The following is a 144,179-nucleotide window of genomic DNA, read 5'->3' as shown; positions in this document are numbered from 1 at the left end:
GATGTTGTTGCTACCGCCGTGCACCTCCTTAACCGAATGCCATCACGGGTCTTACAGTTTAAAACACCATTACAAGCTCTTTCATCTCATGTCTCATTGCCCTCTGTTTTGATGATTCCACCTCAAGTTTTTGGTTGTGTGGTGTTCGTGCATCTACATCCAAATCAATGTACAAAACTGGATCCACGGGCAGCTCGATGCATATTCTTGGGGTATGCGCTACACCAGAAAGGGTACCGATGTTATGACCCAGTCACCCACCGTACCTATGTTACCATGGATGTCACCTTTCTGGAATCTGAAACCTTCTACTCTCCTTCCACAACCAATTCTTCTCTTCAGGGGGAGAGTCAGAGTGAAGAACAGAACTGGTTTTTACCCGACTGGCCGAATACGAGTGCTTCAACAGAAATGGTGGTCAATGAAGCAACCGGTAAGTCACCTACAGAGACTACACCAGAAATATCTACAGAGACCTCAACGTCGGCATCGCCACCTCTACCAGCAGAAGAAGTAGAGACCCCAACCTCGCTAGTACCGGAAAGCCCACCTCCTGAGGATATCCTAGAAGCACGTGAGAGCATCCACGAGGTAACCTCCCCTACCACACCTTCAAGCTCTAACGATACTTCGGCTGGCTACACCTTACCTTTCAGGCGTAATCGTGGCAAACCGCCAAACAGATATTCTCCAGATATTGAGGATAGGAGGACAAAGTATCCAATTGCCAACTATGTATCAACGAAGAGACTCACCAAACCTCTAAAATCATTTGTGCAAGAATTGTCCTCTAATCATATTCCCACCAGTGTCCAAGAAGCTTTGACAAACCCGAAATGGACTCGGGCCATACAAGAAGAGATGGAGGCATTACTGAAGAACAAGACATGGACTCTAGTCACCTTGCCTGAAAGGAAAAGACCGGTAGGGTGTAAATGGATATTTTCCGTCAAATACAAGGCGGACGGGATAGTCGAGAGATACAAAGCAAGGCTAGTCGCAAAATGATATACCCAGACACAGGGCGTAGATTATCAAGAGACTTTCTTTCCAGTAGCCAAGCTAAATACGGTCAGAGTCTTATTATCTCTTGCAGCAAATCTTGATTGGCCACTACACCAGTTCGATGTGAAGAATGCCTTCCTCCATGGTGATCTTGAAGAGGAGGTATACATGGACATCCCACCTGGTTATACAGCAAACTCCAAGAACCAAGTTGTGTGTAAACTACAACGAGCACTATATGGACTAAAACAATCTCCACGGGCATGGTTTGGGAGGTTCAGTCTTGCGATGAAAAAATATGGCTTCCAGCAAAGCAATTCAGATCATACACTATTTTTGAAGCACCAACGAGGAAAGGTGACAACCCTAATAATATACGTGGATGATATGATTATCACAGGGAATGATTTAGGAGAAATAGCAACACTGCAGAAGCAATTGGCAACCGAGTTTGAGATGAAGAACTTAGGTGGGCTCAAGTACTTTCTAGGGATTGAAGTTGCTAGATCAAAGGAAGGCATATTTTTGTCCCAACGGAAATACACCTTGGACTTACTCTCCGAAGTGGGACGGTTGGAGTGCAAACCGGCAAGCAGACACACCGATCGTTCAGAACCATAGACTTGGAGAATACCCAGACCAAGTACCTACCAATAAGGAGAGATACCAAAGGCTGGTGGGTAAACTCATTTACCTTTCCCATACTCGTCCAGATATCGCCTACGCCGTCAGCGTAGTAAGTCAGTTCATGCACTGCCCAAGCGAAGATCACATGAATGCTGTAATGTGGATTCTTCGATACTTGAAGTCCTCACCTGGAAAAGGACTCATGTTCTCAAAAAATGATCATCTAACGATAGAAGACTACACAGATGCAGATTGGACCGGAAATGTCTCAGATAGAAAATCCACCTCAAGGTACTTTACATTCGTCGGTGGAAATCTAGTCACATGGAGGAGTAAAAAACAGAAGGTCGTGGCCCTATCAAGTGCTGAAGCTGAGTTTCGAGGAATGGCTAAAGGGTTGTGCGAGCTACTCTGGCTGAGAAGACTGATGACTGAAATTGGTTTCCCCCCAACCTCTGCAATGGACCTATTATGCGACAACAAGGCTGCCATTGACATCTCTCAGAATCCCGTCCAACATGATCGAACAAAGCATGTGGAGGTGGATCGGCATTTCATCAAACAAAACATCGAAGACAGAACCATTCGGTTTCCCTTTGTCAAATCTGAAGACCAACTGGCAGATATACTTACAAAAGTTGTATCTAATAAAAACTTCTACAGCTCACTTGGCAAGTTGGGCATCCAAGATCTATACGCACCAATGTGAGGGGGAGTATTGGCGTGAGCTGTAAAACTAGGGGATATCCCTTGAATTCAGGGATAAATCTCATCCTAAGTTTGTATGTAACTAGGAGAGGTAGAACCAGAATTTACATATAACTAGAAGAGGTGTGTATTATGTATATATATATATATATATATCATTCCCTGCAAAGGAAGAACAATAAAAAAAAAGGAAGAAGAGTTTCTCATTCTACTCGAGTTATCAATTTGTAAGCAATGAAAGGGAATTAGGCAAACCACAACAAGAATATTCAAACTGGTCATTTTGAGTAGGATATCGATTGAGAATTCATCAGATAAGTTGTTGTTGACTTGTTGGAGAGATTAATGATTTCTAATGAAGAACAAGAACCGATATTATTAGGAGCCATACTGTACAAGTGGTCTGAGGAAAGATCGAGTTGGATAAGAGTTGAACAAGCATTAGCCAAATGAAGAGGTATATCTCCTTCACAGTCGTTAATGGAGAGCACAAGATACTGTAAACTTCCGTTGGGGAAAGATGGGATTTTCCCAGAAAACTGGTTGTCGGATAGATTTAAAAAGCTTAGATCCCTACCCACAAAAGAAAAGTGCAATCCGAGGATAAAAAAGCCAGCACCCGAACATTCTCAATTATATGGACTAACCTTCCCAAACTTCATGAGAACAATGATATTTAGGCAATTGCCAGCTATCACAACTTGAGCCGATGAAAATTCCGGAGTAGATTGAACAACCAAAAGCAAAGCAGATGTTTGGGCAACTTGATCAGCATCACCAAAACTTGCGGCTCAAATCTTGTAATCTGTATGTATTTGTACTGTAGATATTTATATTTAAGCCTTGAGAACTTTCTCTTGATTTTTTAAGCCATTTTATCTTAACTTTCTGCCTCTCTCTTATTTTCTATCAAACCAAAGATAGCCTAAGAGGATCACCATAGACTAAAAGCTATGAATAGTTGGATAAGGAGCCCAGTCTCCCATCACGTATCCCAACTTCCCAAAGAGTGTCAATCCTACCTCAACATTATTTTCAACGAGGCTCTTGTAATTCTCCACTCCACCCTCCTTGCTGGAGCAATTCTCACGCTTGTCAACTAGAGGTTTAAACACTGCACCAAGCAATAACCCCTTTGATGCACCTATTTGTTGATAATAGCCATTTGAAACATTGATGCTTACACTTCGGAACAAGTATTGGTCGTTTAAGCAGCAAAGCAGTTGGATTTGTCAATTTAGGTGTCATTGTAAATGCTGAGACTAGAAATATGGTTAGCTTAATTAACAATATGGAGAGTTTTTATAAGTGGTGGAGACATGACATAGATGACTCTAGGTGTTGAAGTTTGGGCGCTAGAATTCTAGAAAACATTCCACTCTGCATCGCATGTTTCTACAGCAATTTTACTATGGCGTCCTCTGCTTTTCATCACACCACCTTGTTTATAGGGCAGTTAGGAAGTCTGTTCAGTCAAGACCTATTTATGGGCTGGGCTTTGGATTCATGCTTCAGGCTGGGTCCGTTCAAAGCCCGATCTCAGTCCACGAATAGATCTACCTGGTTCTAACATGAAAGGTTTTTTTTTTTTTTTTTGAATGTTAAAATTAAGTGGATAAAAACTAGAGATAAATTCTGTTAGGAGTTGGAGCTAGTAGGGTATATATATATAGCAAACCAAATAAAAGAAAAGGAATTGGGTGTGTGTGTGTGTGTTTGAAGAATGGAGAAAATTAGTTGAAGGGACCACAGTTGTGCATTGATGATCTCAATAATCGGTTCTTTCAGTAGAGGATGGAAGTGCACCATGCTATTCATGGGCCATGACATAGCGCATACGAGATCCAGAAGCATTTCTAATGCACGGCAGAAAGTATTGTGAGGTTGGTGTGAGGAGAAAATCCAATCTTGCACATAGGGTTTCTTGTTGTAAGGGTAATGATACCCCCCACACACGCACCAACACCCACCAATCCAAATATGTCAAAATAAGTATATCCGTTTGTCTGAACTAGAATTAAAATGTGATCCAGTTAGGGTAATCCATAATCAGTTTGTTTGTATATATGAATCCACACTCTTATCACATATGATTTAATCTGATATGATTGTATTTAAATATATATGCTTATATCTATATAGAATTTATACTGTATCTATAAATTAAATATGTTTAAAAGTTGTATGTCATTTATTCATGATATATAATATCAAAGTCATTTTTACTTCATTTTATTGGTAATATATAATATTTAATACTTTTTAGTTTGATTTATTAATGTTAATCAATACTCTTATCTCATTTGGATCTGGTTTAAATATAAATTGGATGATGACTCAATTCGGATATGAATATTTACGAATAAATTTTGGATTTAGTTATATATGATCCAATCCGATCCATTTGCAACCTTATCAGATTAGTTAAGGGTTTTGTGTGCTTGCTATGGATAATCTATAGATTTTTTGACACGTTTTTTTTTCTTGAAATGGCTATTTTGTAGATTACTTTGGTTTTAAGATAAGACAAACCCATTAGACATTCTTCCAATAGTGTGACGTGTTTTCAAACCATGCACGGATTACACAAAATATCACAAATTTTCTTCCATACCAAATCTGGTGGATTGGTCTAGACCACCATAAATTGGATGATTACTATTTTTGTTGATCTTGTTATATTCTATCTTCTTCTGTTAGTTTGTTTGATTTGGTGTCTTGTGTCTTTCAATTGGTAATGGGATTCTTTACAAGTAAAAACTTTGTACACACTCTAAAAGTGTGGTAATCCTGTTGTATACTGGGAATATTGCCAATGTGTGACTAGATGCTTTGTGCGTAGCGTAGGGTTTTTGCTTGTAAGAGATCTAGGTTCTTTCAATTGTGGGGTTAATGTGTTTGATCTAATTTATTTTTATTTCTTTTTTGTGTTATGAACTTTCAAATTACCAAAAAAAAAAAGAAAATTAACACAAAAACATTAAAAGTATCTCATCAGATGGATGGTTAGATTGCCATGTCAGCCTCCGTGCTACTTCAAGTTTAATACCACTAGAGACCCTAGTAGCTATAATTATGACCATTGTTGGATAACTAGCACATCTATATTTTATTGGGAGGTTGCAAGATTTCACTGAGACCATGGTTACTAATGAAGGAAGATTTGGCCCGACCTCGTAACCACTCAACACGTGGTAAAGGCAACAGCTCGGCACAACAGCTCGCCAAGGCGTGAGCTCCGAAAGGAGGAATCAGCGGTCCGAACTCCCTGCAAGGAGCCCAAACTCCCAGTAAGGAGCCCGAGCTCTCCCTTAGGCCTCGAGCCTTACGAACACAAAGGGCAACAACCCGAACTGGCCTGCCCCATGGCAGTTCGGGCCACACCTCTGTCCAAACTCAAGACTTCACCTCGCACACCACTCCAGCACTTCGCCTCCAGGACACTGAACTGAACAAACCACACCATACCTGACACCGAAGGAGTCCGTATCCAGGGCGGCGCACCTGACTGACTTGGATCTGACGCTTGACAGCCGCACTCCAACGGCCACCTGCCACCGCCATCTCCAGTTACAGAGACGGCTCCAACAAAGAGCAGTGGCGGTTCTGTCCCAGCAGAGGTGATGACACCCGAACTGGCAGAAGCATAGAAGTAATCATACCCGACCTGACAGAATCCTAGGAGTGAGTGCGCGAAGTGGTTATAAAAGGCTCTCTACCCCCCGAGGACAAGGTATGTGAACTTTGCGCCATCTGGTTTTATCTTGCCTTTAAGAGAATAGTAACTTGAGCTTTGGAGTGATCTCACCGGGTTCCTCCCCGGAGATTCCCCACCTTCTTCTCCGTTTCAGGCCCCCCTGTTGCTCCAGTCAGAGGCAAGGTCGTTGACAGCTAGGACCAGCCGGATTGCGCACCATCAATTGGCGTCGTCTGTGGGAAACGCTTCTAAAAGCCTCCCTCTAAAACTCTCATAACCTCTTTTTTCCAAAGACCCCAACATTCATGGCTTCTTCCAGCAACGCCGGACGTGGCACGGAGGTGAACACCGCCGGGCAACAACTTCAAGTCCCCGTGGTATGCATCGGACAGTTCACCATCAACCTTCCAGTGGATGGGATCCCCAGCTTGAATGCGCCACAAACAGTGGCGCCCGCAAAACCTCCTGCCATGAACGTCCCCTTTCCTCCCCCTGTCGAAACAACCTTTACTGAACCAACTGTTGTCCCCCTGTCAACCAGCCAGAACCAGTTGGACGACCTGATGCAATGCATGCGGGCAATGCAAGCCCAAATGCAACAATTCCAGCAACATCAGCTGCAGCAGCACCAAGTACTACACCACATCTCTCAGTATCACTATCAGTAGCAGTTCCCCCAACTGCCTCTGAACCAACCACTGCTTCCACCTCGACACCCTGCTCCAAAGCCGGTTAAGCCCTCCCCTCAAGGTGGACGCCGTCACCGAGGAGAGGCCTCCCAACCTCAGAACCCCCACAAGAGCCAGGCCTCATCCCTGGGCCGAGGGGAAAGAAAAATCACCCCCGCCTCGCAGCTCGCCGGCGGGTCGGGCACCTCGCCCGCCAAGTCAGTATCTCGGCACTCCAAGTCTGAGCTCCCGCTGACAGAGAATCGATTCAGTCTCCTAGCGGCAAACTACCAACAGCCTGGGCCCATCGAGCTCGGCAACACAGAGGCCAGCAGCGCCAGCACCAGGCCCACTCAGCAACGAAGGCGCCGGCAAAGTTGCCGAACTGCCACCCGTGTCCTGCCCGAGCTCAGAGGTAAAGAAGAGACAAGATCAGACGAGGTAAAAGCCGCTCTGATTCTCTCAGTTCCTTCCCCCTCGCATCGGAACTCCTAGCAGTCCCCATGCCCAGAGACTTCAAGCTCCCACCTTTGGACAAGTATGACAGGTTCTTCGACCCTAACGACCACGTCGATGCTTTCTAGTCCCAAATGCACTTAGCTAGGGCCAGTGAATCATGCATGTGCGTGGCCTTCACCACCACCTTCAGGGGGGTGGCCCGCACTTGTTACAGGAACCTGGCCCCCGGGTCGATAAGAAGCTGGACCCAATTCGTGCAGGTCTTCACCGCGCACTTTGTCACTAGTAAGCGATGCCCCAGAACCGAGGAGAGCATCTTTGGAGTAGTCCAGAGGGAAGGAAAGTCCATCCGGGGCTACATCAAGCGATTCAATGACACGTGCTTGCAGATACCGCAACTGGACCCCGTGGTGCAACTCGTGGCGGCCAAGAGAGGAGTAACCCACAAGGAGTTCAAATGGCACATGGTAGCTAACCAGCCCGCGACCGTGGCCGAATTCCTCAAGCTCGCGGATAAGTTCATGAGAACAGAGGAAGAGATCAACCAAAGGACCGAAAGCGGGATCAAGAAAAGAAAGAGGGAAGGCGAGCCCTCCAACCCAATCGACAAAAGAAAAAACCTGGCCCGGGAACCGAAGCCGAGCCAGTCGTTCCGAGCTCCCTTAGCAGTTCGGACGGACTACACACCGTTAAACATGAGGCGGACCAAGATCTTGATGACGATCAAAGACGCCCCATAGGTAAAATGGCCACCTCGCCTAAAGGGGAACCCAAACGAGAGAAATAAAAACTTGTACTGTAGTTTCCATAGAGATCACGATCATAGTACCGAACAGTGTAGTAATCTCCGGGACGAGATAGAGGGACTCATCCGTCGTGGATACTTGAGAAATTTTGTACAGCATGATAATAATAATAACAATTAGGCAGGTCGGCAAGGGGAGCACAGAAGGGATGCCCCCGAATCCAACAGCAGGCCAGCCAAACCGTTGCAACGACAGCCTCTAGAAGAGAGGCCAGTTCGGGGAACCATCCATGTGATAGTGGGAGGTTGGGTGGTAGCAGGTTGTACTTCAGCAGCGGCCCGGACGTCAGTTCGCGAAGCAGCCCAAGAAGACCAGAACCCTCCAAAGAGGCCGAAGACGGAAGAACCGATCTTCTTCACGGAAGACGATGCGCGAGGGGTCCACTACCCCCACGATGACGCACTTGTCATAAAACTAAGGATCAGCGACTTCGAGGTCAGGCGCGTACTTGTGGATTTGGGCAGTTCGGCAGACATCCTCTTCAAGTCAGCATTTGACCAGCTACAATTACAGAGAAGCGAGCTGAAGCCCGCAAACACTCCTCTGGTGGGCTTCAGCGGAGAGGAAGTCAAGCCCCTCGGGAAAATAACAGTACCTGTGGAAGTCGGCACATGGTCTTGTGCGGTCAGACTCAACCACGATTTCCTGGTGGTCGCGACCCCCTCCCCATACAATGCCATAATAGGGCGGCCAATTACGCATATCCTGCGGGCAGTGGTCTCCACCCACTATTTGGCAATGAAGTTCCCTACAGACTTCGGTGTGGGGGTAGCGCGGGGCGACCAGCTCGAGTCCCGCAAGTGTTATGTTGCCGCCCTGAAGGGAAAAACCAAGGCGGCCGACGACCTTGAACTGGAGCGGCCTACGGAGCAAGGCGAGGAACGAGCTTCACCCACAAAGGAAACGGTCGCAATCCCGACTACATCTACGGACCCAGCTCGCATGCTACAGATCGGTGCTTCCATCAAGGAACCTCTATGAACCGAACTGGTGAGTTTTTTATTTCAAAATTTAGATATTTTTGCATGGTCTGCGGCCGATATGCCCGGTATTGACCCCAACCTTATAACTCACAAACTTAATATTGACCCTGTAGTCAGACCCATTAGACAGAAGAAACGCAACTTAGCCTCAGAGCGCTGGAGGGCGGTCGACGAGGAGGCCGAAAAGCTCATCGCAGCAGACTTCATAAGGGAAGTTCATTACCCGAGCTGGGTAGCCAACCCAGTGCTAGTGAAAAAGGCAAACAGCAAGTGGCGCATGTGCGTCGACTACACCGACCTGAACCGAGCTTGCCCAAAAGATTGCTTCCCCCTCCCCAGGATTGACCGCCTAGTGGACGCGACCTCAGGACATGAGTTGCTAAGCTTCTTGGATGCCTACTCGGGCTACAACCAAATCAGGATGGACCAGTCCGTGAGGAAAAAACTAGCTTCATAACCGAGTTCGGCCTGTACTGCTACAAGGTCATGCCCTTCGGATTGAAAAATGCTGGGGCGACCTTCCAAAGACTTGTAAATAGGCTGTTTCGGCTCTTAATTGGCACGAAAATAGAATGTTATGTAGACGACATGGTCGTAAAGACGCAGTTTTCACAGGAATTAATACAAGACTTAGATTCTGTCTTCCAAATTCTACGTCGATTTAGCATGAAACTGAACCCAAACAAGTGTGTCTTCGGTGTCACCTCAGGTAAGTTCCTAGGGTACATTGTCAACCGGCATGGTATTGAGTCCAACCCGGACAAGATAATGGCCATCCTAGATATGAGACCACCCAGAAAAGTAAAAGAGGTTCAGAGGCTAAACAGTCGCATAGCCGCTCTGAGCCGCTTCATGTCCAAATCGGTAGACCGCTGCCTGCCTTTCTTTAAAGCAATCAAAGGCAAAGGGTTTGAATGGACTCGAGACTGCCAGCTCGTGTTCGACGAGCTAAAAAACTACCTCGCTAGTGTGCCGATCTTAGCCCGGCCCGAGGAGGTCGAGGTCTTGGAATTGTACCTCTCGGCAAGCGATGAGGTGGTTAGTTCGGTACTAATAAAAGAAGTAGATCGGGTTCAACGACCCATCTATTATGTTAGTAAAATTTTGCAGGAAGCAGAGACAAGGTACCCGTAGATAGAAAAGCTAGCATACGCACTGGTAATAGCAGCTCGGAAACTCCGCCCATATTTCCAGGCTCACACTGTCATCGTCTTGGCTGACAAACCTCTGAGGCAAGTCTTACTCTAGCCCGAGGTTTCCAGTCGGCTGACGAAGTAGGCCATCGAACTCAACGAGTACGACCTCCAGTATAAGCCACGAACTGCTATTAAGGCCCAAGCCTTAGTAGATTTTATCGCCGAGTGCACATTCAGCCTCGAAGTCCCCAGGCCGGTTGAGCCCGAGATCCCTAGTTCGGGTGAGCACGGAGCTCACAAGCCAATAGAGTCTGAACCCCGTGAAGTAGTAGCCAGTGTGGCATCTCTCCTGGTTAGGACAAACGTGAACTGGGATGAGGAGCCCTGGATCCTTCACGTAGATGGCTCCTCAAACCAATAGGGCAATGGGGCTGGAATAGTACTACGCAACCCAGGTGGCACGAAATTGGAATACGCACTACGCTTTGAATTCGCGACATCCAACAATGAGGCGGAGTATGAGGCACTGATAGCCGGACTGAACCTAGCGCAAAAAGTAAGGTAAAAACACATAGTTATCTGCAGTGATTCCTAGCTTGTAGTCAACCAAGTTACGGGCGAATACGAAGCACACGAGCTGACTATGATCGCCTACTTGGCAAAAGTAAAGGAGGCTCTGCTCAACTTCCAGTCACACTTCATCCGAAAAATACCGAGGTCAGAGAACACTAAGGTCGATGCCCTATCCCGGTTAGCCAGCACGAGTTACAACACCATGAGAACCGTGTATGTAGAGGACTTACCTCGGCCTAGCATTCTCGGTGGGGCAGAGGAGGTCGCTCCCATCCTTGAAGCTGAGCTGAGCTGGATCGACCCACTCGCAAGCTTCTTGCTAGATGGAACCCTCCCTGCAGACCGCAATGCAGCCAAGAGGGTACAGCGCCAGGCAGCCAAATACGTCATAATAGACGAACGGCTGTACCAACGGTCCTACACGCTGCCTACCTGCGTTGCTTGCGACCTACCGAAGCTAAGCTTGTACTCCGCGACACTCATGAAGGTCTGTGCGGCGGACACTTGGGAGGCAGGGCCCTCGTCCAAAAGGCACTTCGACAAGGGTACTACTGGCCAATGATGAAGGCAGAGGCCGTCGAGCTCGTCAGAAAATGCGACAAGTGTCAGAAGCATGCTAATATCCACCATCAGCCTGTTGCCGACCTCAAGTACCTTACTAGTCCATGGCCCTTTGCGCAATGGGGCATCGACCTCCTGGGGCCATTCCCGCCAGCAACAGGTGGGAGGAAGTTCATAGTGGTGGCAGTAGATTACTTCACAAAGTGGATAGAAGTTGAACCTCTAGCAACAGTTATAGTCTGAAACATACAGAACTTCTTTTGGAAGAACATAGTATGTCGCTTCGGGCTACCTCGGGTACTGATCTCCGACAACGGCAAGCAGTTCGAGGATATCAAGTTCCAAGAATGGTGCCAAGATATGGGAATTCGTCAAAACTTCACACCGGGCACACACCCGTAGGCAAACGGTCAGATAGAAGTAATGAACAGAGCCATCCTCCGCAGACTGAAAGCATGACTAGACCGAGCTAAAGGGTTGTGGGCAGACGAGCTACCAAGTGTTCTATGGGCTCACCGAACTACGGAAAAAACCGCCACGGGAGAGACCCCCTTTAACCTCACCTACGGCATTGAATCAGTAATCCCGGCGGAGATTGAAATACCTACACTGCAACTAGACGCATATGACGATCAGACAAACAGAGACGAGTTATGTACCAACCTCGACCTACTGGACGAGGTAAGAGACCTCGCGCACATCTAGACAGCAGCCTACCAACAAAAGGTAGCCCGGTACTACAATGCCAGAGTAAAGAAGCGGAGCTTCCGCGTCAGCGACCTGGTTCTACATAAGATCATGGCACCCAAACCTGGCGCGGGCAAACTTGGACCAAATTGGGAAGGGCCCTACAGAGTAAAGAGAGCGCTCGGGGGGGCATACGAGCTCGAAACCTTAGAGGGCAAACAAGTACCCCGAGTGTGGAATATCGTCAACTTAAGGCGATACTACCTATAGACCACCAAGCGAAGTGGACAAAGTTGCTACCAGAGCCTAAGGGCTAGGATACCGAGCTAACGAAGAAACCTCGGCATAGGCAAGCAAAGGAAAAAAGTGCCAACCAAAGGCTCAGGCGAAGTGTTGACAACGAACTAATAGGGACATCAGCATCTCAGAGACTAAGTATTAACACCAAAACATGCCGCGCGAGTGCAGTAACCCGAGCAAAAAATAGATCGGGCATATGGTCAGTTCGGGAGAAAGAACAACCAACACTTAACCAAAAGAAAGTCATTCCATTTCAAAATAAGAGAGTGTACATTTTGAAAAAAAAAATACATATCGAGCTCACAGGCCCGGAGGTACTTCTTTTTCATCAAAAGGCACTTCAACGACATCCGAAGGTCCTGCCTCGCCCTCAGAATCCGGCTCACCATCAGCAACGTCAGCCATCTCCTGAGTAATACGCGAAGTGGATATCACACTAATATCGAGCTCGGGGTACGTATTCTGGATCATCCATCGGCTTAGTTTAAAGCCCTTTCTATACGAGTCCACCATCAGGTCATCAAAGCGCGGCGAGGCGATGTATTCATCGACGACCTTCTTCTTGGCATCCTCAATGCCTTGAGAAAAGATCTGTGTCCTCTCCCTGATATCCTCTTGAAGGTATTCAACCTGATGCTGCAAATCCAGCCTCAGGTCCGCCATACGCTTCACCACAACTCCCATGGCCTCGACCTCTCTCTGAGACCTCGCCTGCCTGGCCTGTGCAGCGCGAGCAGCCGCCTCAGCAGCTCAGGAAGCCGCCTCGGTAGCACGGAAAGCCTCTTCGGCAGCTCGCGCCTGCCTCGAGCTCCTTTCCACTTGAGCCGCCAAGGCATGGATAGAAGAATTCACCTACCAAAAGGAAAGAACAAATGATCAAAAGAACGACAACAAGAAAGATAGAAGCAAAAGAGCCTGACAAGAAATCTGACTTACCACCATGGCATGAGTGGCAGCACGACAAGCTATCTGGTTCAAAGGAAGATCGGTCCATGCCGCGACCTCCTCAGGATAGATGGCCTCCCTACTCTTCTGAAGAGCGTGGTTCGGCGACAACACGCTCCTAAACTCGCCTTGGGCACCCGAGCCTGAGGGCCCAGCTCGCGTGTAAGTGGACTCGGAGTAAGCAGGAGCCCCCGTGTAAGTGGCCTCGGCATAAGGAGCCCCTGCCGCTTCATGAACTGGAGGGGCCATCTCGGGCTCCCTGGGCGGATCCACTGACGGGTAGTCTAGTACCTCAGGCTCCGCATCTCGGGGCAGCTCGGCACGAGTTCGTTTGGCGACTCGCTTCCTCCTCTTCATGCCGTGAAACAAGTGCCCACCACGAGTCCTCTTTAAGTCCATCACACCTGCAAAATGATCTCGTCATTAGAAAAAAAAATGAAAGAACGGAGCAAAACAAAAGACAAACCTCTGAGTAAGGAACCTACCCGAACTCAGACCAGCCTCAATGAGCTTGGCCTCCGACAGATAATGATGGCATTTTAGCCCAAGCCGTGCCCATTGCCGGAGGCCCTTTGCTGTCTCCTTATCAAGCGTAACACCGGCGTCAGGGGCGGCCATCCCCCACCCGGTTTGAAACGGCCACCCCAATATACTTCGCACCCCAAAGTAGTCCCGCTTCCACGCCAAGACCTTGTTGGGAAGTTCGTGTAAAAGCTTAAAACCTGGGCGAGGAGACAGGTAATACGCTCGCCTACGCCTAGGAAGGGGACACGCTTGCTTCTTAAGCATTAAAATGGAAGAGAAGATCTCCAGGTCTAAAGGCAAGCCCTGTTCGCAAAATAGGGAGATTGTCCCCACCAAGTTACGAATGGAGTTCGGGTGAAGCTGGCCGACAGTAACGCTGAAGTGGTTCATGACCTCGACAAGGAGGGGATGGAAAGGCAGGCGCAACCCCGCAGCAAGTTGCTCCTGGAATATCACGATCTCATCAGGACCATGTTCCCAAGGTAAACTGCCCGAAGGTATGAAGTAGGTGTACTCCCCAGGCAAGTTGAACTGGGTAATAAGGGATTGAAGCCCCTCAGGTGTCATGGTCGAGGGTCCAAACTTGTCTAACGTCCGACCTCGACGAGAGGTGGACGCCAAACTACCCGAGGCGACTCGACCTACGGGTTCGAACTCTTCCTCGAGTTCTACCTCAGGTTCACTAGGACTGTTGGGGGATGCAACTAGGTTCGTAGAACCTGCGTCCGACCCCCTTGAAGAACTGTCTGAGCTATCCGAGCTCGACATTGAAAGGAGAAGAAGGATTCCAGGAAAGTACTCACCCGGAAAAAGCAAACGGACTACGGGAAGGTGAACGCGCGCTGAATTTGGACGCGAGCTCAAGAAGAAAAACGCAAGATAATGATAAAGACTGGGGTCCCCCACTATTTATACCCACAGTAACCAAGAATCAACGGCTCAGATCAAAGTCAATTCAACGGCCCGCAGTCGCGCTGACCGCACGTCTCCTGAGACCGAGACGTGACTGGCCACACGTCCCTCGAAACTGAAAGTGCACGTCTCCTCACATCAAAGGCGACAGCGGCGCGCTTTTTGAATTTTGAAATAAAGCACGCGTTGTCACGTCTCCTAGCAGCGCGCTTTTTGAATTTTGAAATAAAGCGCGCGTTGTCACGTCTGTTAGCATTTATAGGCAGATTGGCGCGTTTCCCATCTTTTTGGCACTCGAGAAACCCGAAAGAATCCTAACAACGCGCACCTCGCGCTATCAGTCAACCAATTCGAAGTACGGGACAAATCCACCCGCCACCTCACGAACTCCCCGCACTAGGGCAAGACCCTTAGCACGAGGAGTGGGGGGCAATTGATGAAGGAAGATTTGACTCGACCTCGTAACCACTCAACACATGGCAAAGGCAACAGCTCGGCACAACAGCTCGCCAAGGCGCGAGCTCCGAAAGGAGGAACCAGCGGTCCAAACTCCCTGCAAGGAGCCCAAACTCCCAGTAAGGAGCCCGAGCTCTCCCTTAGGCCCCGAGCCTTACGAACACAAAGGGCAACAACCCGAACTGGCCTGCCCCATGGCAGTTCGGGCCACACCTCTGTCCGAACTCAAGACTTCACCTCGTACACCACTCCAACACTTTGCCTCCAGGACACCGAACTGAACAAACCACATCATACCTGACACCGAAGGAGTCCGTATCCAGGGGCGGCACACCTGACTGACTTGGGATCTGACGCTTGACAGCCGCACTCCAACGGCCACCTGCCACTGCCATCTCCAATTACAGAGACAGCTCCGATAAAGAGCAGTGGTGGTTCTGTCCCAGCAGAGGTGATGACACCCGAACTAGCAGAAGCACAGAAGTAATCATACCCGACCTGACAGAAGCCTAGGAATGAGTGCGCGAAGTGGTTATAAAAGGCTCTCTACCCCCCGAGGACAAGGTATGTGAACTTTGAGGCATCTGGTTTTATCTTGCCTTTGAGAGAATAGTAACTTGAGCTTCAGAGTGATCTCACCGGGTTCCTCCCTGGAGATTCCCCACCTTCTTCTCCATTTCAGGCCCCCCTGTTGCTCCAGTCAGAGGCAAGGTCGTTGACAGCTAGGAACGGTCGGATTGCGCACCATCAATTACAGCAAGATGTAGATTCTAAAATCATAAGTCTTTCTTTTTTGGTATTTTTAGAACATTAACCAATTCAAATAGTTACGTGAGTAAACAAAAAACATATAAGACTTACTGATACACCAAACAAACACGTCAGTTGCTACTTTCTCCCTTTTTTTCCTCTCACAATCAAATCAGCCCCTCACAACAATGCCCCCTATAACGTCCCATAACACATGGCTACCATGTATTGAGAATATCTCTTGATGATAATACCAGAAATGATAATGTCATCATCGAGAGGTATTCTCAATACACAGTAAAAATATACTGTGGGACGTTGTGTGGGACTGATTTGAAATCCTACATTGCAACTAAACCAAATAATCACTTGTCACCAAATCTCCCATTATCAAATCCCTGTTCGGGTATCTTACGACCAAAGATTTAGGGGAGCTAACTCCAGTTGGCCCAAATTAGAATTTTAAACTATTTTTGGGTTTAGGCCTTCAGGTGGGTCCGTTCAAATTTTGACGAAAATCCCAACCCAAAATTTCCCAAGTTGTACCCCTAGGACGCTTGAGAATCGTACCATAAAAGGAAATTCCATCTTACAGTCATATGGCAGGGGGTTGAAGAATGAAGATATCCCAAACACCTGATTTTACATACATGTGATAATTATTTGTGGTTGGATTAGATTATCTATTCATCCTCTTTCCAGCGAATTCAGATTAATTGAAGAAACTGGATTCACTGAGTGCAAAGTCTGTTCGAACAACTATTATAATCTTGCATTGAGAATATCTCCCCATGAAATAAAGCATAAAAGTATGGAGATATTCATGATGCAAGACTGTAAAGACTGTTCGAATGGGCCTTGCACTGACTGAAGCCGAGTTCTTAGCTGAACGCTTTAAATATTGAACCGGCTGTGGAACCAATGATAGTTAAACAGTTCAGTTAATCCTATTTCCTTCCCAGCCCCGCACTGCATTAGGGTAGTTTTTCCACAATTCTTTATCTAAAACGACACATTTGATTCCCTTCCGGGAAGGGAGGGAGGTAATTACTATTTATTATTAAACATTAGGGAGGTTTTTATGAGCCAAATTATAGGATAATTTTGTAGACTGAGAAAAGTGCAGGCAATTTCGTGAGTGTCGTATGATAGGTATTTTAATACATGTCGTCGCATTATTATTAAATTAGCATTTTTTTCGTCATGTTAATTTGTACGTATAAATATTTATAAAAATATATCTTGATTTATATGTACATAGAGTGATAGAGAAATTTCATTTTAATGCTTTTTCCAATGATTGAATGTTCGTTCCTATTCCGTTGATATAACACCTAATTGTCGATAAACGATTTATCAAATACTTTTCCTAATTTTTTATACCATATAAACATTTATTTAATAAACTGAAGCTGTACCAAATACGTACAAGTATATTATTTTTACCTTCCAGCCTTCCAGCCTTCCAGCTGGCTAGACGTAACTGGACAAAAGGAGCGGAGCGTCGATCTTCTGAGTTCTTAGTTGTTACCATAAAATAAACGGTTGGGATCCGAATTAAATCCACGTTGACCTGGATCCGACAATAGGTGGGACTGGGGAGGATCCATACCTTCAGATTCTTTGCAGTTTGGCCATGGCCATAGGAAACACCAACAAGGATCCGCCGGAGCTCGGATTTTGGTAAAGCAGAGCAGAACCCCATAGGCGAACAAAGACAAAAACAGCAGCGAAAACGCGCACATCCGGACCGGATAGGAGTGGGAGCTAAGAGAGACGTCATATATCCCTCGTCTCCCGTAGGGTGGTTTCATGATTTGCGCACGGAACCAGTTAAATCTGCGAAGAAATGAGAAAAGCCCGACGAGCAGATCCTACTCGGACGAAATCTCGACCTGAGTAGTCGTTAAATATTCGTTTATACTATCAGATCGTGCTTCTTCCATCTTGATCCTCTTAAATTTTTCAACTTTTTCTTTTTTCGGGATAGCAACATCAGTGGCAAGATGATGAGGTAAGCTCTTTGTATGCTTCTTGCGTCTTTTGACTTTTCCTTGTTGTTAAATTGGCGAACTTGTAGTTTGATGAGAACCAAGAATGAACTTGTCCAGATTTCTTATATTTTCTCCTTGAGGATTGGGTCTACTGGTCTAACATGTTCTGTGTTCTGAATACTAATGGATTTATTCATTAGATGATAAGGTTGAAAATCCATTTCCTTTTTTTTTCTCAATAGAAAATCCATTTCTTTAGTCTCTAAAAATGTTTATTTAACCTAAAAGAGAACTAAACTAGGGAATGCATTTTCTTTTTTGTGAATTTCTATCTTTAATTGTGGTCAAAGGCCACTTTGCATTGAGTTTTAAGGGTTGAACAATGAGCATGAATTCCTAATATAATCATTTCTACAAATTTTTAATTAGTGATACGTTAATTTTGTACTGGCTGGAGACACTGCTGTGGAAAATGAGTTATGAGGGCAACTGTAGATTCTCACAAATCCAGAATTTCCTACTTCTCTCATCAGTGGTGTAAGTGTTTAGAAGAAGCCCGATCTCTGTGCGATTTTAGATGTTTGATATTTAATAGAGAGAACTTACCTTTTCGCATTGATGTTTTCTCCACAATAATCCTTGTATCTCTCAGCTATTTGTACAGACATTCCTAGAGATACTGTTGTCCTTATTGAGACGTTTAATTTAATGGAGCAGACGACATATTTTTGACTTCTCTTATGGTTCAGGACCTGGCATAAACTGTCTTCCTTTGCCAGGATTAATCCCTTTTTCAATGAATTTGTAGCCACATCTTATTGCTTTACCAGGGGTCATTACTTGAAGTAATTGGTAAAATCTCAGGTTGGCAAGCATGAGAATGCGGTTTAAGTCTAAGGGCGACCACTTTGTGTGGAAAAAAAAAATGATGAAGGTTAGGACTGAACCAAGCCTACCCCTCCCAAGACCTGAGATAGTTGGGATCAACATTGGGTAATGCCCCTTTTATCTTATTGCCCTGCACTTTTAAAGATGTGGTGTTAGGACATCTTTTAGAGTCATCTTATTCCAAATTGATTCAGTTATCAACTTCCAGATTAAGAATCAATCAGTTAAATAGCTTTTCTACCATCATCGTCATTCACTCACCTTTATATCCTTAGTTTCAAATGTGTTCCAGTTCAAAGATATACTTGCTCTTACCAAATCCCAGGCTTCAACCTTACTTGGACAGTACTTCCAATACTCATATTTAGTTGATATTTGGGGTTGTATATTCCTTATTGGTTGTTATTGTTTTTCCTTTGTTGACTTTCAATTGCTCAAATTGCAGTTTGATTTTAGTAAGTAAATGCCTTACTGTACGTCTGTACCTTGTCTGTAGAAATCTTTCAATACATCTTTTCAATTAAAATGTTTTATGGTAAGACTTATTTCCTTGTCATGGAAGTAGGCAACTTGACTTCAATATGGAAAAGCTCCACCTTTGCAATGTAAAGCAAGGTTGGGAGTCATCATAGGTTCTAATTTTGAATGCTCCATAGGCCTTGTAATTTTTTTTTCTTCCTCATGTTGGTAAATTTTTTATTTTTCAACAACCTTCATAGATATTAGTGGTAGTCTTGGTTTTCTGTACTCACTTGAGGATGTTGTGGCTGCAATCCCCACCCTCTGTGAATCAAAAGAAAGAAGTTGTTTGTTTCATTGTTGTAAAGTGAAATATCCGTTAACCATTAATTTCTTGCTTGAAGATTTGTCATTGTTTCTGATATTTCTTGGACTACTTTTCTCATTTCATTATGTTCAATCTGGTGTTTGGTACCATTTAGGATTTAGATTGTTCTGGATGCAATGTATTTGAAGGTTTGATGGAGTGCTAGAACAACAGCATTGCTTAAAAGTATCCAATAATGTTCCCTTCCACTTCCAGATATGACTGAGGATATGAGTGTACTATCATTTCAGCGCATTGTCTTATTTATATAACTTAGATTCCAATGAGAAGTGACTGCTGTGAAATCCAGGGTACTCTGTATGAAAGCCCTTAAAGACAATTTGCCAGCAATGCACATTCATAAGTGGCATACAATGTGATGACTTGGGGGTAGGTTTATCTCAAACCATATGTTGATCCAATTAAGGCAAATATAACCGTTAGTTCACATGATACTTTAATGGAATAAGTTTTTTCCCATTTTCTTTTCCTTTCTTTTTTTTTTTCTTTTTTTGTGTGTGTGGGTGGAGGGGGGGGGGGGGTTCCAGCAAACAGCATTGCAGCAGCCCTTACATTCCAATGAAGCCTGTTTCAGCCTTTCAGGAGAGAATGGAAGAAAAGGTGATTCAATGTTCAGTAATGGGACTAGAAATTTAGAATGAAAAAAAAGAAAAACATTAAGTATTATTACCAGGACATCTAGTTTCATTGACAAGCAATTGAAAGAAACCAAATTAAAATGATGGAAAAGCTGAAGAAATAAATTGGAGATTTTGAGGAGACCAGAAATTCAACATTGCTCTTTTTCTAGATAGTTGATACTGGTTCCAGATTTTTGCTTTTCCAGAGTGCCATAATTTTCTTGCCTATGACCATAGTTTTCAAGGCGCCAAGGCAAGGCTAGGCACAGGAGGGCGCCTAGTCGCCTAGTTGCCTAGGCGACCTAGGCAGTGGATTTTTTTCAAGTAAAAACATGTATCCTAGGGTAGTTCTCTAGGTTCCATTATCATATTTCCTTAATGAATATCCATAATTTTCATAAGAAAAGTATAAACTTCATGTTAAAGTATAGAAAATCAACATATTCATGAGAAGAAAAAGAAGAAAGAAAAGAAAATTCAAAAAATATAGGGGCTGAACCCCTATTTCTGTTATAGGAAAAGAAGAAAAGAAAAGGTGGAATAAGAATGTTATCAGCTTAACCAAAAGTATGCCTGATGAGTTATTTAGAATAGGAGACACCCTTTTTGCTTTCATGATTGTGACTCTAAAATATATATAACAGACAGTAGCTGGTGACTGTCTCTTTGATGACATATTAACACAATTACTTACTCTCTGCCACTGGAAAACCTGTAGGTGGTTAATTTGCAATCCCTTGTTTCAAAAATGTATGATTTGTTCTATTTACTGAGAGTATTTTGCTACATAGACTTATTTTTACACATTTTAGGTAATTGCTCCAAAAAGTCATTTAGATGAGTTAATTTATTGAACCTGATGATATGCATTTGAAAAAATCCTACAAGAACACTCAAAATTATTAATTAAATGTTGTATTAAGGGAGAATGAGGGCACAGGAGATTCCTCTTCTCAAATGATGTGCATGAAGATATATTGGAGAAGATTCACGCTTGTACGAATAGAGACCTATATAGATTTATGGGCCCTTGTCTTAAGGTAGGTCCTCTAGAATTCATTGAACTGAGTGAATTTACTGAACCTAGTGATTTGCACTTGAAGAAAATCCAGAACAAACACTTGAAATCATTTATAAAATGCTAAGCTACTGAAGAAAAGAGGGGAGGGGACTTGATATTCTTCTTCCTATTTAGCTGAAACTAGATATTTTATTCTGAATCTCTGATAGAAGTAAAGTTAGGATAAAATTCTACATAGTTTACTTAAAATGAGCATGAAGAGCAGGTCTTAGGTAGGCTGGAGAAGGTTCCCACTTCTAAAAATAAATATACTGATGGATAAGCAGATGCAAATTAGATTTAGAAAGAAAGTGGAGACTCTTGATGAAGAGGCACTTCTAATCTCTCTTTTCCTTCAAGGGTTTCACTTACTGACAAGAAACATCCTAGAAACTTCATGGATATCTGTCGGATCATCATCTGTTGTTTGATGTAAATCTTTGTGTTGGCATGGTGGGCTCTGAGACATATCAATTTATTTGGATTTTTATCTGTTTTGTAAACTTATTTCTTGTTTTACATTCTCTGTTTTGGTTCATAGATGACCAGAGGAGTCAGCAATGTCAATTTCACAAGTGGAAAGAATGGAATCTCTGAGCAATGACATTTTCTATGACATATTGAGGCGTCTTGATGGTGCAACATTGGCCAGTGCAGCATGTGCTTGTGCTGCTTTCCATTCCATCTCAAAGGAAGAGAGTATATGGGAAAATGTCTGCCATTCTTTATGGCCTTCAACCAATAGAGAAGATGTTAGGAGTTTGATTTCATCAATTGGTGGATTCCGAAAGTTTTATGCAGGGTGTTTCCCACTTATTGTGAACAAGGATGTTCCTGTGGCTCAGTTGGACTCTTGTCATGAATATCTTGAAGAATGGTCTGATGCTGATTATTATGGTGACATGGATGTATTTGAGAGTGTTTCACCCTCAGATTTTGTCTCTATTGTGGATATCAGATATAAGGATAAAGCTATTTATTCAAAGGTCCTCTGGGGTATTCCTGATTCAGATGGTACCAATGGTTGGTTTTACAACTGCCCCTTTCGGATTGACCTTCTTAGCTATTCAGATGGGAATGATGCCAATGAAGATGAAATTATCCTATCAGTATCTGATGGTCTGCCGCCAGTTACATCCATAGAGAGGGAGAGGAAAGATGGAAAGCTTTGGAGGGAGCTCCGAGATGGAATCAGGCTTAGTTGGATTATTGTAAACAAAAAGGCAAAACAAGCCGCTAATTTTGCTAGCTGGAGCCCTCTTGGGGGGCAAAGGCATTGGCCAACAGACAATGATTTCTTGCTACATTTTGGATCCATTCTTCCTGCCAAGGATATCCTTCCATGTCGAGTAGTAGAATGCATTCTTGTCATGAAATGTAAAGTGATACATAGTGGGGAAGGAGAGGATAATCATACACTTCTCAAGCTAACAGAGCTAAGCATGCAGCTGAAAGACATGGGGGGTAGTCATTTGAATGGAAGAAATAGTTTGCTTGTCCTTAAAGAAGCACTAAGCTGCCGTAGGAGCAAAAATTATACTGAAGTTCTAGAATCACGCCATTTGTACTCAAAAGCACAAAGTGAGTTGAAAGAGGAGAGGATGAGAAATGAAAGTTATATAGACAGATTATGTATCTTAAGCGGCATAGCTGCACTTCTCACATTCTGGTACTGCATTTTATGAAATAGACCATACTGTTGTTCTGATCATTATCTTGATTGATATACTTTTCATATTTCCTCAAGGACTGAAATTCGGCAAAAAAAATGGCCTGGAGAAGTGGCATAATTTTAGTCATATCAACTGCTCTGATGGATATCTGACCCAAGAGGCCACGAAGCAGCTAAAAATGTTATTGTTGTACTCATATTATAGACTTCTATTTTCACTTTGGCCAATCAAGTTAATTCATTGACTGTATCAATAACAAATCTGAGCAGTATGTTTAAACTCTGATGTGTACTGTTTTCAACCTTGTATTATAACTCAGTAATTAGTTGGAAAGAACTGAGTGAAGAATCTCTTGCAAAGCTTCCTTGAACAAAGAATCCTCTCAATCCAGCAATGACTGAATATGCTTGGTTTTGTAGCCGAACTTGTACCTCCAGACTACCTTCATCCCCTTTCTTTCTCTCTACTTGGAAAAGTTAATCCGAAGGAATCAGGTATTCAGGTTAGACTCAGGGTTGAGCCCTTGGGCAAGCAGATGCAAGTCCAAACCAATGTGTTATGCATGTAAGCTGCCAGGATGAAAATTCCAAAGAGAGGGGCATTGGGTTCACTTCTAGTTCCAGCCATCCCAAAGAACCGAAAAGGAACAGCAAAAGAAAAGTCTGAGGTTGGTGTTGTTCATCTTTATCCCAGTTTATTATTCAATGATCCTGTTTGATTTAGGGGGTGTTCGACATTGTGAATGGTTTTGTTTTTGTTTTAGAAAACCAATCCATTCACACTGTTGAATGCCCCTTGATCATTTGGAATTGCTATTGCATCTAAATGTCATCGCCATTATTTGAAGTTCATTTCAACAGATGATACTTTTCATGGATTAACAATTAAAGGCTTTTCCATCATAATTCAGACCAGAAGTTGGATTTTATTTCCGTTTCTGCATCTTCACCAACATGATGTCTTCTCAGTTTCGTGGGATTATTGAAACCTAAATACATGGATTTAGGATATCTGGCCAGTTCTAAAGGTTAATACCCTACTTAGAAATGTCCTTGCTCAATTCTTGAAGCTTAACTATTTTTTTGGTTAAAATATAGAAACCTCCCCTGGGTTTACTCAATCATATAAACCTCCCCTGTGTTTTTACGTTAACAAAAACCTCCCCTGTGTTTTTACGTTAACAAAAACCTCCCCTATAGATTTGAAAAAATGAACAGTTACCTCCCTTTAGTGATCTTTCCGGTAATTGAAACACTGAAGTTACAAAAATGACCTTACTGCTCTATGAGGAAAATCTACTCCAAATCTTCCCCATCTCGTTTCTCTGCATCTGTTCCTTTAGTTTCCCCATTTCTCAAGCTATTCTATTTGCAGTTTCGAATCTGCCTTTGTTTCCTTGTAAAATTGTCAATCATTGTGAGCATCTTCAGTCACGAGTCTAACGTCTTTGATCCCTTCCCCAGCAATTTTTTATTACACCAGTTCCACAGCTCACGTGTTCAAGACGAACATGCCTGAGATAAAGATGGAAGAGATTAAGGTGGAGGTTGAGGATGGAAGGATCGTCTAGATCAACAAATGTGAGGAGCTGTGAGAATGAGACGAAGAACAATGCTTGGGAATGCATCGGATGGAGTAGTGGCAAGTTCCTAAGGAGGTTCTAGACTTCTTGTTATCAGAGAAGGCGAAGGCTGATCAAGTGAGAGAGGCGATGGAAGATGGAATGTTGACTATAATCATGCCAAAGGATGAGGTGAAGAAACCCAATATGAAGTTGATTAAGATCTCTGGTTGAGTCCATCATCCACAAAATAGATAATCCGACTATTATTTCCCTACTTTTCCCTTTTCTTATGGTTTGTAAGGGTGGAAAATGGTAGGAAATGAGAAAATTGCAATCCCATGATCCCATCCATGACAATGCAGCTTATTGATTAGAAAAAATTGCAGGAAATGAGAGATTGGTTAAGTAGGTCTCAAAAGGATTATTATCCAGACTAGAATAAAAAAGCAGGGTTTGTTAGGGAGATGGAGTCCATAACATTCTACAACTTTCTCAGAGATGGCACAGCGCACAGGTTCCATTGATTTATTCATCGTATGCATTCTATGTGGGCATTGTTCTGTGGTCCGTGGGGTCCTAGTCTTCAGTTTGTAGGTGAATTTTTAATCTCCGTTTTGCAAACAGTTACAGAAATTAATTAAGGTCCATGGGGTCCTTGCTACACTTGGTGATTCCTGAATTTCTTTTCTCTATCATTGAGTCTAGACCTGTTCATGGGCCGGGTGGCCCGACGGGCCGGCCCGACCCCCGGACGGGCTTGGACATTTTTATAGGCCCGCGGGCTTAAATTCGGGCCAAAAAGCCCGGCCCGCAATAAATTCGAGCCGGGCTCGGGTTTTGTCAAAATAGCCCGGCCCGACCCAACCTAATATTAAACTTAAAATTATTTATGTGATTATGTCTATTTGAATAATTTTTTTTGATTTAAGAATGTAAAATTGTGTTTTAAAATATAAAAGAAAGGGAAAAATACCATCTTGTAGGCCCATTGTTCATTTAAATAGAAAAAAAATACTTATCTGAAATTTTAATTCTAATTTGAATAGGGAAAATTGTTTTTTTTTTTCAATTTGCTCGGGCTTCGGGCTTTTTACCAGGGCCGGGCTCGGGCCCAAGTTATAGGCCCGTTGGTCGGGCCGGGTCGGATCGGGCCTAGTATATTTTCATTAGTGACAAGTGAAAGCCCGGCCTGAGCCCGACCCGACCCGGCCCATGAACAGGTCTAATTGAGTCTAAGAAATGTCATTTTGGTGCCAGTTGAAGGAACAAAACTACATTGCTTCAAATCGGAACCGTCTTTCCTCCTCTGTGTTTCTGACTCCAATAAAACTATGTTCTTTGGAAGTTTCAGTGTGGATTTATTCAACATTGCATTCCTACGAATTCAAACCGTATTTCTTAGGTTGCATTTGGCATTCCTGTTTTTAACGATTTCTCCTTTTTCCAGTTAAAAACTCAGTATTGATAGGGGCATTTTAATTGCAAAAAGGAGAAAGTCCTTAAAATAAAGAATGCCAAATGCAGCCTTGTTCGGTGGCAAACTCCGGCTGCCTTCTCCTTCTCTATAGCCACGAACGTTGCCTACCGGGTTCAAGGGCTGGAAAAGTGAAACAAAGAGAAGAGGAGCAAGGTCCTTTAATAGGCCCAAACTAAATGTGGCTCAGGTCTCGGGGTATATTTTAGTAAATGTACACCTGAATGGATTATTCTAAGGGTAAAATTGGTATTTTAAAAAGATAATATATTATGTCAGCGTTTTTTGTTGGAAAAGATAGTGGAAGGGAGGTAACTATAGGGGAGGTTTTTCTGATTGTCAAAAAAACTTAGGAGATGTTTTTATATTTTGCCTTTTAATTATATTACTACATTGCCTGTTTGATACTTAAAACCATGGTTATGGGTTGGGGGATGGTTTCCCCACTCGCCCATTATATATAGCCTGGACCACCCGATTCTTTTTTTAATGGCCACTAGTAAAGGTGTGCGTGCATTTGCAATTTTGCATGTAGCAGTATCTCTAAAATAAAACTATTTATAATTTATGGGTAGTTTTTTGTTATAAATGGGCAGTTTTTAAACTATTATAAGTGGACAATTTTTAAAGTGAGATTAAAGAACATTTGTGCCCATTGTATGCTTAGACAAGAGGGGTAAAAAACGTCCATATAGATATAGATTATCCAATGTGTTGAGGTTTTTTTAACAAAATGGCCATTCTTAGAAATCACTACCAGTAGAAAGTAAAAATTAATAGATTTTGCATATAATTGAATGTCTAGAAGATATCGATTCCTGGAGGGTTGAAAGCAACAAGAACATTGATGCCAATGCATTGTCGATTGTAGGTGTAGGTGTAGGTGGATTCCTCCTTGGAGCTCCTTTTTGTTTGGGAGACGGGATCTGCTCCTCACAAATGGGTGCCTCACATGCACATCCACCATGCATTGGTAACACCTCCTGTGAATAATAACTAATATTCACGGGAGATGTTCCCAATGCATGGTAGGATGTGCGTGTGAGGCGCCAGGTGTGAGGAGTAGATCCGGTTTCTTTTTTTGGGTATCTCCTGAATGGCTACACAAAGGGAGTAGCCGATCGCCCAACCCATTTCCCCCCTAACGGCCCAACCCAGATGCAGGCAGGATTCGATCCCAAGCCTCTACTACGATCAGTAAGAGACCTTACTGGTCTCTGAAAGTAGTTGCCAATGTGCCATGTCATATGGATGTCATCTATCTATTTAATTTCAGTACAGGTCATAAAAGTTAATTCTAAGTACCATATATCATATATGGCTGGCTATATAATACTCGCACACATATGATTCTGGTCTGGGGCCTCTCGAAACAAGTTATCTCGCTAAAGGGACCAGTATTAAAGCTTTGCCCATATAGACCCACATTTTAGTGTTTTGGTACAAGTTGGAAACTGAACTGAATCATGTCTGCAACCAATTCTATCTAATCAAGTTTTCCATTCCACTTCTATATTTAGACCATTACAAGAACTTTTCTTCCATAAACGCATAGAAAGCAACCTAACCTATCTTTGGTTTCTTGTCCCAATGATTATCAATCTATAGAAGAAATCAGTCGAGGTTTTTTCTTCATAAGAGTTTCATGAAATTTTAATTTCATTTAAGGTGAGCAATGTCTAAGTAATCAAATGAAACTTTAGACTTTTTGTTGAAATTTGTTGTATTACAGCCAAAAGATTTGAAAAAAAAATATTATAAAATAATTAAGAAAGATAAAAACTAAAAATTTAAACATCTTCTAAAGTTTTTTGAAATACAGGAATGACAAACTTAGAAGCATATTTTATAATGTGGTATTTATAGAATCAATATAATTAACTAATATAAATTAGTCCAATATCAAATAAACTAAATACAACATAAATATTGCACTGAAATGAAATCCGGTCAGAGATCAAAATAAAAAAAAAGAAAAAAAAAATTGCAAATTTCATTTTCTACGCTAGAACAAAGTTCGAAAGCTTCAACTTTCACGCAATGAAGAACTTTGCCCCACATTCCCAAAGCAAATTTATCAATAAATAAGGCAAGAAAAACCCAATATGACGTCAAATAACACAAAGAATGTTGATTATGGAGCCTCAATTTGTTCCATTAGTTTACGTTACAAAATATTTCAATCAATTAATTTGAACTCAAAAAATTGCTCAGCTTCCTCCTCAACTCACAAACAATTCATTATGGTAACGAAACAAACAAATAAATTTATATTAATCAAACACCAAGAATTTATCGTGGAGTTCTTAAAAGAAAATTTAAAAAATATGAAAAAGATAAGCGAATTAAGAGCAGGGAGGAAGGATTGAAGCCAGCAAAAAATGGATGATCTCAGAATATCATCTCCCTGGGGTAAAAAGGTTAGTACTTAGTAGGCTAGCCGTGTGTCCTCCTTAGTTTGTTTTCCTTTTGCAACCAGGAGAAGTCAGCAGTCTGGGCTGTAAGGACATGATGAAGGGTGTTCGTTGGGATGTCTGCTTCCACTAGAAACCAGAAAGAAAGTTAAGGACAAAACGCAGAATGGTGGGGCCTTGATCAGACTTATTAGATTAGCCACCCAAGACAAAAATAGGTTATCCTCTCTGTTCAAAGTATTCATCTCCCGCTTGCCCTTCACTTTTCCCATTTCCACTCCACACAAGTAGTCGGTGGTCGGAATATCTCTATATTCTGGGACGATAAGATAAGCATTCAATCATGATTCATGAGGACTAACACCAACCATACAACCATCATGGGATGGCAGTATGGCACCAAAGCTAGTTCATGGCATGGCCGCGTGCCCACAGAAGCCCACCGCTAACATTCCGCACATTGGGCCGCTAGTCACCAAGTCCAAGCTTTGAGTAAAGGTGAGTAGTTGGAATCTTTGGTTACTTAACATCACTCCAACTACAACTACAAGTTTAGAATATAACTGGCGTGTGGAAAGCCTGTAAAGAAGTGCTCCCCAGTCCCAGCCTCCCTCACACTGACTTGGGCTCTTTCCATTTTTCTTTTACACCGGTTTTCTTGTTTATTAGAGAGAACTGAGGCCAATTCCATCAAACCCATTAAGCGACCTTTGCCAGTAGTGCATGTCATGTACTTGTTCTAGAGCTAGAACTGTAAAAGCTAAATTAATAAACCAGTCAGTCGCCTTGATCATAAAGCAATTCATGGCTTTTTGATAAAGCAAATGATGGAAGCCATGATTCCAACAGAGACAAGTTTTAAATGGTCCAAACTTCCAAAAGATCCCTGACTTCTAGATCTCATAATTCATTATTCATAACCTACATAGAAGACTCCATCGGGGCACTGATATAATGAGAGAGAAGGGAGATGTGTATATATGAGGTGGTTGATATGCATCAATCATGAAATGATGCTTGCAAAATAAAAAAGAAGTTGTGCACATTTGCAAACGAGGCTTTGATGCATAAAATTATTAGATTCTATCATCACAATAGACAATACTTCCCATGTAAGGCATGGTCGTGGTTTCATCCTATTTCCTATGGGGATCCTCCACTTCTACATAATCACCACTCCACCAAAGGCACAAGAGTAGTAGCCAGAGCTCTTTTAATAATCTAATATTAATATCAGGATGGATGTTGTTGTTGATATTCAATGGCCTGAAGCAATATACATGGTATTTGCAAGGTGCCAACCAGCTGGTTGGTAAGGTCTCCTGTTGGTCGTAGCTAAGACTTAGATTGAATCCTGCCTGTTGAGGGAGGGGGGGTTATAACCTATGGGTTGGGGGATGTGTTACCCTTCACAAGATATCAAGAAAAATATTTATTGACCAGCATGTACACCACCAAATCTATTTATTTTTATGTCTAATTGCTTCAAGCAAATCAACATGGAAGGATGGATGGATGGAACAATAAGATTCTTTCTTTTTTTTCCCTATCCTTCAACTTACTAACTTAGATCCCAATAAGAATTAGGATAGGATAAATGAAGGGGAGGGTGGTTAATTAAGTATAAAAAGATACAAGGAAACGACTGATATTGAAAAGCTTGAAACTGGATTGTTCTTAAGCCTATGTTATTACGCCCATGAGATGGGGAATAACTCTCTATATTATACAAGGCAATGATAGATGCAAATGAAATAATACTATAGGGCATGTAAATTATCAGGTTGATACAATAAGATCTGTTTAAAATTGGCCACCATACTTTCATGACAATAAACCCATTCATTTGTTAAATTGATAGATTTGATCGTATCATAATATATTATCACTATCATATATCATGAGAGAAAAATAGGTATTAAATTAGGGTTACCTAGGGGTGGTGAGAAAGAAAATCAAAAAACTAAATTGAACTGAAAATTTGGTTAATCGAACTGTTCAATTTAGTTTTAATTCGGTATTTTTGAAAAACCAAAGCTATCAGTTTAATTTCGATTAATCAATATAAAAATCGGCGATTAAACTGATATTATACATATATATATATATATATATATATATATATATATATATATATATATATTTACAATATATTTTATAAAGTCAAAAAAACTACAAAACAGACTATTAATAGAACCGATCGGCTTAGGCCCACGATTCGGTTAACCGAACCGTGAGCACCCCTTGCTACCCAACTTTGAAATATCCGAATGTGTATACATATTTGGTTCGGATCTGTCGGTCTCTGTCCAACCCAACTGCTTACAGAGGACTTAATCACAAAACGGAGAAGGAAAATGTCAGCCTTCCGCGTGAACAAAGTACAACACACACCGTGCCACTAATTAAGGCATTTTTGGGGTTAACACGTGGCAGTGAAGATGCAATATTGTTGAGAGTGTTTGTCAGATTGCCATTTGTTAATGTTCCAAATCAGAGTTTGTTGCCCAGGCTGAGATTGGATTCACAGGACAATCCGGATACCCCTCATAAAATCTAGGGTTTGGGACGAAAGCAAAAACAAAACATCACTTTAATTGGTGTTTGGTTTAAAACATTTTCACATTTCATTGGGGTCACGAATTTAGCTTATTTAATACTTCAATAGTGTGCTATTAAAGTAAGCATCAGCTTTTTTATTATTTACTTCTTCCTCAAATTGTCTATTGGATTTACACTCTATTATCTTGCCAGTTTTGACTTTGCTGTTTTGTGGCATTTTGAGCATTTTTTAATGAGCATTTAAAAAAAATAAATATGAACATTTCTATACTTCTTTTTTTCACGCTTTCTACTAATGTTTTTAACTGTTATTGACCCAAACGGTCAGATTGTTTAACCGGGAATCATCAGACAATCAGTTATGTTTCACTCTTAATCCAAAAATCATTGATGGGTGATCAAACCATCAACCTGTTCATTTTCAACAATGGTTTTTGGTCTTTTATTTTAATTTTTTATAATTGGAATGCACCATCCGTTCTGCCACTGACCTACCTGCATGGCCAAAGTGGTTCCGGTTTTCGGGTTGGTTTTTAGAAAATTGCTTTTCTAAAGTGGAATTGTGGAAAACGACGTTCTTGTACTAATCGACAAAGAAGGGAGCAACAATGCATCATCCATCTCATGGCAAGCTAAGCTAACCACCTACATCACTATCTCCTCATCTCCCATTATTAATGTGAATCAAACACGGGAAATTAGTTTCATTAGATACAGATTGACGTCGACATTAACACATGTTTGCACTAATTGTTTCGCTGAGTTGCAGATAATGGGAAACTTTTTTTCCCCTTTATTTGATCCTCTTCCATTAATGAGTTGGTTGGGGAACCCGATTTTTGTCATTTCGGGTGATGCTCCTCGGTAAATTCAGGTTGGATTAAAGTCTTTAAAATCCTTCCTTTGTGTCGGAGTTGAAAGAATGGATATAGACCGACTCAGGTTAACTTTTTAAAAAGACTAGATCTGGGCAGATTTGTGATGAAAATTGTGAACCACAACCACCCACACTATTATTACATTTCACAAGTAACTCATTGAATTACGCTCAAAAAAGGAAAACAAAGATTGGCCTCTTTAGGGAGTCCGAGTCCGAACCTTTGAGTTTTGTTGCTACAACTTACAAGTGCTTTCCGGTTCGGGTTTAAGTTTGTCATGCATGCATTTGCCCCTATATATTTATCATACAACTCTTGTTTAATGTTTGGCCCAAATCCAGGGCGCTTGTGGGGCCCATCATATCATCGGCCCTAATAATCAAAGGCTCGCATTCTCTGTTGAAAATTGTGAACATATGACATTCTCTATCCAATCCAAGCAGCTTCAGTCGGCTACTCGGATATACACAGTACAAATATTAAGGTTTCCCACTTCCAAGTTCCTACCCGTCCGATCAGCCTGAGTCTCACCACACATGTCTGGTCGCATGACATCTCAAACGTCCTTGCACGACTCAACTTCTCTTTTTAATCATGATGAACTGTATCAATTGCTCTCCATTATAAGACAATGCGGGGCCCATTAAAGGTCTTCATCCAAGCGAGCGAGATGTCTCCAGAGGATTAATAGTAATTAAAACAACAAACTCAGGGTAATTTAGGATTTAGGACGTTCCCGATTTTTCACGCATTCTCATTTCTCTGGAGGAATGCTACGGCTACCTGAACTCTGGCCCACATTATATACTAATTGCAGTATTTAGAGTAAACGGTATATAATACGGTAAGCAGATCATCGTAGCCTTGGCATTCTTTATTACTTGCAATGTAACGGTTATCACCGTACTTTGTCGACCCGACCACTCTCTTTCGCCACTAATCCCCACGAGACTCCACGACGACACGACCCGAAAGCGAAAGGCCGAAATCACCTCTCTCTCTCTCTCTCTCCCACACACACAGCTTTTTTGGCATTTTTATGGATTTGAATTGAATTGGTTTTGGTTCCTCGTGAGAACTCGATGTTTAATGTCACGGTGCTCCTGTCCATCCGAAGGGAGAAAACCATTATTTTACTCACCAACCAATACTCTGTTCTTCTGTTCTGCAAAAAAAGCAACGAAAGAAAAAGCGAAAAACTCTTCGGCCATGAATGCTCTCTTGCTTCAATCACACCCATTTCATTTCCCTCTGTATATCTGTCGAAATAATTAACTCATAGGAACTCGAGAAAGAAAGAAACAGATACTAGAAATCGATTTGTCATCATGAATGCGTCTTGCTTGCGCACCACCACTCTTCTCCTGTTTTATTTCATCCTCTCCTGCACGGTTTCTGCCGATAACCTGAACTGTAAACAATAACACAAGGGAAACACTCTTTCCCTCCAAAACCCGGCTCGAGTTTCTTCAAGAATAACCTCATTTATCTATCGTTCTCCAAATGATTAAGAACCCACTTGCTCAAGATCCAGAAACCATGCCTATCTGGGAGTTTCTGAACAAGCTCAAGCGTCTGAAACCGCATGAACCATCCTTGGGGATTCTTGGGTTTCTGTTTATTACAGTAGTTTGTTTTCTCTCCTGTTTCTTTTACTTGGACTATAGGATTGTTACTAAAGGATTCCGCGTTCACGGGCAGTCGCAAAGATTTATGTGGTTGGGTTTCGATGTGACTGGTCGAGATGAACGGGTAGGGTTTCTTGCAGAGGGTGGCGAAGGCTGTGATTTGTTTAAAGGAGACTGGGTCTGGGATGAACAGTACCCACTATACCAGTCTAAAGATTGCAGATTTTTGGACGAAGGATTCCGGTGTACTGAGAATGGAAGGCCTGATAACTTCTATACCAAGTGGAGATGGCAACCCAAAGATTGCAACTTGCCCAGGTTTAACTCCTCTCATTTTCTCGTTTTTCCAACTTTTAATGTATAATCCTGAATCCTCTGCAAAACATTTTTTCGTATATATAATGTTTTTTGTTTACGTGTTGCTACTTCAAAGTTTCGATTCATAGCGTTTGGCCGTTTCCACTTTCCATTAGTTAAGTCCTATTCTTTTATTATTGTCTTTTGATATTCTGTTTCTGGGTAAACGTCCAAGCTTTCTCAATTGTTAAGTCCTATATACCGTTTATTATTGTCTTTGCTTTTATTCTGTTGATATTATTTCCTATCAGCTTTCTCAATTGTTCTGCAACTTTTCAGTAATGAAGAAGGAAGGTTTTTGTTTTTATTCCAACCTTATTTTTTAATCTATCCTAATTTTGTACGTATAATTGTGCATTTTATTTAGTTCAAAAAATTATATATGTTTCTGAGAAGTAGTTGAAGGTCTTTTGTTCTTTTGCTCCTTAGTTGCAATTGTCCTTGGAGCTTTTCTAAGAAGATGTTGTAGTTAATCTTTTTCTCACTAGTTTTATATTTTACTTTCATTCAGTTACTCCATTTCTTGCTTGGGTATTTATTGGATTAGAGTTCAAAATTATGTTTGGTTTATGCTTTCGTTTGGGCCCTCTCTTATTTTATTTTGATTAATAAATCCAAGTATAATTTCTATTTGCAATTCCATTCCTATCAATGGAGAAGAAACGGATAATGGGGGGAAAAACTAATTTGTATTTCTATCTTTCTTCTTATTTGTATAAAGATTCGATGCAAAGAAAATGCTGGAGAAATTGCGGAATCGAAGGCTGGTATTTGTTGGAGACTCAATTGGAAGAAATCAATGGGAGTCCCTTCTCTGCATGCTTTCCTCAGCAATTCCAGGCAAGGATTCGATCTATGAAGTAAATGGAAGTCCGATTACTAAGCATAAAGGATTCTTGGTCTTCAGGTTCAGAGACTTCAACTGCACTGTGGAGTATTACAGAGCTCCATTTTTAGTGCTGCAGAGCCGGGCACCAGCTGGGGCTCCAGAAAAGGTGAAGATGACTCTGAAACTGGATAAAATGGATTGGAGCTCTGTACAGTGGAGAGATGCGGATGTCCTGGTTTTCAACACTGGTCATTGGTGGAACTATGAAAAAACCATACGAGGGTACTTCTATTCATCAGAAATTGCTTTTTTTTGTCTCATCATAAAATCTAAAAATCTGTCCTGCGTGTCTAGTGTTTACTACTTATAAATTTATTATTTTGTTGCATTTCTTGGATACAACATAAAACCAATGGAGTATAACTGACTTATGACGGGATATTTAGGAATGTGTCTAAGAATTTTAGGGAGGTATTTGAAGTCTTTCCGGAGACCGGAATTCAAAGTCCAAAATACAAATCATTTGAGGTGGGCGTGTTTTGGATATTTTGGAATGTTAAGGTTGTTATCAAGCATGACTGAAACAGTTTCATATTTATCATTATAACTATTATTGTGTCTAACTTACCCTTGTTAATCTCCTTGTTTATGAATTATAATTTTTCATGTTTGACAAATGCACATGGAAAGCAAAAGTTCTAAAACTGCCGTACAAGCTGCTTTTAAGCATGCATAGTCGTAGTACACCAGATGTTTCCTAGTTCATGCTCCAAATCTACACAATTATATGGTGCAGTAGACACACTAGATCATATCAGCCCTTGAGTCAGTGTTGAAGTCCAGTGGTCAACTTTTCATTTTCTCTTTTAAGGGGTTGTTTTAGTTATTTACAGGGCCCAAGATGAGATGGCCTACTTATCTAACTAAAGGCTTGGAGTTTAGTATATTCAAGATTTGTTTGGTCAATTAAACTAATTAAAATGGAAGTTCTAGGTAATCTGTCATTTGTAGCTTTAAAACTGTTTAAAATGTCTTTTCTGTTGTGGGACTGTTGTTTTCCATATTTTTTTCTCAGGAAATAAGTAGGGATTTAAGACTATGGTTTATTTGGAACTTTTGTGACCATTAAGTTTCTGCAATCTGGCCCTCCGTTTTTATTTAGTATTCAGTTTCTGTGCTTTACTTTATATCCAGATGACAATCTAATGTTGCAAAACAGATTGTGACACAGGTAACTTGACTAGTTCAATTAATGTGATGACCTAAAATTGAAAACAATATTCTTCTTTGAACTCCAGCAATGATGTTTGATATTGTTGTCACATTTATTTGAATAAGTTGTTGATCTAATGAAGCCTAAAAAGTGGTTCTTAGATTGTGATGATGCACGATTTGGCCGGTCTTAGCTGTCGATAATCTTGCCTCTGAACTGAGTAACAGGGACCTGAAACGGGAGGAGAAGAGAAGCTCCGAGGAGAACCTGGCGTAAGGGCTCCGAAGCTCAAGTTAGAATCCTTCAAAGGCAAGAATAACCAGATAGCGCGAAAGTTAGCATACCTCGTCCCTGGGGGGGTAGAAGCCTTTTATAACCACCTCGCGCACTCACTTCCAGGCCTCCGTCAGGTCGGGCATGATTACTTCTGAACTCCTGCCAGTTCGGGTGTCATTTCCTCTGGTCGGACAGAACCGCCACTGTTCCTTTTGTCGGAGCCGTCTCTGCGGCTAGTGACGACGGTTGCAGGTGGCGGTGGCAGGAAGCCGTTTGAAATGCGGTTGTCAGGCGTCAGATCCCAAATTAGTCAGGTACGTCGCCCTCGAATAAAGACGTCTTTGGTGTCGGGTACGTTTGGCTGGCCTGGTGCTTTGGAAGTGAAGTGTTGGAGTGGCGAGCGAGGTGCCTTGAGTTCGGTTTGGAGTGTTCCGAGCTGCCACGGGTCAGCTCAGGTCAGCTTTGTGAGGCTTGGGGCCCAGTATAGTTCGTGCTCCTTGCAGGGAGCTCGGGTTCTCAGTAGGGAGCTCGCTCTTAATAGCGAGCTCGGACTCCCAATAGGGAGTTTGTTCTTAATAGGGAGCTCGGTTTTTAGGGAGCTCGGGTTCTTACTTGAGGAGCTCGGACCCTTAACAGGGAGCTCGGGCTCCTAGTAGGGAGCTCGGTTTTAGGGAGCTTGGACCTTTGACAGGGAGCTCGCTCTTAATCAGGGAGCTCGGGCTCCTAGTACCGAGCTCGGACTTAGGGAGCTTGGGTTTTTTAGGGAGCTCGGACCTTTGACAGGGAGCTCGCTCTTAACAAGGAGCTCGGACTAAGTACAGCGGTCTGGAGTTCGGGCTCGGTAGTGAGTTTGGACTTGCTTCCGATGTTCGCTTTGGGTGCTCTACTGTCCCGAGCTGCTTGCCTTTGCCATGTGTCGGGCGATCGCGAGGTCGGGCCAAATTTCCCTTCATCAGATTGCATTTCCATGCTATCAATGTATATTGTATTTACTATTTGGGAGTTATCTATCAGAAGTTGCAAAATGCAAGTTTACTGCAATTAATTCAAATAATATTGTGAACTTGTCAAGGAAGCTAAAATTAGTATCTTAACTATTATTAAGCTTGCGTATCTGTAGAAAGTTTCTTGACATTTGGATCCTTGTTTTGTCATCAGGGGTTGTTATTTTCAGGAAGGGGAAGAGATCAAAATGGATGCGAGTGTAGAAAGTGCATATCAAAAGTCGATTGAGACATTAATCAACTGGCTTGGTGGGGAAGTTAACATGAGTAAGACCCAGGTCTTCTTTCGCACTTTTGCCCCTGTACACTTCAGGTGTGTAATCTCATGGTCCCACTTAACTGTTTTCCTTTACAATCTTTCTTCTATCATGATATTTAGACTTTTATCCAATTAGTAGTTCTTTGTTTGGATGTAATTCTGTTTGGTTTCTGGTTTCTTCTTTCTTCTACTCTAGAGAATTCTTAGGTTACTAGGGAAAGACAATACACAAAAAATTGCCACTTGTTCTTGAAGGGTATTCCATTACAAAATATATTCATTTTTCTTGCGAAAAGATGCATCCATATTTCTTGATTGCCATTGCTGATGATTATGTTTTAATGAATAGAACCCAAAATGATACCGTTATAATGTATAATTCAATGTCCAAATAAAGAACCACTGCACTGCTTCTTTGCATGTTGGCTTCTGATGGAGTATCACCTTGAATGTTAAAGCTTTAATAACTTGAAAGCATGATATTTTTAAAAGACTTCAGTTCTAGAAGTTTTGATCTTGAGCTCACCAAACCCCTTTTGAAAGAAAAGAAAAATGCATACTTCTAGAATGATTTCAATGATGAAAATTCTTAAGTTTATGAAGCATCTATAAGATTCTTGCAGAATCCTACTACTCAATGTTATGTTAGGAATACAAACATACATGCTTGATTTTACCAGAACTGATTATGTACTGCTTTTTTTTAATAGTTATTATCTTCCATTTGCTCTGCTAAAGCTCATTGCATGCAACAAATATCTTAATGCGCACTAAATCAGATTTCGGTGTTACAAAAATGCCAAAGTGGTCTTAGAATCTAGACTGCTGGATGCTTTTTATGATTCATGTGGTGTGTTTCACTTAATCCATCCAACAACATAATTCGAAGAACACTAACTCTTCTTGGGAATGCTAATTGAGTTGCTCAGATTGTACAGTACACATTTTCATGATTGATCATGCATATGGATTGCCAATCTTTAAGAATTTGTGCTATTCAGACTGGATGAATAAATATCTGGCCTCAGGATAATTTTGCTGTCTCCATGTTTTAGAACTTTAGAAATACATGCATTCAGTGAGTAAAAATAGAATTGGATTTTACAGGGGCGGGGATTGGAAGACGGGAGGTAGCTGTCACTTGGAGACATTGCCTGAATTGGGTGCATCATTGGTGCCGTCAGGATCATGGTCCCAGCTAAATATAGTGAACGGTGTATTGTTAGCACATTCAAACAAGTCACAGGTGATGCAGATGGATGTGTTGAATGTGACCCACATGACATCTCGGAGGAAAGATGGTCATTTATCCTTGTACTATCTAGGATCCAAGATTGGCCCTGCTTCTCTTCATAGGCAAGATTGCAGCCATTGGTGCTTACCTGGGGTCCCTGATGCGTGGAATGAGCTCCTCTATGCGTTTTTCCTAAAACGGGAAGCTACTCGCACACACAGTTTAAGGGAACCTTCTGAGGCACAGATCTGATTCATTGCAGAAAGCTTCCTGAATGCAGGTGGTAAGGTTCAATTTAAGGGAAAGAATGGCAAATCCTTAAAATTAACTGCAGTTTCCTGCAAGCCCTTTACAAGAGTTGGATGGGCATGGAGTTTCTTGGATGAACATCTGAGAAGTGAGAAAGTACACAAGAACCATGGTTTTCTAAATCCATGACAAAATATTGTCTTACATGAGGTTAAGACACTACCATTTTTTGAAGAGTTAGTGCCTAGTGGGGGTTTCTAGATCCTGGATTTTGACTAGATGCTAGTGAGTTATACATAGAAGCAGCTAAGCAAAAGCAAGCTTATTGGGGAATGGGAAACACTGTAGATAGAGATACACAATAGGTCTGTGTGACTGATTCTGTCACATCTTATAGTTCCTCCAGATAAAATTACATTACCAAGTTCTATTTGAGAAAAAAAAAAAAAAAAAAGATTTTTCGTTGTAAGTTGTATAGAGAAAGATTGTTCCATGAGAGAACTGGAATGGTTATTGATGGGTTCCAAGTATTGGGTCTATTGGCTATGGAGAAAATCGGGTTGTAATTATCTTCTTTCTAATACAAAGCGGGCGTTCTTTTCTGGGATCTTGAGAGGGAGAAAGTTGGTCAATGGGATTTTGGTTCCCATTGACCAAGAATCTCATATTTTTTTTTTTTTTAGATTTATGTGGGGGTTAAGGAAAGTTTATTTTCTTGGGTATCACTTCTCATTTCTTAGGTGGGTAAATAAGTTTCCCACCTAGGGGGAAAGTTGACAACACTTGAATGAGACAAAAACATGGTTTTTAAAACCAAACTGGTTAGGGGTCTGGTTACCGGTTCGAATGGTCCGACCATTTGACCCGAATGGTTGGCCCGTTTTGACAAAAAAAGTAAAAAAATTGAAAAATGGCCAAAACCGTTCGAATGGTTAACCGGTCTCTGTTTTTCTGGTCCGATCGTTCAGTTTTGAAAATCTTGGACAAAAATGCCCTTTTATGATATATTTTTATAGTTAAAATGGTTATTGCCTTATTTATATGATTGGGCAAATCCGTATTTTTTCGTAATATTTATTGCCGACGTTTTAATGACTTTTGAACCTTTTTCTTTGCGACTCGAGTAAATGCTCTGTTGAATAAGTTGATATTTTACAGGCATTTCTCTGCAACTCCGTGAAAAGTCTGGCTTCAATAAAATAAATCAGTGCTCAGAAACTGTTTAAGCTGTTAGTCATAATTCAGCCATTAATGTGCGATTCATGGAGACGAGAACCCATGCCATATCCATAATCAATCAAGCTTCAAGCGTGGCGACTGGCGAGTGGTGACATTTGAGTTTTTAACAGTTCACCATGTGATCTTCCAAATTCCAAGAAGGCCCAGGAACGAAAAGAGTCTGCCACAAGTTACAAGGGAGTAGCCAATTAGTTAAAACGAGGCACGCATCGTGAACAAGTTTTTAACTCATCTCTGCACACCAGCTATCGAAATTCGAAAGGAAGATCAATAATTAAAACCAGTTCTCTCAGATATCTGCAAATTCATTAGAAGTCGAACACAAGAATTCTGTTCTTCCGTGAAAAACATTTCTATTCGGGGTTCGCATTTGCCCCCCAAACCTAGGCATGACTCGTGCGGTCTCTATTTCACGCCGTTAAGGCTGCCATGAGCGTGGATAGGATGGTTTCGCAAGTAGTCCCTTGTAGTACACCACCACAGTTTCCAGAGAAGAGGAAAGACTTGGGAAACTTAAGCATCTTGCCAAGCCAATCCATGACTATGCACTTCAGCTCTGTGGCCGCCGGCAACGACATCCAGTTGAACCCAACAACATTAAATCTGGTGCTAAGCATTTCGCCGAGAAAACCAGCGATGCTACCGTTGGAAGGGAAGTAAGCGTAGTAGTTAAGGGGCGCCGAGAAAATCAGCAACGCTTACTTCCCTCCATTACAAATACTTACCTTCTTGCCGTTTGTATGGCCGTCGGTGTCGGCCGGCGAAACTCGAAAGAGTTTATTTCCGGTGGGTGGGTTACGAAAGGGGGCGCCAGGGTTGTAGAATACCCAGAATGGGAGAAGAAATAAATCCTTTTAGGCGAAAAGGAATTAACGAACGTGATACAAACAACGTGAAATAGAGACCGCACGAGTCATCCTAATGCGCGTATGTCATGACACATGTCGCGCCTAGTTTTCGTGGGACGTTTTTGGGGCAAGTCTGTGAGGGGGTAGATGCAGTATTCGGTACGACTGACTATTGTCATCAAATAATAGAGAAAAACAAAAGATGTCGCTTCTTAAATACCTCTTCTTCTCCTCGATTTGACTAACCGCACAAAAGAGTACAAATTCTTATCCCTAACCTTGAAATCCTCCATCTGGAAACCCTATTTTTTAAACGGTTCAGGAACCATTTAAATTAGATGATGCCGTCCGTCATGCTGAGTCTACAAGTTACAAAATTCTTTATTGTGACTTGGGATGGGAGATTAGTGATCCTGAATCAAACGAGAGGTGTGCATCACATATGATGGACGGACATGTAATTGGAGCCATCTTTCCTTTTATAGGCCCATAATTCAACAGTCCAACACGTCTCACCTCCATGGCCCAAAACCTCACCTGAGCCTTCAAATCGGGCAATCCGATTTGCAACCTTCCATGTTCCATCACAATTAATCTTTGTACAATACTTTACACACCTATCCTGATAAGGCATTGCAAATTTGCAATAAAACCCCTGTAAGTTTTAGCTCAGGATTTAAGTTCTCATCTTTCAAGGCTGTTAGACAATCATACATTATTGGACTTATGGCTTCAATAGCTATTTAATGGAAGGTACCAACTGAGCTACTTGGTAAGGTCTCTGACCATTGGACTCTGTCTTCAATAGCTAGTTAATGGAAGGTACCAATGTGAGGTCTTTGACTAATTATTCAGCCGAATCCGCTGAATCCACCCAACTCACCCATTTATGATCTGCCCATTATAATTAGTGGATTAAAAATGGATTGAATGATCAACTTAAATAGGTTGGTTTGTATTAACCAATTAGGTTGTGGGTACCCATTAGATTAACCTCATATAAATGATAAAGTTTAAGCTCTTTAGTCATTTTCCGGCAGCTAACCTTGAAAAAGATTCTCGTGTGACTTTAAAACTTTTTAATCCCCAAATTATCCTTTTCCTTTTTCCATCGGTTTTTAAATCAAGTATTGGGGTTCAATTTTGTTTTTTTTTTTTTTGCAAACTCTATTTTTTACTAGATTAATTGATATTAATTGCATGTTGTGTTTATTGCAAATTGAGCTTTTCATCAAAGTTTCTCAGTTTTTTATAATAGTTTCTATTTTATAGAAGTTTTTTTAGTAGGTATTTTTGATAAATTAACTTCTTTTATGACTCGACTTAACGGGGTCTTTATTGAAATCTAAAAGTACAAGAGAGTAATTATCATTATTCCTAAAGTATATGTACCAATCTGTAATTTATTCAAAGAAAAAACAATCTAATATTATCGAGTATGGGATGTATTTGATTCCATTGTTATTTTTACCTGAAACGTATTTGGGTTGATCAATGATCATAACAAATTGCAATGGATTGGTAAGGAAAAAAAACTAATAGGTTTTGGACCAATTGAAAAAGCCAGACAATTGGTACATGGACGATTACTCATTGTCAGTACATTTTCCTTTTTCACTCTTATCAAATACTAGTAAGTATGCATGTGCTTTCCAGGTGGTAATTCTAGACGATGATAATTATAGTAATAAATTAATAATGTATCCAAAATTTTAAATAAATTTTATGTATTTTTATTTTTGGTTTAGATAAAATATAAAAACCTCTCCTAAAATTTCTAACAATCATAAAAATCTCTCCTATGATTTTACTTTAACAAAAACCTTATCTCTATTTTTGAAACTGAAACTTTTAACAAAAAACTCCCTTCCCTCAATGACAAAACAGAAAATGATAAAGGGATGATTTTTTTTTCCAAATATCCATTTTACCCTTTCGTATTTTACCCTAATAAATAATGCCACAAGTTCGAGATCAACACGGGCCAGACCACTCCATTGGACTTCATGCTTGAAAATAGCAAAAGGTCGTGGCGCATAGCCTGGCATATATACATCAAGCATCCAAGCTCATTCACAACAAACCTTAAGTCCTCCAATGTAACTCCTGGGTCCCAACTTTGAGGCTTGTCCAACCGATTACTACCTCGCTGTGCTTGTTGATACCTCCTCCAAAGATGAAACCCCTGACTCAGCCAAATATAGGGCCCCTGAGACCTACAAGTCTAATCGTCAAGCCACCTCCAAATCCGATGTCTACTCCTTCAATGTCCTCTTACTGGGACTTCTGACTGGAAAACCTCCATCCTAGCATCCCATGCTCATATCCAGTGATCTGTTTAATTGGTTCAGATCTGTCATGGATGACAACAACGGTGCCGAAGAGAACCGGCTAGCCATGCTTTTTGAGATAGCCACCACGTGCATCCAGATATCTCCGAAACAGAGACCCACAATGTGGCAAGTTTTGAAGATGCTCTAGGAGTTTAAGGAGACGGTGATGAGTTCAATACCAGGTTTTAGTTCAAAAAGTGAATCAAAGACCAGTCACAACCAATTGACCTCTTTCTAGATCCCTAAAATTCTATAGAAATCCAAGACTAATCAATCGAGTGACTCATTTAATGAATCTCCAAACAGAGCAATACTATTAAAATTCTACAAAAATAATACTATTGAGAATTTGAATGAAAAGAGAGAAACCATCTGGCTGAATATGTATGAAAACAGAGCAATACTATTAAAATAATGACTAAATCCCGTGTGCATTAAAATACTGTTAAAACAGAGCAATAATGTTAAAAATAAGAAATTAGTTTGTGCTATGTTCACTCACTTGGTTGAATACGTCTGAAAGAGGAAGAACAAGTTGGCAAAGAAAAAAACGAAATCCTTGTGCATTCGTTCTTGCGTTCGTTCCTCCCGTGTTTCTCCTCTTCAAACTGGAAAATTAGAAATTGGGATAATAAAAGAGGGTAAAGAGGTATAATATCTCGATAGGGGTATTTTAGTAAAAATAAAAGCAAATTAATTTGTAAAAGGGTAAAATAGGTATTTAGAAAAAATTATTCATCAGTTTAACGTTTTTCATCTTTGTCAATGACAGAAAGAAGGTTTTATATATATATATATATATATATATATATATATATATATATATATATATATATATATATATATATATTTTGCATTTTATTATTAATCAAATGTAGATTGTAAAATCCAAATTTGACCACATAAACACCTCATCCAAATATGTGATAATCAAATTGAATTGTAAAGTTTCAAATATCATTGAGAGGCCTATTTGCTTGGCTAGACTTCTTTTTTTAGTGTTTTATCTTTTTGATGTACCTTTTTTCTTTTATTTATTTATCAAAAAAGTGTAAGATTTAAATAGAAGGAATTTGATGTGAAAAGTAGTAGTTTTTGTAATTTAAATTTTACATAATTAAATAGGGAATAAATTCAAAAATGAGTATTTTAGTTAAATGTTTTAAATATTGGACTAGACTGGACAGTTGGACCGTTTGGCTTAGGAATTGGTTAGGTCACCATTCCATTTTGGCCTTGAACTGTTATTTTACAAAAATAAAAATAAAATAAAATAAACGTTGAGATCATTAGAAAACCTTTGACCTAGGCAATTTAACTGTTAAAATGTTTGACCTTGTTAAAGGTTCTCGGGTTGCTTTCAAACTAATTCCAAATTTTTTTATTTATTTTAAAATAGAAATTAGAAAATAAAAAAAAAATGAATAAAGAAACCTTCATATCTCATAATCTTGTTTGATTATTTTGAATGGCCAAAATTAGTTAGGATTTTTAGTTTTTCCATTTTGATTTTGAGTTTTCTCATTTATGTGATTCTTTTCAAAGCCCTTCTTTTAAAGTTTTAACTACACACACACACACACACAAAAAAAAAAACTCCAATGAATAAATCGAAAAACCAATGTAAGAGCTAAAAGATTAAACATCGATCTTATATTAGAAATCTAAGATACAAATGAAGCAAACGATTTGAGATTTGAGAGAAATTTAGAGAGATGTAAGAAGAGGGCAAACGATGTTGTAGCGGCGATGATGATGAACATGGAGATAGTCGTTGGTTGTGGTTCCTTCTTCTTTTTCTTCTTCTTCTTCTCTTTCTTTTTTCTCACTTTATAAGTTATAACTAGTCGCCTCGTTCTCAAAGTTTCACACTCCCCTCTCATAATAATGTATATACAGTGGACTAATGTTTTTAAAACCGATCAGACAGGGAACTATGTTTTGGACCAATTCTCGGGTCAAACGATTCGATCGTCCAATTTGAATGGATGTCCCATTTTGACATAAAAAACAAAAATAAAATAAAAAAATAAAAAGGCCAAAACCATTTCTAGGTCGATAGTTCGACAGCCTAGGTTAGTAGGTCGCTGACCAAATCAAGGGTTTTGGTCAAAAAGTGGTTTTAGGGTGAAAGGGAACCGGTTTCCAATTTTTTTCGGTCTAGTCTGGTTTTCAAAACCATGCGGTAAACTTTAACATAATCCTAATCTAACTGTCAAAATAAAAAGTTACATTATACTTTATATTTTACCAGTTTGACCCACTCAAATTGGACAGTTGAATCGTTGACCTAGAAACCATAAGCTAAAGTGTTCCACAATCTTATTCACATTTTTAATAGTAGTGTAAATATAGAATTATAGATGCATTCAATTTTTTCTATATTTTTTTTTTGTATTTTCTATGTACAAATAATTTTGATATGTTACACTTACAATTTGTTTAGTATGATAAATATATGATAATGTACATGTGCCTGAATGCTTTTTTTTTTGCAAAATTTATGTATTTTTTTCATTTTGTATTTTTTAGATTTTATTAATTTTTATTATTTATTTATGGCATTAAAGGTTAACACATTTAACCCAAAAGTTGAATTATTTATTATTAATTTTTATATTTCATTTTTTGTCAGTTCTAAATTATGGTTTCATTTTCAATATCAATAAAAATAATTCTTGTTTAGTACACTTTTTTTTAATTTGATTAAAAAATATCATAAAATGTGTCTAATTTTTTCTACATTTTTATAATTTTTTTATATTTATTTCTATTTTGAAAATTTTATTACCTAACTATGACTTCATAGGTTGATCAATTTGATTCGGATGGTTGAATTTGTTAGCCACCACTTGGATAAAGAATTGTTTTGTTTTTGAGTGATTTTCAAAATATATGGGTTTATATTGTTGAAAAATATTGACATAGATCTAATTAGTAGCATTTATTAGTAAAAATAACATAAAAATATAGAACTTAATAAGAGAAAATGGGATTTAATACCTTAAGTGTGAGACTTAATGATAGGGGATTAAATGAGGTGGAAAGTAATAATTGAAGTTATATTTTCAACCCATATTTAGAGACAAATTAAATACACAAATATAACCATTTTAGTAGTCATTAAACTTGGCATTAAAGCTATAATAAAATGACTTTTATACCCTTTCTCAAATAGGGAAATAGAGGGTAATTTTAGTCCAAAAAATTTACACACTTCATTCACACTTTTATATATAACTAGTAAGTGTGCATGTACTTTGCACATGGCGATTCTAGATTATGATAATTATAGTAGTAATATATTAAAAGTTTTCTATAAATTTTATGTATTTTTATTTTTTATATTTTGTATTATTATTTAGATGCATATTTCAAAAATCAAATCTTATTACATAAACACCTCATCCAAATATATGATAATCATATCGAATTGTGAAGTTTCAAATATCATTGACATACCTACCCGCCTAGCTAAACTCTTCTTTTTGTAGTGTTTTATCATTTTGTTTTTTGTTTTTTCTTTTGTTCATTTGTCAAAAAAAATGTAAGATTTAAATAGAGGGAATGAGGCCAAAAATAGGATTTCAATTTACAATTTAAACCTTACAATTAAATAGGGACTAAATTCAAAAATGAGTATTTTACTCATTACTTTAAAAAAAATGGACCAGATTGAACGATCGAACCATTTTGGCTAGGGAACCAGTCAAGTCACCGATGTCGTTTTGGCCCTGAACCGCTATTTTACAAAAAGCTGTTGAAATGGTTAGAGAATTGTTGACCCGAACAGTTTAACCGTTAAAATGTTCTACCCGGTTAACGGTTCTCGTGTTGCTTTCAAACTAATTCCAATTTTTTATTTATTTTAAAATAGAATTTAGAAAATAAAGAAATGAAAAAAAAAAATTTCATATCTCACAATCTTGTTAAATTATTTATGATGACGAAAATTAGCAAAGGTTTTTAATTTTTCTATTTTGATTTTGAGTTTTCTCATTTCTATGATTATTTTAAAGTTGTAACAATAAAAAAAATGCAACTCCAATGAAGAAATCAAAAAATTGATGCAAGAGGTGGGAAATTAAACACCGATCTTATATTAAAATCCGAGATACACCAAATCACCAATGAAGCAAATGATCTGCGATTTGAGAGAGATTTAGAGAGATGTAAGAAGAGGGCAAACAGTGTTGTAGTAGCGATGATGATGAACATGGAGATAGCCACGACTTGACCCGCTCAAACTGGACGGTTGAATGCCTCAACCAGAAATCAAAAGCCAAAGTGGTTCCGTTTCTGGGTTAGTTTTTAAAACCTTGATTTTAGTCAAAAGAAATTTTGCACAATCTTATTCATATTTTTAATAGTAGTATAAATATAGAATTATAGATGTGTTCACATTTTTCTATAATCTTTTTTATATTTTTGTATGTAAAAATAATTCTAATATGTCACATTTACTTTTTGTTTAATACGATAAATACATGATATTATACATGTGCCTAAATGTTTTTTTTTGCAAAGTTTATGTATTTTTTCATTTTTGTATTTATTTTATTTTATTTTTATTATTTATTTATGACATTAAAGGTTAACACATTTGACCCAAAAGTTGAACTTTTTATTATTAATTTTTATATTTTATTTTTGATCAATTCTAAATTATGCATTTCATTTTTATTATGAATAAAAATAATTCTTGTTTATTACACTTATTTTAATTTTCTAATTTGATTAATAAAAATATCATACGTGTGTCTATTTTTTTACATTTTTTTGTAAATTTATATTTTAAAAATTTTATTATCTAACTATGACTTCATATGTTGATCAATTTGATTTGGATGGTTGAATTATTTAGTCACCACTTGGACAAAGAATGATTTTGTTTTTGAGTGAGTTTTAAAATATGGGTTTATATTGTTAAAAATATTGACATAAATCTAAGGGTAAATTACAAAGACCCTACTTTGTTTTGTGACAAAGACCCTCCTTGTACTATGTCCATGAGACAAAGACCCCCTTTCGTTAGACTTCTGTTAAAATCTGCCTTTGCAATATTTTTTAATCCCCATACCACCCTTGTAACACTGTTCATCTTCCCCGACCTCACGAATAGCAGCGACGGCAGACTTCGGAAGTCCTCCCTCTCTTTCGCGCATAGGAGAGAACGTTGATCTGAACGCCCTCAAATCCGTAGCTTCTATGTTGTCGAAACTAATTCTCCTTGATGATTTCTATAGGTTCTATGTTGTCGAAGTTCTCCTTGCATTGGAGTATCTACACATGCTTGGGGTTATATACCGAGATCTTAAACTAGAAAACATTCTGGTTCGAGAAGATGGTCATATCATGCTCTCAAATTTCGATTTGTCATTGAGATGTGCAGTGAATCCTACTCTTCTTACATCCTCGCCATCAATCATGGAGCCCATAAAAAACTTTTTAGGTCCATGTGCAGAATCCCCTTGTATAGATCCTTTCTGTCTCCAACCATCCTAGGTGCAGGTTTCATGCTTTTCATCGAGGCTGCTTGTGGCAGAGCCAACCACTGCCCAGTCCAACTCCTTTGTTTGGACCACTCACCTATGAGTACTTAGCTCCTGAGATCATCAAAGGAGCTAGAGGGTCATGGGAGTGTTGTGGATTGGTGGACATTTGGGATCTTTCTTTACGAGCTCTTATTTGGTAAAACACCCTTCAAGGGCTTGTGAAATTAGGAGACCTTAGCAAATGTGGTGATATAGAGCCTCAAGTTTCTTAAAAGCCCAATGGTCAGTTTTCAAGCAAAAGATCTGATCAGAGGACTGTTGGTAAAGGATCTAGAGAATCAGTTGGGGTTAGAGAGAGGGGTGGCAGAGATTAAGCAACATCCATTCTTTGAGGGCCTAAATTGGGCATTAATCCGGTTTGCCATCCCACCGGAGCTACCAAAGTTTTGTGATCTTGAAGTTCCATTTATGCTTTCCCAGGAGAGTAAACGTTTGGAGTTCAAGTCTACAGGAGGACATCTGGAGTTCGAACTGTTCTAGCATTGCATGCTGTGTACGATTCATTGCTTCTTGCATAAACACAATGAATAGATTTTGCCAGCCTCCACTCTCCAGCTTCTAAATGCACTGACATATACTTAGAGAACTGAGTTTTGGCTTGAACCGGTTAATACTCAATGGATATTTTTTTTGGGGCCTGCCGTCCTTACATCAATTTGTGTAATTCATGTTATCTCCTTTGTGCGAGTGCTCCGCCATGCCGTTCACGATTTCCGTGATTGCCCGGACTCACGCTTCATCATCGGGGGAGAGAGAGAGAGAGAGGGAGGTTCCGAAGTCTGCCGCTGCTGCAACAACTACCACCACTGCTGTTCCTGAGGTTGAGGAAGATGAACAATGTTACAAGGGTAGTATGGGGATTAAAAAATATTGTAGTGGCGGATTTTAACGGAAGGGGGTCTTTGTCTCATGGACATAGTACAAAGAGGGTCTTTGTCGCAAAATAAAGTACAGAGGGGTCTTTGTCACAAACCCCATAGTATAGGGGGGTCTTTGTAATTTACCCTAAATCTAATTAGTGCATTTATTAGTGAAAAATAATTTATAAATATAAGATTTTAATAAGAGAAAATGGGTTTTAATACCTTAAGTATAAGACTTAATAAATGAGGTAGAAAGTAATAATTGAAGTTACAATTTCAACCCCGTACATTTAGAGATGGATTAAATACACAAATATGACCATTATAATAGCCATTAAAGGTGGTATTAAAACTATATTAAATAACTTTTATACCCTTTCTTAAATAAAAAAAATTATAATTTTAATAAAAAAAATTCTACCCATCATTTACACTTTTATATATAGTATAAATAATAACAATAATATAGATTGTTTGCGCCTTTGGGTCTGCCGGTCGGAGACACGGGGGTCTGTTTTTGGTTCGTGGGGCTACACAGACCGTAGACCGTCCCGTAAACCTATAATCCGGTCCGGTCTCCAGACCCTGGTGAAGGCGATTCCAAGCATCTGCCACAACCAGCCAGAGACCTTACTAACGAGCCTGCCGGCACCTTCTCGGGGTCTACACACTACACCTATCTCCAAAGCGTGGAAGTGAAGCTAAGAACTCCTGATTGGCTTGCATCTCTCCACCGGTAAAGCCGGGTGTTCTTGTTTATTTGGCCCGTCAGCAAGAACAGCAGGGGTTGCGATGGCCGACCCTGTGTCGCAAGCGAGCAGCAGATGGAGGGACCTTGACAAACTCCTCTTGAGGCCCGGCAACCTTGTCGGTCCGAACTTCGACCCAGGCACCGAGGTGTGTAACCTATCGCTCAGTAGGTGTTCAACATTATCAGAACAATACGCATTTCCACAAACAGGTGGTGTTCATTTTTTGCATGAGAGAATGGACGGTTCTTTTGGGAATAAACTGGTATTTCTCTGTGTGTATGGTTTTGGGTTTTTTGGTTCACGTGGCAGTTAAGAGACGATCTTCAAGAATATGCGAAGGTCTTAGTTGTTGGCGCAGGCGGGCTGGGCTGCGAACTGCTTAAAGACTTGGCTTTGATGGGTTTTCGAAACCTTGAAGTCATAGACATGGACCGAATTGAGGTTTCCAACCTAAATCGTCAATTCCTATTCAGGTGTTTTTTCTTCACAGTTCAGTACCAAACTTGTTTAGAATTTTCTGTTGTTAGAATCAACTATTTTGTTCATTTTTTGGATAGTTATATACTTTTTTCCTTATTCAGATGTGAGCTCTGCAATACTAGTGCTGTAGTGTTGATAGAAAAAAACAGAACTACTGATAAAAAAAAAAAACAGAACTAATTTAGGTGTTCGCTGTTAAATGTTCTGAATAAAAACAAAACAGGGAATTGAGTCATTAATATATTGATCGGTAAGCCTTTATATTTCGCCATTGGTCAAGTGGGTAACGAGATCCCAAAGTAATGTGGAAATATTATAATAACTCAGTTAATTTTGCTCGCTGTCATGCCATATTAATGTATTAAGATATTGCTCATGCCTCTTGGCTGAAATGCTGCTCATAAGAATTATGACTGTATCCAGGATTGCATATGCAATGCTCTTCCCTCTGGCAAAACCCTTTGGTCAAACTTCAAGAGTTCAATGCCTCATCTGAATCTTCTATCATTGCATTAGATCTTTGAAAAATTAACTTCTCTGTATACTTCGTTTAGCTGTGCTTTCAGGTGTCAAGATTTTAGATGGTCTCCCCTCTGACCAAGTTTGTGATATTCTCTGTTTGTTTTGGTTGGTAATGTGTATACCAGAAATCTTGTGGAAGAAGAAATATAATTCTTCAAATCTATGAATAAGTTAGGAAAAAAGCTAACAATAGACTCTACTAACCCAAAAGAAGAAATCCAATAATCATGATCACCTGAATACAGTTGTGCACTCTCTCTCTCTCTCTCTCTCACACACACACACACACACACACAGGCATGCGCACTCTCTTTTTGATTGGCAGAAACACACACACACATTCTAATGACTTAATACAATTATTCTGTATCATCTCCAAAAAAGAAAAAGAAAAGAAATGATGATTAGTTCTCTATCCAAAAAGAATTAAAGTGAACAAAAAGAACTCGAATATGACAATGAGTTGTCTCTGCTTTTTATGAGGATCAAACTTCCGGTATTGGTTTCAAGTTTACCAAGTTGATGAGGCAAGAGGTTGAGCCACCCACTGGTAGCGGGGCTTAGAAAATAATATGTTTCTGCCATTGTTGGATTAATTTGTTTCTACAAACTAAAGCTTTTAAATAAATCACTTGATGGTGATGCAAATTTGGTACTTTTGAACCATCTAGTGCAACAAGATAAATCTCTTTAAATTTGTTTGTTTGATTCATTTTTTTATCTTGCAAATATTTTTTGCATTTACTTTATTCATTTTTGAGGCAATATAGTCAACATTAAAAGTGTGTTGGTGTGACCTAGCCATGATGTTATTGGTGAAATGTTAGCAAAATGTGCCTTAGTACTTTCCTGACTGAAAGTAGGATGTGGACATGGTGCTTATATCACTAAAATCTCAATCTATTTTTCTTTTCATTTCTTTATTTTTTATATGATGATAGATATGGAATTCACAGTTCAAGTGAAAATTGTTATTATATCATTTGGTGATATATTGGATTATCAGAGTTCAAGAACACATTTAAGTTGTATCTATTATCTTTGAATTGAGTAGTTGGCCGTATTGAATTACCAGATATGTAGCCACTACAATGTTTGTTAGTTTTAACAATGCTCTCATGTTTCTTACATTCCCAAGCCCCAACCATGTATTGGGGTTCTGTTTGTAATGTTATTGTGATGTTTGAATCGTTTTAGAAAGTGCTGATTGATTTGTTTTCTCCCCTTATTTTTGAATTGCTGAACTTGTTCAAATAAAAAAAAAAAACTCTTCCAGCGGAAGTAAGCAATATTAATAAGAATTTCCTGATCTAGTCTTCCCATATTCTATTTTTACTCCAAAATTGCAGCATCTGTAGGAGACATTGGAAAGAAAAAGTTGACTTTCTGTGGAATTGACTCAATTGAGCTGAGGATGATTGGTTGAGATTCCAAGGTTAGATTACTTAGGGTAATGACCTGGGCACTTCTTCTTAAATGGCTTTGGAATTTGGTAGGAGAATGGGAAATTATGAAGGATTGGTCATTCAAGAAAAATATGGGACTGGAACTGACATTATGATAACAGTGAGGTGAAGGAAGGTTTGGTACTTGGTGGAAGGGTAAAAGGCAAACCATTTAATGGGTTCCAAAATCCGACTTTGTTCCAAGCAATGAGTGCCCAATTTTTGAAGATATCTAGTGTGAGTCTTCTCCTTTATCTCTTGACTTCTAAAGCTTGTTTCATATTGTAAGTTTGGAACCAACTAAAAGGCGCTTATCCAAGGCTACTATAAGATTCTTTATGCCCAAGCAGTTATGGAATCAACCTGTCTGTGACCCTCTTGATGATTGGTGAGTAAATTCACTAGTATCTCTCTTGTCTCAACTAAGGTATCTTCATTCAAATTTGTTGAGACTGGAGAATGTGGCCAAGGATCCTCAAGTGGGGAGTACATGGATCAGTTGTTTCTCAAGGCCATTGTGATTTGTGGTTGAAGCCTAATTTCCTGTCTCCATCCATATGGTGTTCTCTTGTCCCTACTTCTACTATGGTTGTTCCTATTGGATTGGACACTTGGATAAAATTCTAATGTCTCCAATGTTGGGATAATGTTGATGTAGGCTTGGAAGGAAAGAAACGATGGAACAGGCAATCAGATTGAATGGTTAATTTTACAAGAAAGACGCTAATAAGGCTAGAAGCACTGTGTCCATAAAATGCGAAGGGTGAATTTACAAGATGGCTGCTACAATGCTAGAATATCTGTATGGAGTTGACTGTTATGCAAACAAGAAGCAATGTGCCGATAAAATGTTTGTGGAAATGAGGGGCAGGACTAGTAATGAAGGATTAAATATGGATGCATTTTTGGGAATGTAAGAGAAACATTGTTTGGCTATGTGCATAGAAAACTAATTATTGCACTGGTAAGGAGTGATAAGGTGTAAACTAGGGGTTATAGATGAAATAGGGTAAGGCCAAAAGGGACGTAGTTTGAACTTTGAAGTAGTCAGAAAAGATCAAGAACTCACAATTTAATAAATCTATGAACCTGGATAGAGTGGAATGCAAAACAGAGTTTTTGTTGCGTACCAATATGATTAGGATAAGGAACATAAGGTTTTGTTGAATTAGGTCTGTTTGCAATACATTATTGAAACAAAAAGGTTTGTTTCCTTTCTTCTCTTTTCCTTTTTATTATGCAATTAAAAATGCAGAATTTAGTAATCAGTCTTGAATCCTAATAGGTTTTAGGTTTGCAAAACAGAAGAAAAGTGGTGAGAGAAAGGAGAGAGAATAGAAGAGAAACAAGAGAACACAAGTTGTTGAAAGGAGGGACAGATTCTAACAGATCTGCCGCCGCCACTCTCTTAATATTTATAGGTTATGTTTAGTACATAATGGAAAGGACACATCTGCCCTTGGTACTTACATAATAAATAAAGTAAATAAAAGCTGAAATAAATAACAACTGAATTAACAAACTGACTCAAACTGACACTACTATAACTGAAACAAATAACTACACTGCTGTCTTACGAACACAGTGGGGACCACTGCAGTGGGGCCCACATCAGTGTTCTCTACAATATTAAATAATACAAGATGGAAAGGGGGGTTCTATTATAAACTAGTCTGACCATCCCATTGGAGCTCAAGAATTGGGAAAGTACTCTTGATAGCAATATGGACAAACAGCAGACTAGCATGTGCAGGATGGCCTTGAAGCTCATGATAACCTACAAGCACATGATAACCTACAAGCACAGTTCATGGGCATAATCCTAGCTGTTGACTTTAGTGCTATTTCAATGGGCTTATGCATGTTGGCCTGTAAACACAATATCTATCTTATTAGGGCCATCATCAAAAGGAGAGATTGGCGGTGAGTGGTGGCTAGCGTAGGTTGCATAGGTTCTTTAGAAGCTTCCCTTTCTTCTAAATTTTCCACTAGAGGTTGCTTAAAGAGCTAGATACTAATTTATTTATTTTTCTGCGAACTTTGTCTTTGTCCCCATCTATGAATGTAAGCATACTTGTCTTTGCAAAATGGCATTCTTTTTCTATAAAACTAGTGAAACAAAGAGATTATATCTTTGTCCTATCATCTTCCTTTTCCTTCTTTTTTTATATTTATTCTTTTATGCAAGTAATAATTAAAGATGCTACAATTCTGATCTCAAAATGGTACTTCTGATCCTTCTTGGATTGTACTGAACCATTAGCTGCCTATAGGAGCAGCATATATTTCTTGTGTTGATACAAATTCTTTTTCATCAATTAACAAAGTTGCTTAAATCCTGGAGAAATATCCATCTATCAATATTCTTGAGCAACAAATCTAATCTATGACATTAATATTATCTTAAGTACTGGTAATTTCATTAATATTCATGCTACTCCTTATTTGGCTAAGGTTGGCTTCTATGCTAATGCTTCCATAATATTTGTTTGTTTTGATGCTTTAGATGTCAAAATTTCCAGCTAAGTGCTATCATTTCCTTAACCATATTGGCTAGTTTTCTCCTAGATATTGTTAGTCAAAACCTCGTCCTTTGTTAAGCTATATTCTTCAATTTAGCATATCTGGGTTTCTGTTCCATGTTTATCTCATGTGTTTCATTTCAACTTGTGCCTTTAATGATAGAAATTATATGGCAGGCTTCAAGATGTTGGAAAGCCAAAGGCTGAAGTGGCAGCTCATCGTGTCATGGAAAGAGTTAGTGGAGTCGACATTGTGCCTCATTTTTGCCGCATCCAAGATAAAGATCTTGAGTTTTATAATAAATTTAATATTATTGCCCTTGGTCTTGATTCAATCGAGGCTCGTAGCTACATCAATGATGTGGCTTGTAGTTTTCTAGGTTGGTTTCTTTTTACTTCCCTTTTGGTTAGTAGTCTATTTCCTTTTCCAATTTATACATGAAAATTATCTCCGTTTTGTTAGTTTTGTTCAATCCAATATCTTTGGTGCTATTTCTTCTGATCTTGAGTTCTATTTTATCTTAAAATCAATTTCTTCTGTTCTATGCCCATTCATTTATTTGATGTTCTAGCGGATCCATATGAAGTCTTAGTGTGTGTATCTTCATGAATTAACAGTAAGGTTTTTATTAAAGAAAAGAATTGTGATAATAGCAGAAATAAATAACATGGGCACCGGTATTCCAAAAAATAGATGATATAATAATGAGCTCTGTGGAATGGCTTTTTGTTGTAATGCATTTTGATTTGTGAAATGGTTAAATTTTCATTTTCTCCCCTAGTCCCCTTCTTATAAATACCCCGTCAATGACAGGGTCTTCAGAAAAGAGAAGAAAGAACCAGAGGTGTTAATCCAGTGTATTGTGGCCAGATTTGCTTCCTGGCTTTCTATCATCCCCGAATTTTGTAATCAGAACTTGTTTATGATGCTTAACTCAGTTAGTCTGTGGGAGTTATGATCATATCCTTTGGGGGAGAACTGGCTTGCAGTTTCCCTTGTTCTTGTATGATTATCCTTTCATCACAATAAACTTTACCTTGCCTCTTTTCAAAAAAAAAAAAAAAAAAAGAAAACACCCCGCCAATGAGTAATTTTTTTGTTCTTCTTTCATTTCTAGAATTTAATGTCTTTTTGTGAGGGATTCTTGCTTTGAATTAATAAGAGAGAGAACGGATGCTCCAAGTAATCTTTGCTACTATTGTGTATTTTATTTTTTTATATAAGATATATTTTCAATATTCATTAGAGTGTGATTTGTTTATGCTGAATTATTTTTCACCTATTTACTTATATGTTTTTGATCAATTTTACTTTGTCTCCTATGTTTGTTGCATTCAGTATCAATTATTCTAGAGTTGTCATTGGCTTCTCTATCTTGTTATTGATTTTATGTAGTATGCTCTTTTGTTTTTTGGAAATTTAGAATATGATGCTGAAGACAACCCGTGTGAAGAAACTATCAAACCCATGGTAGATGGTGGGACCGAGGGTTTTAAGGGCCATGCTAGGGTTATAATGCCGGGTGTCACACCATGCTTTGAGTGTACCATCTGGCTTTTCCCCCCTCAAGTAAAGTTTCCTCTATGCACGCTGGCAGAAACACCTAGAACAGCTGCTCATTGTATTGAATATGCCCACTTAATTAAATGGGATGAGGTAATGCACAATACTTCTCTGTGTTTTTCTCTCTAGCAGTTTGAGTCTTCCTTCAGTTTTTTTAAGATATATCACTTGCAGGTGCATGGCGGAAAACCTTTTGATGCAGATGACCCAGAACATATGCAGTGGGTTTACTCAGAGGTTATTACATTTATTAGGTGATATTGTTGTGGAAGTTTTATTTTTTTCCTGGTGTTTTACTCACACTTTCTGATATTCTTCACAGGCTGTCAAAAGAGCTGAGCTTTTTGGAATTCCAGGTGTCACCTATTCTCTAACTCAGGTATCCACATGCCTTTTCTTAAAATCCTCAGGTACAAAAGCTTTCTGGAAGATCCATTTATCCAAAGCGAAACATTTCTAACTACATCTTGAAACTAGGGGTGCAACATGGGCAGGCTGGCCCTATGGTACCTGGATACCTGCACATGTAGCATACCAGTGTTGGACACAATATTTACCTGATAGGACACTAGATACTGTTCTAGAGTGTACTTGGTAGCAATAACACTTGTATCATATGTATTTGCAAGAATGTAGAATAGTGTGTTTTAACAGATCAGATTTTCATTGTATAAAAGATTGAGCATTGTGAAGATCTGTTGTAAGTTAGAAGTTCAATTAAATTGGCAAGATATAAGCATTGTGAAATGACACTTAGGGCCCATTTGATAACAGATGAAATTGCTCAACTTAATAACTTTGGACTGTATCCAGTCCACTCCTCCCAAGACCCCAGATAGCTAGGACCAACATTGGGTGATAACGTTTTTTTTTTTTCATTTTCTGTGAGCTTCTTTAACGGCCCAAACTGAAGCTGGGTTGATTACCATAGTCTCAAATGTTTGATTATTTAATTATTCTATCCACTAATAGACAAACAATAAGTCATTCAGTTCAACCACTTCAGCTGTTATCAAACTGCCCCTTATCTTAAAAAATTAGGTATAGAAGTCATCGTTGTCAGTGGCACTTAAATCCTTGTCCCAACTATATGGGGTCAGCTACATAAGTCCTGTTTCACCATTCTGTTCTGTTTGGTGTTATATCCATTGTTAAATTATGAGCACTTAATAATTTCTTACTACTTCAACAGTTCAACCCATATCCTTTTCGGTCTGCCCCTAGCTCTTCTCACCCCTTAAGTTTGTAACAGGTCACTTCTTTTTACTGGTCTCTAGATGGTCTTCTTTGTAAGTAACCAAACTATCTTATTCTACTTTCTCATTTAATCTTCTATTGGAGCCACTTCTTGTATTCTTGTCTGAGATCTTAAGGAAATGTAGAGTTGTATTCGGGCATGTTCGTTTGCTCTGAAGTCTGACATCTGAAAGTGCAATAATTACATTAAGAGGTATATTGGTATTGGTGAACTTTTCTTTCCTTTGAATTTTGAATGCAGAGAATGTTGTTCTGAATTCTGAAAATTATCAAATATCCATTTTGACCCCATATATGAGAGTTTTTGTTTGTTTTTTTGGGGGTATCATTGGAAAACAAAAGTTGTATGATTGCACTTTAAGAAATAAGAGATAAGAGGAAGCGAATAACCATTCGTCTCTTAAAGTTAAAAGATTCCTCTTAAGAGATAAGAGTTAAGAGGAAACGAATAGGCCCTTCATGTCAGTTACCATATTGGAGCATTATAAGGCTGGATCTAGTTTAAGGCCAACCCAAGCCTGGCCTGAGCCATTAATTTAACAAATTTAGCCCAGGCTTGGGCAGAGACCTTCGGGCCTAGAGCTCTTTCTCACCAGATTTGGTACAACTATTCCATCTCTACACCTTGTAGATAAGACTTTAATCTCCTACTAACTAGGTATGCAATGAGACAACTCAACCCAACTAAGCCTTGTTGCAACTACATGGGGTTGGCTACACGAGTTCTATTCTGCCATTCCATTCTGTTAGTGCCATATCCATTGTTAAATTATGGATCTTCAAATAAGGGAATGCCCTAGCATATCCTTGTTGATGAACCTTGTTGAAGTTTAGGGAAAATCAAGCAATATTTATATATTGGATATTTGTATAGTGCATAGGGCTATATTTTAACAAATTGCACATTTGATGAGATTATCCTTTGATATTGTATATTGTATAGGATATAAATATGCAATATACATGGAGGGAGGGAGCTAGGTTTGTATTGGGTAGAGCCTAGGCTGGGCTGGGTTGGCTTCAGTTTTAGTTTGGGTTACATGATATTTGGGCAAAGCCTGACCTGCCTGATGGCAAAACCTGAAGTTCCAGGCCTAATCCTAGCCTAAATCCCAAAATCTAACCCCAGCCTATGCAATTTTGGGTTGGGCATGCCGAAGTTGCATCCTTGTTTGTTTTAGCTTCCATAACATTTTGTTGTTTTCAGGTGTCATTGTGTCCAAGGTTCAAAGTATCGACACGTATCGGCCGATACGTATCGTTCCGGGACCCCTCCGATATGCCCCTACAGTGGGTGTATCAGGGGTCTGACCGGTTCAGGGGGTGGAGGAGCCCTAAACCGCCCCCCTGAACCGGTTGCGAAAAAAATAAAGAAAAAGCAATAAAACACAGTATTGATTCACCTGATACGCCCTTACCGGCGTATCAATATTTTGAACCTTGATTGTGTCAATATTTTTTACTGTCAAAGGGCTATTAGTTGACTCAAATTGACTACTAGTTTCAGTTGGAAATTTCCTTTTCATCAGGTCATCAGTTGCAAATTCTTCTCAAAACATATCTACAAAGGGTTGGGCAATCAAATGAGTGGTTGGAGTAGAGAGGTGCATCTAGTGTCTTATGTGGCCAATGTATGCCAATGAGACTAAAATAAAAGTTTTACATGACAACCATAAGATCAGCAGTGTTATATGGAAAAGAGTGTTGGTCAATCAAGAAGCAACACATCCAGAAAAGCTTGTGTAGCTGAGATGGGTGGATCAACTAGAAAGGATAAAATTAGAAGGAAGTATATTTGAGATGACTTAGGAGTAGCCCCAATTGCTGACATGATGGGAAAGTCAATTAAGATGGCCAGTGAGGAGTAACTTGGTGGAAGTAGAAGGCTTTAAAAGTGCAATAAGATGACCAAAGAAATGTGAGCTGAAGTGCTATGAAATGAAATGATTTAAGAACTTCGAAATTGACAAAAACGTGGCTCTTGATGGAGCACAATGGTGGAACAGAGTTTGTGTAGCCAATCCCAAATAGTTGAGATTAAGGTTGAGTTTAGTTTAGTTGAGTATCTTCTAAGATACTCTCCATTGTCAGTGATGATTTCACTTCCACAATTTCTTTGTGTTTGTAGTCACATGATTAGGGATCATTCTTTAGTGCAATGTAAATTCTTGGGCTGACGAGTGAGAACACGGGTTCTGAGAACGGCCACTTTGTGCAAGAAGTGCCAAAGATTTGGTCCATATCAATTCCACCCCTTCCATGGCCCCCCATATGGTTGGAACCAACAATGAGTGATGGCTTTTTGTAATAATGTAAATGTATCAATTGAACCCTATTCGTATTTATGGAATAGTTTACATTCTGTATTTGAAACATAATCAGATATCTCTCCAAATGCTTTGCAGGGTGTTGTCAAGAATATTATTCCTGCTATTGCTTCTACAAATGCAATTATATCAGCTGCATGTGCACTGGAAACCTTGAAGATTGCAACATCATGTAGCAAAACACTATCCAATTATCTATCGTGAGTCTTTTTTCCTTTTCTTTTTCTGCTCATCTTCTAGGAATGCAAGTAATAACACTCATTTCACTGAAGATCATTGAGCTGTTTATATCTTAGTACCTGTTTTCTGACATGAAACCCTAGATTAACAAATGACGAAAAAAGATGACTGCACTCATCAATGGTAAGGTCACCACTTTATTTTACAACACCAAATTTGGAAGGAAATGGATTTCACTACTTGTTGATTTATGTGTTTTGCAAGTCAAAATTTCATTGCCAATCACTTATAAACAGCTTATTACCTGCTTTGTGGACACAAAACCCTGGATTAAAAGGACCAGATTTGTGCACTCATCAACAATAAGAGCACCACTGATGTTACAACACTTAGTTTGGAAGGACCTGAGTTTGTCAGTTATTTGTTATGTGAGGATTTGAAATAGTTGTTTTCTTACATCTTACTGTTTGAACTCATATTTCTGTTTAATTATCTTCACTGTAAATGTGTTGCATTGATATTGTACATTCCCATTCGCAAGAAAAAGGAATCTTGACCAAAGGGCCTGAAAGAGCATTTTGCAATATTCTAGCTGACAAATAGTTATGTTGTGGAAATCACAGTTTTGTGATACAAGGTATTTGCTCTTTTGCATAGAAGAAGCAATGAAGAAGAAGGAAAAGAAACAAAAGAAGATGGGGGTGGGGGAAAAATGATACAAGGTGCTACTTGGAAACAAGTATTCACAGTGAAAAAACCATCCAAGTGAATGCTCATTTAACCTTGATTTTTTAATCATCAAATTTTTAAGAGAACATAATAATAGTATCACATCACCCCACAGTACATCCCTGCCGTATATTGGGAACATCTCCCGATGATGACATCATCGATTCTGGTACTATCATCGGGAGATGTTCCCAATACACGACGGGGATGTGCTGTGGGGCATTATGGGGCGGAGATGTGAACTCATGTACAGTAGCCCCTTTTGGTTGATGCTGCACATAGCACAACAGTGTTTTTATGTCATGCATTCTAACTATTTGGCATTATTGCAGGTATAATGGTCTTGAGGGCCTCCATACCAAGGTGACTGAGTTTGTCAGGGACAAAGATTGCCCTGTCTGTGGTCCAGGTGTTCTTCTTGAGCTTGACACTACAACTACCCTTCAGAAGGTTTGTGTATTCCTGTAGCATCTTTCCTTGAGCATATTATTGACTTGGTTCATAGATACAGCATGTCTATTTTGGTGTTTCTTTTTTTGTGGGGTTGGATTGAACAAGGTAGGAAATTAAAATTTTCGTTTTCATCCTGAGTTGCTCAAGATGAGTGTTATTTTAGTATCAACTTTGCATTGTCCACCAGATAGTATAGGCTGTATGCAATTCTGGCTTGGATTAGTGAATTTAATACTTTTGTTTACTATCATCAAGATTCTGAGGCTGTATCTAGCTGGAGGAAAATAAATACTTGCCTTGCATTTCATTTACAATATTCAAATTTGTGTCTTTTATAATCAGCCTATGCAAATTGGGCACAGGCATGCATGTCTGTTGGGCATCTCCTTGTCCTGGAACCATGAAAATTAATATTTATGATATATAAATGTTTGGCAGCAAAAAACTGTATGATAACTAGGTTTTGGCTAAATTGCCAAAAGAAAGTTTTTTTTTTTGCTGGATAAAAGTATAGCATTGACAATAAGTACAGTAACGTACCATATTAAAGAATACCGAGTCTTCTTCATGTTGATAAGTTCCTTGTTATGAAAGTGCTACTGTTTAAGTCTCTTTGGCATGTAATAAGTCTATGCTTCCATTTACTCTCTTTTCTGAACTGAGAAAATCATAGGCAAAAATGCAATTATTTGGTTCTTGTAACTGAAAAGTTATTCCTTATCTTGTTTTTACCCTACTTTACTTTGGGGTTCTTATGGCTAAAGAGGTTGTTCTTCACAAATTATTTCATTAAATACTATGTCGGGTCAGGTAACCTTAATTCAATGCTTACCTTGGGTTTTCCTTTATTTGATGCTTATCTTGATTTTGATTCTATGGAAACAGTTCATTGAACTCCTTGAAGAATACCCTAAGCTGCATATGTCCAAAGCAAGTGTTACATACCGTGGAGAGAATCTATACATGCAAGCACCTCCAGTTTTGGAAGAGATGACTCGATCAAACTTAACTGTACCTCTTTTTGACCTCATGGGTAAAATCCCGAAAGGCATTGTCCATATCAGTGGTACAGCCACCAAAAACGACAAGAAGACATCATGCACTAGGAAATTACGTGTTTTGTTCAAGGTAATTGATGGGGATACAGATATGGATACAGCCACTGGTTCTTGATTTTTCATCCAGAAGGCACTGTGCCTGATTTTACTTGAAATTGAGGCATCCTAAGTTTCCACCCAGCAAGGAACTAGAAGATGTGCTTTTCAAGGAAGTCATCTTAGTTAATACAGCAAGTGGGAGGTGAGTTTGGATTTCTCTTTTCTTTCTTATAACGGTTTTAAAATCTGCTTGTTGTCAAAAAGTCTTGCTTAAAAGTGAGTGCAAGATGTTAGAAGGACCACATTTTTATTGTCTGGGAATTGGGAGAGAAATTTTAGCATAAACTGCTTAAAAGCAACTTTTTTTGCTTACTGAAGGATTATTTTGCATAGAACTGCTTGAAGATAAACCTTTTTTGCTTAATAAAGGATATATTTAGTCAAGGGTAGCCTTTCCACGCATACCTTGATTTTATTGTTGAAGAGATTTTTTTTTGCCACAACTTATAGGTGCTTTCACTCGATTCTCTTTCTATTTTCCTCGAGGTTCTTTGCCATAGTTTACTGGTAAGTTCTCTCACTTCATCATAATGAGTGTGATTTCTTGTCCTTAAGCTAGATTGTTCTTCAATCGCCCCAAAATAACGAGTGTCTCGACGTTAAGTGGTTCTTTGCCACCATCCTTTTGTTATCTTAAAAGGGGGCAATTCTTTTTTGGGATAAGTATACTGTACTCCACCTTAGAATTCTGAATTCCACAGCAAATCTACAACAATTCAAAATTTTAAACACCTTCACCTAAACATCAATGCCCACCCTTGTATTGGCATCAATTTTGAGCTGGTACCTACCCAAACTGTATGGTGGAGCTAAGATTTGTGTGGTAGACTGAAAAGTAAAAACCCCCTTCTTTTTGAAGGCACTGTATTTGTCCTAAATCAACTAGGGCAAATGATTTCAAACATCAGTTCCATTATTCCTCTTATAAAAATATTTATAGTCCTATAGTTGTGGCAAAACACGCATGATACATTTATTTTCATACAAATTGGCCGTTCTTGGACTTGACCCACATTTTTCATTCTTACCAGCCCGAGATTTTATCGTTACGCCAGGTAATGGCCCCTGGTAGGGCAACAAGATCAAGTTGGGGCTACAAATTCACTGAAAAACAGATTAATTATGGCAGGTTCTGAACCCAAAAGAGAAGTCGAAATTATGTTCTCTGCTCCATTAAATGAAACGTTTCAATCAGTACAACAGTATCTGTACTCTAGGATGTAAAGATTATTCCGGAGAAAACACTAATGCGAAAGGGTAAGTTCTCTCTATTGAATATCGAACATCTAAAATCGCAGAGAGTGGATTTCTTCACGGTTATACCACTTACGAGACAAGTAGAAAATTCTGGATATTGTGATTCATTTTACCACTGCAGTGGACAACATTCGCACACCACTGACAGAAAATAGCAAACCGTAAAAAATAACGAATAAGAAAAAGAATAAAAACCAGCTAAAAAACGGTGGTAACACGGATAACAGATTCATTCACAGGCCACATATCTTTTCAACAATAATCGCAACAACCGCAAGGAAGGTAGAAAAAAAAAAAAGAAAGAAAGAGGGAAGGTATTGGAGAAGCCTTTGATTCCCTACTACTCGGTGAAGGGATATTGTTCATATCTGATTGTACAAACGTGGAGGACAGAGCGCGCACCAATACGGGTGTTACAGGAACTAAAGATAGCCTTCTCAGCGGCTTGGAGGCAGGTGGTGCAGTCTGCGGTGGAGAGTGTTGGTTTACAGGCAGCATGGCCATAAGCAAAAGCATTAGGATAGGGAGAGATGGTGTAGTAGTCATGGCCGCTTCTCGATGGCGTGACAGCCTCCAACTCCGCCAACACGTATGCTAGACTGGCAGCAAAGGGATCGCTCTTGGCATACACACCGGAATTGCAGAGCACTATCGTCGTCACGTTTGTGTTTGCTTCACTCCTGACCATGCTGATGCTCCTGCATATATTCAAAACACCTATTACAGCAACCATCATCTTGACAAGAGAACCCATGCCTCTCTTCCTTCTCTCCTGCTGTAATGTCTTCGGCAAAAAAAAGAACATCTAAGCCTCCTTGGACTCACAAGTTCTTGGTTTCTTTTGCTTCTTTCTGTCAGTCTTCAATAATTGTTCATTGCAATGTTTTGTCTTTGGTTCCTCTTTTTATTTCTTGTCTTGCTTCTTTATTCTATTGGGTATTTATTCAAGGACACATGTTTTTTTATAGTGAAAATTCCGGATCAGTACCTTAAATATACTTTGGCTGGAGTGATAATTTGGTCCCCAAACTTTAAAACGTGACAATGCAGTACTCAAATTTTCAAAATGTGACAATCCAATACCTGGACTTTCAAAATGTGACAATCCAGTACCTACTGTTAACCAGTCTGTTAATAAGCCATTTTATTGTCAATGTTTGGATGGTTGATAAAGAGAATTAGATGGCATTTTTGACTTTTCAAATGTCACTTAACAGCTGATTAATGGTAGGTGCTGGATTGTCACATATTGAAAGTTTGGATATTGAATTGTCGCATTTTAAAGTTTGGAGACCAAATTGTCACTCAAGCCAAAGTACAGGATAATGCTCAGGAATATTCCCTTCTTTATAATACCGGGGAATGACCAATTGACCATCCCGTACCAGGTAAGTAGGTAGGGGGCTAGTATTTTAATCAATTTTGTTTGACATGCATCATTTATATTGGAGATTTAGGTAGTTTTTTTTTGATATATAGATTTTTTACTAAGTTTTAATAGATTAAATCGAATTTTATTTGTAAACAATAGCTTATTCTATGGAACTACATCGTTTGAAATTAATTTTTTCATTTGTGTTCTTTTTCAATGGAGGTAACTATCAATCCATCACTAACATTTTTGAGAGTAGAGGTAACTACCATTTGAAGGTCATACATTTTTTTTAGAGTGGATAGACAAGAATGATTCTATTTGATAACCAAGATTTTGATATTCTTTTTTTGAAAAGATATGATGCCACTTGAATATATAGAATCCTATTTAATTTCTAATATCAATGAATCAAATTTGAGTCGACCTAGCATCCCTTTGCGGCCCTGCCCCATACAATGAAGTCTTCTTCATGTTTTCACCATGACCTTATGCACACAAGGGGATGCAAAATGTGGTGTGGCAATATAAAATTAAATCACCTATGGTGTGCTCATATAAAATTGCCCTGACATGGTGTGCCCAAGTCATATTTGTGTCAAAAGTTAAATCATTTTTATGATGTTTTGCATGGAGTCATAACATCATAGCATCATACGGGGAAGTAAAATCAATAGGCAAAATAAAATAGAAATTATTAATTCTAATAATTACTATTTATTATAAGAAAAAATTATTATACCACCATGTATATTGTACTGTAAATTAATCATTTAATTTATGGTAGACCATTCATTTTGTCTATCTTATGAAATATTAAAATCTCTTTTTATTGGAATTTATGTCAAGAGAGTATATTAGAGTTAGGGGTAAGACTATAAGCATCTTGCTTATTATGATTGTATTCAAGATTGTCTGCATCCACTGATTCTGATGTACTTAGAACACAAAAGATTGCTTTTCATTTCAATCTTAACCAACTTTTTAAAATTTTACAGGAAAACTTCAATAAGAATTTGCCAATAAAGTTATAACTTGGGTAAAACTTTTCCTAGTTTAAATATTACATATTACTAAATTTTGTTTCATGAGCACTTGAGACCATTGTCCTCATATTGTAATGGTCAGATTTTTTTTTTTTTTTAATTTTTATGTTGGTGGTATGCCTGTGTCCCCCATGGGGTTTGTTGTGTAGTGCAACACCATAACCATAACACTCCTCCCCCCAAAACCTTGGTGGCATTGAGATTGGATCATGTGTTTTTGGCTACAACCAGCGCCAGGTAGTACCAATTGAGCCACCATCAGTTGGTCAACAGTCAGAGTTTATAGCATTTAAAAAGACAAAAAACAAAAACTTAGATTTAGGATTTAATGAGACGAGAGAAGATATTACAATTGACTATTGGAGGGGGGAATGATCTTATTAGTCAGAACAATAATGGATTTTATTAGAAATAATTAAGTTTTCCCATGCTTCAATAAATGGCTATATTTCTCTAAATTTTGCTGCATTCTTATGCGTTTTAAAGGCTACCCATGTTTCATCTGCTGTGTTGATGGAACATACTAGTCTCTTGTTACAAAACAAACGACCTTACCACTGCTTTCTCTTGCAACTGCTCCGATGGCACAGTTCCATCACCTGTCCTTGGTGCATCAAAATTAATTTAAATTCACCCTGCCTTGCCTCTTTCTATCTGATCCAAGAGATTTTCCTTTCCTCTTCTTGATTAGGAGAAAAGCTTAAGAAGTCCATTAACTTACTTCTAGCCTTTTCTATCAACTTCTAGCTGGTTCCTTGAACTATATATAAGAATGGAAATTTCTACTTATAGCTTGCAACTACTGCCCTGCAATGTCTTATTCTCCAGCAACCAATGCACAAAATGACCTGACTACTTCTGTATCAGTGTATTGCAGTCATTTTCCTCAGGCTCCGGTGAATCACCCTTGGTTTCATTATCTTGTGTTTGCCTCACAAGAATCCCACCCACACGTCACTACAACTGCACATTGACATCTCCCGTATTTGCATGTTATGTAAATACATAGACGACCCACTATTGCTAGGTCATAAGGGGAGATCTTAAAAATAAATAAATAAGGAGGGATGAGACATCAATGTACCAACAAAAACAAAATTGCCTAACTTGTTTCTTACCAAAACCAGCACGCTTCTGCCTTTTGTAACAGGTAGAGTTTAACTTTGAGCCATTACTAAACACCTCTATAATTCGTGGATTTATTAAAACCTATACAATAGTTTGCATTTTACTAAAATATCTCATATAATTTGCATCCAGTTTGTTTAGCCAACCTTCTGTTAGGCCTAATGTTTATTCTGATGGCACCCTTAACACTTTAAATCAAAGTATTTACAAAAAAAAAAACCTCCAACAACAAAACTTGATTGGAGAAGACATTGAATACATGTGATTGAGGCTACATGTTTCAGGCATGTGCCATTTTCTAAGCTGGATCCATATTTTGTCTGATAATAATCGATTTAGAATGTTGTTGGGTTATGGTTGAGCTGGTGCCGGGTGCCGCATGTCACCTCTACGATTGCCTTATCACCTCGGCCACGTCGGCACCATGTCATGTGGATAAGCGCGACCAAGACAGGAGAGCAGCATACGGATGATGACAACTTCGGTGGGGATTAGGTCTTATCCTGAAGTTTTCGGCGGGCAACCTCATCCCGACAACCCTGGAGGCCTTATCCGACCAGGATACGGATCTTCGGCTATAAAAAGGTACCTCCCACTCAAGGTAAGGAATCCAATTTTTGACTTTCATACCGTTACTCTGCTTGGACCAACGCTGTTCTCTCAACTGCTCAGCCCGACCACCCATCATTTTCACTAACTTGGCTCTACTCAGTTGGCAGGATTATCTGATTGTGACCTTGGCTCAAGAATTACCTCGGATCAAGCAACATTAAGTGCTACCCTAACTTAAGATGACGAATATTCCTCTGTTATGGTGATTTTCTCTCCTTCACATGTTGATCATAATACTATAGAAATTTGTTTCAGGTATTAAATGATGGATGTTAGGGTCAAAACCCACTTCCACCTAATGAAAGTTTGATTAAATAAATTTGTTGCAAAGTATAGGGAGTGGTTTACTAGTAGAGCTATAAAATGGGCCGTGTTGGGCCAACACGGCACGACCTTCGGGCTGGGTTGATCCGTGGGCCAAGCCTCGGGGCCAGGTTAGGCCATGGATTGCGCCAAAGTTATTTATTTAAGAAAAATGAAAAAAACTTAAAATTTTAATTTTATATGAATTTTGATATATACAATTATTTATATATAATAATTAAATACAATAGTATAATAAAATTGAAAATAATTATTTATTTTATTAATATATTACATACGTATATATGGTAACATGAGGGTTAGGTTACCATATCCTCGCCTTGAAACATTATTATTTAATTATTTTTCAGTTTAGCTTCCCAAGGCAAAGGTGCAACATCTCTCTAGATAAGATCCCAATGCTTTTCATCAAGAGGAGATACTCAATGGTCTCAACATTTAAGCACCCAAATGAGACTACCAAGCCATTCATGCCTGCAGGAAGGAACAAATTCTTGATGTCCTCTCACTTGTAGGATAATAAATCGGAAAAGTACACTCTACTCCACTACAAAATTCTTAATTTTACTGGAGATCTACAATAATTTAAAATGTCAAATACCTGTGCTCTAAACACCAATACCTATCTATGTATTGACATCAATTCCGAGTTGACATCTATCCCAATTGTATGGTGCGACTAAGAATTTGAATGATGGACTAAACAGTCATTCTCCCGTTTAGATATTGTTGGTTTTTTGGTGGGAGGAGTCTTAACAGATTCAAGTACTTTTCAATTAATGATATTTTGGATGTTAACATGACAGCACAAGTGAGGGGGCAAAAGGGATGACGTTCTCATGCTTCGTTGGCTCTTTCTTTAGGTAGTGGTTGATCCATTTTAAGAGCTTGTTACCTTTGTTATCTCATACTGTGTAATGCAATTATACCGTGTCCAAATCCATGCATTCCTTCGCCTAATATAACTGTTTGTCATTCTCCTCTCTTTTGTCTGATAATCATAAATATTAGGAAAAATTTCTGATAGGTACCTGTATTTTAGGTGAGTGTCAATTTAGTATCTAAATTTTAAAATGCCATAATCTAATATATAAACTTTCATTTTGTGATAATTTAGTACGGTTAATGAATCATCAGTTATGTATATCACGTGACGTTATGCGATATTTAAGACATTTAAAAACATTAAAATTACGCTTCAAAATAAAATAGACTGTTCATCATCTTCTCAAAAAATATGGAACAAGAGTCCAAGCTCTCAACATCATTTCATGATGAAAACTCAAGAGCCCAAAATAAAGGGCTCGCCGCTGGCCACCACCATGGCCAGCGAGAGGGGTGATGTTCTCAGTTCGCCACTGTAAATGCCATCATGGCTCACACTTGACGCTCCTGATGAAGAGAGAGAAAACGAACCACGACGGAGGCGGAATAGGAATTGCGAAAGAGGAGAGCAAGAAAACACGTACGGAAAACCGACTTTTCCGATTGGAGTTTGTTAGTGATTAATTTGATTTTGATCAAACTCTACTCAATGTCGACCCTTCTCGCGCAACATTGGGCGTCTTCTACACCTTCATTGGGCTCGGAAAAATGCCAACTTTTTGCTTTCAATTTCTCATTACCGCCGGAACGTGAGCATGATGGAAACGAAACCGACTTGGACCTCGTCATCTTCTTCTTGGCTTCGACTTCATATTGCACTTCCTCGACTTCTTCGGGCTTTTTAGTCTTTTTACCACGCTTGGCCTTAATAACGGACCACAGCGAGGTTTTGCTCCCGTGACGCAGAGGAGGATTCCCTGTTTCATCATCTTTTTTGTCCATATGTCGCCGGAAAAAAAAAGGCAAAGAAGTGGATCTCGAGCGTCGGAAAGGGCATTCACTGTCAATGAGATTCGACATGCGGCCGGTGGCCCCGATCCCGGTGTTAGACTTGGAGGAGGAACGAGAGAAGAAGGAAGAGGAAGACGAAGACGAAGAGGAGGAAGTGGGGTAGCAAGTGTAGGGTCGGACGTTAGCGCATTCGGGGCAGAGAGTGATGAGGCGGTCTCTGAGGCAGAAGGGCAGGCGCCGGTGGTTGGACGCTTGGAAGGGTGCTTCCGACATCTCCAAGCTTCTTCGTCGTCAATAAACAGCGCCATTGTTAATGGTTTGCCCTCTACCCGTCCTAGTTGGCTGGCTCTGTATTTCTCTTCTGAGCTTGTCCTGTTTGGGTTTTGGGGGGCAGGGGGAGGGGGTGGTGAAGGGTTCTGTTGCCGTTGGCTTCAAATGAAGAGTTAGGTTTAACCATGGTTAAGATGTTGAGATGGTTGATGGTTGATGGCGTCCATTCGCGTTTGGAAAGCACTGAGTTATTAACCAGAACCCGGAACGAGGGCTTGACTGGAAAGTTGTCAATGTTGGAAAGGATGGGCTGGTGACATGGCTGAGGGACGGGCTTAGCGACTCCTGGGATCACCTACACTTAACGGTGAATTAACACCAAATACTAAATCTTCACAAAATGAAAATTGGGGTAATAGATTGTCGAGCTTTAAAGTTTCGGGTACTAAATTGGCACTTGGCTAATGTTTCAAAGAAAGACAACAACAGCTGGGACCATTTATTGAACAGGACCCTGCTTAAAAGTTAAAGCTATTCATAGACTAGGATCTTAACCATCTAAGCTAATCAACAGAGAAAATGGATTAGGAGTTTTATGAGAGGGTGCCTTACATCTGCTGATATTAATTACACCAAAACAACTCGTCTCTAATAAATGCAACAGTAAATGAAACCAAGATATTTTTAGTGTAGTAGCTGAGATAGTGTGAGATCCAGTTTGAGTCGTAATCGTTTAAGTCTGGCTAAAATGGGAATGAGTGGTGGACTTGGCAACGCAGAAGGCAATACACAATACTGGATGTGCTTTGTCACTACACTTACCATGATAATAAAGCTACAATATATGGGAAAGAAACGCTGTCCATAACTAAATTACGATGGGAAGGAAGAACATTCAACAACAAAGTCATCACAACTGCTGGCCGGTATCTGGCACTAAGCACAATCGATGTGTCATTTTCCCGACCAATATGGGTTTGATAGCAGAAGCTCTAGAGAGAAGAAAACAGAGCTGGTTCTCTCTCTCTCTCTGTGACACACACAAGCACGCAGGCACTATGTGTATTTCTATGTTGTTGCAGATGATGACTATGATTATGCAGGTTTGTCCGCACAAACATTGCTAGTGATTTGACCATACATGTGGGAGAAGATATCTTTCATTTGCACAAGGTACGCCTCATCACTATCTTTAGTTCCTTGAAGAAGATTTCACATACAGTCAAAACCAATATACTAGAGACATTTTGTTACATCTGATGATATCCATCTTCATCTTAATTAATACCCATTTCCCAAAACAAGAGAAAGAACTTGGCTTCTTCAAAAAATTTATATAACCCTCCGTTGAGCAAATGATCTTGGTGAGAACCTGACAGGTAGTAACTTAAGCAATCAGGAATCAGCTTAGTAAAAACAAAAAGCAAAAAGGGAATCAGCTAAGTACTTTTTTTTTTTTTTTTTCTTTTGAATTATCTTACACTATCATTAGTGTTTTCTATTAAAACAATATCTTCTAATATAAGACCATATTTTGATGAAATGATTGGGGCACAAAACCATGCAATTCACAGTGTAACACTCTATGAAATGGTGTCTGCAGTCCTATTAAGTATTAATGTATGTAGAGAGTTTCTTTGTGAAAAATTACTTGGGGGACAATAGCAAGAATATACAATTAATAGTAAATGTAAATCTATGCTGTTTTTCTTTGTTCAGCTCCCCATGGTCTCAAGAAGTGGTTATCTCAATAGTTTGATATTCAACAGAAGAAACAACGGAGAAGCAGATGCTGGCATGAGTGTCCCAATAATCCAATTAGACAGCCTTCCTGGTGGCTGCCAGACATTCGAGCTAGTAGTTAAATTCTGTTATGGGTTGTCAGTTAATTTGACAGGGAGTAACATTGCTCCTCTGTACTGTGCTGCACATTTTCTGGAAATGGGTGAAGATCTTAAACAAGGAAATCTAATTTCAAGAACTGAAGCTTTCTTGAGCTTTTTGATGCTTTCATCTTGGAAAGACATGTTTAGAATTTTGAAAAACTGTGAGGCCATCTCTGCATGGGCTGAAGAGTTGAAAATCCTGGAGCGATGCTCAGAATCAATTGCTTGGAAGGCCTGTATGGACCCCCAAGCAATTAGTTGTGGTGATGATGAAGCACAGTGCTTGAACGTTCTAACTAACAATTTCAACGAATCCAAAATCAATACAAAGGATGGTGCTGTTGGTAGTCATACAGAAGCAGAAAGTAATTGGTGGTTTGAAGATGTGTCTCGTCTCAGAATTGATCATTTTATCAAGGTGATTAATGCAGTTAAGAATAGAGGAATGAGATCAGACGTAATTGGGTCATGCATTATCAAATGGACTGAAAAATGGCTTCTACGTATCAAGAAAAACATCCATGACCATTTGAATGAGGAACCCAGAGTTACGATTGAAAGTTTGGTCAAGGTGCTTCCAACAGAGAAAGATTCTGTTTGCTGTAATTTCTTGCTTCACCTTCTCAAGGTGGGTATGGTGATGAATATCAATCCTGAACTACTGATGGTGTTAGAGAAAAGAGTGGCTTTGTTGTTGGAGAGTTGTTCTGCAGGAGATCTTATGGTGAAGAATCATCATGGAGACAAGGATTCAGTGTATGATGCAAATCTCATCATTAGGGTGGTAGAAGCTTATGTTTCATGTGTATCAAGTAATTCAATATCAAGAATATCTGTTGTGGCTAGCGTGGTGGATGAATATCTAGCACTGGTCTCCATGGACAGCAATCTCTCTGTGAAAAGTTTCCAATTACTTGCAGAAGCCTTGCCAGAAGCTGCCCGGTCTTGCCATGACAGGCTCTATCGGGCTATGGATGCATACCTCAAGGTATGGCTTCATTGTGCATTGTATTTTATAGTGCAGGAAAGTTTTAAAGAACATAGAAGGCAAATTGGAACATGGTAAACACAAAATTCCTTGAGAGCTTTCCCTCAACCAAAAACAGCCTTAGGAGACATTGATGGCAAAACAGAGAACTTGGAAAGCTAAATTTGAACTTGAATCATCTGGACTACATTGAATTCCTCTGATGTCAGGCTGTACAGTTTGTGTGATGGGCTCAAGTCAAACTCTGAACTGATAGGCCTAGTGAAGGCCCAAAGTGAAGCTACATTTTGTGTGTAACCATAGCCCCCCACATAGTAATTAGAGTGGCCTGAGCTAGGTTGCTGTAACCCATTTCAGTCTCAAACCAGATACTAGACAAACTTGAGATTACAAACATTATGGACCCAATGAGAAAAATAAGTAGATTCCATCTCTCCGAAGTAGGGATGGATTCGAGCCGAACTGAGCCGAGCCGAATAGTATGAGGGTTGAGCTCGGCTTGCCAAGGTAGTAGAAGGCTTGAGTTCAAGCTCGAGCTCGGTTCGAGCTAGAACCTTGAGCTCGAGCTCGGCTTGAGTCAAAAACTCGTAAGCTCGAGCTTGGCTCAAGCTCAACTTGAGAAAAATGTTTTATAAAAAAAAATTATATAAAAATATTTTTTATTTGATATTTAAAAAAATAAGAATTATAATAATTAGTTATTATTATATATAAAAATAAAACATTATATATGTAGCTATTTGAGTTCGGCTCGATTATTAAACGAGCTTGTAAATTGGGCTCAAGCTTGGGTAGCTCGTGAAGAGCTCGGCTCGTGACCACCCCTACTCCGAAAGCTAGAACCTATAAGCTTTTGATGAAAAAAGTTATATTGCAGGGCATCCCTTATGAGCTATGAGGTTTATGAAAAAAGTTATTTAACCATGCACTAATGATAAAGTTGGTTTTATGTGTGGCTTCACTTATACACCAATTTTATGAGCTTTTAATTGGCACTCCAACATATAAAATTAAAAGGGATATTACCCAATGTTTGGTCCCAGATAACCAGGGTCTTGGGAGGGGTGGACTGGATACAGACCCAAGCTTTGGCATTTTATTTGGCCCAAAGTGGCTGCTCTCAGACTTGAATTCATGTTTGATGTTTGTTGTACCTCATTTTGATATTAGTGTTCTTGTACTTGTAAACCCTAGATTTTACCTTGAACCAAACAATTCTTTCCTGATTAATCCAAAATCTAGAGTTCCGATAACCGCAAATTGTCTATCAAAGGTTAAATATGAATTGGCCCTAGTTTATTCACATGTAATGCTTGACATAGGGACATGATGTCTAATGAAGTAAATCTAACCTTAGAATCCCTAGGGGATTATATCTCACAGAATATCAACCAAGTACTTGCAGATCTGGAGCATTCAGTAAGTTTAATTTTAGTGGATTTTTCTCCACATTTTCTTTTGGAAAGAAGAAACTCTTCCCCAGGTACTAACTTTGGAAGTTTTCTCCTTGATTTCTAAGTAGTTTAATGTTTAAAATTGAACATGTTGGTCTTTAATTTACACAATTTTCTCTTTTCTTTCTGGTATGTAGCAACAATTTCACTGTCTTATATATCATTTTTGACATCTTTATTGTTTATTTTCTTCTTTTGGTAACAAGAAATAGTTTAAGAGACTGAGAATTAAGTTTACATTGGGTAATCATCGATTAGATAACCTTAGGAGTTGGATTTCCTTTTCTTTTATTTATTAATTTCTATTCATTATTTCATTTTAACATGCATCTCCAAAATTTGCAGTCGCATCCTATATTGACAGAAGAGGAAAGAGAAAGTGTATGTAGAGCCATGGACTACCATAAATTATCACAAGAAGCTCGAAAGCATGCGATGAGAAATGATCGCTTGCCCTCAAATTTTATGGTGCGATTTATCCTTTTGGACCATCTAAATATGGCAAGGTCTATGGTGGATGACACATCGAGATTTCAAAGAACTAAAACTCAAGCATTTATCACAGTGTCAAAAAGTCCAGCAAAAAATTTGATTAGAACCCAGAAGGAGCTTGAGATCATGAAACAAGAAGTTAAAAGGCTCAAGCTGCAACTCAATGATTTGCAATTGTGCAGACTAGAGCTCCAAAAGAAAGTGAAGAGAGGAGCCAGATAGAAGAGTAAAGTCTAATCTGTTAGAAATCTGTCTCTAGAATTTCAGATTCTACTTTATCTAGAATAAAAAAGAAATTCTTCTGCTTTCATAAGTAAGATTTAAAACTTAATGTTCACACACACACACACAATATGCTCAAATTAGTATATTTGACAAGACAGAAGGGCCTATGCCCCAGCTCTTTTATATGTTTGAGTTCTTCTATATGATGGGGGAAATGAAAATTTGGACAAGAGATTGTGATACGCAGAAATGTTTTGAAACATGGAGATGAAATGCATGGCATTTCACTACCTAGAGGCGTGAGATATAAAAGTAAGAGGCATAAGCCTCCTGAGTACAAAGAGACATAAACCTTATAAACCTCCTTAAGAGGAGGGGGATGAAGAGGAAGAAGAGAGAGGAGGGGGGGGGATTCTTTCCTTTCCTTTTTTTTCTTCTCTTTTTTTCTTTCTTTTTGTATGAGGTGTGTGTGAGGCACATGAGGCTTATCCCTCTAGCATGCCTCATGAAAAAGGCATTTACCTGGCACCTGAGACGAATGCCTTGGAGGTTTTAACGCCTCTGGCAACATGCCTTATGATGTTTTGGAGGTGCCTCGCCTGGAGGCACATGCTTCCCACGCCGTTTAAAACACTTGATACTCAGTTATTTAGGGTTGTCAATAAATCGGATTTGGATTGGACCCCATCCGATTCATACCCAATTCAAACGGACTGGACGGTCCTATGAGACATAATGGAGTGTCCTGGTCCAGACTTAAAGAGGTCCATGCCTTTATCGGATTGGAGTGGACGACATAAACCAATTGTCCTACAATCCGTCCGACGGACAGACTGTTCAACCAAAGCCAATCCAAGATTTTGGTAAAACACGTCTGCATTCTGGAATTTCCAACGACAAAACCAAAGTCTATCGGATCAGATCGGGTGGCAATTTTTTCTATATTTTTTCTCTGTTTTCCTTCAAGCCTTGAGTTTCTTTATGTGAAGATAGTTCAGTTTGGCTCTATCATATTTTCTGTTTCTTTTTTAAAGACATCATCTTCTCTTCTAGTTTGTGTCTTCGTTATGTATTGTTTTTCATAATTAATAGAGAACGATTTTTATGGATTGATCTAGTGATTCCAAATAGGTGTGTCAATTGGACCGAATTTGGTCCAATCTGATCCAATATGAGTAGGATGCAAACAGATCAGATTATATTCGAATCAGGGTATATCCAAATCCGATCTGATAGCATATATCCGAGATTTGATCCCATCCAAAGATCTAATCGAATCTCACAAATGGTGATTTGAATCCGAATATGATGTGATCCTATTCAAATTATGAAAAACATAATAAATTAATAGAAAAAAGCATAAAAATTTATACAAAGAAAAACAAGAAAATATAAGTATTTTTTTTCAACTATTTTCATCATATATATGAATATATACATGTATTTTTATAAAAATTTACAAAAAATACAATACAAATATATTTATTGATAAATATGTTAATAAATATATTAATATATGCATGCCCTTTTATAAGTAAATATGTTTATAAACATATACATAGGTCAGATTGGATTGGATAGGATGATCTGAAATCGATTCGAAAATTTGATAGAGGGTTATCTGAATCTGACAAAAGTAGGATCGAAAAATATGATCAGATTCAGATCAGTTTGGGTCATGACTTGATCCATTTGCACCCCTAAATATGAGTCTGTTATAGATGGACCAGGTCCAATCTAATTCAATGAATACTTTTGACCATTTTGGACCAATCAAATTTAATTTCTAGACCGTCCAATGTGTTCAAATTGGTTTTAATTTATATTGGTTCCAACCCAAACCTGGTCCATTAACACTTGCATTCTTATATTCTATTAATGGACTGAATATTGATTGGTTCAATTGATCCAATCCAATATAAATCCATTATGGATGAACCAGGTCCAATCCAATCCAATAAATACTTTGGACCATTAAGTCTAGACTGGTCCAATTTAATGTATTGGTCCATCCAATTCATCCAAATTAATTTTGATTTGGACGGGTCCAACCCAAAACCGGTCCACTGACAACCATAGTTCCAAGAAATCAATTTGAACCACACCTCATTCCATTTTATGGATTAATTCTTGGAAACATAGTTTCTTTTATTTTAGCCCATGGTTCCAAGAAAAACTAAGTGGACTTTATTTGATTTATTTCTGTAGTTTTTTTTAATATTTTCTGGATTTTTTTTAATGTTTCATACTTTAATTCAATTTGGATCGGATTGGATCCCATCCGGTGCACTTGCATTTCAGTTGATGAATTGGTTTGTATGGATTTGGACCGGAAAGGGTCCAGTACATTTATAAATGGACCCATATTGGACTGGATTGGATTGAACCAAATTAAATCCAGTCCAATTGACACCGCTATCAGAGTTATTGACACAACTTAGAACTGAACAGCTTATGTGATAGAACATAAGAATTTCCCTGGTGAGAGCCACATAATATAAAAAGGATTAACTGTATAATATATATTAAGGCAATGTAGTTGATCTCTAGCAATGAAGGAAGAATAAAATGATGAATAAAGACAGCAGCAACAATGTAATAACCCTGGTTTCTGCTGCACCTGTTGCAGACAAGATTTATTTGATCATATAATACTAACACATCATTTTACAGGAATCTGTTTTCCTAGAATAACAACATTGAAGAGCAGGGTCCATTTAATTCAATCAAGTAAATAATTATGAAGAAGGCTGCAAGGAGCTGATGCAGATGTAACAACTATACACCAATAACCTGCAACACTCTGTACAGAATTCCTATATGTGAGTGCATGTGATCCTTGTCAGCAAAATAGGTGGCCCCCACATTCTGGATTCCTGGGCTCTAAGTCTATTGCCAAGGACCTAAGCTTTAGTTTGGATTGGACCCGCCTATGGACTATGGTTGGTTTTGCAAATTAAGGTACTCTCTCTCTCTCTCTCTCATCACGTGACAACTGCCATTGAATATTTGAATTCCAAGAAGCAAGGAAAAACTAGTGGGGAAGGTGAAAACGGCAAAAGGGGAATTATGAAAGGTTATTTAATTAAGGGGAGGACTGAGGATATCACTTTTTATTGAGCCATGAACATTCATGCATCACAACCAAATGGATGTGGGTCCTGCTCCAGCAAGCAAACCGCGTGGACCACATGACTCTCATAATTCACTGCTCTTTGCTTTCCAAAAGATTAAAAAGAAGGGTCATCAAGTACAAGCCGGTGAACTGTGAAGAACAAAGCTAGCCTAGCTAGTGCCTAGCTAGGATTGTAGAGAGAGAGATGTTAAATAGCTTCAATACAGAACATAGTGGAGCCCAATTTGCCAAAACAACAATCTGATAAACTACCATCACTAACTGTAAATAGCGAAGCAACAGGAACGATTGATACGTTAATATAATGGACCCCAGCATTTGCAATATAGCATCACAGCCAGGAACTCAGAATTGCTCTTATCATGTAAGGAATCCTACTTCCAATTCTCCTATATATCCCTAGAGCTAGAAAGAGAAAAAACTTGAGCCAGAGAACCAAAGCCACACCATCAGATGTTGATGATCTGACTAGTAATCACGTACAGGGCCTCATTACCATGCATCAATGACCCACATCCACATGGCTACCCTTTTGGCCGTTAGATCTACATTACATGCATATTCTGATTCCGGACAGTGGACCAGTTAAGACTGCTATAGATGCCAAAAGATGTTAGATCGTATCTTCGATCTTGATCTCACACCAGATCTTCGTGGGTCCAATCATGCTATTGCCCCTAACAATACCCAATGTTAAATCAAGATCAAACAATATATCATGTCAGTCTGAAATACACGCTCTCATCCAGAGCTGAGCAGAGTGCCAAACAGTGGAATCCCTCCACAGACACACAGACACACAAAAACCAAATTAAGCCGACGTGGATGGGAACCATCCATGTTCCATTAATCCATTTTCAACATTTAAAGGTTGGATAATAAAACTAAAACAGATGCTCTCTCTCTCTCTCTGAAGTCTGAGCCATGTGTTTTACTTTAGGGATGTGACTATGTGAGGTGTATCTATGAATCTATCCTGGATAGGATATGTTGGCTTGAGTTGTTGCCGGCAGCCCCTCATCTCCTCCCAAACTCCGGCCCCCACCGGATAAAATCATAATACACTTCATGGTTTTTGTGGGGTGGGGACTCGGAACAGATAAGCTGACTGCAACTACTGACCCCACTGACTCACACGACGACTGTGCCCATTTACGCAACTATCCTAACTCATCCATCCCCTCCTCCGCCTTCCCCTATTAAAACCCCCTCTTCGATCCCATTATAAGGAAAAAAAGAAGGAGAAAACACAAAACAAATGAGTAAAAATACAGGAAAAGTAGAGAGAAAGTGTGTGAGTGGAGAGAGAGAGAGAGATAGACAGAGAGAAAACTCATACCAAGTCTAGTCTTTTCTTTTCTCTCTTGCTTGCTTAGAAGAACGACCACTTCAAAGTCTCAGTCGGGCAGTAAAATGGCCATGGAATTAGAGGATGACGTGTTCTTTGCCGACCTGAGCCAACGGATTGCACTTCTTATCATGGACGATGATGAAGATCCTGTCGCACGTTGTCCCTCTGTTTCTCCCCAGGTTAACTCTCAATTCCATCTCCATCACATAAGAAAATTTTGTTGCCCTATATGCACTTGTTCCTCTTAGTTAAGGCTCCCCATTTATGCCATGCCTACAGTTCATTGAATCAATATTATCTTCCACTACTGCACCAACCCCAGAACCATTCAAGAGCCATGTTGCCTGAGAAAGAGTTTGATTCATTTCAGTATTGAGCCTCACACTCACGGAACTGAGACATATTAATCTCAGTGCTTGAGACTGGAAGCCCCCATGATGCATTTCATCTCCTAGATACAGAGCTCACACCAGAAATTGAAGTATCAGACAGACAACAGAAATCTGGGTATCATAGCTCGGACAGGCTCGTTGAGTACTGTCGATACCAGAGCCTCCTTCACTTCTTATATTGCAAGCATCTTTGTTTGAAATAACTACCAAATGCATTGTCTAAGTGGTTCTATCTATGAGCTCATGTGTGGCTTATTTTATTGATATCTCATCAGGCTTTCTCCCAGGCTTACTACCCTGTTGCACCACTGCCAGTGTTGTACGAGCAAAATTGCAGAAGGGAAAGCAAGGGGACTGGGGTTTTTATTCCTCGCTCATCTCTGCCAAGAAGGAAGAACAGACAAGGAAGGGTTACTTCAATCAACACCAAACCCTGCAGACAGCCTGACAAATCAAGAGCAGCCTCTCAAGTAACCTATAGCAATGACCCATCTTGTAATTGTTACAGCTCCAAAAAGTGTTAGAAAGGAGAAGCACTGAGGAGCAAGGAGAGGTGTATAATTCAATAATGTCTACTAATTACAGTTTCTGTCATCTGTTAGGCTGAGTTTTTCGATTGTGTTCATGTACATGGAAAGTTAATTTGGTATATCAATTCCTTCTGGGTTGGAGAAGAGGATGCTACTAAGGGTTGTGCCTCTTCTCTTATAAAAATGTATGGTTATTATTGAGCTTGATAATTAAAAAATGATAAGTTTGTCTTGTTTGTTTGTTCATTAAATTTTACCTATCTTTTCAAGCTCTGCATTTACTAGCTACATTTCTGATGACAAAAAGATATATGAGAAGCTCAGTTGAAATTAATGGATACAAATTTATATAGAGAAATATGGAATTAATGTTTCCACTAAGGATGGTTGTAATCTATTCTTTCACTTAGTTAAAAAACAGTTAAGAGTGTCTCAGTTATTTACTATTTGGTCAGTAGGCAAAATTAAGTTGTTTCCCTTTTTTCCTGTGGACTCTGTCAAGTTCGACATCAGCATTCAATGTGCATCAATCCTTTGATGTTCCTTCCATGTGCCCAGTCCACCACTTGGGCAGATAAAACTTGGGAGTCAGGGACATAAGCTTTCAGTATTGAGTCCAGGGGGTTGCAATTGTCCTTGACAGGCTGGCCTTGGACAGAGATTGGGCCAGTTGTAGAGAACCATCAGTTTGATCCATGACGAAATTGAACTTAACTGATGGCTCTTATTGTTATCTAACTAGGGCTATTCAGAGGATCCTCTTAAATATTTAGAAGCTTTACTTGAAAACAAATGGCAGATTTAAGCCAGACTTGAAAGAAAAGAAGAGAAAATATATATATATATATTAAATGAATCTCAGTACTATTTACTTCTTCTAAATGGGCCATGGTTTCATTTGTTGTTTCAAATTTCTAACTCACTCCCAACTCATAAAAACATTCAAATTGAATCATTGGTAGCTTTCTGTCTAATCATCTTTGTTGAAGGCAACGGCCTTTACTTGTCTCCTTGGAAATTCCTAACTAAATGCTTTAGTTGGAATATATCCAACAAAGCATGGTTTCTTAATTCATTTGTATTTTCTTTTTTTTTTTTTTCTTTTCTTACATTATATATATATATATATTGTTTTTGTGGTGGAGATTTGGAGATGTGGAACTTTTGGATGGTCTCAAACCTGGATATTTCTAAGAATAATTAGTGATTAAAATGCTTAAAACATGAAGGCTCAACTTTCACTCGGAAGTTCATTATCAAGTAGAGTTTACTCAGTGACAGCAATTAAAATTTTTAGGCAAAATCTATGGAGTCAGGATCTGTTCCTCACACCAACTTCACAGCATGTATCAGCCGCACATATGGGAGATGTTCCCAATAACGGTGGGATGTGGCTGTGAGGAGCACTCTTTTGCATGTGCAGCAAAAGTACACATTGTTAAACATGAAAGTGCATTTTGTGAAATGTGAACCAATGAAAAAATAAGCTCACTTGAGATATGCATTTAAAAGACAGCGAATATTAGTGAATGCACCATGGTTGAACTCAAATTTTTATCATGCTTATAAATTCTTTTCAGACAAACCTCATTTGAGAATGATTGTCAAAAGTGTCCTTAGTACTATCTCAATTATAAAAAAAGGGAAAATTATGTAAATGGGACCAAAAAATAAGTAAAATATAACGAAAGGTGAAACAAAAAAAAAAATGGAATTTGTGTTGATTTCCTTAGAGAGCTGGCGGGGTAATAATTAAGCTGGGGTTTAAAATCTAGTACTTTGGCGATGCGCCCTACGGACGCCCCACATACATCTCAGAATGCATTGAGAACATCTCCCATTCAATACACGGTTGGGATATGCTGTGGGGCAACAAGAGGATGTACCTGATATCAAACAACTGGACTGAATTATTTTTGCAATAGGAAAAGTGGATCTTGTGGGGGTTCTCTTCACTTGGGCTAGAGGTTGTCCTAATAAAGCGAGCACCGACTGACACAACTGGACCCAGTTGAACAAAGCCAAAGTAAAAGCTTTAATACGTCCATTCATATTAAAAGGGAAACATCAGATCGTCTACATTGATTCATTTCATGCATCCAATTCAAATTGCACTTCAAAATACATTTGATTAGAGAAAAAACAGTGGATGGATCATGGACTATGGACAAAAGTCTAAGTAAGATGAAATAGAAAGCAGAATGAGAGAGAGAGAGATTGACAAATCACCGAATTTCAAATTGGAATCTTTTAATTTCCCACATCTGCTTTCTGCTTTCAGCGGCTACTTGAGCTGTTATCAGAGTGGGGAGGAAAAACATAAAGGATGGTACTTTGGTATCTGTATTTTTATGAAGGTGGCTTGGAACTTTTTGAAGGGTTCTCACTTTTTCCAGGCACCGGCTGAGAGCATAGATTCTCATCAATTGTCTACAGAACTTGACAACTAGTGCTGAACTATGAGGCCAGCCAGGATTGAGTCAATCTCTAACCTTCAATTTGCACACAGAATCACAGAACCCAGTTTGCTTTTGCGCTGAAACAGATCTTGGACGGAATAGAGCAAACGTCCAACTCTTCTCGCCCTAATTTGACAGAATGACAGTAGGCCTTTTGGGCGTACCTGCCATTCTATGTCAGCATTTATCAATAACTTGATTTTATTTATTTATTACGAGGACGAGGATTTCTTACTGCACTCGTGAACCAATCACGGTGGGACCCATCTATGATCTATGTACCAATGGATCAGTTCTAATCTCTAACAATGACTTATTCATGTCGTCCAAATTATAGTAGTGGACCAATCAATACCCGCCATGTCATTCAAGTCCTCGTGAGGACCGAGGAGGAAGAAAACCGACACAACTGACAGCACCCCACGTGATGCCCCTATTACAACTTGATCTGTCCACTATTCCAACGAATTATTGGATACTTGCATGATCATGGACTTATATATATATATATATATACAAGTGGCAATTTTAACTAATAATAATAATAATAACTGTGCATGTGTGTGATAATTTCAAATAGTAGTAATAGTAGTTTTGATGTTTGTATCCAAATCCATGTAACAAAGATAAATGATGGAAGCATGATGCTTTGGTGGATTCATTGACTTTCAATCTAGAGACTTTGGTTTTGAATCTTCTTACTTGTAATTTATATCAAATGTTTTCAACTTGCAATTGAATTGAGCAAATAGTTAGATTGATTTATCTGCCACCCAAAAATAATTTAGCATATTTCACCTCAAATAACTTTCTTGCAAAAAAGACATGGACATACCAAAGTGATGATCGATTTTTCACAAATTAAAGGGACAAGAAGGGCAAATGGCAGATTTAAGCATTAATAATTTAATAATGGATGTGGCATATAAAGCATGGATGATGATTATAATGTACTTATGACAGCATGGATTTTTAAAAATATAGGTTTTATACTATTAAAATTATCGTTCATGGATTTAATTAGTGGTATTTAATGATGAAAAACACATATACCTTGAATATATGATTCAATAAAAGGTAATCGAGTTGATACCTTAATTACAAGACTTAATGAGTGGGTATAGAATGGATTGAATAATAGCATAACCAACTGAGTTGGTATGTTAGCTGGTTCCAACGGTGGAGCCAGGGGGGACCCAAGCGAGCCATGGCCCCCCTATGGTTCAGAAATCCCTACTTGTGAGTTGTGATTGTAAATTCCGCCCCCCCTCCTACTCCCCACCCCAATAGTTGCCCCTTATGGCCATCCATATTTATTTATTCCCCCCACCCCCAATCCATTTTAGGTCCCCCCTCGAAAAATTCCTGGCTCTGTCCCTGGCTGGTTCACTCCAGCCTTGACACGGAATCGAATCCTGCAACCATTGATTTGAGGAAAGGGGGGTTATTAGTGGTGTGTGGCACCAAATACCCAAAAATTAAAATTAATAATAGCATTCAAATTACAATTTCTACCTTCATAATAGAGAAGGACCAATATAAAAAATAACTATTTTAGTTAAAAAAATTCAAGAAGCTTTGGGAAGCTATTCCCACTTTTTTTATAGTGGAAATAGTCAAATGCTACCCCTAGTAGTTTGGCTTTGAGTTAAGCTTCAACCCATCCATATTACGCAAGTTACATGGCCTGATCATTCCATATATATATATATATATATATATATATATATATATATATATATATATATATATATATATATATATATATATAGATAGATAGATAGATAGATAGATGGATAGATAGATCAGGTCGGGAAATATGTTTCAAGCTAAGAACGCAAGCCAAGCCATGATCATCCCTAGACTTATTGCCACTTGTCAATATATCTAATTTTAGTATGTACTAGCAGGGACCCGTGTGATTCACGGACTTTGTTAAGCGAAAGTTAAATAATAGAAATACATAAGAGTAGGCAAATGTTTTATATTTTATATATGATTTTTAATATTTTTTGAAATAGAAAAATAACAATAATTAATTTCATCTAGGGATGTTCATCAAATTGATGAAACTGACCAAACTGACACCCAACTCGCCCCGAGGTGGTCACTTTCTAGTATTTCCGGTCGGCTTCAATTCAAAATTTCCCAATCCTACCAAGTCAGGTTAGTTTTTGTTTGGCCATTTGTAAAACAACCTAATTATAAATATATATTAATATTTTATATTTCAAATATAATCTTTTAATACATAAAAGTGGAAAAATTCCCTTATTTCTTAGTCTAAAATATTTTATATTGTAAACTTAAATTTTTAAATTTATTCTTTTAATAATATCATTGCATTTTCTAAATGTAATTTAATTTTTTAAGTTTAAATCTTTTGAACCAACCAACCAAACTAAAAACCAGCCCAAACCGATACCATTGTTTTCAACCTTCCATTGACCCAACCTATTGAACCATTTAAATCGTCACTTAACTATGATTCCAGGTCTAGTTCTACTGAAACCCGCCCTTCATCCAAAATCGCTAACTTGGTAAAAAACCACCCGACTTGAAGGGTTCAACTGTTGACCCATTCGACCCGACCATTGGGTTACAGGTTGCATACTTAATGCATGTGCAAACTTTTAGAGGCCATAACTTTTGCACTCCAAAGTCCGATTGAGGTGATCTTATTTATTTATTTATTTTTTCATTTTGGTTAAGTTTTCAAGATCTATGCGTCCTAAGGTGTTGTGGGTGCCTTACCCCATTATTTTTGCAAAAAAAAAACTTTTTGTCATCAAATTGCAATTTTTAACATTTTTTACAAACAAAAAATGAATTAAAAATATAAATAAAATATAAAAAATACATATATTATATGTAAAACATAATTATACACTATTTATTGATAAAATATGTATTTGCATACATATATACATATATGCACATTTATATATGTATATAAATATATATTTGTTTAAATATAGTCACGTGGAACAACCTAACTTGTTCGACCAGGATGGTTGAACCAGTTTTCACTAATGATTGGTTAGTTTCAAGTGACCAACTTCAAAATCCAACCATATCAGTTTGATTGGCCAAACAATTTGCAATCGAATTAAACCGCCTAGTGAGCATTCCTAATTTCAGCTAAATTGATAGTCTAATCTCTAACAAATAACAATAGTTTAATCTCCAATAATTATTGAAAATTATAGTGAAAATATAATAAATAATTAATAAAGCTTCAATACCTCTAAATTATTTATGTTTTATATGTTTATTATTGAATATAATTAAATCTATTATAATTAATTTTGTGTCTTTGATAAATTTTTAAAATTATTACATAATTTCATTATTTAATCTATTTTTTTTTTGTTTTAAAATATGATTTAGTATTACATTTTTTTGATTTTAAAACATTTAAAAAATTATTTATTTGTAATATTATTGAGTTATTTTTTTAAATTATTTGTATTTTATATTCTTATTATCAAATATTATTAAATATATTATAATAATTTTTGTGTTTTTGAAAAAATATTTAGGGTTATTACATGATTTCTTTATTCAATCTATTTTATTTGTTTTTAAATAATATTTAAAATATGATTTAGTTACTATTTTTTAATATTTAAAATATTTAAAATTAGTTATTTACAATATTATTTATCTATTTAAATAATATCATTATTTAGTTATTTCGATATTACTTATTTATTGAATTTCATAATGCATAAAATTATTACATAATTTTGTAAAATATAAAATTATTATTATTAGTTCAAATATTATGCAATATATTATAATGATTTTCTACTTTTAATAAAATTTTTAAGTTTATTACATAACTTCATTATTTTAACTATTTAAAATTTATTTAATTTAAATATTTAATCATTTAAAATATTTATTTATTTAAATAAAATGTAAATTATTTATACTTTATTTATTCTAAAGTTATTACATAGTATTAAATATTTTGTTATATAATACTTAGCTATTTTTATTATTTTTTTAATTATAATATTTAGTTATTGAAAATTTTAAATAATATTTTTGATTTTTAAATTCTTATTATTTGAATAATATTTAAATTGAATAATTCGTAAAATTATAATATATATTGTTAGTACATAATTTCGTTATGAATTTCATAAAAGTATAAAATTATTAATAATATGAATATGATTAAATCTATGATATTTTTTGTATTTTTAATAAATATTTTAAAGTTATTACATAATTTCATTATAATATTTAAATAATTCTGAAATTTTTAAATCAAACTTTCTTTTGATAGATATAGCTGAAAAGTGGGTATAGGATAAATAGGTATTAGAGATAATTTAGGAGAGAAACTCTCTACTAAATTAGAGATAATTTAAGAGAGAATTCAGAATGAGAGAGATTTTAGGAATAGTTTTATGAAGGGATATCCAAAGGGATAGACATAGAGGAAAGAGGAATGAACTAGGCATATTGAGTTGTCAAAATGAGAGAGGGAGAAGGGAGTGATGAGGTGGCTTCATGAGGGAGCAAGAAAGGTTAAAATGAAGGGGGTCTAAGAGTTCTAGTAGACTCAAGCTCAGCTCGAACTCGACTGAAACCGAGCCAAGCCGAGTTCATGAGCCGAACTTGAACAGTTCGTGAAAAACTTGGTTCGTTGCCATCCCTAATTGTCTGAATCAAAACATTGATCTGCAAACAATCAAATAACCAAACACCTGTTCACACCTCTTCTGGTCAGCTCATGGTTAACCATATGATTTTCTCTTCTTCCAAAGCAGAAACGTAAGGCATTACAATTATTGCACAAAATATCATTTAATAAAGTCCAAGCATCAGTACTGATATCAAAAGATTTGTTAGTCGCGGATTCACACGATAAAAATTTGAAACTACAAAAATAGGTCCAATCGTTTATATTGGTTTTTTCTTATGTGGAATGGGCCCCCTCATTTGAAGACCAACAAAAACAAGATGGACTCATTAATGTGGAATGGTTTTTTCTTATTTCATGATATGATAAAAATTTTAAACTACGATAAAACGCGTCTGTTCCGATATGAAGAGTCCGAATCACCTGCCAACAAAACAAATTCGTACATCTTATAGATGGCAGGTTGGGTCTTATTTGTATGATGGGCCCAATTTTATAACGAGATATATGGTATCAAATCAAGTTGATAGGGTATTGAAACTTGTTTTGTTGGCAGGTGATCCCAACTACTCAGATATGGCCCAACTGACTAAGAAATAAACGAGGAGACCAAATCTAAATGGTTAGTCATTGGGGGAACCCATGGGCCATGGTTACCTATTGGGTTGATGACCCATTAACAACTTGCATGTAGAAATATATTCAACTCACATCTAAGTTGAGATGGGCAATCGACATCCTTCCGAGAATGAAGTCGTGGGATCAAACCTGTGGAACCACAGGCTCAGGCACTCTATGGCGAGGTCAAAGTTACCACACATACGTACCCCTAGATGCAGTCTGAGTCCAATATTTGAGGATCATCAGAGTCACCATTGGATGCATCAAACTCTTATTTGGATAGGGCAAGCCCAATTGTATTAATTTTTTAAAACATGGAATTTATACTAAAAATTGAAGTATCTAATACGAGAAAATACCATTTAACGTGTAGGTCAAGGTTCAAAATATCGATATACATGATACGTTGGTAGATATGTATCGAAGTGTATAGGTAGTTGTTTCTTTATTTTTTTTATTTTTTTTTTAAATCTGGTTCAGAGGGATTGATTTAAGGTTCGTCCACCCCCTCAACCGGTCGAGACCCCAAAACACTCTCTGTAGGGGGCGTATTGGAAAGCCCCCGATACGATACAATAAATTCATCTGATAAAGGGACTTTTTACCATAACTATGTTTGGAGAAGCTACATAACAAACAAAAATAAAACCAACCACATAAAAGATAGTACTAGTCTATTTACTTTTTAATGATGTTTCACAATGTATACTTCTCTTCACATTAAAAACTTCAATGACATCAAGGATAGGAGTGTTCACAATCTGGTTTAGTTTAGTTTGGAGAAAATCTCTGACCAAATCATTAAATTACAATTTGAGAAACTCTCAATCCAAACCATTTTAGTATAGAAACCAAACTAGGCCAAACTGTAATGGTCCATTACACTTTGGCCCGGTTTCTAATAGAACTTAGACCATTCTATTGGGTTTAGTCCAATTAGAAAGCCTAAATAACATGGATAGCTACATAAATAACAATTATAATTCAAATATCAAATTAAAATGTTAACAATTGCCCCCTATTATTATTATATAAATTATGTTCACACTTTATCAAATATAAAACACTTTGGGAATCAAATTACAAGTGAAACAAATAACAATAATTCATGAAATGTTAAATGAATATATAAATACATATACATACATATGTTTAAAGATGTGTAGCATATATTATTATTATTATTATTATTATCATTATCATCATCATCATCATTATTATTATTATTATTATTATTATTGTTGTTGTTGCTGTTGTTGTTGTTGTTGTTATTATTTTGCTCTAAGGGGCAGCACGGGGGGCGGGAGGGGGGAGCCCATCCCCCAAACCCACAAACCCCCCAACCCAGGTGTAGCATGTATATTATATACATTAATGAATATATTCTTAATAATTCAATTTCATATGGTTTATGGTTTGGGCTAGTTTCTAAAATTTAGAAAACCAAACTGTTTTAAGGTCAAACCAAACCAAACCACCAATTTCGGTTTGGTTTGGTGTGGTTTGATAGTCTAGGCCATATAGTGAACACCCCTAGTCAAGGATGTCCTCACTCTTTATTACTAGTGTGGTTCGTTGGTGTGTTAGTTGGTTTGTTTTAGCGTTGACTTATAATCAAATCCTACAACCAGCACTTTGGGGAAAAAGGGGTCAAGGGGAAAGTTATTAATTAATGGTGCATGGCACTAAATACCAAAAATAAAATGTAACATGACTATATATATATATATTATATGCTAAGCTTAGGCTTGGGATATGCTCCCTGCTATAAGCCTAGCCCAGATCATGATCACCTCTAGTAGACATTAATCAATGAGTAGTGTAGTCCTACACAATGTTTTTGAATCATTGTTGACCCAGATGGTCGGATCATTTGGCCCAAAAATCATCCAAGCAACTGGTTCTGTTTCACCTCTGACCCGTTTTTGGGTAAAAAATCGTTAATGCATAATCGAATCCCACAACCAGCACTTTGGAGAAAAAGGGGTCAAGGGGAAAGTTATTAATCAATGGTGCATGGCACTAAATACCAAAAATAAAAAGTTATGTGCCTTATATAAAATGTAACATATATATATATATATATATATATATATATATATTAAATGCTAAAGAATAAGCCTAGGCCTGGGATATGCTCCCTGTTCTAAGCCTAACCCGGATCATGATCACCTCTAGTGGACATTACTCAATAAGTAGTGTAGTCCTACACAATGTTTTTGAACCATCGTTGACCCGGATGGTCGGACTGTTTGGCCCAGAAACTGTCCAAGCAACCGGTTCCGTTTCACCCCTAACCCGTTCTTGGGCAAAAACCGTTGATTTTGTCAGAAAACCATTGACCCAGATAGCGGTTCGCGGTTTAAAAAATTGTAGAGAGGGGAGAAACTCTGAGTCAAAGACACGAACTCAGATCTGATATCTAGAGAGAGAGAAGAAGAAGAAGAAGAAAATGTTGCAGAAATCTGAGAAAAAGTTTCATTGTTTTGAGATTAGAGATCTGAGAAAAAAATGAAAAATCAATCTCAGATTTGAGATCCGAGAACTCGTATCTTAGATCTCAGATCTATCATCTGCGCTGTTACCGCCGTCACCATCTCGTCGTCGCCGTCGCCGGTGAACATCAAATCATTATCCTCCTCTTCCTTCTTCTTCCCTCCTTCCCTCTTTCATTCCTTCCTTTTCTCTCTCCTTTTCTTTTTTTTTTCTTTCTCCTTCATTTCTTTTCTTATTTTCTTCTTTCTCAGCCGACAAACGACTCTCTTCTCCACTTCTCTCTCATATATAAGTGTATAACTATTTACTATTTTGCCCTAATGCAAACCGTCCGAACCGTTCGACCCAGATGGTCGAACCGCTGACCCAGAAACCGGTAGCTAGAACGGTTCCATTTCCGGGTCAGTTTTTAAAACTTTAGTCCTACATGACATATATTGAGGGTGGGCCTTGGCATAATGGTTGGGTTGCTTCATTGTTACTTAGATGACCAAAGGTTCAAATCTTGGAAACAGCTTCTCTATATTTATAGGGGTAAGGTTGTGAAGATGTATCCCTTCCCAGGCCCTTAATTGTGACGGGAGGGGCTGCCATTTTTAATTAATCTACATGACATATCAGTTATGGACCTCAAAGCTTGGGCTTCGGTGGTTCAAAATCCTACAATCAAAATGCTATGTAAAATAAGAAGAGCCCAGCAGAGGCAGAGCCAGAACAGAACATGGCTAAATTAGCCTAAGCGGAGCCTGAGCTCATTCCAAGTCAAGAACCCTTATTTTCAGAAAAGCTTGGGAGTTGGGATGCACCAAGCCAAGCGAGACCTCAAATACCAAGATTTGACTCTGAGTATATTAAAGGCTTAAAGCATCCCACTTAAACACAGGCACATGCCGATCATGTTCACAAGATTTGACTCTAAGTTTAGGGATGTAAACGGCATCTGTCTCAGTGATGGTGATTCCCAATCTGTCTTCTTAACATAGTACTCTAACTTTCACATTACGTTTCAGACTTGGATGATGATGACCCAAATTGTTTGATGGCAACATATAATGGGACATCTAGTCATCCACTAATTCATGTGCCTGTACCTGTAGGATCTTCTGTGACAATTTGCTTCTGAGCTTCTGAATTTCTCTATAGGTAAGATTTCCTTTTCTTTTTGTTTATTCTCTTTAGGTGCATGAGACCATAACCTTGGTTCCTTAGATTTCCTTTCACATGGAAAGTCTGGCTTCTCCCATTTTCTTATGGGGACTGGCACTTGATCAAGTGTAAGGGTTTTGGCGTTTACATGGACTAGTGGTTTCTATTATTACTGTTATTCCAATTGCCCATGCTTTTCAAACTTTTGGTGAGCACCAGAAAAGTCACCAATTTAGTTGATTGATGACAAAATCGTCCAACCTTTACTTTGACAGATGGTTAAGCTTGGTTTAACCAACAGAGTACTCTTATGTATCTGCCTGCTATTACAAATTCATCTTCTGGGTAATGAGGTTCCCACTCCCAATCTTAATTTACATGAATATGTTGATTCGGTTTGGTTCTGGTTATTCTTATTCCCTTTTCATTACATTGTTTTCTATGGAATACAGTCTTCTGTTTATATTGTATTATTGACATACACCCCCACTGCGTTTAAATGTTGCAGACAGAAGAATTAGAGCACTGATTTTGTCCACATTAATAGTATGTTTTCTGCAATATGTAATAATGTCAGCAGACCTTGGGCCATTCTAAAAAACTAATCATGCATTTTCTGGCCTTTTTGTTAGTATCCTTGAAGGCATTGAATTCCAGCATTTGAGGTGCAGATGCCATAGTTAATATTGACATAGGAATTTTCCATTTTTTCCCTTTAAATCTTAAACGTGATATATATATATATATTCACGAACAACCATGGACAATAACCTAATCTAGGCCCAGGAATATCATTAGTTCAGAACAGATCTAGGAAGCTGTTAGGACAACATATATATGAAGTCTCAGTATCTGTATTCAGTGAATCAGTGAGAAATGAACTCCATGTTCATGAAACTTTTTTGGTCTTAGACTAACATACATACAATTCTAAAAGTCATAGTTTGTTCATGTTTTCTTTGCTTTTAATGACTGATATAGCATCCATTAATGGAACATACATTGAGCTTCCGCTTCCCAAATTTGAAGCCTAAGAAGGTGTCATCTGCACCTCAAGTTAAAATAAAAAGTACTTCTTTTTCATTACACTAAAGGAAAGTGCCATCATTTTATATTATTATTATTATTATTATTTTATTTTATTTTTTTTTGCAGGATTTTGGTATACTTAAAATTTCCAGTCCCTCGTTCCTCCACCTAAACTTCAAACTCAGCCATTTAAACTTGAAGATTTCCACATTGGAGCATGTAACTAGTAGCTCTCTATTGGGGATATATGATATCCTTCCTGGGGCAGTTTTTCTTTCTGCAAAACATGGTGTGGAGGGGCTTCATGTTGAGACTCTGTATGTTCCTCTGAAAGAACAGATGAAAACAGCTTAGAGGATGATTAGGGTTGTCAATGGACCGGATTTGGATTGGACCCATCCGATCCATACCCAATTCAAACGGACTGGACGGTCAAATGAGACATAATGGAGTTGCCTGGTCCAGACTTAAAGACGTCCATGCCTTTATCGGATCGGTGTTGGCATAAACCAATTGTCCAACAATCCGTCCGACGTACAGACTGTTCAACCAAAGCCAATCCAAGATTTTGGTAAAATACGTCTGCATTCTGGAATTTCCAACGGCAAAACCAGAGTCCATCGGATCAGATCGGGTGGCAATTTTTTTTCTATATTTTTTCTCTGTTTTCTTTCAAGCCTTGAGTTTCTTTATGTGAAAATAGTTCAGTTTGGCTCTATCATATTTTCTGTTTTTTTTTGAAAGACATCGTATCTTCGTAATGTTACTGTTTTTCATAATTAATAGAGAACGTTTTTTTTGAATTGATCTAGTGATTCCAAATAAGTGTGTCAATTGGACCGAATATGGTCCAATGCGACCCAATATAAGTAGGGATGCAAACAGATTAGATTATATTTGAATCAGGGTATATCTGAATCTGACCCGATAGCATATATTCGAGATTTGATCCCATCCAAAGATCTGATCCAATCTCACAAATGGTGATTTGAATCTGAATATATATATATATATATATATATATATATATATATATATATATGACGTGATCCTATTCAAATTATGAAAAAAAAAATTTATAAAAGAAAAAAACATAAAAAATTATACAAAGAAAAACAAAAAATATAAGTTTTTTTTTCAATTATTTTCATAATATATATATATATATATTAATGTATACATGTCTTTTTATAAAAATGCAATATAAATATATTAATAGATGCATGTCCTTTTATAAGTAAATATGTTTATAAGCATATACATATATAGGTCAGATTGGATTGGATAGGGATTATCTGAAAATTTGACAGAGGGTTATCTGAATCCGACAAAAATTGGATCGAAAAATATGATCAGATTCAGATCAGTTCGGATCATGATCCGATCCATTTGCACCCCTAAATATGAGTCTGGTATAGATGGACCAGGTCCAAACTAATTCAATGAATACTTTTGACCATTTTGGACCAATCAAATTTAATTTCTAGACCGTCCAATGTGTTCAAATTGGTTTTAATTTAGATTGATTCCAATCCATAACCGGTCCATTAACACCTGCATTCTTTTATTCTATTATGGACTGAATATTGATTGGTTCAATCCGATCCAATCCAATATAAATCTATTATGGATGAACCAGGTCCAATCCAATCCAATAAATACTTTGGACCATTAAGTCTGGACTGGTCCAATTTAATGTCTTATTGGTCCATCCAGTCCATCCAAATTAATTTTGATTTAGACGGGTCCAACCCAAAATCGGTCCATTCACACCCATAGTTCCAAAAAATCAAATTGAACCACACCTCATTCGATTAATTTCTTTTAATTTAGGCTAGGTTTTCATTTTAACCCATGGTTCCAAGAAAAACTAAATGGACTTTATGTGATTTATTTCTGTAGTTTTTTTTTTTATATATTTTTTGGATTTATTTTATAATTTTTTTAATGTTTCATACTTTCATTCAATTTGGATCGGATTGGGCCCCATCCGGTCCACTTGCATTTCAGTTGAATTGTTTTGGATCTAATTTATATGGATTTGGACAAGGATGACTTATTGACTTCCTCTAAACAAGTACTTGACAAAGATTCTTTTGTTTTTGTGTCATTTATATAAATGTAAAGGCAATCTTGCTTTAGAGGAAATGACCATGAACAAGCGTGTCCGTATGCGTGTATGCCATAAGCATAAAGGGGTCAGGACCCACACCCACATCAATCCAAAATGTTTTGACAATCATAAATCATAATCAACCAGTGTGGGAAATTCCATCTCTGCGTACCATCAATAATCAATTTGGTTATAATTATGTTGATGGTTCATCCTTGAAAACCTTGTTGTGGTAGAACAAACCCAAGACAGAAAACAATTGAATACAAACAGAGATTCAAGAAGAATACATGTCGATTTACGTGGTTCGGAGATGAAATTTATATTATGAAAAGGGCAATGGAGATACAATGTTGTATAAAAACACTCTTAAAAACCCTAAAGCCCAATACATCCAAACTCTCACTCTCATTCACAATAATTAATTGCTCTGTTTCTTCTTGCAAACTAAGGATGCATAAAAGAAAAAAGTCCCAAAACGTTGCAAAACAACAAACCTCGTTGAGGTTAATTAGGATTCGTCAACAACTTTGCTGCAATTTTTATTTTGAACAAAGGTACAAATTATACATATGTAGTTGTATTCAAAGACTAAATTCTTCTTATTTGCATACATAGTTTATTTTATATATAAATATTTTCTATGTACAAATGGAAAAACTGAGTAGTGGGTGTCGAAGAGAGTAGAAACCCACCGCCACCATGGATGTGATGCTTGTAAGTCTCCTCTATGCTATGGATGATGATCTTGTTTCTAATTTTTGTTCTTTCCCAAGCCACAACTGGCTATAATATATAATTAATGTATATGTACAGACCACCAAATTAAATATTCAGATCAGTAAGATGTAATTAATCTACTGATCAGAAGGGAAACCTGCTAGATGAGCCAGCTCTTCCACCTCTTGAGCCAATTTTTCAACCTTGTCCACCATCTCCATCAACACATATACAAAGCTTGCCATTGCAAGTCCATCACAATTTTCTAGCACCAGCCTGGAGGGAGACGAGGCCACACTCAGCTCTAGTCTCATCAACTGTAGCTTTGCCACTAATAGCACTTTAGGCGAACACCTCTTCATCCCCTTGATGCTATCCCCGAGCTCCCTCAGCGTGCAAATCAGCGACAACGCCACTGCTTCACATGGCTCCTTTATAGTCATCCTCACCGCCACCGACTGTGGCTGAAATCCACAAAAACATAATTTGGATGAAGTAAGCCCCTGTGTTTAATTAATTATCTATTCTTTAGCCCATGTTCACTTTTCCATAAGTTATTTAATTATCCAGATAAATACATTTACCCGATAAATCTTTCTCAAGATACCAAGAAATACATTTATCCATGTTATTTTATTTCTCATATAATATAAATAAGATACTGATTATTTTAATTATAAAAATTTATTATTAAAAAGATACTTTTGTCTCATTCAAATGTTAATACTTTTCTCCTTAAGTTGAAAAGTTATTTACCCATTTAAAATATGGATAAAAAAAACTTTCCAAGATCCCTACATAAATGATAAATATGATAAAAAAAATGTAGATTTTTAATCTATAAAAATCAAAATCCCATTGATTAATTTTTTCTTTTCAAAATCTAAAAATTGATTATATTAATTAACTTTCCCCTCTCAAAAAAAAAAAATAAAAATAAAAACCGTCCACTTACTGTTAAAATCCCAAAACCCAAAACACAAGTGAAGTCACATGGGACGTGGGAGTCGATCAGGTCAATTTACCAACTTTCTTTCCCTTTTCCTATAAAGTTGTTACTCAAAAAAACATAGTGAAGCGGATGGTTATTATTCCAGAAATATCAGAAAAATGTGATATGTTTTAGTGCTTATGATCATTGGCCTGGCCACCTGGGAATCTTCCAACTGGAAACCACAGAACGCTTGGATTCTGTCCCTCCCCAGACCATTGTCTGTTACATCATACATGCACATAGACAAGGCTAAAAGCAATTTTTTTTTTTATCAAAATTTCACTCTTTCATGGATATATGAATCCCAAGTGACCGATACGCACTACCATAGCCACGTGGCTATTATGTGTCGGTCGTTTGGCGTTAAGGAATACCATAAAATCGATAGCATTGACAAGTAAAATCGATTCCGGTTTCCCACCCGCACAAAAAGAAAACGGAAAACAATTTCTTAGATTTTTCATCTAAACCTTAGCTTTTTTATTTTTGATAATACGAGTAGTCGAGTAAAACCCACAAACTTTATTAGGGAAATGATCACCTTCATACCTGTCTATGAGATTGAAGACAACCTTTTAGGGAAATGATGGAAGCAGCCAACTCTCTAAGCGAATCACCAATTTGTAGATACTTGTACCAAGGATGAGAGAACCCAAATTTTCCATGCCATGGTTCCCATCTTGCGAAATTTGCCTGAAGCAAAGAGCAAAACGTTCACTTGTCATTCCTTTGTTTATCGGTAGATAGATTCTGTTAAAAAATAATGCCTCTATTATATGACATTAATTAATTTCTATTGAAAGGAAAAGGACCCACTCACTTCACAAAAAACTTTTGAAATTCAATTATTTACTAACAACAGAGGAGATCGAACTTGGAAGGAATATAATTAAACTATATACCAGTGACTCGTCCTTGATCTTGGAGTAGAGCACTGATGTGCAACCAATGAAACTGGTAGTGCTCTGGTTTTCCTTCTTTTCCGTACCCATCTCTTTGAAGTATTCCTCCAAGCTTCCTGCAATAAAGTAAGTAGTGAATGATTGAGTATTGTGGACGGTGGTTGGAGTTTTTTTTTTTTTTTTTTTTTTTTTGTAAAATATGAAAAGAAGAGGTAGAAACTTTCCCTTCCATATTGGATGAAGCCCGGTCGTATTAATATATTTTTATGGTTTTATTGGCAGCTTTGAAGGAAACTCACCTTCAATGAAAGAGGCGAGATTGTTAAATTTGGAGGCTGTGGAGTAATGAAGTTCATCGCTAGCCCACATGGGGAAGATGAATAAGCTTGTGAACAAGCAGACAGCAAAACCCATGGCAATTGTCGAGAGACGTTCACGGGCTATCTCAATCACTGCCTCAGCACGCAGACCGGAGACTGCGACCAGATTGAATGTGAGGATAAAGATCATGACCCCGTAATCATATCTTTTCTTAACGCTTGGAATTAATCGACTGTATGTTGCAGCTGCGCCTGTATAAGATTATCCGTGTCGTCAATGGAAGCAGAAGAAGACGCAGAAGCAGAAACAGAAGAAGAGTTGATGACATGCAGTAGAAGAGATACCGAAGATAAAAACAGATATTCCAACAGTAATGGCCTTTCCAATCCCCCCAACTTCATGAGCTAAGATCGCTGCTAAACACCCAAAACCACCACCTAAAATAGTCCCGACTCCACGATTCAAGCCCTTGCTAAGCATAGCACCTGACAGACGTTACCAAAAACTGATCATCAAACAGTTTGTAACAAAATACAGAAATGCATATAAAATGGCTTAAACAGCAGAAGCTCTAGGTCTTGGACTGATCCATGAGCGAAATCAAGCAATAAGTTTTAACAACCTGTATAGAACTCAAAGATGACAACTACAGTCATGATAGCCCACATGGCATTTTCTCCCACTTGCTTGTAAAGAGGATTGAGCAGATAGAGGAGTGAAACCAACACCAGCGCTATTCCAACCTTGACACTGTGAATCAGCTTTTTATAGCCATGGATGCTTTTCTTTCCTCCAAGACAGGGAAGCAGAGAAAGAAGAAAGGATTGGAACCTCTTCTTCTTTTCAGTGGAAGCTCCATCTTCATTTGGAATAGATATTACAGTTGAGTTCATGGCAGACATTCTTGCTCCTTATCTTTGTATGAACTCTGGCTTGCTTGTTTGTTTGATAAGTTGAAGTGGATGGAAAACCCAGTATATATAGTTATATACACACACCCCAATCCCATGAGATGTGATGTAGCTCTGCACCAAATTCTCGAGTTTGTTTATTAATTTGTTTTTTTTTTTTCCCTCTCATCTCTGAGAAGAAACCAAATTAATTGATTTCGCTGAGAAAATGCAAGGCACAGATGAAATGAAAATTATATTAATAGGCGTAAATATCTCATGTACCGATGTACGGACTATGAATGTGTAGTTGTGAGCACCGTGGCCCATGTGTTCTAACAAAACAATAAAAAAGGCCCAGGTGGAAGACATAGGTCCACCACGAGCGTACGTGGTCTTTCGAACATGTGCAGAATGATTTTGACCAAAAAATAAAAAATAAAATATTGAGATAATGGGGCCTGGTCCAATGTTTAATTTCAACCCACTACGGCCCAGGGGCTAGATGATGACCTTGTGGCTTGTGCTTCCGCAATGTAGTTTCGGCCCACATACATATTGTCATCGGAAGAGGATAACCTGGACTGACCAATCCCACCAGGTTGCTTACACGCTTTTTGCCATCAACTCTTGTTGTTTTCATGACTCCTTGATCTGATCATATCTTTAACATGAATTAATTGTTGAAATTAGGTCTGTTAATGGATTCTGAAAGTTTGAAACCCCATCTGACATCCACTCTATTCATATTTAGGGTTTAATTACGATGCATTTTTTGACATTGGATGTACGTTAAATCGAATGAGAAACTTGGTGTTTTCATGTCTCTTTGATCATATCTTTACCATGAGTTTGTTGTTGAAATAAGGGATGCCAGTGGGTTTTAAAAGTTCGAAACCCTATTAGACATCCAATCAATTAAAAACTTAGAGTTCAGCCAGAGTGCATTCATTTTGATATTGGCTGCATGTTAAATCCAATAAGCAATTTGGATGTTTTCATGACTATATCTTTAACATGAGTTTTTTGTTGAAATTAGTTCTTTCAATGGATTCCAAGAGTTCAAAACCTATCTAACATCTAATTTGTTAAATTTCATCTATTAATATTAGTTGCACGTTAAATCTAAATTTTAATCAATTATGTTAAAGACGTCTTAATTTTCATTGGAGCATGTTTCATGTACTTTTACTTTTCACATTTAACAAAGTGTACTTTGATGTTTAATGAGGCGTCAATGTTTTTTCTTTTGTTATTTTCATTTAGCTAATAATGATAGACAGCCCATCCCTCAACACAAAACCCCCAACCTTGGAGCAGGTGGGATCCCAAGCCTCTTATTACAACCAGCAAGAGGTCTTATGAATTTATTAGTCCACATCTTTTGTTGCATGGTGGTCTTGGCACAACGATTGGATTGCTCCATAGCAATTAGGGCGATCAGGGATCAAATCTTGCAAACAACCTCTCTGTATGTATAAGGGTAAGTCTGTGTATATCTATCTATTCCTCCCCATGCCCTACATTGGTAAGAGCCTCATGCACTAGGTTGTCCTTATCTTTTCTTTCATGATGTAGCCGATGCACCATACATTTTTCCCAAAATTTACTATATATAATTATGCAAAATTTATAATTAATAAATTAAATGTTTTCATATTTATATAAATTTATTATATATATATGTTAAAAAATAATTATTTTTTAAATTAAAAAAAACTTTTAATGACAATAAAGTGTATAATCTGAATCTAAACAGATTACAACCCTAACCGGGCATTCATGTGAGATTCGAATATGTATGCATGCATGTATGTGCATATTCAACATGTAGCATGGTATGCATCAATATATTTATACATCAACTTTCTAGGTTTTTCATTTACGGGATGGTATTACTCGTGATAAGGTTAATAAAAAAAAAAAGGAGGCGCAAAGAGGAGATCTTGGTTGTCCACTTCTAATTGCCTCCAACCACTCCATGGAAAGGTCAAGTATAAAAGGGGGTGCTCAGCTTCATCAAGGTAAATCTATCTAGTCCATTCTTGCTCTCTAGAATGATATCGTCTGAGCCATCGTCTGAAGCCTAGTTCGACCCCTTTCAAGCACTTGATTAACTTGATTGTTGGAGTTTCTGCCCCTGAAATAACACTCAGGGCCTCTCTCTCTCTCTCCTTGTTCTTAGACTGAACACATCGGCCTTGGTTAAAAACAAAATTACCTTATTACCCTCGGCCCCATCCTAGGCAACAGCATATATATGTTGGGAGAAATATAAGTGGAATAAGATAAGTGGTTGGGCCATTTATTTATTTGTACATGCATATAATTAGTTGACGCAAAAAGAAGAAATGACAGAACCACTCACTCCAAGTGCGGTTACGCTTTGGGCCACCAATTGCTGTCGATTTATCCAAAATTCTGAATGAACACCAAACTATTCAACTCTTTTTTCTTTCTAAATTCTTTGCTATTTTCTTATTCTTGATTGATCATCATATCATGATATAAAGAGGGATGGACCGAAAAAAATCTTATAACCAATGGGGTTATGATTGATCGAAGATTTCCCATATCATGTATGTCTTTCTCACATCATACATTTTTTCTATAAAATATATATATATATATATATATATATATATATATATATATATATATATATATATATATATATATATATATATAACGGTGAAAACAGAACTGATATCTCTATGAAATCGACAATTCGATGTCAATACATCGCTAATCCATCCGCATGCTCATGTAGGTCGAAGCAAGTAAATTGGTTTACGTAATTGACCAAGCTTGGTCATATGGAGAGTGGGTTCGGGTTCCATCTGGGTTGGAAGCCAATTAGAAAACCACAAGTTGAAATTAACTTTATAGGTATATTATATATAGAAACCAAAAAATAAAGAAGGTTGAAAGCTGAAATTAATAAACCAACCTTATACCTAACATAAGATCGAACCTAGTGGAATTAAACCAAAATAAAACCACGTTACTCAAAGCTGGGTTCGACAAGTCAGTCCTCAGTTGACACAGTATTTGTTAGAGCCGGCACCAGATATCATTTCTAATAAAATACTTTCGAAAGTGCTTTATATCCCACATACGTGGTAGGTATTATTACATGATAAAGTACTTCCACCCCAAAAATAAAATGGTAGAAGTATTTTCTCTTTTGACGTGTTTATTTTATAAACCATTGATTCAGAATTTCACAAAACTCAGACAATGGTTAATGGCAGAGTGTTGGGGACGAGAAAATGAGAAATTGGGAGGAGAGAGAAAGCAATAGGCACTAGTGTCAAATGATAAGATGGAAGGAAGTTTCCAGATACAGTCACGTTCCGTGGCACGGAAAGTTTTTCGTACGGATTTAAGAATTTGAGGTGGGGGTGGGTGGGGGAAGTTGTGCTACAGCCTACAGCCTACAGCCTCAGCCTCCAGATGAGTGGACGTGAGGTGGGCCGTGGGCCGTGGGCCACATTTTTTTGGTTGTCTTTAGTTGACGCTTCGTCATTCAATTCATTCCCCTGACCCAACCCAACACCACCACCACCATGCCCCAATCCAAACTCCTGCTCCAATTAAAAAAATGCGTCATTACTTGGCATAAAACAGATCTCCCTGGGTCAACGTCACACTGCTGCTGGTTACACCATGGCCACTAAGCCTATTATTGGCTTGTTTGGTTTGAAGAAAAAGTAGGAAAAGGTAAGGAAACGTTTACAAACTTTGAAGTTTTCCTACCCTAAGTTTTTTTTTTTTTTTTTACTTTTTAGGTGCTCATGCCATTTCATCTTCCTCTTAAAATCCTAATTGGAAAGGGGGCTATTTCATTCCAATTCCATCTCCGGTTCAACCCCAACAAGTCCAACCGGTTTTTAGTTTGTTTTTTGTAAGTAGAATCATCATGATCATCATCACCCATGCCTTATCCCCAAGGCTCAAAATTTCATCACGTATAAGTTAATACATATTGGTGACATAGTAAAGTATGATATTTTGGGCTTTTGACCTATTTCAGGGATAGACAGGCCTAATAACTACCCCCTTTGACATGTTTTTGAAGAAAAACAAAAAAAAAGGAAAAAAAAAGATGGCTGCAAGGTTTATAGTGTCAATACACTTATTGCGTTGTATCAAGGTGTGTCGATACTTAAACCTTGTTCAATTATATGGGATTGGCTATATGAATCCTGTTTCACCGATCTATTTATTTAAAGCCATATCCATTATTAAATTGTTAGTGCTTAAATCATTTCTTAATATTTTTTCCCATGTCATTTTTGGTCTACTTTGTGCTGTCAATGGGTCGGATCTGGGTTGGGACTAGTAGGGATGCAAACAGGTTGGATAGGAATCTCATTCATATGGATTTGAATTCGAATCCAATAAAGAATTCGGATATTTGGATTTGATCCGATCTGATTTAATTTTCTTAACAGATTAATAAATTATTTAAAGAAAAATAAAATATAACAATTTAAATAAAAAACATAAAATACAAGTATCTTTTCAACTATTTTCGTCATATATATACATGCTTTTTATAAAAAAAATAAATGATATAACAAATTTATAAAAATACAATATAAATAATATATTTATAAATAAATAAATAACATATATATATTATATAATTTATTTAATGTATTATACATTATATATATATATATATATATTGTATATAGCTCGAGTTGGGTTTGAATCGGTTCGGGACTGGGTGGAATCGATTCCAAACTGATAATAATCGAGACACTATATCAGGACCCAAAATTGACCTGTCAATTTCAGTTCTTGGAACCAAAACCGGCTCAATTGGTTTAGGTTCATCAGGTCGGACCTGCCCCATCGATAATCCTATGTCTACCTCAAATTCTTCTGGCCTTTTAACTTCTAACAAATCAATTCTTTCAATTGAAATTGTTGGTGATCTTCTATGCATGTGACCAAACCATCTGATTCTCAAACATGTCTAACTTTTTTTTTGTTTATAATTAAAAAGTAATAAGTGATCTGATTCGGGTTAACCCGGTCCAGTTTTCCAACAGATAACAGATGGTGAGGATGCACAATATACATTTGGTCGAAGCATTAATTCAAGTCATTCTTAACTTTAACCCCTATCCACTGTCCTTCAGGGTTTGAACCAACCGAAAACAATGAAAAGAACAGAATTCCTTTTGTACGTGCTAACGTGCATGGGTTAACTATTTGGGCTACGGAAATCAAACCCATTCATGAGAGCAGGCCCTATAACTTGCCACGTGTCATGTCTTTTAGAAATAGAACCCACTATTGGATGGGTCTCATTTTTAGCTTGAATATAAAAAAAATTATAATCATGTGATTTTAGTCCGGACCCATTTAATGGTGAATTCCAATCCTTGAAATCTTAAGGGCTCTTCCAGAAACAAAGAGAAACATGTGGACTTAAACATTATAAGAATTTGGGAGATTATAATAACTCAATTGTGAGCTTCCAACTTACACGTCCCAATACAACAAAATAATGATTCAATTCAATTACTAAGATCCTGTTCTGTAACTTTTTTAGTTCAAGAAAAGAAAAAAGGGAAAAGTACAAGTAGGCTCATTGTAGAAATCTGAACACCAGCCCAGTCCATACAGAATTTACAATTACTCTTGAATTCAACTTTTGAAATTATAAGATCGATTCCCACGCCATGTAAGCATCACACTTTTACCTAAGTTTTTCCTGTGACGTGGCAATCCAACTCGGATTACATGTCACAATAACATTTATTTAAAATTTTATTTTGAAATTTACCCTTAAATTGCAAAGACTAAAATGACCCTGTTAGGGCCCACGACCATTGTTCTCTCCCGCCCTCCCTGTTCTCTCACACTCGCAACTCTCTTCTCTTCGACTATAGATGACTGAACTTCGGTTGCTCCCCATCTCTCCCGTTCTCCCTCCTCGCTCTCACTCTATAACTCTCTCCCGTTCTCCCTCTGTCTCGCCCCCATTCTCTCTCTCTCCTCGTCTCCCTCCCCCTCTATCGCTCTCCTGCTCTCCCTCTGTCTCGTTCTCCCTCTCCCTCTGTCGCCTCCACTTTCTCCCGTTCTCGCCCCCTTCAGTCTTGCTCTCCCTTTGTGGCGCCCTCACCCTCTCCCTTTATCAGTCTCTCCCATTCTTCCTCTATCTTGCCGCCATTCTCTCTCTCTTTCCCGGTCTCCCTCCCCCTCTATCGCTCTCCTGCTCTCCCTCTGTCTCGTTCTCCCTCTCCCTCTGTCGCCCCCACTTTCTCCCGTTCTCGCCCCCCTCAGTCTTGCTCTCCCTTTGTGGCGCTCTCACCCTCTCCCTTTATCAGTTTCTCCCATTCTCCCTCTGTCTCGCTACCATTCTCTCTCTCTCTCTCTCTCTCTCTCTCTCTCTCCCGGTCTCCCTCCCCCTCTATCGCTCTCCTGCTCTCCCTCTCATCTGTTCTCCCTCCTCGCTCTCACTCTATAACTCTCTCCCGTTCTCCCTTTGTCTTGCCCCCATTCTCTCTCTCTCTCTCTCTCTCTCCCGGTCTCCCTCCCCATCTATCGCTCTCCTGCTCTCCCTCTGTCTCGTTCTCCCTCTACCTATAAATTTTTAGGTAGCATTGTTGCTTTTTTCACTTCTATTCCTGTCTCAATTTATACCAAATGAAGGTCCATCTTAATTGTTTTTGTTTCTTGCACAGCATTTGTCACTAATCCATCATTTTGTTTGCCTTATCCATCAGACTAAAGTTTTGGCCAATACATTGAGGCCTTCCCTAACCGGAGGAAAATATCATTTTGAACACTTGTTTCACTAATAGGTATTTGACAATTTCTTTGTATGATATTTTAATTTGTTATAGTCAATCAAAAAGTCCTTTCAAATAAATTTGATTTTTGGTTCTCTTTACATTTCTATCACAGTAAATAGGCTGTCGTTTTTATATAAAAAAAATTTGTTAAGTTGTGTTTGATGCTGATTCATTCTTGTTGAATGTGCATTGGAGAACGAGTGTACATTAGTTTACACATGGAAAAGAAGATCAAGCAAGTATGTGTTTGTAAAATTTCTTGTATGGATGGTCAATTTACTTTGGTTATGAAAATGTTTCTCCAAAATTAAGATGATAGTTTAGTGATAATTACTCATAACAAACATTAATAATCACATATTGTTTTGTTGTAGACTCTAGGAGGGTGTTTGCCTTCTCAACATGCTATTCAAATTCCTCTTATAAAGAGCTAAATTCAGTTAATGAGAAACATTAGTTTGTAAGTTGAATGTCCTCAAATCAAAGATAGTAATTAGGTGATGGTTACTAGGTTGGCACATTTGGCACCTTATTTTCCAAGGGGCCAATAAGATTTGTTTTTTTTTTGTTGTTGAAGAATAAGATAAAATTCATTAGGAAAAAATACATTAGGATGGTGATAATCCATAAAAAAATTCCAAAAGCTCAACTTTGATCTCACATATCCCATACTAATACCCGTAGAACCGAATGGCAAAATCTTATCATATTTTCTCTAAACAACCTCTATCATAGTCCAAGAAACAAACCAAAATATTCCTTTATTGTCACAAGATCTAGCTACACTTAACCAAATATTCCTTAACCAATATGTGTAGCAGTCCACATTTAATTCATTACCTAGAAATATTAAATCAAACTGCAAAAAGGGTGATGGATATTTGGTTCTTGGTTAAGTGTACATCTTAACCAAAAGCCCTTGAGATGTCACCCTTGAATGCTCTGTGTACACTTAACCAAAAGCCCAACTTTGAGAAAAGGTGAAGTATAATGTGTTAACTGAAAAAAGAGTGTGTATGGCCCTCTCCCCCTCTGTACAAAAAGTTTTCTACATGTTTTTACCCCTCAAAATTTTATTTATATCTACCAAGAACATCCTTGGATTTTAGCCACTTCTAATCCTGAAGTTTTTTTTTGAGTACTCCACTTGGGCACCCATTTCAGAAATTATCAAAAGTCCAAATTGCAACTAATCGGCCATTCATCCTTCAGGAATTAACTAATAAATGCACCATCAACCTACACTGCCCAATCAAGAAGTGTGGACTGCATCACTAAATTAGGGGCCATTGCTTGGTGCAATATTAAAATTTGAGGCTGACAAGCATAAGATGGGTTCAAGTCTAAGAGTAGTCACCATGTACCAAAAAATAAAAGCCAAAAAGTTGGCTCTGTATCCAATCTACCACTACCAAGTTGTTGAATGATTCCAAAGAGAGCCTTTATATATATGTAGGAAGCCTATAGTTGAGTTTGGTTTCTTTTAGAAAAATTAATTCATTAATTACAAAGTATAAGGGCATGTAATGAGCTGATGCCATAAAATACAATTAACCTTGCCTTCTCTCTCTTTCTCTCGAAAAAAAAAGTATCAAGGGCATGTGACAGAGGTTATAAGATTTTTGTGTTCTTGGTTAAGTGTACACAGGGCATTCAAGGGTATCCAGATTTTCTCCTTTTTACAAGCTAGACCTTTCTTTTGTTGACACATTTTTGTATATTCCCATTGTACAGGCTCTCATTGTACATGGGCTATTATTTATGTTCTTCCTCATACTTTAATACAATTCAATACCTTAACCTGTTTCAAAAAAAAAAAAAAAGCAGACCATGACAAAGGCCTCAACTTAAAAGGCTATGATCGAGCTGATGCCATTCTCCCATCAAGCTGAAGCCAATCTTAGCTCAATCAAGCAAAATGACTTACCTTTTAAAAGGTGCAAATTCATTCTGTGATGTTGTGCACTCTAGATTTTGGTAAAATTTAAACTTCTAATGTTTTACTAACAACCAAGAAGTGAGAAATTCATATTTCCCAAAATAACCATTTCCAAAATATTCTACGTCCAACCAAACACAACCAACTATTTGCATATTGGACAAGATTCTGAGAATGGATCCAGTAAATTGGAAGATATTACTTAAAGGATGCATCCATTGTATGCCTTGAGGGTGGGAAATCAGTTGGCAATGACCTCCTTCCTTTCCCCTTTGCAAAACATAGCATGAAGCTTTCTGCTTGTTGGGGTTTCCTCAGTGCTACAAGTGAGTAGTCATGAGATACTTCATAGTAAGTGATATGGCGGTCTAAGTGCAAGCAGATATAATTGAGGATAACTCTATTTGCATCTGGAACATGACAAAGAACTCCTCTAACATTTTCTTTTATTTTTATCTTGAACAAAATCCAAAAACTTTGTTGATATGTAATACAAGAATATACTAGTCTAGTTTACCCAAGGAAAACTAGGCCTGAAACCTCTCGAAGGAGAAGGACAACGAATGAATTACACCTTTTAACATCTTTTGTTTGAATAGATAATGAAAGAGCTTCATAATAACAATAACAATAACAATAGCAATAACAATAATAATGATAGATGTAGATAAACAATGAATAATGGCTCTTAGATACTAAATATAGAAGCAAGATAATTGCAAAACTTTGAGTAGAGAATAGAGATAGAACACAATGCAATGCTATATTTATTGGGTGGAGTTTAAATATAAGTTGTTGGAAGATCTTACCATAGAGGTGAAGAGACCGACTATCTCCATGGATATAATCTGCAAGTACCAGCCTTTCTTGCTCCCTGGGCCCCCAATAGTATGCTCTTAAGGGGATGATGTTTGGATGTCTAATAGACCTAACTTTTTTCACTTCCTTTGCAAATTCTTTCTTATGCTTGACAAGTCCTACACGCAACCACTTCACGGTCAACGTATGTCCACTATGTAGAGTAGCCTTGTATAAAGTCCCATGACTACTTCTACCAAGGACTTCTGCTGGGGCTCTAGACAACTCATCGGCTGTGAATACTACTGAATTATCTAAAAAATGTAGTTCTCCAGCCAGCCGATCTGGTGAGTACACATTTAACATTACAGGTCGCTCACATGTCTCAATAAAACGGGGTGAGGAAGATAAAGGGGATCCTGGAGATGACTTCCACTCAGATGTTGGAGGATGATTATCTGGAAAGTCATATTTCTTGGACTCTAGACATGCCTCTCTTCCCTTGGGTAAAGCAAATTTTGCAGTTTCAGCCACAAACTTTTTCTGCCCAGACAATGGCCTTGCATTTGATGTCAGCAAGTGATCATTTGAAAAAGTCAATGAAGTTGGAGAGGGTTCAATGTTTTTGTGGAATTTAAAAAGGGAAGTAGGTGTAAATATTCCATATTTAATATCTCTTCCCATTGTTTGGCCATTCATTTTACTTTTTCTACGAAATTGTTGGAACTGTCCACGATAATAAACCAGTAAAACAAAAGCAATCATCAAAGTGGCACTTATAGAGGCAATAATAAATGCTACTCTGATATTAGATTTTGAACTGTAATGTTTCCCCTTACCATTAAAACTCATGGGGTTGTTGCTCTATGAAGGCACAATATTTGCAAAGATTAGTAGCGTATTTCCAGGATGAAATGAAGTATTTGGAAAATGCACCAAATTTTTAGGAACTTGTCCTGATAGATCATTATAAGACACATTGAAATCCTTTAGACTAGATGGAAGCCTGTCAGGGATCTTACCATTGAAATTATTATTGGATAAGTCAAGGTACTCTAAACCATTAAGCTTGCTTATTGCACTTGGTATCTCTCCTAACAAGCTATTCCTTGCCAGATTTAGCAACCTAAGCTTCCTTAAGTTACCTAGCTCAGAAGGCAAGGAACCCATCAATGAATTACCAGAGAAACAAAGTGACTCCAACTGCGAATAAGAAGGTAAAACCAATAACTCTGTTGTCCTTGAGCCTTGAAGAGGAATATTTCCTGTGAAATTATTTCCTGAAATATTCAAGTTTATCAATGACAATGAAGTGAAGAAACTACTTGGAATGGGCCTAGTAAGTTCATTTGAGCTGAGATCAACTATAGCTAGTTTTGGATAAGTCCCAAATTCAATAGGTAGGTCACCTCTTAAAGAATTATTCATGATGTTAATAGAAGACAATCTCTGAAATTGATAAGTAAGGTTTGGAAAGGTTTCAGACAATGCATTTGAACTCAAATCAATGATATCTAAAGTATCACCCCAGCTTTGCATAACAGATATATCACCAGAGAGACCATTTTTGCTAAAATCCACCGTCACACATTCTCCAAGAGCAGAAGGCAACGGGCTTGAGAGCATATTTGATGAAAGATTTAAAAATTTCAAAGTAGTGGAATTAATTTTGTGAATCAAACTTGCAAAAAGGGGGAACTTTATACAATTGGTTTTATCTCAAGCTGATATACTTGGCACTATGAATTCTTCATTATTTCCTTGTGTATATATACTTGTTCCAACTGGCATTGATTATTTTTTGCAGATATTTACAACACAAGATGCAAGTATACACTAGAAATAGTATCACCCATTTGGTGAAGTTTATTTCATCACTTAACTTGTCTAGCCATAAGGGTGTTGAAGATGTCATGGGACAAACACCATTTCCACATTTTCTTGACTTCCCAGATGTAATGTCTGAGAAGTCACTTCTATCTACACTTGTGAATTGTTGGGACATGCAGTCAGTTTCGTTTAGGTTTGGGAGAAAGCTTGTCACATTCACGACATCTGATGTAGCTTTGATTTTGGGTTTGCCTACGAGAGGCAATTTTGTAGATTTGTACATGGCCCCACATACATTACATTTACAAACGGAAATCTTTGGAAAAAATGTGATACAATGGGGCGATTTAAAAGAAAAAATTAGGGGGTTGTTAAGAAACAAGAAGGTAGAAAGGAAATATGTCCCAAAGTTTCTTATTGTCTATATATTGGGTCAATTCCTTTTTACAAAACCTGCTATAACATTGACTGTAAATGGTTTGAGTACACTGATAAGCTTGAAGAATTAAGAGATTATGATTGGGCTAGTGCTGTTCATAGGGAGCTACTAAATAGTTTGAATGAACTCTCTATGTCAATGATGAAGGAGGCACCACCCAAATCTGGGTGGTTACATGGTTGTGCTACTATACTCATCGTAAGTTTACATTTTGTATAAAAATTAATTCCATTTAATAAACCTTGTATGCTAATGTTGAGTGAGTTCTTATCTTGTCATCTACAGATTTGGTTGTTTGAACATTCCACTGTATGGATTCCTTCCTTGATAGATGCATTTTCAAGAATTGCAAAATGGTCTAGCACCACTTATCGTCGAAGAACATATAGTGATGCTATTGCCATGCTTGCGGATGATGAGGTAATATAGTGAGATTTTATCTATAATGTCAATCTTCTAACATAAATTATTGTTCTAAAACATTTTGTGCTTCATTTTTTTTTAAGGTTCTTCAAATTTTAATTCCTACTTCTAGTGAAGAAATGGCTTTGTTGGATGATGAAGAAGATGAGGATGAAGGAGCTTCATCAAATCAGGAATTGGTTTTGGAAATTAGAAGTCTTAAGTCAAAGGTTGCACAATTAACCGAGGAGAACATTTATCTTCGGTCTTTGTTACCATCACAAGTATGGGAAGAAAAACAAGGTGATGAAGAAGATCAACCTGACGAAGGTGGTAGAAAGATTCGCTCCAGGCGAGAAAGAAAGAAAGCTCATATTTTGTATTCACCATTTGTTAACGAAGGAGCAAAAAGGATTAGGAAAATGCACATGATTGATGTATATAGTACAACATCACCATCAAATAAGGAGGTATATTTCCATATCGTATCTATTAAATATGATGGGTTGGCAAAACAAGTTTAACAATCTAGCAACATTTTATATTTCAAGTCATCGATGTAAAGAGATTATGGAGATCCTGCAACTTCAAATGCCAGTTATCTAATAGTCAACAATAAACTATTAGACGGTTTCTATCAATTCTAATTACTAGGTTGATTACACATGCATTAGACATAGGTAAATAGAACACCCATGATTTATTGAGTTATTAATACAGTTTTCACATATGCAATGAAATTATTTGGACTGATGGAACCAACAGCTTGGCTGGGGTACACCTGTACTCACTATTTGATGGTGGCCTGATATGGGATGATGTATGTAACTCTTGCAGTAGATTTTTTTCACCTATAATAACTATATATTTGTTATAATTTGTATATAACTATTGGGCTGCCTTTATTTTTTTTTGTAGGCCATAAATGCGTATGGATGTCTTTTAATTGAAAGGGAGCGACAAAAAATGGGTAATGTTGAATGTGGGAGGTTCTTATATATTAGCACATTTGCACAGATAATGGGTTTTAACCATTTTTATTTCATTTATTATGTACTCATATATTGAATAATCTATTTTTTCTCTTTTCAAATACATATATCAGGAAATGGTTAAAACGGTGATGCTGCTGCAATAGAGCCCTATATTGGCCCTCTTCTAAGGCAACGGTATAACAAAGTATTTATACCCTTGCAAAGTAATGGGCATTGGCATCTTTTGGTAATAAACGGGGATTGTGACTGCATTGAATGGTATAGTTCAATCCAGTCTGTTATATACAAGCAATTTGCTAGAATAATGGTATGCGTCTATGCATTGCAATATTTTCATGTGCAAGTGTTTTTGTATTAATCCATAATCATCATTGACTTTGTAATCAATATTTGTCTTAGTCCAACTACTACAGGAATAAACTCTTAGGAGTGGGGTTTACAAGCAAATGGGGATTTAAAGTATGCAAGGATGCTCCATCCCAACATGCCATTGGGTATGATTATCACGTTGTTTACCATCAGTATTTATTATACTGATACATATCTTAAGTATTGCAAAGTAACTTCGCCGTACGTGTTGTGCAGGACCGAATGTGGGCTTTTTGTAATGAAGTACATGGATTGTTTATGTCGAAATGTCCAATGGGATTTTGCCTTCAATGATACAATAATTTTACGGTGGAAGATTTGTGCATAAATATTGCAATCCCAACTAGAGTAAACCATCACTAGCTCATTCAGGTCATCCACCCATCTATACAGCTGTGTGCGTTACAACGGAATAGTATATTAATTATATTAATTATCTGTGATGTATTACTTGTGGTGTATGAGTTACACCAATATGGTTTGGAACTTTTTCCATTTGCTTTTCTATCAACACCAATCAATTATTGGATAGAGATGGTGCAAAACTTGCTTTGTGTAAGGTCTAAATGGCAATGGAGATGGAATTTCAAGTTTACCAAACAATTAAGCCAATGCTCATCTTGGTTACATCTTATCAATATTGCTATAAAGGCATGCGGTGCTATTGAGACATGAGTTAGAAAGATTGAGATCCTTTATTGTTCATAGTGTTTAACTAGTGAATTTTATATTAGATGAATTTGGATAGATAGTGAATTTTATATTAAATGAGTCTGAATACTATATTAAACATCAAAACTAAATACATAAGAACCTTTATTCTCAAACTTATAAGCATTATAAGTTAGTAGATGGGCATATGAGTTTGACAGTCTAGATATATTATGTACATACTCAAAATATTTAATTAGGTTCAGAGTGGAATCATTAAAATTCTTCATAGACCAGCCCACCTCCATGTCTTCAATAGTTGCATCTGTAATACTAGTAGAGTTACAAAAAACCATCATATGTTTTACTCTCAATCTCTTGGCTTTCATTAAACCATCAATTACAGCCTTTCATTTAGATTGAGCTGCAACTGATTCTTCTTCTGTTTGTATAGACAAAAGACAAGTCTTCATACATTATCATAAAAGTTATACCTCCAATCGGATTCTTCTTCTTTTTGGCATCTCATATCAGTCTTATTATAATTAGAAACTTTTCCAATAACAGTTGTACCTCCTACCTTTGGTAGGTGAGATAATTTAACAAGAACTTATTGGTTGAGGTTGATGGGGACCCGAACGGGATCTTTCACCTGTATATCCTACATTCATGTCTTTATTCACACTAGCCCAAGTTGTTGATCTGCTAAGTTTACTTCAATACCAAACAACTAACCTTTCATCTTATGGATTAATTTCAGATACAATCCATCTACAAACAACTGAGTATTAGGTTATGAAAGTTAATTTGATATGCTAATGGATATCATTCAATGCAATTCATATACATGCTTGTACTTTATTTTGTGCCTTGCTGAATTATGTACTAATTCATTTCTCTGTATTAGTTGTAAAGAAAGATTGGGAACTAGTTTCAGCTGCTCATATATTGATGCTAATCAATTTTTATTGGTTACCGGTGGTGGTGCTCTTTGGAATGTATCAAGTGATTTGGAAATGGAGCTTCAATCTACCTACAAAACTTTGTTCTTCCCGATGGAGGTGGATGTAAAAGCAATATCATACTTTCAGATGTAGCATTTATTTTGATCTCTCTTAATGGCGAATAAAGATCATGTTCGATGTTTTTTGGACAGTCATATCATATCTACTAGGGATGATTTGTTGAATTTATTTTGCTAAATTCATATGTATAGTAATTACTGTAAATACCAAAAAAATTATCATAAGGACAATTATGGTGTTGGTTAAATATTTTTGGACGATGGAGTTATTACTCACTTGCAGTGTTTTCGACAATGACGTGATTGTTAATTCCACATTAGACTACAATTCAATATTGGCTTGATGGGCTAAAATGCTCAACTTGATATATATTTATGTAGATGGATGTGAAGTATTGAATGGAAAAAGTAAAACATAAGACCATGCTCACCACCTCCTAAATGAACATTTATCAAATAAGGAGGTTATGTAGGTGGATGTGATGGTTTGATGGGCTAAAATGCCCAACTTCATTCATGTAATAGTCATACATGCCTTAACAACCACCTTAGTAAAGATTTACCAAGATGGAATTCGAGGTGTTGGTTAAGTTTATCTGAGAGAACATATCATCCGCAATTGAAACATCTGTTTCGTATGAATTAACTAATAACAAATGGTGAAATAGTGTCTATTATTATGTGTTTTCCCTTTCCTTAATGGCCATTTTCCAAGGACCCCATATTATTGAAATTTACCAGGTTGGCTCATATGACCACAAGTTGCCAAATAACCATCTAGCAACAGATGTTGATCATTGCATCAACTACCCCCATCTCCCAGCGGCCACGAAGAAGAGTAACTAAATAATTTTGTTGGTAGTGCCCCATCCTGGTTATCCTAATCCCGTTCAATGAAAAGAAAGCTTTGCTAGATGTTGGGGAGGAAGTAGTTGAATTCACCATAGTGGAAACAAAGAAAGGCATTATGGTGAACGAAAACTGGCTCTTAGGGTGCAACCATTTGATTATATTCCACTTTACTGACCTCTACTGCAATAAGCAAGAAAGGTAAGCAAAAAACAAGTTTATATAGTTGAACTACAACTTTGATTTAAAAAAAAATAGAATTTGACATAAAAATTGTGGTCTAATTTTGGTGTTCTACAACGTATATGTTTTTTCTTTCACTTGTTTTTGAAATTGACACATTGGCAAAAAATGAAACACTAGTTCTTAAACCTTGTCTTTATTTGGAAAAGCAAGAACAAGTTGGTTTTGTTCCAAAAACAATTCATGTTTTTGAAATCATCAAAATACTGGTTTTTAGATAAAAACGACTATTGGAATACATAATTGTATAATTTATAAGATATACTTTTTAAATCTCTTGATTTTTTAAGGAAAAAAGATCATTCTATTAGCTTATGAACGTGATGTACATGAAGAATCATATTCATTATATAGAGCTCTTTCAACCCTTTGACAAGTTGCATAAGCTAGAGCATGGGATAGTTGGTTATTTTCTCTATTGACACATAATATTTGCATCCAAAAAAATACTTAATTAGTATATACTCTACAATATGTTTATATTGCCAGAAGAGTCCTGCCTGAGGATGATGGATTGATTTGACTACTACTGAGGCATCATAATAGGGCAAAATAATGTTGAGTCTTTGATTTTTAAACTGCATCATATTTAGATTCCTAATGAGAAAAAGCACAAAACTGCATAAATGGCATTAGACTCCTGAATTTATTTCCTCCAGGTTGATGGTTTTAAAAGTATCTTGACTTTTAAGGGATCAACCCCCAATTACTAGCATCCAAGAAGATGCAAGCTTTGAGTGACAGGTGATTTTATGTTTAATTTATACTATAGATTATGCTGCTTGCAGATTCTTGGTAACAACTTTATGCTATCCAAATACCTGTGTTATCAAATTGATGATGATATTAAATATGCTATTACTTAGTTAAAATTAACTTTTAAGGGATCAATCCAAAAGTTGGTGCAAGTTTCTCACATGGTGGCACAACAGGCATGTTTCTAAAGAAATATCAAAATCAGATGTATAAGAGGGTTCTAAAAGCTGGTGTTTTCACTACTAATTCCAAGTTCTATTTTTGGCATAACTTGCAAAATATTACACCATTACTTACAAAAAATACAATTACTACACAAAAAATTCAAAGTGTAAGACATTTACAGTACCAAAAGACAAGACAAAAACCTGTACCTGTGCTTATCATACTTGGGAATGCATCCAACTAATCGATTACAACTTGATAGGTGCGTCGGTAGTGACCACTTTCTCCACACCGACTACAATGGATTTCCCTCCTTTCAATTAGTTGTGATTCAATTCTTTTAGTCCTAGGTCGATCAGGTTGATGTTTTTGCTTTGGTGGCAACAAGTTCACAACATTATGATTATCATCATTGCTCATAAAAGAAACTGACTCATTACTGAAATCAGGCATATTTGAATTAGGCATTGCATGTATGTGCTCGGAGTAAATTACCTATTGAGTCTCTTTCAAATAGCACTCTTCAACAAAATCACAAATGTTTAGGCCCAATAGACCAATGGCATGATATGCATGCACACATGGTAATCCAACCATTTGCCATGCCTTACATGAACAACTTCTAGAAGTCAGATGCACCATTTCTTGTTTTCCCTTATAGTGAACTTCAAATTCATCATCCCCACATTGTGTTTACCCTAAATTTATGGACTCTGATATGTTAAACTTAAGAAAATCCATTATATTAGGGCCCACTGACTGCTTATATCCCTTAGCTTCACATTGCCTCTTAAATGTTAAATCTATCATTTTCAATCGAATTATGTTGACTAAGGACATGATAGGTTGTTTTCGTGCCTCTAACACCCATGCATTAAATGACTCTACAAGATTAGATGTAAACTTATCATACCGTCTACCATTGAATAAAGAATTTGCCCAATGTGGCGGATCACTATCCATTATCCAACCATAGATATCTAAATTCTGATTATATATTTTACTGAAATAGAGATCAAACTTCACAGTATCCCTTGTATAAATTAATTGATTCACATAATCCTCGATTACCTATTTTTCAGCCTTTAATAAGCGTAGACGACGCATGCATCCCTTAAGGTTTTCCATCAAATGTCTTGAACAAAAAACATGATATTCAGAGTCAAACACAGTTTCTACTACATGTTGAATGCTAGTATTATGGTCAGAAACAATTACTACCTTCCGATCATCATTTAATGCAATTTTCAAATTCTCTAAAAACCAAGTCCAATCTGGAATTGACTCAAATGAAACAACTGCGAACGCAACTAGAAACATTTGATTATTCGCATCATATGCATTGATAGCTAATATTTGACCTTGATAGTTACCCTTTAAATGGGCCGCATCAATAAATAGCATTGGACGACAACCAACTTGAAAGCCATGTAAGGATGAGTGGAAAGCAACAAATAATTGATTAAACATACCTGAATCATCAACGGTAAAAGTAGCAACTATTCCTAAATTAGTCTCAACCAACTTTTTGTTCAACTATGGAATAAGCTTATACGAATCATTTGTAAACCCATTAAGCAATTCTTTAGTTATCTCTTTCCCCCGTCATGCTTGTTTATAAGTCAGTGAAATGGCATGATCACGACTAAAATCCTTTATTATATTTGATGAAAGATACTTAGGAGAATCACAAATCTTTTCAACAAAACAACACTTATGAATTTATTTGATATACGAAACTGACAACTTGATTCATCACCAGCTGAATGTGTATGTATGAGACTATACTTATACACCCTGTATGTTGGTCCGCCACTAACTGCACTTGCTCGAATTTCCCATCCAACAAAACATCTACATTGTATGTAATTTCTATAATTCTTTAGAAACTTATATGCAAATCTTCTAGCAATGGAAAATTTATTTAGTGCATTTCGAAAATCATTTCCACTGTCAAATGTTTGCCCCACTCCAATTATCTCATGCTCCCAAACTGCTAACAAATTGGCATGATTGCTGATGTTAAGCTCACTTGTTTATTGTTTAGAAGATGTTGCCAAATCATGTACAATATGTGCATGAGGACTTGGCTGAGTTTCAATATTAATTTGCTCTATGCCCTTCCAAAACACATGCACCTTTGCACTCTCATTATTAAACTCCAACAGATTTAAAATGTCACGTGGCCCATTTAATAGCAAGAAGCATGTTTTGTTGAGATGTGTTGTATAATGTAACTCGCGCTATTAGCATGGACCTTCAAACCACCACACACTTCATCAGCAAATTCATTAAAATCTGTTTGACTGTCAACACGAACCCCAATTATAGTATCCTCAAAAGTGCAATAACATAATAAGACCTTGCGTGGAGTTGTTGCCATTTCTACACAATAAACAATATGAAAACCTTGTCATAAATCAGAATAAAGACATGAACATATAAATTTAAATAAAGAGGCTATGCGATCTTGTAAATATTATGAATCGTGTATCTAATTTTATCACTGTGAATTATTCAATCCATATTAATCTTTTAGCCCATTTAAATAAAGACATGAACATACTCTGCATTTCAGCATTTGCTTTCTCTTCAAATATGATGTCTAAGGTAGATAATTTATAAATTGGAAAGGAAAATCACTATCGTCGTTCCTTCCATTTCTTTAATATATAATTTATACATATTCTGTATTTCAGCATTTGCACTCTCTTTAATATATAATTTATACATACTCTGTACCATGTGAAAATAAAAGAATGTTTTGGAAACAAACAATATCTTTTGACTTTTGGGAACAAACAATAAAGACATCCAAAAGCCTTTGGAAACAACAATATTTTTTGACAATAAAATAATACATTGGTTTGTATTATCAGACTGTGATGGAGGTTCTTTGGAGAAAAGTGATATCTTAATGGCCCATTGGGTGATGTTTTATCTTTGGGTGATGCTTTATCACTTCCTAAGGTACTCATTCTTTTTTCAAATGAATTTTATCTTATTTTTCAAATAAATGATATCTTAATGGCCCATTGTCAGAGACGGGGCCAAATGTGCCAACCTGTTAAGCATCATCTAACTTGGTAAAACTTTACCAGGATAGAATTAAAATGACAAATTGAAATAGAATGGCATGCAAAAGCCATAGAAAAGAAGCAAGATCTTGTGATAAAGGAATATTTTGGTTTGTTGCTTGGACTGTGATAGAGGTTGTTTAGAGAAAATATGATAAGATTTTATCATTCGGTTCTACGGGTATTAGTATGGGATCTGTGAGATTAAGGTTGGGCTTTTGGAATTCTTTATGGATTATCACCATCCTAATGTATTTTCTCCTAATAAATTTTATCTTATTTTTCAAAAAAAAAAGAAAAACAAATCTTATTGGCCCTTTGGCAAATAAGGTGTCAAATGTGCCAACCTAGTAACCATCACCTAATTACTATCTTTGATTTGAAGACATTCAACTTACAAACTAATGTTTCTCATTAACTGAATTTAGTTCTTTATAAGAGGAATTTGAATAGCATGTTGAGAAGGCAAACACCCTCCTAGAGTCTACAAAAAAACAATATGTGATTATTAATGCTTGTTATGAGTAATTATCACTAAACTATCATCTTAATTTTGGAGAGACATTTTCATAACCAAAGTAAATTGACCTTCCATACAAGAAATTTTACAAACACACACTTGCTTGATCTTCTTTTCCATGTGTAAACTAATGTACACTCATTCTCCAATGCACATTCAACAGGAATGAATCAGCATCAAACATAACAAATTTTTTTTTATATAAAAACGACAGTCTATTTACTGTGATAGAAATGTAAAGAGAACCAAAAATCAAATTTATTTGAAACGACTTTTTGATTGACTATAACAAATTAAAATATCATACAAAGAAATTGTCAAATACCTGTTAGTGGCACAACTGTTCAAAATGACAATTTCCTCCCGTTAGGGAAGGCCTCAATGTATTGGCCAAAACTTTAGTCTGATGGATAAGGCAAACAAAATGAAGGAGCAGTGACAAATGTTGCGCAAGAAACAAAAACGGTTAAGATGGGCCTTCATTTGGTATAAATTAAGACATGAATAAAAGTGAAAAAAACAACAAGGCTACCTAAAAATTTATAGGTAGAGGGAGAACGAGATAGAGGGAGAGCAGGAGAGCGATAGATGGGGAGGGAGACCGGGAGAGAGAGAGAGAGAGAGAGAGAGAGAGAGAGAGAGAGAGAGAGAGAGAGAGAGAATGGGGGCAAGACAAAGGGAGAACGGGAGAGAGTTATAGAGTGAGAGTGAGGACGGAGAACAGATGAGAGGGAGAGCAGGAGAGCGATAGAGGGGGAGGGAGACCGGGAGAGAGAGAGAGAGAGAGAGAGAGAGAGAGAGAGAGAGAGAGAGAGAGAGATGGTAGCGAGACAGAGGGAGAATGGGAGAAACTGATAAAGGGAGAGGGTGAGGGCGCCACAAAGGGAGAGCAAGACTGGGGGGGGGGGCGAGAACGGGAGAAAGTGGGGGCGACAGAGGGAGAGGGAGAACGAGACAGAGGGAGAGCAGGAGAGCGATAGAGGGTGAGGGAGACCGGGAGAGAGAGAGAGACAGAGGAAGAATGAGAGAGAGTTGTAGAGTGAGAGCGAGGAGGGAGAACAGGAGAGAGGGAGAGCAACCGAAGTTCAGTCATCTACAGTCGAAGAGAAGAGAGTTGCGAGTATGAGAGAACAAAAGAGAGATAACAGGGAGGGCGGGAGAGAACAATGGTCGTGGGCCTAACAGGGTCATTTTAGTCTTTGCAATTTAAGGATAAATTTCAAAATAAAATTTTAAATAAATGTTATTGTGAAATGTAATCCGAGTTGGATAGCCACGTCATAGGAAAAGGTTAGGTAGAAGTGTGATACTTACATGGCGTGGGAATCGGTCTTATAATTTCAAAAGTTGAATTCGAGAGTAATTATAAATTCTGTATTAACTGACCTGGTGTTTAGATTTCTGCAATGGACCTGCTCGTACTTTTGTGACCCACTAGGCCCATCATAGCAACTAAGAGTGAGAGCTCCTTGTCTGGAGGAAAGTAATCAAGAGTCCACAAAAGGAATAGAGATCTAAGGACGTCAGCCGTTCCAAAGTCCACTCCTGTTTTAATAAAAAGCCAAAATGATGGAAATTTTATGAAGTGGTAACACAGCCAAAGGTGCAAGCTAGCTGGAAAAGTGTTGAAGGGTTGGTACTTGCTACCCACACATGGCCTATCTCTAACAGCCGACCCATTTCTCATCAAAACTTAAAATCAGTAGATTGACAACTCTATAGTGTGAATACTTTTATCCCGGAATGTGTCGAAATTAATTCTCAAGTGGAACACACTTGTCCATGAAAAGCTTAGCTACTCTACAGTGTAATGTTGGCCAAAAATATACATCAGTCTCATGACCTAAACACAGCAGATAAGCTCTTATCATGCTTCTCTCCACTTTCTTTCAATCTGCTTCTCCATCTATCTTTCAAGTCTGAAAAAAGGGGCTGAAACTCTGCAGAATTTCTTCATTACTTGTACATTTTTTGAAGGGGGGAGTTGATGGGTTGAGGTTATTCTAGCGCTCTCTTGATTGACACATCTATGTGAACAATGGATTCATCAGAGATTTGTGGGAAAGGGGTAGGCGTTGGAGCGATAAGATGAGGACAAAGGATAAGTGGAGAGTGGAGACTCCACTACTCAAAATATAAATTCCTTTTGCACATATTTACACTTAACGATTGAACAAGTTCTTTGCACTGTGTTAGTATATTGAGATTTTAAGTCTCAACAAGGTCACAAAGGAACCTTCGAAGAAAAGATAAGTGCTTTTTGTCTTTCTACTTGTTATTTAAAAAAAAAAAAAAGTGTGGAACAATTGGGTAGTTGGGAAAAGATGACACAGATGAAGCAATATCTTTTGGTTTCCACCAAATGAGATTTCTGTTCCCCTTTAACCATTCTTTCTGCAGTACTTACAGCAAGCAAGGAAGTAGCTAGTTGCTAGCTACCACTCACCACACTCCACTCTTTCTGTGGTGGTCGAATGTTCAAACCCCGATCTTGACAAATGGGTGTTCCCTCTAGTGAAAAGACAGTGCTCCCTTTTCTGCTTTTCACCTAAAGTAATCTCTTGCCCATTATAACAGGCTCAGAATTGAACTACTGCTGGGTGCTGGGCGCCCCAACTGCTGTCCCTCCGCTGCTCTCCTAGTTCCATAACCTCCATGGATGACTGACTGTTGGTCAACATAACAAGGGGTTCAAATTGGGCCGGGCTGCAGCAGAATCAGACCAACTCAATCCAATAAAGGGAATTTGAGCTGGCCATTAATTGAGACTCGAGTTGGTCCAAGCCCACAATGTATGGCATGCATTTGTTGTACAAAATTAGTTAAATGATTAAGACACTTGGAGCAACCCTTTAAGTTGAGATAATATCATTATCAGTACAATGCTTGAGTGGCATATCTGGACCATCCCACTAATTAGAAACCTTTTACATCAGTCTCCTTCTTTATCAAAATGTGATGGGTTTTGAATTCTTGGGCCTTGGATCTCATTTCTACACAATTTGTTCGTCATCCCCCTTCAATTCTCTAAGGGTATGTTTGATTTGAAGGAAAAAGGTAGGGAAAGGAAGGAAAAAGTAGAGGAATCTATACAAGGTTTGTAAAGATTTTCCTTCCTTTTCCTACTTTTTCCTTTAAACCAAACATACCCTCAATATTAATAAAACCCATCAGGTGGGAGTTGGGACCCCCCTCTTTCTCAAATATTTGGGGTTAAAAGGGGAATAAGAATTATTGTCCAGTCAATTGAAAAGTCCAGGCCCATACCAGAGGCTAACTATATATCCGCATCAATCCAAACTCTTCCAAGTCCAGCCCATCCAGTCTTTCAGTAATTGTGATTCAAACGAATGACTGAATGGGTTTTGGGTAGGCTTCGAAAAAAAATAGACAAAAAAGAAAAGAATGGCTTTTGGGTAAAAGACTTTAAAAATAATACCCTGAGTTCTTCAAATCAAATTAAATGTACAACCTACTGGATTTAAACATATTCTCGTTTGTTCTCCTATTTTATGAACCTCTTTTAATACTTTAAAATTCCTATTTTACCAATTGAAAAATTAGACTTACAATTCATATTCTTCCTCCCAGATTGAGAACCAGCTACTCTGGTTGAAGAAGATGAAAATACAAGTATAAGACGGCTGGAATGCCCTTTTGAGTTTTGAGAGCAGTTCAATAGAAGGAAAATGAAAGTTTCCGTTCCAGACTATCCCACTTTCTGATTGAGGATTCATGGTGGCATTTAACTCACAACCCACTAGAATCGATTTAGTCTCAAATCAGATCATCATGATCAGCTCATTTGGCACCCATTTATGTTCAGTTCAGCTGGAACAAACCCTTCCCGTTTCTGGAACAAATTTGTATCGAACTCACCGCTCAAAGAGAGTTTCAGCAATCACAAGAAGAAGAAGAGTTTAATCGTCCAATATCCATTTATTTCAGTATTGATTGATTATACATGGGAAGCCGTTACAACTGTCAATCATGCCTAATGATTAAAATCATGGGTCATGTTGAGATCGGCTTCTATCCGGACAAAGTTGTGCCTATACCGTTCTAATAGCCATTTTCACCCTTGCATTAGGAATATCTCCTCATAATATAAGCAAGGAGATATTCTCAATGCAAGACAGTAAGGGGTGCTCAAACCGGCTTTGCCCTGACTGAAGCCCAACTCCGTCATGATAATCTACAACGATGATTACTGTAATGATTGTTATAACAGTTTGCAGCCTTTGCAACCCTAGGGCTCCTGTAAAGTCTCTCCCCTTAGCTACAGCCTTGTCCTCAAGGCTGATTTTAGAAACCTGGCTATAATTGGCTTGCCACCTGATCATCCAGATGATACCCGCTACTGTCCTGCCAGGACCACATGTTTGGGGTCTATTGACTTTGCTGCGGATGTGGACCATGTGGAAATCCAGCGGGTAACCATTAATCTCTCTCTCACACACACAGGTATCGTATATATGGAATGCATTTCTTAGTACAAAAATTGCAATGAGTGATTGCTACAATGATACGACCACTACGGAAACAATCCTTAGTCAAGCTTCTTTCCAACATCACTCCTCTGTAATTCAACCATTCGTGCCTATACTCGATTAGGTACTAAGGAAGAACTCTTACGATAAATTTCAAGTGTTTTGCAGAATTATCATGACTTCTGATTGAAAAATGTATTTATGAAAGAGTTCAAGAATTGGATTAATGGAATATGATTTGTATGTTGGGACTTCATTGATTGATGTACACGTGAAATGTGGTAAACAAGGCAATGCTCGTAAAATGTTTGACAATATGCATGTGAAAAGCGTTTCATCATGGAATGCTTTAATTGCAAGTTAAATGAAAATGGAGCAATGCAAATTGAGGATGTGTTGTTCGAAAGAATGCCAAAACGAAGGATTGCTTCTTGGACTACAAGCTATGATATCTGTGTGCACTTTTGTGAGATCTGAGTTTGAGGAGATGTTAAGGGTGGATTCAGAGGTAAATCCCAATTGGGCCACTCTCATGACATGAATGTCCTTCCAGCGTGTGCTAATTCATCTGGCAATGGAGTATGGGAAAAAGATTGATAGTTATGCAAGTGAGATTGTTTTGGGCATAAAATTTTCTATCATGTTTATATTTTTCTATAATTTATGCTATTTTCTTCACTTCTGTTCTTTATTAAAAACTTTTATTTTTATTTTTTGCAATTCCTAGTCTTTAATGGTTTTCTATATTTTTCTATAACTTTTGTTATTTTTCTTCATTTTCTGTGTTTTTCAATAATTTTTGTTATATTTATTTTGTAATACTGTTTTTTCACATGTATAGAAAGGACAAAATGAAAGTTGTAATTTCTGTATTTTCAGTTTTTATGTAATTTCTATTAATTTTATGCATTTTTGTGTTTTTGTTTAATTTCTATTTTATTTCTTGCAATTTTTATTGTTTTTGTGTAGTTTTCATTATTTTATCTAAATGGGTTGGGTTGGGTTTAGGTGAATTTGGATTGAACCCAATCCATTTAATTCTATTTAATTGGGTCATTAATGGATTGATGGATTAGATGAATTGGATTGAAACTCAACCCAAACCGAACCCAACTCACCGGCAATAACCTTTGCAACCTCTGCAAACTCGGGACTACAGTCCCTAGACCCAAAATAACAACGATTAAGCCTCCTATCTTTGTTGTGTTCCAAACTGCCCCGCAACCTATGGTAACACAATAACCAAGTCCGCATACGTTTTCTCGAGGAGCCCTTTGTATCAATTCTTGCAACAACATGTATGCACGGCTATGCGCTGGCCAACGCCAAGAGTTGGGGTTCCCATACAATTAATATAATGGTCGATGGAAGTCTCATGCATTGAATTTGAGGAACGACCCTTCCCGTCGTCACCTTCAACAATTATTGTATCTTCATGACCAAAGATGCAAAGGGAAGAGATCCTCAGGATGCATGTGTGCCACTCCAAATATAAGAGAGTAGCAGGGGGTACTTTCATTCGGACTTCACTGGCCAAAGATGAAGTCACCTGCATGTCTATGCTCATTAATGGCTTGTTTGGTTCCCATGCAATTGCATCCTAGCTCACAGATGATGGTGATCTATCTGACCTTGGATCACCATGAATAGTAAACGCCAAGTGCAACTTGTTGGTTTCATCCGATCCTCAAGTGGAATCTTGGCACTACATCCAATAGAACCAGATGGTAGAACCCATGAAAACCCCCATTCCACATTGTTGATGAACACCCTGAGTTAATGCAATTAACTAAATCAGAAAAGTAGGAGAGTGTCCTTTCTATTGGGCCTCCATAATCCATATCTTTGAAGAGGTCACGGACCAGCTCTGGAACCCACGACAAACGTAATCAGCCATTACCAAGTTCTGCAACACAATGTCACTGATTTTCATCTCTTCAATTGTTGTAGCGGTTGAACTTGCATGGCCTTCTCCGTTCAAGTTATTGATTATTCGACCGGTTGGAGAAAACTACACTCGTGTGATTATTTCCATCCAACTCCAAAAAGATGAAGGCTTGCTCTGTTGACGTGCGGGTTTGGATCCGTGTAGCCAATAACACCCCATCTAGTGTTAGTGTTATAGTGAACATTTGCGATCTTGGCAGCCTTGTCAATGCAATGGTCATGACCAAGGTCACTTGAGGGCATGGTTGATGCTGCCATAGAAGAGACGACGATGTCTCTCATGCCCCTCATATGACATATCAATTCCTTTGTGCTTCCGACACCAAAACTTGAGAGATAACATACATCCACGCCAGAATAGCTTGACGATGGCACCCAGATCATTGAACATATTTGAACCTACCCATAACAATGAACTTGTGAACTTGTGCTCATAGTTGCAATAGGGAAATAGTGTCACCTTTTCCACTGAAGGCTTGTCATTACGCTTCACCCTGTATTTAATTGGATTAAACTGAACCTTGTTGAAAGCAATAACTTGAACTGAGTTCGGAGCGGATGTCTTCCCCAGAGAAAGCAAGACAAGAGAGGGACGAAGAGTGAGCAGTTTGAGTTGGGTCTAGGATCGGTGATGGTTCCTAGTGGAAAGAGGAACAAGGAATGGGACGTAGGGCTAGAGCTTATGACACCGATGGATGCAAAGTAGGGTTTTAGGTTATGGCCAGAGGAAACTAGGTGTTTTGACACTAGAAATAGTAGGATAGGAAACTCCAGGGCGGCCAGGGAACACCAAGCACCATTATTGGTGATGTAAAAGGACTGCAAATAGGTGGTGACAAGGAAGATGAGCGAGATGGAGAGAATAGAACTTGTGAAGGATGTGCACCCTTTTGCTTTCAGGAACGACTGGAGGTTGAACTGTAGTTGGAAGGCTGGTGGGTCTTGAACTGAGAGGCAAGAGTATTCGCACTGCTATTCTGTCCCATGGCTGCCGCTCTGTTTTGCTTACCTTCGGAGGCCTCTGTTTCCTTCGTTGATTCCCAATAAGGGAAGCTTCGTCAGTTGTGTGCCTCTAAAACACCAATCGGCCGGAGGTGAGAGTTGGTTGAGCCTGTGTTCAATCTCTGCCAGGCGAACGAGAGTTCTCTCTTGGTTTTTCTCGATGCGGCTGAGGCGAGCTTCAAGGCTTGCCATCCGTGCATCCATGGATCAGCTGTCTCTGATACCAAATGGTACAAACCCTTCCCGTTTCTGGAACAAGTTTGTATCTGCTCTCGAGCTGTAGTGATGAAGCACCACTCAAAGAGGGTTCCTGCAACCACACGATCACCAAAGAAGAAGAAGAAGAGTTTAATCGTCCAATATCCATTTATTTCAGTATTGATTATGGGAAGCCGTTACAACTGTCAATCATGCCTAATAGTTAGGAAAATAGAAGAATTGAAAAAACAAGAAAATAATTGAAGAATACTGTCGATGGTGTGTGTGGTACCATCAGACGTATGGGATGTTTACACTAGAGTGAAGTTCTACAAGAATTGAGAGATTGTTTATCCTAACTAGGGATTATCCTAGGAGGATAGATCCGTATCTCTAGAGGACTCTTGGTTCTCATTATCCTTAACAGCTTCATGAAGATGTGCAGCTTGGACCTAAGGTGAAGAAACCGTGGTGTTGGAAGAGCCTTAGTCATGATATCGGCTATCTGGTCCTTGGAGGAGATGAATTTCACCAGCAGCTTCTTTTTGAGAATTAGATGTCTCAAGAAATAAAATCAACCTCTACGTGTTGGGTGCATGCCTAAAATACCAGGTGTGTGGCTCCCACATTGTTGCACCAAGCAATTGGAGGAGATGTGGAGGAGAAACCTAGATCTGCAAGGAGGGACTGGATTCATAGGAGTTCTGTCGCCGAATTTGCAAGGGCTTGAAATTCTGCCTCTATGCTAGAACGAGTTACTGTTGCTTGTTTCTTAGCACTCCACACAATGAGATTGTTTCCCAAATATACACAATAGCCACCTGTGGATTTACAATCATCAGGGCATCCAACCCAATCTGCATCACTAAACGCATGAAGCTAAAGGGAATTGAATTTGGAGAAATGAAGACTAACATCCAATGTGCCCTTCAAGTAACGAAGAATCCGTTTGACAGCAACCTAATGAGCATCTGTGGGAGCATGAAGAAATCTGCAAACCTTGTTGACCGAAGAGGCGATATCTGGTCTAGTGATGGTGATGTACTAAAGGGCACCCACAATACTTCTATATTCGGATGGATTCGGTAGAGTTACACCTTGGAGAGCGGACAATTTGCCTAACAAAGCCATGGGAGAAGCAATGGGTTTGGCATTAGCTAACTTGCTTTGCCAAAGCAAAACTAGGATATAACGTCGTTGCATTAAGACCAATCCTGTGGAAGTGGAGTAAGCTTTTGTACCCAAGAACAAGTGCAGGTGACCCAAGTCCTTTAGTGCAAAGGTCTCCGAGAGTGAGGAGATGATGCAGGAGACAACATGAGGAGATGATCCAATGATTAAGATGCCATCAACATAAACCAAAATAAATATGGAGACCTTATCCTCTCTGTATATGAATAAGGATGGATCAGTCGAGAGAATCAGGCTCGTGGAGCTTTTCGCAGTCCGTATAATACTTTGAAGTTTACAGACATGAGTGGGCTTCGAAGGATCTTCAAATCTCTTGGGTTGCTGTACATAGATGTCCTCAAAAATAAATTCATTCAGGAAGGCATTGTTAACATCGAGCTATCGGATATTCCACCCAAAGGTGACGGCCAAGGCAATGACTATACGGAATGTAATTGGTTTAACCACGGGATTGAAGGTATCAAAAAAGTCAAGACCCGGTACTTGGCTGAAACCCTACGCCACTAGGCATGCCTTGTGACATTCAATAGAGCCATCGGATTTACGCTTGGTATTGTAAATCCATTTTGTGCCGATTACATTCATATTGGGATGATATGGAACAAGTTCCCAAGTAGCATTGTCCATGAGAGCTCGGTATTCCTGTTGTATAGCATGTTGCCAGTGTGGATGCTTGGCTGCACTAGAGTATGTGGCTGGTTCACACTCCTCTGGTGTGATATCAGCAAGAAGGGTTGCCGGAATAGGATACCTGGTAGTGGTCGTCGCAAGAGATGTGGTGGAGCTCACTGATCTGGTGACCATGGTATGAGTTCGTTGTGAAGGTGGAGGTGCAGTAGGAGTAGCATCAAGAAGCTCTTGAATCGTTGGGAGCAGACTCGACTGATGGAGTAGGAGCAGCGGGGGTCTCTGAAGGCACCGAGGGTGGTTGTTGGTGATCTAATGAGGGAGAGGAGATGTCATCGAATGAAGAAGAGATGCCAAGTGGTAGTGGAGCTATGACTTGCAGGTTTGGTATGGAGGTACTTGAAGAAGAACTGGTATGATCAGTACTGGATCGGTTAACTGAGGAGAGTTGCATACCAAGAAACCGAGATTCGTCAAAGATGACATGTTGACTGATGAATTCACGTCCACTAGTAGGATGCCAACACCTGTAACCCTTATGAGTGGTACTATATCCCAAAAAAATACACTATTGTGATTGAAATTCAAACTTGTGGCGATTATAGGGTCGAAGAAGAGGATAATAGGCACAACCAAAAATTTTGAGAAATGTGTAATCCGGGGTTCTTTGAAACAATACCTCATATGGAGAACGGTTACGAAGTGTTGGAGTGGGAAGACGATTGATCAGGTACACTGCCATATGTGCAGTGTCAGTCTAGAAGGAAAACGGGAGAGAGGTGGAAGCCAGTAGAGATAATGTAGACTCAACAATGTGTCGGTGATTCCTTTCAACTGTACCATTTTGTTCATGAGTGTGTGGGCACGCCATCCGGTGATGAATCCCTTCAGAGTTAAGATACCGTGAGAGAGAGCGAAATTCCCCTCCCCAGTCAGATTGAAAGATTTTTATTTTTGTGGACAACAAACATTCCACATGTTGTTTGAAGCTTAGAAAAGCATCCATAACTCCAGATTTCTTTTTGAGTGGGTACAACCAAGTAAATTTCAGAAAACCATCCACAAAAATAACATAATATCTGAAACCTTTATTAGAAATGGTTGGGGCTGGTCGCCGCCATACATCAGAATAAACGACTTCTAAAGGATGTGTTGCAATAAATTGTGAAACTAGAAGATGTTGTCTATGACTCTTACCCATTTGACATGAGTCACACACAATACTATTAGTATGACTCTAACAAGGTAAACCAAATTTGGAGATAACCTGACTCACTACTTTGAATGCAACATGACTTAGTTGTTGATGCCATCCTGAAAAGGTAGTGCATTCTCCAACAAAGGCAGTTGTTTTATTGTTGACTTTAGTCCCTCTAGAAAATTGATAGAGTCCATCTCTACTGGTTCCTCTGATGAGAACTCTCCCCATATAATCCTTCACAAGAAAGAAATCATGATGGAACTGAAGATAAATATCATTATCTTTGGTAAACTTGCTCACAGAAAGCAAATTCTTGGTGATGTGTAGAACATGATAAATAGAGTTGAGAGCAAATGTATGATTATTACGTGTCAATGATGAAGATTTGGAATGTAAAATTTGCAAACCTGATCCATTACCAACTGTAACCTGATCCGAACCCATGTACTCAGACCGATTCTACAGATTGTCTACATCTGGAGTGAAATGATGAGTGGTGTCAGAATCTGGATACCATGTGGGATCAACTTCATTCTCAACACTTGTGTGATATGCAACAGTGTCTGGGGGAGTTTATTGTTCTCCTTGATACGATAAGTCATAGCGCCTCCTGCAGGTAAGAGCACCATGGTCTGGTTTGTTGCAGACCTGGTAGATGATTTGGGAAAAATTACCTTTCCCATGACCACCACCATTATTTCTGCCTCCATTATACTGATTAGGATAACCACCATGGCTGCGACCACCGCTGCAACCTCTACCATTACCGGGAGCAGAACCACCTCTGCGGTTTGTATTTTTGGAGTTCCAATTATTTTTATTTTTACCATGTGCAGCAAAATTTGTTGAAGGAGGGTTATCAGTGGCAGTCTGGTTGTGTTGTTCCAACCATGCCTCATGATTTAAGAGAAGTCCCAATACATCATTAATGGTAAGAAAATCAAAATCAGTCTTATTGGTGATCACTGTGACTATGGACTCATACTCGGTCCCAAGTTCAGAAAGAATGCATAGTATAAGGTTTTCTTTGCCTACCGGTTCAGAAATAGCTACTAGGCTGTCAAAAATTACCTTGGCTCTTTTGACATACTCAGTTATTGATTCTGACCCTTTCTTGATGGTCTGCAGCTGTCGTTTCAGATGGAGTGCTCTCGACCTTGAGATGGCGGAGTAGGTTGCTGATAAGGCCTTCCAGACTTCGACTGATTTGGTTAAGCCAATCACTTCAGTCACCACACTCTCAATGAGAGAAGAGATGATCCACCCGAGCACAAGTTGATCTTGCTGCACCCAGTTATCATATTCTGGGTTCACCACTCTTTGTCCATCAGGGCCATCATTAATAGTAAGAAAATCAAAATCAGTCTTATTGGTGATCACTATGACTATGGACTCATACTCGGTCCCAAGTTCAAAAAGAATGCACAGTATAAGGTTTTCTTTGCCTACCGGTTCAGAAATAGCTACTAGGCTGTCAAAAATTACCTTGGCTCTTTTGACATACTCAGTTATTGATTCTGACCCTTTCTTGATGCTCTGCAACTGTCGTTTCAGATGGAGTGTTCTCGACCTTGAGATGGCGGAGTAGGTTGCTGATAAGGCCTTCCAGACTTCGGCTGATTTAGTTAAGCCAATCACTTCAGTCACCACACTCTCAATGAGAGAAGAGATGATCCACCTGAGCACAAGTTGATCTTGCTGCACCCAGTTATCATATTCTGGGTTTACCACTGTCTGTCCATCAGGGCCATCGATGTGGGTTGGAGGAGCTTGCATGGCTCCTTCTACGAGGCCTAGCAACTTGTGAGTTTTGAGGACTGAAATCATCTACGCCCACCAAGGTAAGTAGTTGTCATGACTTAGCTTGATGGGAAGCAAATGAGAGATGTTGGGGATGTTGATCACTGATGTTCCCAACACAGAGCTCAGGAACTGATTGGAGCTTCCCGTGTTTGAGCTTGCTGTCGAGTGCACACCGTTGTGAGCCATAGCTTTGATACCAAGTTAGGAAAATAGAAGAACTGAAAAAACAAGAAAATAATTGAAGTAAGAATACTGTCGATGGTGTGTGTGATACCATTAGACGTATGGTATTTATAGATGGGATGTTTACATTAAAGTGAAGTTGTACAAGAATTGAGAGATTGTACAGATAAGAGGATAATCACAAGATGGATGAGTTACAGTAGGATTATGATAGAGATTATCCTAAGTAGGGATTATCCAAGGAGGATAGATCCGGATCTCCAGAAGACTCTCGGTTCTCATTATCCTTAACAATAATGGGTCATGATAATCTTCAACGATGATGACTAATGATTGTTATAACAGTTTGCAGCCTTTGATATTCATTCTTTATAACGATTAGGATGATGGCCAGGTCAGCAGGTTTGTAGGTGATTTGCAACCCCGGGGCTCCTTTAAATTAAGGCTGGTTTCATCAGCCATCCGAGGCAAAGAACTTCGAAGGTACATAAAGGGGTGTATACATTGCCCCATGTTCCTTTAGGCTGTGTTTGGTTTGAAGAAAAAAGTAGGGAAAGAAAAAGAAAGGTAGAAAAGTTCATACAGGGTTTATAAAGGTTTCCCTACTATTTCCTTTCTTACCCTACTTTTTCCTTCCTTTCCCTACTTTTTCCTTTAAACCAAACATAGCCTTAGAGTTGCATGTAGTATAGTAAACTGGTCACCCTTATTTTTATTTTATCTCATATTTAGTCTTCTAATTTTGCTTTTTTTTATGATTTTAATCCGCTTTATGAGATAGGTAAGCTTTTTATTTTGACATTTTGATTTATTGTATTTGTGTTTCAAAGTTGATTATGAATTTGGTTAACGTAAGCTGCTTTATCCTATTTTCATGCATGCATTCACAGAGCAGATTGTAAAGGATAGGCCACTGGGATCCATCTTGCGAAATACAAATTGAAGCAATGTCTCTCATAGGCATTAATTTTTTCTCTTTTGCGTTTGACACTCTTATTTGGTTAGTGAATTGATGTGACCAACCCCATCTAATTATTTTAGTCCAATTCCGTTACGCCTTGTGTTTTGTTCATCCTCTTGAATATCAGAGAGAGAGAGAGAGAGAGGGAGGGATGCAGAAGGTGGCCGCTACTTCGGTTAGATCTGTTCGATGGGGACCCATACCCTCTATCATTGGATGGAAATAGAGGTACTTGGTGCTTCAAACGCTGTGGCTGCAGCAGACTTCAAACTTGAAAGAAAATCTGTTTGGCCTTTTCTCTAATTCGGCTGTATTTGGTTGCAGTGCAATTTTATTTGCACTAGTACAAATGTATGGGAGTGTAAATAAAAAAAATGTAAAATTTGGTTTAATTTTATTTTGGATTTTACATTATTCTTATTTAGGTTTTGTTTTGCTTCATTTGTATTGCAATTAAACAAACTAAGGTAAAATTTGAAACAAAAATAAATCAAAATTTACACCCAAAGAAAAACATTTACAGTGCCATAATTTTGCATCAGTGCAAATAAATTTGCACTGCAATCAAACACAGCCTTAATTAGACTCAATTTGGGGAGATTACAAATACATACAAAATATAAGATTTTGCACTCTACATATTTGTAAATGGAGTAAATTTGAATCGAATTTTACATCCCTAGCTTCCATCATCATCTGTCATTTTCCCATGCAATTGGGAATTGGCTATTACAAAAGATACTTGTACGTGTCACTTATTTCATGATAAAATTTTTTATTCGTAAAAATGTTTATGTTGTTCAGTTGCCTCACAACATTGGTTTAATCTGGATCCTACTTCTGAAAACATTCTTTCTACTAACCACTATTATGGAGTAATACCATATATAAATTAAAATGTTGCTGAGACTCAGTTTGGAAAGATACAAATATGTCGTATGTACAGTGTAAAAAAGGTTTTACAGTGTCTAGTGTAAAACCCACTTGAAAAGTAAAAGTACAAATAATGCAGCGAAGTGCAAAAGAGAAGGGTGGAATCAAATTTTGATTAACTTTTGCTTCGGACTACTTTACTTTGCCATTTTCATTTTGCACCAATGCAATGTACTTACATTACATATGCAATCAAGCTAGGGAAGGGGCCGGGTGTTTGTTTCCCAAGATCTGGAGTCGCAGGACCTGCATGGGGAGTGTTAAATTGATGGCCGGGGGCACCTTTCATCCTTTCATCTCATATCAAGGCTGCTCATGCTCTTCCCAACTCCTAAGATGAGGACGAAGAGAGGGGATCGATTGCTCTGGTCAGGTGTTGTGCATTTATTATGTTCTTTTGTTACGTCGCTCTCTTATCCAATGTAAATCCCAATTATGTAGGGCTTTGGGTTGGGTGAATTGGATGAAGACCAACCTTACATTTTCTTGCAAAGTGGATGCAATCTTTCAGACTTGAACCCACATCCTCATGCTTGTTGGCTCAAGAATTTACTTTACTGTTACACTAGGCAATGGCCGCCCCTTATTTTGAGACAAACGGATGTTGACTTGGCCAAAGCTAGGATGGTGTACGTAGGTGCTCTCCATTGAATGGATAATCCAAAGTCTCCATTTATTCAAACATGAGTATGCATCTGCTTTAATTTCTATCTGCGCCCAATCCAGTTCAGCCAAAGCTTGAAGAGGTTGGGTTTGAGTTTTGAAACTTCAAGCCAAGCTGTGGCCAAAAAACTTAGACCTAATTAACCTAACTCGGGTTGGGCTTATGTTAAGGCCTCGGGTAGTTTGAACCTGACCCAATCCAATCTAAGTCCCTCCAACATTTTATGATTTATATATCTACATATTATCAATTTATTCTATTTGGAAATTGACTTACAAAGCTCAACATGCCCAAGCCTAGCTCGAGATGTTGGGTTAGACTTATGTTAAGGTCTCGGATAGTTTGAACCTGACCCGACCCAATCTAAGTCTCTCCAACATTTTATGATTTACATATCTACATATTATCAATTTATTCTACTTGAAAATTGAGTCACAAAGCTCAATACGCTCAAGCCTAACTCAAGATGTTGGGTTAAACTTGAATTGGGCCTAGGTTGGTAGGTTTGGGCTTAACCACGAGTTAGGCCAAGCATAAGCTTGAGGTTTGAGACTTAGGGTTGGGCTTGTGTTGACCCTCAATTCAACCCAACCCACCCACCCAAGAATGGGCATTGTAACATTCCTAATTTTATTAGTTTTTATTTTTTTTATTAAATTGTCTTAACTTTTACTAAATGTTTATTTTGTATTAATTTTTGGAGTAGGGATTTTAAATTAACAACAATTAAATTTAAAACTAATAATTTTGTTAATTTTTTAACTTTATCAATTGTAGTATCAGTTATTTTTTTAATGAAATATAAATGGATATAAAATTATAAAAATTAATTTTGAAACTAAATTAAAGTTTTCTTACTATTTTGTTGTTTTATTAATGAACATGTATTAATTAGTTAACTAATTAAATAATCTATAGTAATTTATTTATAATTAGTTCACTAATCATATAATTATCTTATTAATTAATTAACTAATCTTTTTAGTTATATAATAATAATTTTCTAAGTTAACTAAATTAGTTCAGTTAATCATTAATTTCTGATAATTTATATATGATAAGTATCAATAAATTTACGGTTGATTCAGAATAAATCATTGTTAATTTATTGATAATAAAATTTACTATTAATTCTCAATAACTTAACACTAGATTAACAATAAAAACATACCTACCTGACTTGTTGAGATCATCTAGAGGTGTAAAGCGGGCTGTGCTGGGCCAGCATGGCACAACTCGTGGGCGACTTGTGCAAAGTGTGGATTGTGTCGTGCTGGCCCAAGGCCATCATGGGCCATGTCGCCCTCCTCGGTGAAAACTTTGGGGGTCGGCTTGGCACGGTCCACGGCCCAGGTCCATGCGGGCCAGTGCCATGCTGTAGGTCGGGCTAACCCGTGGGCTGAGCCTTGGGCTAGGTCGAGTCGTGCATCGGGCCAAAGCTATTTATTTAAAAAAATTGATAAAAAACTTAAAATTTTAATTTTATATGAATTTTGTGTATAATTTTTTTTATGCATACAATAATTAAATAAATTAGTATAATAAAATTAAAAAAAATATGTATTTATTTTATTAATATATTATATACTATATATTACTATATAATTATTATTTATATAATATTATATAAATATAAATATATATATATATATAAATAATATATATCGGTCGTGCCGGCCCGCTCGGTCGTGTCATGCCGTACTAGCTCGTGAACTTAAAACCCCAGACCCAGTATGGCCCGCATGGTCATACCGGGCCTGGCACAGCCCATGGACCATCGTACTGGGCCATGCTGGGCCGATCCAAATTTGTGTCGGGCCATAGGCGGCACGGCCAGATGTACACCTCTAAGATCATCTTCCTGACCTGACATGTTGCTACAGTGATCGCTTGACAGAGTGATTACAACAACGTGTCAAGGTCATCTGCTTCTATAGACTGGTCATTTGTCATCGGATAGTAGTGGTCACTGGTCACTGGTCAGATTGCATCTCAATAGTAGTGGTCACTGGTCAGATTATTTTCCATCTGGCAGCGTGGGTGTTGTCATTGTTGCCTAGTTAAGATCCCGAAATGGGGCTTCGATCAGCCTCTGTTCTTGAGGTAAGCTCCAATACCCTAGCCATGTGGCAAAACAAAGCTATCTTTTATGGTAATTTTTTATGAAGGACGTAGCCCTTGGACTACTGTACCTTTTGAGCATCCAATTTGAAGAGGCATCAAGGTGGTCTTTCTACTCCAACGATTGAGGTGTGTAGGTGTGGGACACCAGAACCACGGTTTTCAAAACCGGACCGGAAAAACTAGGAACCCATCAGCCGTTTTACCCTAGAACTGTTATTTCATCAAAAACCGTTGATTTAGTTAGTAAACTGTTGATCTGGGTGGTTGAACCATTTGAACCGTCTAATTGTCTTAGCCTTTTTTTTTGTTAGAATGGGCCATTTGTTTGATTTGAATGGTCGGATCATTTGACCTGGGAACCGAACCCCTGATTGGTTCATTGTCTGGTTTGGTTTTAAAAAATCTTGACCAGAACAAGTGCATCAAGGGTTTGACCAACACGTTCTAGTTTTAAAAGGCGTAAGCCTTGAGGCATGAGGGGTATGGATTTTGTCTCAATGATTATTTAAGGAACATTTGGTTCGTGGGAATAGGGGTTTGGAATCAGAATCCGATTCTCATTCCCGGTGGAATAGGCCATTCCCTCCCCCTCTCTTGGGATTGAGATCCCATTCCTGTCTGAACCAAACAGGTTATGGAAATAGATTCCCACTCCGATTGCAATTGTGAGCCAAGTAGCTAGATCCTTAGTGATTTAATGGAAAAATAGATTTATGCATTTTTATAGTTAAAAATATATGGAAGAAGCACTACAATGAGTAACAATGAAAAAAGGGCCAATCAAATTCTTACTTTTTCTTAGAAAATCAATGGAGATTTTTTTTATTATTGCAAATCTAACATCCCAAGTTTGTTATTTTTCTTATTTTTTTCTTAATGGATTTTTATTGATTTTTTTTGCATAGATAAAATTAATTAAATTGCTTTGTTTCTTCTAAATCAAGTAAATCAAGTTCAATCAGTTTCTCTTAGTATTTTAAGAGAGTTTAATGCAAAAAGGGCCAATCAAATTCTTACTTTTTCTTAGAAAATCAATGGAGATTTTTTTTATTATTGCAAATCTAACATCCCAAGTTTGTTATTTTTCTTATTTTTTTCTTAATGGATTTTTATTGATTTTTTTTGCATAGATAAAATTAATTAAATTGCTTTGTTTCTTCTAAATCGGTCATATGAATAGTTTGAGAAGAACTTTGCATTTTGAAACATGAAGCATAAAATGTTTATAATTGTTCGTTGATAAATTATTAATTTATTTAATACTTATATGCTCAAATTTATTGCTTATAAACTTATAATTTTATGGATATTTATACCTTTTAATTTGATGTATTATGTATTATTTTTATCAATTTATAAACTTTATTAGTTAAAAAAAAAACTTGAAACTTACACCTTGCAATTATGCGATTCACCTTTTTAGGCCATTATGCCTTATTTACGCCTTCAGCCTTTTAAAATTTTGAATATATTACTAATTTTTAAATAATTTTTTTTTCAAAATTTTAGAAAGGGCCTAAAAGCCTTAAAATTGGAATTAATTTTGAAATATTTTCAGAGACCTAAAACATTAAAATTTTGAAATACTTAATATTTCACATAATAGGCAGGGCCGGGCTGACACAATACAATACACTCAATATGCCCAAATACATGATGAAATTTTGGACCTTGCACATAAGCCAAAAGACATCTCATGATGCACGGTGTCACCATTAATTTCTTGCTAACATTTTATCTTGCATTGGGTGGAGATGGCCATCCTGCTAGTACTGTGCTTTAGGCTGTGTTTGTATGCAGTGCAATTTTTAATTGCACTAGACACTAATACAAATGTATGAGAGTGTAAATGTAAAAAATGAAAATTTTTATTTAATTTTGTTTTAGATTTTACTTTATTTTGATTCATGTCTTAATTTACTTCATTTGTATTGTATTAAAACAAAATAAACTAAAATTTGAAATAAAAATAGGTTAGAATTTATATTCAAATTGTTTGCACTGTCATGATTTTGTATCGGTGCAAATTTATTTGCTTAGAAACAAAACACGGGCTTAATTACAATGTATTAGTTGACACTGGGAACGGCATTCTATGGGTGAATTGTATTCAATGCACGCCATGTCCAAAGAAAAGCCACCTTGTTGTAGAACTCATACTTTATGATTTAAAGTCTTAAACTTTAAAGGATTCTTAGAGAGTAAAGGGGAAACTCTTCCTATGATGGTGAAACTCTTCCAAACTTCTATAATGGTAGACTTGTGCATATAAAAGCAGCATGAAAATTTACACACAGTTTGGCAAATCTTTTTTTAGAAGATCTTTTGACAGATCTGACAGTCAAAAGATGATGTTAGTTTTGCATTAAGATCTTAACAGCTTGAAGACTGTTTGGTTAAGGCATGCCTTTCTACGCAAAGACAAGTTGAAAAAAAAAAAACAAAAAGCTCCATTTGAAGCTTCCTGAAAGTAGACCCAAATGGGTTTTTCATGTCCTTTTAGGGTTGTGGTTTCCAGTGGCTAGATCTTTTTCTAACAAAACGAGAAAAGACGAAAATGTGGGCTGTTGGATTTCTAAAAAGTCGACAATCCGCACGAAAAGACATGCCAAACGAGGCCTTAATGAACAATTAAAGGACATTTTTATATTTTTATTTATTTTCCATCAATTTTATATTAAATGATTAGAGTTGTATAGATGGAAACAATGATAGGTTGGAGAATATATCTATACTATATATAAAAGTGTGAATGTAGAGTGGAAGGTCTTTTAGGACTATAATTACCCTCTATTTCTTTGGTTGAGAAAGGGTATAAAATTTATTTTAATATAGCTTTAATGCGAGCTTTAGTGGCTACTAAAATGCCCATATTTGTCTATTTAGTCCATCTCTATTTGTAAGGAATGAAAATGTAATTTTAATTATTACTTTACAACCCATTTAATTCCCTCTCATTAACTCTTCTACTTAAGGTATTACCTTCCATTTTCTCTTATTAAATCCTATATTTAAGTTATTTTTCATTAATACATGCTATTAATTAGATTTATGTCAATATTTATAACAATATAAATCCATATATTTTAAAATTGACTAAAAAACAAAACCATCCATTATCCAAATATTGACGAAGCAATTCAACCATCCAAATCAAATTGATCAACCTATGAAGTCATAGTTCAGTAATAAAATTTTTAAAATAGAAATAAATATAGAAAAATTAGACACATTTATGATATTTTTGTTAATTAAATTAAAAAAAAATAAGTTTAATAAACAAGAACTATTTTTATTATAATGAAACTGAAATACATAATTTAGAACTAACCAAAAATGAATTTACTGTTTGGAAAAGATTAATAGTTTAACTTTTGGGTCAAATGCGTTTATATTTAATGTTGCATTTAATGTTATATAATTATCATATTAAACAAAAAGTAAGGGTGCCATATCAGAATTATTTTTACACATAGAAATACAAAATTATAGAAAAAATTAAAAATATGAATAAGATTGTGAAACTTTCTTTCGTCTAAAATACTCATTTTTTAATTTAGTTTCTCTTTAATTGTGAGGTTTAAATTGTAAATTTAACTACTACTTTTCACCTTATTCAATTCGCTCTATTTAAATCTTACATTTCTTTAAAAAATAACAAAAAAAAGATAAAACATTACAAAAAGAAGAATATTGCCAAGCAGGTAGGCTTGTCAATGATATTTGAAACTTCACAACTCAATTTGATTATCACATATTTGGATGAGGTATTTATGTAATAATATTTGAATTTTACAATCTACATCTGATTAATAATAAAAAATATAAAATATAAAAAAAATAAAAATACATATTTTTAAAAAATTTTTTGGATACATTATTACCATTATTATCATCATCTAGAATTGCCATGTGCAAAACATGTGCACATTTACCAATCAAATTAAAATACAAAAAAGGTATCATACATAAGGGCTTTAGTAAGTAAAATCAGAAAACAAATGCAAGTTTATGAGGTGAGACAAACCATAAATTTCCCCAAGTATGGCATGGTTGGAAGCTGGCTCTATACAAATGATTTGCCAAATACAAAAAGATAAATAAATAAATAAAATAACAACAATCAGATATTCACCTCGACACCCAAAAGAGTTTAAAATAAGGTTTTTGAAACCAGACTGGACATGGAGCCATTTTGGCCATAGTTCTCAGGTTAAGCAGTCCGACCACCCGGTTTGAATGAATGGCTCTTTCTGATTTAAAATACAAAAATGACAAAAAAAAATGTTGTCTGGGTCAGCAAGTCAACTGTCTGATTTAGCAAATCACTGACCAAGTCAACAGTTTTTTGGCTCAGGAACAACTTTAAGGTGAAACGAAACCGATTACCTGAACGATTCCCAAATCAACCAACCTGACATCTGGTCCAGTCCGATTTTCAAAACCATGGTTTAGAAGAATAAAAGAAGTAGGGGCTACGTCCTTCAAGCTAGCTATTATAGCATTAAGGACGGTTAGCCAAAAATTCACCATTGCCACTGCCTTTTTCTCACTTCTTTCTCCGTGGGTGATTCGATCTTGAAAACTCTTGCATTTCTTTCAGCCCCCATCCCATCTATACTACGGTCAGTGTATATAAGCATCTAACATGATGTGTCCCCACAAAATCATATTGGTGTCCCAAAATCGAGGGAAAAAAAAACCTACAAGTTTCAATTTCCATTCAAAATCTGAAAATGAAATTTTGATGAGTGTTTTCAATCCGTTGTTGACTCGAATATTCAAACCATTAAAACCATCATTCGATTACGATTCCACATTCGGTTTTCTTAAAACCCATGATTTGACTAAAATTTTATTGACCTGGTCAAATCAATGACCCATGATCCTAAGGCAAAAAGAGTTCAGTCTCAAGGTTGACTTTTAAAACATTGCTCTTGGTTTTGAAAACCGGACTAGACTACTGGATGGTTGGACCGATTGACCTGGAACTGATCATAGGCTTGAGTCTGGTTTTGGACCCCAAAACCATCAGACCCATGTTTGAACTAGATGATCAGATTGTTTGACTTAAAAACTATTGGCGTGAGCTGTCAAACTAGAGAAATTATAGGATGTAAATCTCTTGATTGATGTAAATCCCTTGATTCAAGGGTCAATTCTTATCATAGCCATAGTTTGTGTATAGCCAAAAATAGAATAGGGCATATATATATGTGTGTGTGTGTGTGTGTGTACTCATTTTCTGTAAAGATACACAAGAAAAATAATATATTTCTTCTACATAAGTTGTCATGGTAAAGATACTGGATGGTTGGACCGATTGACCTGGAACTGATCATAGGCTCGAGTCTGGTTTTGGACCCCAAAACCATCAGACCCATGTTTGAACCAGATGATCATACCGTTTAACTTAAAAACTATTGGCGTGAACTGTCAAACTAGAGAAATTATAGGATGTAAATCTCTTGATTGATGTAAATCCCTTGATTCAAGAGTCAATTCTTATCATAGACATAGTTTGTGTATAGCCAAAAATAGAATAGGGCCTGTATATATATGTGTGTGTGTGTGTGTGTGTGTACTCATTCTCTATAAAGATACACAAGAAAAATAATATCTTTCTTCTACATAAGTTGTCATGGTATCAGAGCCTATCGATCCTTGACAAACCCATCTACCTTTCTTTTTGCCAACCATGTCAGATTCAGAAACCTCAGATCCTTCTGGGGAACAACAATCCAACCCTACTCTCACCGAATTAACTACCAAAATGGCTGAAATCCTGAACAGATAAACCTCGACTACAGAGACTCCCGCTGCTTAGATTGGCATTAAGTTGGACGACACCAACTATGCTCTTTGGTCCCAAGTTGTTGAGATGTATATCTCAGGCAAAGACAAATTGGGATATATTAATGCGATCTTCCCCAGCCTCCACAAACTGACCCAACCTTTCGGAAATGGCGCACAGACAACGCTATTGTCAAGGGCTGGTTGATTAACTCCATGGACGTATCCTTGATTAGTAACTTTATTCGATTTCCTACAACAAAGATGGTGTGGGATTCTATTGCTACTACTTACTTTGATGGCAGTGATACCTCGCAAGTGTACAATCTCCGACGCCGTGTGACCCGCTTGTGACAATCTGGAGGATCTCTTGAAAAATATTATAATGATCTCCAAGGTTTGTGGCGTGAAATTGATTTTCGTCGTCCAAATCCAATGGAGTGTGTTGCTGACATTTAGCATTATAATAATCTTCCTCAAGAAGAGAGAGTGTATG

The 144,179-nt window shown here is 37.8% G+C and overlaps 8 protein-coding genes, 1 long non-coding RNA gene and 1 pseudogene across 11 annotated transcripts; 5 read left to right on the top strand and 5 right to left on the bottom strand.

The window, feature by feature from the left end:
* The first annotated feature begins 17,405 nt into the window (after positions 1-17,405).
* On the top strand, positions 17,406-24,859 carry LOC104596444 (putative F-box protein At2g36090). 3 transcript variants are annotated; one of them, XR_735045.3, is made up of 4 exons: positions 17,406-17,812; positions 19,817-19,896; positions 21,749-23,547; positions 24,344-24,859. XR_735045.3 is itself a non-coding variant. In XM_010257613.3 (2 exons), the coding sequence occupies exon 2, from the start codon at positions 21,768-21,770 to the stop codon at positions 22,890-22,892; it is 1,125 nt and encodes a 374-aa protein (XP_010255915.1). In that variant the 5' UTR covers positions 17,408-17,812; positions 21,749-21,767; the 3' UTR covers positions 22,893-24,859. The 3 variants fall into 3 exon arrangements, 1 of the variants encoding a protein (XP_010255915.1); XR_735044.3 differs by lacking the exon at positions 19,817-19,896 and having other exon boundaries at positions 17,408-17,812; XM_010257613.3 differs by lacking the exon at positions 19,817-19,896 and having other exon boundaries at positions 17,408-17,812; positions 21,749-24,859.
* Positions 24,860-32,715: 7,856 nt separating this feature from the next.
* LOC104596445 (protein trichome birefringence-like 11) lies at positions 32,716-39,345 on the top strand. Its single transcript, XM_010257614.3, has 4 exons — positions 32,716-33,718; positions 34,479-34,868; positions 37,234-37,392; positions 38,446-39,345. Exons 1-4 carry the CDS (start codon positions 33,276-33,278, stop codon positions 38,822-38,824), a joined length of 1,371 nt encoding a protein of 456 aa, XP_010255916.1. The 5' UTR covers positions 32,716-33,275; the 3' UTR covers positions 38,825-39,345.
* Positions 39,346-50,123: 10,778 nt separating this feature from the next.
* Positions 50,124-63,431, top strand: ECR1 (E1 C-terminal related 1). The gene is made up of 9 exons (XM_010257615.3): positions 50,124-50,556; positions 50,721-50,884; positions 55,558-55,760; positions 56,805-57,037; positions 57,119-57,181; positions 57,267-57,323; positions 60,607-60,728; positions 61,770-61,887; positions 62,776-63,431. Exons 1-9 carry the CDS (start codon positions 50,452-50,454, stop codon positions 63,061-63,063), a joined length of 1,353 nt encoding a protein of 450 aa, XP_010255917.1. The 5' UTR covers positions 50,124-50,451; the 3' UTR covers positions 63,064-63,431.
* Positions 63,432-64,644: 1,213 nt separating this feature from the next.
* LOC109114643 (antifungal protein ginkbilobin-like protein) lies at positions 64,645-65,058 on the bottom strand. The gene has a single exon (XM_019197619.1). It carries the CDS (start codon positions 65,056-65,058, stop codon positions 64,645-64,647), a length of 414 nt encoding a protein of 137 aa, XP_019053164.1.
* A 6,660-nt stretch (positions 65,059-71,718) lies between these two features.
* On the bottom strand, positions 71,719-83,964 carry LOC148804164 (uncharacterized). Its single transcript, XR_016080648.1, has 2 exons — positions 83,576-83,964; positions 71,719-72,264 (listed from the first exon to the last, which is right to left on the bottom strand). It is a non-coding gene; the product is annotated as an uncharacterized LOC148804164 (long non-coding RNA).
* On the top strand, positions 71,763-76,157 carry LOC104596650 (root phototropism protein 3-like). Its single transcript, XM_088895254.1, has 4 exons — positions 71,763-71,907; positions 71,996-72,065; positions 72,612-73,766; positions 75,566-76,157. The coding sequence occupies exons 1-4, from the start codon at positions 71,771-71,773 to the stop codon at positions 75,932-75,934; spliced, it is 1,731 nt and encodes a 576-aa protein (XP_088751380.1). The 5' UTR covers positions 71,763-71,770; the 3' UTR covers positions 75,935-76,157.
* On the top strand, positions 80,064-81,578 carry LOC104596447 (uncharacterized). The gene is made up of 2 exons (XM_010257616.3): positions 80,064-80,603; positions 81,092-81,578. Exons 1-2 carry the CDS (start codon positions 80,487-80,489, stop codon positions 81,338-81,340), a joined length of 366 nt encoding a protein of 121 aa, XP_010255918.1. The 5' UTR covers positions 80,064-80,486; the 3' UTR covers positions 81,341-81,578.
* A 12,179-nt stretch (positions 83,965-96,143) lies between the features above and the next one.
* Positions 96,144-99,885, bottom strand: LOC104596449 (aluminum-activated malate transporter 12-like). The gene is made up of 6 exons (XM_010257618.3): positions 99,427-99,885; positions 99,149-99,289; positions 98,783-99,055; positions 98,484-98,599; positions 98,131-98,274; positions 96,144-97,051 (listed from the first exon to the last, which is right to left on the bottom strand). The coding sequence occupies exons 1-6, from the start codon at positions 99,704-99,706 to the stop codon at positions 96,725-96,727; spliced, it is 1,281 nt and encodes a 426-aa protein (XP_010255920.1). The 5' UTR covers positions 99,707-99,885; the 3' UTR covers positions 96,144-96,724.
* Positions 99,886-108,646: 8,761 nt separating this feature from the next.
* On the bottom strand, positions 108,647-111,359 carry LOC148804163 (putative inactive receptor kinase At5g10020; annotated as a pseudogene).
* Positions 111,360-128,896: 17,537 nt separating this feature from the next.
* LOC148804162 (uncharacterized) lies at positions 128,897-133,049 on the bottom strand. The gene is made up of 5 exons (XM_088899729.1): positions 131,897-133,049; positions 130,478-130,569; positions 129,908-130,333; positions 129,299-129,715; positions 128,897-129,082 (listed from the first exon to the last, which is right to left on the bottom strand). The coding sequence occupies exons 1-5, from the start codon at positions 133,047-133,049 to the stop codon at positions 128,897-128,899; spliced, it is 2,274 nt and encodes a 757-aa protein (XP_088755855.1).
* Positions 133,050-144,179: the final 11,130 nt, after the last annotated feature.

Source organism: Nelumbo nucifera, chromosome 1 (genome assembly GCF_055504915.1).
Source record: "Nelumbo nucifera cultivar China Antique chromosome 1, China Antique-T2T, whole genome shotgun sequence".
Lineage (NCBI taxonomy): Eukaryota > Viridiplantae > Streptophyta > Magnoliopsida > Proteales > Nelumbonaceae > Nelumbo > Nelumbo nucifera.
The sequence above is the reverse complement of the archived record's forward strand: the minus strand, read 5'-3'. Positions and strand labels throughout refer to the sequence as shown.

Bases quoted from the DNA above. Each gene is read 5' to 3' on its own strand.
- LOC104596444 (XM_010257613.3), top strand. From the start codon at position 21,768: ATGTCAATTTCACAAGTGGAAAGAATGGAATCTCTGAGCAATGACATT.
- LOC104596445 (XM_010257614.3), top strand. From the start codon at position 33,276: ATGATTAAGAACCCACTTGCTCAAGATCCAGAAACCATGCCTATCTGG. The intron at 33,719-34,478 runs GTTTAACTCCTC...ATTTGTATAAAG, and splicing joins AAAGATTGCAACTTGCCCAG to ATTCGATGCAAAGAAAATGC. The intron at 34,869-37,233 runs GTACTTCTATTC...TTTTGTCATCAG, and splicing joins TATGAAAAAACCATACGAGG to GGGTTGTTATTTTCAGGAAG.
- ECR1 (XM_010257615.3), top strand. From the start codon at position 50,452: ATGGCCGACCCTGTGTCGCAAGCGAGCAGCAGATGGAGGGACCTTGAC. The intron at 50,885-55,557 runs GTGTTTTTTCTT...ATTATATGGCAG, and splicing joins AATCGTCAATTCCTATTCAG to GCTTCAAGATGTTGGAAAGC. The intron at 61,888-62,775 runs GTTTGTGTATTC...CTATGGAAACAG, and splicing joins CTACAACTACCCTTCAGAAG to TTCATTGAACTCCTTGAAGA.
- LOC109114643 (XM_019197619.1), bottom strand. From the start codon at position 65,058: ATGGGTTCTCTTGTCAAGATGATGGTTGCTGTAATAGGTGTTTTGAAT.
- LOC104596650 (XM_088895254.1), top strand. From the start codon at position 71,771: ATGGGAAGGAAGAACATTCAACAACAAAGTCATCACAACTGCTGGCCG. The intron at 71,908-71,995 runs GTTCTCTCTCTC...ATGATTATGCAG, and splicing joins GAGAGAAGAAAACAGAGCTG to GTTTGTCCGCACAAACATTG. The intron at 73,767-75,565 runs GTATGGCTTCAT...CAAAATTTGCAG, and splicing joins CTATGGATGCATACCTCAAG to TCGCATCCTATATTGACAGA.
- LOC104596447 (XM_010257616.3), top strand. From the start codon at position 80,487: ATGGCCATGGAATTAGAGGATGACGTGTTCTTTGCCGACCTGAGCCAA. The intron at 80,604-81,091 runs GTTAACTCTCAA...ATATCTCATCAG, and splicing joins GTCCCTCTGTTTCTCCCCAG to GCTTTCTCCCAGGCTTACTA.
- LOC104596449 (XM_010257618.3), bottom strand. From the start codon at position 99,706: ATGTCTGCCATGAACTCAACTGTAATATCTATTCCAAATGAAGATGGA. The intron at 99,056-99,148 runs GTATCTCTTCTA...AATCTTATACAG, and splicing joins AATATCTGTTTTTATCTTCG to GCGCAGCTGCAACATACAGT. The intron at 98,600-98,782 runs GTGAGTTTCCTT...ACTTTATTGCAG, and splicing joins TCTCGCCTCTTTCATTGAAG to GAAGCTTGGAGGAATACTTC.
- LOC148804162 (XM_088899729.1), bottom strand. From the start codon at position 133,049: ATGATTTCAGTCCTCAAAACTCACAAGTTGCTAGGCCTCGTAGAAGGA. The intron at 130,570-131,896 runs GTAATTTTTCCC...TTTGGGATATAG, and splicing joins TGGTGGTGGTCATGGGAAAG to TACCACTCATAAGGGTTACA. The intron at 129,083-129,298 runs GTAACTCTACCG...AATTCCCTTTAG, and splicing joins AATTGTCCGCTCTCCAAGGT to CTTCATGCGTTTAGTGATGC.